Source organism: Oxyura jamaicensis, chromosome 7 (assembly GCF_011077185.1).
Source record: "Oxyura jamaicensis isolate SHBP4307 breed ruddy duck chromosome 7, BPBGC_Ojam_1.0, whole genome shotgun sequence".
Lineage (NCBI taxonomy): Eukaryota > Metazoa > Chordata > Aves > Anseriformes > Anatidae > Oxyura > Oxyura jamaicensis.
In genome coordinates, this window is record NC_048899.1 from 19,140,218 (window position 1) to 19,278,793 (window position 138,576).

Below are 138,576 nucleotides of genomic sequence, written 5' to 3' on the forward strand. Positions count from 1 at the left end.
CTTGCGGGTTTTTCGCTTTTTTTTTTCCCCTTATTTGCTTGCTGGCCTGAAAGCTTAATTTTTTTGGAACTGGATGTTCCCTTACAGAGACAACAGCCGCATGGCTAATTCCCACTCGTTGGACACCTTTCCTGGGGTAAATTCCCCCTTTTTCTGTGCCTCTGCAGCTCATTAGCTCTGGGCTGGGATTTAGGCCATCGGCTAGCTTTGAATTTGGTTGTTTTCTTTTCTGTCCTCCTTGGCACAGGAGGGACACAGGCCATGACTAAACTTTTCTGGTTCTGATGCCAGCACAATCATGTGAGAGGTTCAGAGGCTGAAGAAAATGCTTCGGAATCTCATCTGAAAAAGCAGATTTTGCAGCTTTTTGTACATTGGGCTGCAGACGAAGAGGAGGCAGAAGTCAGACAATGGCGATTCCTCCTTGGCAAGGCACAAAAACCATCAAGCATTTTCCAGCCTGGTGCATCTCTGGTAGCAGCCAGAAGTAGGTACCCTATGGCAGAGGAATGGCAGGGTGAGGAAGGAGCTGACAAAAACCAAATAAACCTGGGACCTGCTCTCGGGAGCTCCTGGGTTCGGGTTTTCTGGGACATTTATGGGAAATGGGTCCCTGCTCACAGAGGTCGGTATCCCAGCATCTTGCTGCTCACAAGCCCTGACCACATGCAGGAGGAGGCAGCCAGCACCCACCACTGCTTCCTTCATCCTGCTTCCCCTAGCGAGGCTGTTTGTAGCCTTGGGCATCGTTTCACCCACATTAATTGTTTCCCTTCTCCATCCCAGGACAGGAATGGGGGCATGAGGGACGTGTGGTGCATGCGGGCAGCCCTGGGCTCTGGCCCGGTGCCCATGTCAGTGCTCTCTGCCTCCCCTTCATGTTTTCCTGCACACAGATGTGAGGCTTCTAAAAATGCCGTCCCTTCCACGTTAACCCAGCTCACACCTCTGCTTCTTCCAGGGGCTTGGCTCCAGCGGAGCTCAGAGCTGCAGGAAGCTCCCCAGCTTTGAAAAGAAAGGAAAAGAAAGGAAAAGAAAAGAAAAGAAAAGAAAAGAAAAGAAAAGAAAAGAAAAGAAAAGAAAAGAAAAGAAAAGAAAAGAAAAGAAAAGAAAAGAAAAAGGGCAAATGGGGCTGGTCCTCTGGCTGTGCAACGGGCAGGATGCTCCTGTGCATGGGTCTGGGATGGCAGTCCCCACCTCACCTGTCCCAGGCTTGTGAGACTGGAAGTATTTGGCCAAAATGTAAGTATGTAAATAGAAGAAAAAAATATATTTTTGTTCTTTTTTTTTGTTTGTGTCCCTCCCCTCAGGTCTAAGCAGAGGTGCAGAGCCACGTGGAGGGTGGGTAACTGGGGTTTTGGACACGAAGCATCATGGGTGGTGTCCTGGCCAGCCGTGTGCTTAGATCAGCCTGGACCTGGAAATGTTCCTGCTCCTCGCCGGCTCCTTTTTGTCCCCCTCTGTCCCCCTTTCACCACCTGCACAAGCGGGGTTTGGGGACCCTGGAGCCGGCAGGAAAGAGAAGAAACCCAAAAAATGCATGAGCACCCTTGTTATTGTCCTCACCTGATGAAACAAACTGTTAGAAGCCCCGAATGAAAGGCATCTCCAGGGGGAGGCTTGCAGCCAGCTCATAAATCAAAAGTGCACCTAACTTTTTCCCTCCCAGCTGTGCCAGCTCTGTTTGGTTTGGCAGCCCATCCTCATTTTCAGGGCGTTAAGGAACCGAATTAAATAATTGAGAACCTTTTCCTTTGCTAGTGCTGTCCCTTGGCCTGCCACCAGGCTTGTTGAGGGACGGGCTGCTGGGCTTTGCCTGCTTTTTATCCGCATCCACACTGGGGAAGAGCTCAGGATGTTTGCTGCCACCCATCTCAGCATCCCTTCTCCTCCACCTGTGGCTGGGCTGCATTTTCTGGTTTCCACTTTGAGCATTGATTTTCAAGGCTGAGCACGGCCGAGTTGTTTCCATAAATCAGCCTGCCTGGGCTGTAGGGAAAATTCACATCCATATCACTTCTGTTCTCATTTGTCTTTCTCCTGCCCCTGTAATGAGCAGTGGATGCAGGCTTTTATTATTTTTATTATTATTTTTTAATAAAAAAATTGGTGTTCATCCCAAGGGGTCGGGGGGGGATGATGCCCCTTTTCAGCCCCGAATCAGTTGCATCGGTCCAGAAGCAGGACAGGGAGGATTTTTCCAGAGCATCCCAGCAGCGTGGCTGCCAGGGACATCAGTCTCTCACTCCTGGCTTTTATTTGCTTTGAAATATTGCCTGAACATTTCTGCTGAAAAACCAGGGGGAAATGGGCCAAACAGCGAAGGTTTTGGGGACGCGTTTTCAGCCCAGCACTCAGCCCTGCACTGCTGGGAGGTGGAGAGCAGGGGGAGAGCAGGTTGGAGAGAGGCAGAAAGGCAGAGGTGAGGAGTTTGATGAGAGGGTTTGAAGGCTGTGAGGGCCAGGCTGGGTATTTTGGGGCTGCTCTCTAGCAAATCTTTAGTGGCAGTGACAATTTTAACATTCTGTAACACAAAAACCCATCAGTGCTGCTCTCCAGCTCAATGTTCCCCTCTCCACGCTGCTGCACGAAGGCAAGCAGGACCCTGGGAGGGGGCTGAGGCATGCTGTGCCAAGCAGGTACAAAAATTGCTATTAAATGACTTAAATTCCCCTTAAATAACTTTATATTTCACCCCACACAGCTTTGGCAATGATGAAGGTCTGAGCTGACAGCAGTGGGTTTCTCCAAGCCCAGCTTGCAAGGAGCCATGGCGATGCTTTCTGAGAAACTGGTGTAAATGAAGGAAGGGAAAAAGTAATAATTGGAGGAAATTACTTGAAATTCTGCCTGGGATCGCCTGGTAGCTATCCTCCAGCCTCTGGAAAACGTCGCCGCGTGGCTGCAGCGGGCTCGGCGGCTGGGCTGCCGCGGGCGGGTGAAGGCAGGAAGAAAAATGACCCCGTGTCGCTCTTACAAACAGCTTCCCGAAAGCAGCCTGCAGCCAGGAATGCCGCTGGATGCAATCCCTTAGAGGAGGAGGAAGTGCAGGGTAACGTATTTTTGTCTTTCTGAAGAATAAATCATCTGAGCCTGAGGCTGCTCTGGAAAAGGTGCATCTCCAGGGCATTGCTGGGGGGCCGGACAGGGAGGATCTCACACCCCGTGATTTACGGTGGGGCTGAACCCCCCTGGGGCTGCGAGGAGGTTTCCTGACATTTGCGGACCCAAAAAAGGTCCCCCAGGATGCTGGCCTCGGAAGAGGGGGTCATAAAATATTTTCTGTTTCAAACAGATCTCCTCCTCCTCTTCCCTCCCCAGCCACAATGGTGCTTGGCTCTGCTGCTCACCATCCCGGGCCCAAAACCAGCCTGCTGTAGCCGAAATCTGGTTGGCATCGGTGGGCTTTCAGCGCTGCCTCATGCCCTCTGAGCCCAGGTGAGTGGCCGTGGCATGGGTCAACCCTGCTCAACCACTGCTAAAACAGCAAATACATATATGTATAACTGCTCATACAGCAGCAGCCTGTGGCACCCCTCCAGGGCTGCACAGGAGTCAGGGAGCTGAATCCCAGGGGTTCGGGCCCCCAGAGCAGTGCAGGTGTTTGGGGACGGGGAGATCTCAGTGCCTGAAGCTGCTGCGCTGGAAATTGGTGCTGAATTCTCTCCTGGTCCCTAGCAAGGCTGCTAAAACAGGACAAAAAAGCCATAATCCATCCTGGCTCCGGGACAGCGGCAGTACGGGCGGGATGGGTTTTGTTCCCAGTCCCCGCCATGCCCACACTGGTTCCTGGTCCTGAATAGCACCATGATAATTTCTTGAGGTTCTCCCAGCCCTGGGGACATCCGAGCTCAAAAATAAACCCGCTGCAGAGGCGGGGGAGCAGGGAAAGGGCGGCCGACCCCGCTGGCAAAGCTTTGCGGCCGCCAGCCGAGGCTGCCTCCGAAGACGATGCCAAGGGAGGAAGGAAGGGCTAATTACTGCTAATTGCATCGCAGTGCGGCTCGTCTGTTGGGGAAGGGCCCTTCCCCAAGGAAAGGGGGGCTCCCTGTCTGCAGCAGCCCCAGGGGCTATGCGGGATGGGGCTCTCCTCCTCCTACCCCACAGAGTAAGCTCACAGCTGGGCTTTCTCCTGGTGGACTCCAAAGCTGGTGCTATTTGCACAGTTTGCAGGGTCTGACCAAATTCCCCTTCTTTTCCACCAAATCTTAGAGCAAGAAAATAATCAGGGGGATCTGTCCAGTGGGAGCTGTCTGACGGACCCCAAAAGCACCTTCCCAGGAGCTAGAAATGCCCCTGCATGGTGTAGGGTTTGCCCAGCTCAGTGACCTCTCCACTTTATCCCCTCCGTAAGACTCTGTAGAGCCATCCAGGCTTGTCCTTAAGCTTCTCCTTTTTTTTTTTTTTCCCCTTTTCAGCCCTCCTTTCCCCCCTCTCCCCCTCCTCCACCAGGCTGGCGGCGCCCCAGCCATGAGCTCACGCCGCTCACCGCTGGGTCCCGGATCTGCGTGGGAGGCAGCGGGACAGCAAAAAAAAATGAGTGCAGAAAAAAAAAATGAAATAAATGAAGCTCTGTGCAGCTCCTGTAGGGTTTTTTAGGGGGGCAATAACCACAATGATGTGTGAGTGGTGGGAGCTGGGTCTTGTTTCAGGAGGACCACCGAGGTCTGAGCCACAGCTTGGGTCCAGGGGTCCGCAGAAGGTGCAGAGCATCTTTCAGGAGCAGGTCTGTGGGGGGGACAGGTGGTACATTTTAATCATTATTTTATTTTACTTTATTCTCCCCTTTTACAACTCCCCAGGCATGGCAACTTGATGTTATTCCTGCGGGGGATGTGATCAATGGTAAATCTGTGGTCACGGTGTCTCCCTTGGCGTAACCACCTGAAGGCATGTGCAAGTGCAAAGAAGCGCAGGGGGGGCTCTGAATTTCACCTCTCCCTCCTACAACCTCCCAGCACCAGGCACTGCACCTTTTCCTGCATGCTGCTGTTTTAAAAGAGTGACCCCTCCATTTTTCTGGTGTCCTTTTCTTGCAGGAAAAACCATGCAAAGAGACATCAGGGCCTTTGAGACAAAATGGAGATGTGCCGCTTGTTTTTGGAGCAGGGGCCGAACAGGGGGGCATCCCGATGCAAAAGGGTGCAAAATATTCCAGGAAAAGCCCCCCCCCCCCCCCCCCCCGTGTCATCCCAAGGTTCGGGGGGTGCTCTGGTGCAAATATAATGACTGATGGAGCGTTATTTGTGCTCCGTGCTCTCCGAAGCCTCCCCTTGGCACTCACCAGGAGCTGCTGCAGGATGCAGCTCGGGCACCGTGGCCTCGATTCCCCAGCTCCTCCAACCCGCTGAGGGCTGCTGTCGGCATTCCCAGGGCTTCCCAGCTGGGAAATAGCAGCCATCTCCGCGGAGAGCCTGATGTCACAAGATTTTTCATCCTGATTTCCAGAGCAGCGGTCTGGATGCGCTTCAAACCTCTGACTGCTTTTTCCAACCAGCGTTGTTGCTTGGGATTTTGGGGGGGATTTTTTTTTTTTTTTTCCAGGCTCTCCCTTCCCCAGCTCTCAGCCTGTGAGCTGAGAGCTGTCGATTGAGCAATCGGCGTCTGTTCCTCAGACACGTCGCCGTGGAAATTCCTGAGATTGCTGGTGGGGACTGACACAAAATTAGCCCGGGCTGGGAAGGAGGAGGAGGAGGAGGAGGAGGCAGCCACCCGGGAGATGGGTTTGCTGCGGGAGCAAATCCTTTCTGCTCATCCTCTCTGGGAGCAGCCACTTCCAGGGGCTGGCTGTCAAGAAGATTTGCAAGGGGCTGTTCTCCCCTCTCCTTTTTACGTGACCACCAGCACCAGCCGGCCCTGCGGAGGAACACAGCTTGCGTGGGGCTGACCAGGACACAGCGCGCTCTTTTGCAATCAACTTGGCTCTGGATTGCAAGCAAAAATGCCTTTTTTAATTTTTTTTCCCCCCAAAAAAAATTCCCCAGAAAAAAAAATTAAAAAGGAGCTGTTCCAGTGGCTGCCTGTCACAATGGGAAGAGGGGTGGGAATGAGGTGCCAATTTCACTGCACTTCTTCCTAACCCAATGGTGCCGAAATTCTCCCCTCCTGCTTTCAGGATGAAGCCAGGCCAGGCACTCGGGGGCTCATTTCGCTCTCCCCAGCAGCAGATACTTCTGTGCTTGGCGGCCAAACCCAAAAATCTGCTTTGGCCTGCTGGGAAGTGGGAGGAAAGAGGCTGTTTGGTGAGGACGCCCTGACTTGTCCCGCTTCAGGGAGCATCCTCCCTTGGGAATCTCTAGCTGGGAGAATTAGCACGGGTTTCATTTTTTCCCCTACCATGAGTTGCACTTGGTCGATGTTATACCACTGCGGTATGAGATGTAGCTCCTCTGTGGTCCACTGAAGGGTTTTTTTGTGTTAACACCTGCATTTTTTGGTTCCTCTTTGGGCTATGTGCTGCTTTTAGGCCCATACGGGTGCCTCCAACCTGCTCTGCATCTGGGTTTTCAGGTGCAAAGAAGGGATGCTCCTAAGGGAGCACCCTCACAGCCACAAAAAAAGCACAGAAAGCAATAAAAGCATTTGGGGAGCTGGGTGTGCACATCTTCGGGGGCTTTTCCAAGCTCATTTTTCACTTCCAGCAGTTTTGGAAGTGAGAAGATAAATCAGTGAGCGTGGCACTGCCGTGGGTTAGTGGGGAACGTCAGGCTCGCTGCAGTGACCCTGATCAGTTCTCCCCGTCTGCAGAATTAATCACTTAAAGCCTTTCAGGTTTCTACGTCCAGTTCATTGACCATGCTCAAAATCTGCAGGTTCCCTACACAGGCTATGTAACATACATTAATCACATACAAATTAAATCATTCCTGCCTTGTTTTCAAGCACGGTAATGCCTTTGGCCTTTGCCTTTCTGCAGTGGAGCCCCTCACATCTTGGACAAGGACCTCAGCAGCATACTGGGGTGGTTTCACCCCACAAGCTGTTGGGATAGAAAGGGGATTTGGGGGTTTTCCTGCATTTTTCCCTGCTGGAGAAGGGAGCTGCAGCTCACCCAAGGGGTGCAGGTGGCCTCCGGGAGCCAGGTGTGAGCTCCAGCATTTTCCACCTGCTGAAGCAGGTTTGGAGGCTGTTTTTTTTTGGCAGGTTTGAGAGCCGGGTGTTATTCCCAGGGTATTTCCCTGACCAAGAGCTGAGCTAGGAGGGTGCACGCCTCTGGCACAGACCACTTGGGTTGGCATGGTCCCTCCTTGTCTCATCCATCGCAAAGCTGTTCAGCACGGGTGTCCCCAAATCTCCCCTTCCCTGGGATGGTGAAACACCCAAGCCTTGTTTAAAAATATAGGCGGCATCCCCAAAGCTTCATCCCCCTCTATCTGCCCTCCCAGCCCCTCTTTCCAGGAGGCCAAAGGGGTGTCCATGTGTGAGGCTTCAGACCCTAATCCTCGGGGTTAATCTCCGTGATAGCGGGATTTCAGGGAGCAAGGCGGTGAGGTCACGGCAGCCGGCCGCGCTTTTATTTCAGCGGGGTCTCTATAGCAGCCAGCGACAAAACAAAGCATATATTCCTCCGAAGCAGAGTTTCCTGGCTGGTGGCGCTCATTTTTCTTTACGAGCTGACTTTGGAAGAGAGTGGAGCGGCAACTCATGGAAACTGGGATGTCTTTCTCTCCCGTCGGCTCCTCCGTCCCGGCAGATAAAGGTTAGACATCTGTTTCGGATCTCCTCTGTTCAGCCGAAGGACAGACCCGCTCCTGCCATCCCATAAATCATGCAGAGTGCAGGCCCTGCTAATCGCTGGGGCTCTTTGTCCCAAGATGTTCAGCGTAGCCGTGGGCAGGCAGTGCCCAGCCTGCTGTCTCCTGCCTTTCCCTAGCGGTCCCTGGATGCTCTGAAGCCGGACACCACCCACGCGGGTCAGGGCCTGGGGACTCCCACGTGCCCAAATCTCACTTGGGTACAGCCCCAATTTTCAGGAGCACCCCGGGTGAAAAGACAGATGTTTCCCTAAAACCTTGACCCTGCAATGCCAGCGCTTACAGCATAAGGCGTTGCTCCAGCGTGGCACTCCTGGAAAACCCACGGAGATGTGTATCTGTGCATTTAGGTTATTGTAGATTGGCTTCTTGTACCGACGCAATAAACTTAATACCAGCTAATAAAACATTTCAGAGCCACTTTGCCTCCCCTTGTAAAGGTTTCCCAAGATGGAGATAATTAAATGCAAAACTGCAGCGTTAAGAAAACCCAACCAAGCACTCGAAAGCTGGTGCTTTCCCACATTTAAAGGTCTGGCTGCAAAGCTTAACTCTGCTGCATATCCTCTCCATTGTTACGGTACCGTCAGCACCACAAGGGATTATGTCTCGGCCCTGGTGTTGAGTCCTGCGGTTTTCACCAGCAGACTCGTAGCTCACTCGCATCCAGGGGCAGCATGGGGATCCATTTGGGGGGAACCATTTAGACAAAGCTCTGCAGGGCTGACGTGTGCCTTGTTGACCCTGTGTTGGAGACCCGCACCCAGTCTCAGTGAGTTAAGACCACGCAGATTGGAGCAGGATGAGGATGCCAAGTCACCTCTCCACTGACAGTCAGCGTTTTTACGAGACGTCCTGGCAATTAGTGGAAGAAGTGACACAGCTGTTGATGCAATGAGAGACAGTTTATACGGAGTGATAGTATCTTTTATTAGGCCCCAGAAGGAGGATTTTGGGCACACGAGTCCTGTTCTGAGCCACAGCTGAGGGTGTGAGAGCATCAGCCCTGCCATGGGGCACGTCCTCCAGGGACTCACCAGGGCTCTGCACCCCCTGGGATGGACCTGAACTCCCCAGGGTGCAGAGGCTTCACTTCCAGGGGGGCTTTTATTTCACCTTATGGGGAAATGCTGCTTTGAGACCAGCTTTTAGTTCTTCGCTGTCTCATTGTAGAGCGGTTGCTGAAGACTGGCACTGTACCTCTCAAAACAAAGGCCTAGGCATCATCAGATGGTGCCCGAGACCTTTGATATTAAGGGTGGAAACCTGTCCTTTGAACCTAGTAAGCAAAAAACTGGGAAATGAATGGCTTCTCAGGCTTTTAATTTTTGATGCAGATTTAGATGGGGTGTCCTGCTTAAAGGATGGTGTCCCTGGACTGCAGCATCCTTTGCTTCACACGTCCATCCCTTGAGTTCCTCAATGCAGTGACTACTGTTTCCTGTAGGATGCTGCGAAGCAATGGTTTCACCTAGGGCAGCTTGTACAAGAACACCTTAATTAGGATTGAGTTTGTAAGGAAGGGAAAACACAAGCGCAGAGTTTAGAGAAGCATTTGGAGGTTTTCATGCCTTTTTTTTTTTTTTTCCCTGGCAACAAACCCGAAGGGGAGAAGCGCATCACTTCGTCGGGGCGGTGCTGAGCAGGACGCCTGCCCTGAGCTATTTTTACTCCTGGTCGGGTCCCGCAGCCACGCTGGCAGATGCTCTCCCAGCTGTAGATGACTTCCATGTGTAACCCCGTGTGACTGCTGGCCGGGGGCCTGGGGCGTAGCACGCTGCCTTGCAGGGCTCTGGAGAGCAGGGCCATGCCCGATGGACCATGGGCGGGCGGTGATGGGGGCCCCTTCCCAGCCCGCGCCTTCCTGAAGCCTTCCCTGGATCATCCAGGTTGGGAAAAGGGTAGGGTGGGAAGGATGAATCATGGGTCATTTTAACCTGGGAGCTCCCAAATTAAAAGGAGAGGCTGTGGAGGAGGCTGGAGAGTGCGATGTGTCTGCTCTGCAGGCAGGCAATGCTTTTAGGCCATCAGGGAAACGGGGGTTTCCAGCGTGCCCTTGTGTCATGGTGAAAGGCAGGGCAGGCTGCTCTGCCCTTCAAAGCAGCTACGGGGAAACAATTGTAATAAAAATTTTAAAAGAAACAGTAAAAAATCAGTTCACCTTTTTAATGAAGCCCTTACATTGTGCTTGGTGCTGAGCAGAGCACAGCTGCCAGGGCTCAGCTCATGCAGGAACCGCAGCCATGCACAAGTGGCTTGGTACTGGTGCCAAATAAAAACGGCACCTAAAAACGTGAATCCCCACGGGGACAAAGCCTGGAGCAGCTCCCAGTCCTCTGAGCATCCCTTGCCGGGATGCATCTGCAGCCCCACGCAGACCATTCATCCTGCCCGTTAATCCTACAGCTCCCAGGTTTTGCAGGATATTGTCTGGATTCGCCTCAAATGACGCAGGAAATTTTCAGGAATTCAGAAATTTTCAGGAAAATTTCAGAAATTTTCCTTTTTCAGGAATCCATCTTTGGCGAGCCCCTTTTTGGAGGAGCCCTTTTACCCCCAGTGACAGACACCCCCAGTGGTTGGTTGCTCCCAGGTGTTCATCTGCTTTGTGCTTTTCGGGCAGATTTTGCCATTTTTTTCTGACCAATTTTGGTTTCCTTGAGTGAGCCCAGGTAAGTGCTGTAACACCCTGTGGTCGCCATGGCCAAGGACAGCAAAGCAGACCCCTGGGGCTGCCCATGGGGCCGTTGAGTTGTGTAGGTTGGAAGGGATCTCTGGATGTTCCAACGCCCTGCTCAAAGCAGGGCCAGCTGAGGCTGGGTTGCTCAGAGCAATGTCCTGCCTCATGTAAACCCCTCCAGGATGGAGATTTCATGGCCATCTCCTGGGACATCCCATTTTCCAGCTTTCCCAAGCTGGAAAACCCCAGGTTACCAGCAGCATCTCAGAAATGTCCCCCTGAACGTCCATGCTACAACCATCCTCCCTTTCAGAGCCATTGGGATTTCACACCAAATAAATTGTTTCCAGACTGAAAAATCACTGCACTGATGCCAGCCACAGCTTTGCAAAGAATGGGACAAAAGCACAAGTTTCTCAAAACCTCCATTAGACTTTATTTAAAAGTTCTTTGTATAGACTTCCTGACACAGAGTCCACAATAAAAATAAAATCCCCACTCTAGCCCGCCCACCTCCCCCCAGATTGCTTTGCTTTGTATTTTATAAAACATACAACATTAGAAGAATGCCAGAGACATTCTACACCACAATTTAAAAATTCGTTAACTGAGGCCTTGGTCCCAGCAGTGCATTTGCATTCAGAAACCTTGCTTCCTCTTCCTCGCTAGTTTGGTTGGCCACATATGTTACAAATGCATACGAAAGATCTAGTTTGAAATCTAATCCAGCAAAAGGAGAAAAAAAAAAAAAAAAGGAAGAATGAAAAATTGAACCACTTGTTTATCTTACTCTCTTACTCGAAGGCTTTCCATGTAAAGTTATGCTCAGTTATGAAAATGATAAAAGCAAGCATGTAACGGTTGCAGTATTATGATTTTTTTTTCTTTTTTTTTTTTTTTATTTGCTGATTTTTGCATTGCCTTAGATAGGCAGACTGCCGGAATTGGAAAGAAAGGGTAATTTGGAAACGTGTTCAGACACAGTAACAATCTGCGATCAGGTAAATACTTTGCAAAGTTGAAGCTATACAATATAACCCGGGCACGTGTAGCACTCAGTCCACAAACAGTTTAGCACCATATTGATAGGTCATGTAGCAAAACACTTTCTTCAAGGTTTGCTTCGGAAGTTAAAAGCATGAAATAGTACAGTGCAAGGTAGTCTATACCCTTAGCTTCTATGGGGATAAGGTGGCGACGGCTGACGCTCCTGGCTGTCCCAGAGGTATGTGTTGGCAGGTCGCTGGCTCTATGTTCCTATTGTCGTCACCACGCCAGGGTTAATGTTGCCTGAGAAGGGTTGGTGGAGAAGAGAAAATAGATAAGGTTGGGATGCTGGGGAAGGACCAGGGTGGCTGCCAGGACTTGCTGCAACCACTCGGGTCTACCCGAGGCCTTGAGGACGCGCGTGGGTGCTTACCGGGGATGCAAAGTTTTTCACATTCTTTCTGTGTGTTAAATCGGTTCTCGTTGCCCCCACAGCCGCCGTACCAGAACCTGGCACAGCTCTTGGTCTTGGGGTCGTAGTACCACTTCAGCACGAAGTCCCTGCAGGTCCCCTCTTCCTTCTGCAGCCGGCAGATATCCGTGGCTGCAGAGAAAAGCAGGAGCACCAACAGTCAGCAAGAGGTCTGGGGTCCTGGGCTAAGCGTGGGATCTCTTGGTGTTTGTGAAATGCCTGAGAGCAGGGCTGGCATACAAGGTCAGGAAGGGAAACCACAGCCTAGGCTTTGCCTGGTCTCCCGAGACTAAACCCAGTCTCTACGTTTGCAAAGAGGTTTTTGGGTGTCCGTGCCCAGCACTGGGCCCCAGGGGATGCATGCATCCACGCTGGGATGGAGCAAAGGCAGAGAGAAGGACGTGTGCTGCAAATCCCCTGGATATGCAGGAAATGAGTTGGCAGGCGTCAACTGGGTTGCAAGGGAAAAAGTATTTTCACCATCATTTTTCAATTAAAAATAGTGGCTTTCCCTGAAAAGAAGAATCTTCTGTGTGAAGATGCTCCTGGACCTACCGCGTGCTGCCCTGCAGCATCCCACTTCTATTACTGGAAAAGTGGTGGACAAAATAACAAAGCACCTGGATGTGTTAAATTAAATTAAATTGCCAACTTAAAAATAATAATAATAATAATAAAATAAAGTTTATAAACAAGGCTGCACATGGAGATGTAAAAGCGCTTTGTGCTCTCTGCCCTCAGCACGGCATCAACATCAGCCATCACATTTCTGATGAGAGGAAAGGCTTGCTAAATGCTTCTAAAGTGTTCACAGGAAGAAGCGCACAGATTATCCCCGAAATCCTGACTAGAAAGTAGGTCTGGCAGCAAATCCCAGGAAATAAGAAAGCGCTGGTGGCAGGTTTGCTTTGGAGGAAATTGCGGCCGGTGCTGGCGGCTGCCCAGCGCCCAGGAATGCTGCAGCCAGCAGGGCAGGGGAAGGCAGAAATCGGTGTCACAGATCCTACACTGACCAGACCCCAGGGATGAGCAGGTCCTCCCTAAAACCTCCCTGCCTGCTCATTTCAATTGCATTTTCCCTCTTTTTTGTGTGCCATGAGCATGGGGTCAGACCCGAGCGGTGGTGGTTTGGGGTAGGAGCTGGGAACGTGCCCTGCTGGGAGAGGAGAAGTGTTGGAAGGGTCCCTCCTGCCCGCTGATGGTTTTGTTTGTTCTGCTCTAAAAGCAGCTTGTTGAAGTCTTTTTTTTTTTTTTTTTTTTTTTTAATTTCTGCTTTTCCTAGGAATTTGAAATCAAAATTTAACCTTCCGATTCAAGCTCTGCTATCAGCCAAAAGCTTCCCCATCCCTTTGGCAGGCTCTTTGCCTTTGGGGCTCAATTTTTTAAAAAATCATCCTCTCTTCTTTCCTGTCATTCTGGAATACCGAAAGCCAGCAGATGCAAACACAAGAACAACTCTGCTCCAAACCCTGTGCACCCTATCGTGAAGCCAACCATCCAGAAAACATGCAGCTTCTGGAGTGATAAGGCATTTTCTATCTGCAGCACAGGATCTGGGCGGCCCAGCCTTTGGACCCTGCTGTCCCCTTTGAGTCTTGCAGTGGCTCTCAGGATCAGCCGAGGCACTGGGAAATTGAACAAATACTTCGGAGGCAGATCTGATTTGCTGGCTTCAGGAAAGCTGCTGTGCTATGGTAGCTGAAAAAAAAAAAGAATCACTTGAATCGTAACCTTCAGTTTGCCTGCCCTAATATTCTCACCGTGCGGGGTGGTGCCGCATGAGTGGGGTTTTTAATTCACCCGCAGAGAAAATGTGTCTGGGCTTCTCAGCTTCACTTACATTTAATTTTATCATGGTAAAAAAAAATATAAAAATCTATAAATCGCAGTAATCAACGGTTATCAGAGCATTTAAAAGGGTTCCCTGGGGGAGATGGGTCTGGAGCACACCCAAAGAGCCCTGAGGTTTGGGAGGCCAAGGTGTTTCTCAGCGCTGCACCTTGCTCTGGTCCTTGCAATGGGCTGGAATGCGAGCCCAGCCCAACACCCAGCGTTTTAAAAGCTGAGCTGCAAGTTCCTGTGTCTCCTTTTCCACAGTGGATTCAAGCTCTGGTTTAGCAGGAACCAAAAAGAGAAGAGGGAGAAAGCAGTGAATGGAGCGGGGGGACCCTGGCGGGGCGGGCAGAGACACGAGCATCCCTCCAGGGCCCCTCGGTTGCTTTTCTTGACTCTCTGCCCAGGGCAGAATGGCGCCAAGTTCGTGAAATATCAATTTAGCCTGCACAACAGTTGCTGGAAACATCATCAAGGCATGTGATGATGATCAGAAGGGGCTGGATGAGGGGCCGGGGCTAGTGGAAAGGCGCGGCCTCCGGAGAAAAGCACATCAGTGAGGCTTCCCTGCTCCGTCAGGGTGAAATCTCGGTCCAGATTGATGCCACAGGTTTCTGCACAAGCCATGTGCTGATTCCTCTGTCCAAAAAGCCCTCGGACTGCAACCAAAATTGTCCACAATGCCTGTTTGTAGCACTGTGCAATCTCCTTTTGGAGCAGCTGCTGCTCCAGGTGCCTGGGGGTGGAAAAGCTGGACCGAGGGTTCACCACGGCCAGGGGCAAGAATGACAGAATCACAGGATCATCTAATGTCCAAGTGTGATTTAAGGAGCCTAAAATCCACACAAGAAATGGGTGGGAGGGGGCTTTTTCTAACAGGATTAAAGCCCAGCCCTCGGTACCAGAGCTCGCATTGCTCCCCAGTTTCCCCCATTTCTTTGCAAAATGCCCTGAAACACCAAGAAAAGAAAGCTGCTATGATAGCAGGCCTTCACTGCGGTCAGGTTTCCATCCCAAATCCCCTGCTCAGCCAACACAGGCTGTCCCTGCTTTCTTCCCAGCTCCCAAAACCTAGGAGGTTAGAAATGCCTCCAGGAGAGGAGTTCATTGCCATTTTCCCGTGGGCTCCTTCCTCAGCTTCATTTTTTTATCTTTTGCTGTGAAAGGAAAACATCTGCACGCAAGACCCATGCCACGTGGAGTCATTTTCCACGTGAAATGTTTTGGCTGCAGGCAGTGAAGCATTTGCAGTTGTTTGCACCGTGGCAAGGATGCACTGGTGAGCGGTGGCATCGGTCATGCAGCAACAACACGAACTGCTTTGGGACCTGCAGGTCAGTGACCACACGCTTCTCCCAAAATCCTGCACATGATTTTGCTGCTAGCTGTGGCTTGCACTTGGGTTGTGCAAATACGACAGCCCCTGGGGTGAGACAAAGCATGCAGGTGACTTGCTCATGCAAAGCAGGTGGTAGGGCATGGTTGTGTCAAGGAGCAGATGAAAACTGAATCTGTGCTGCTGGTGATCTTGTGCTGGACAAGCTCAGATGCATGCTATGAAATGATGAAGGTGAAGTAATGGATTTGCTTTGTTTTATGGTTATTTTGTGTACGTGTTACCTGACGATAATCTGTTCTCAAGGGGTGGCTGCTTGGCTTTCTCAGCTGCTGCTGGAGGAAAAAGTGTGTGGGTTTGGTTTTTAAATGATGTTTTCTCTCTGATGCAAACATTATTTGAAAATATGATACAATGCAAAGAATTAACCCCCACGTGGTACTTACATGGTTTCAAGCATTTGCTAATGCACTCAGCTTCGGTCTCAAATCTATTGGCATTACCAGCGCAGCCACCATACCAACCCTGGCTGCAGATCTTGTGTTTGTAGTCAAAGAACCACACAACCTGATAGTCCTTGCACTGCATGCCCATGTCAAAGTCCAGCAAGCAAGGGTCTGCCAAATCTGCATGTCAAAAGGTGCAAAGGTTAAATGATCCTGAAAGGGTTAAAAGCTGAAAAAGGAAAGAGGTCCAGGAAAGGGAAAAAAAAATAAAGTAATAATAATAGAAGAAATGAAGCATTTAAAAACACCAGAAGACAAGGGGGCTGGATCAGCCCATGCAGGTGGCTGTGCTGGCACCTGATGCTCTGGCCTGATGAGGGGCTGGCAGAATTTCCTCGTCCCGTGATTTCTGGTCCCCCCCTTGCTAAGCACCAGCCCAGCGTGTCCCCAAGGCCCTGCGCCAGGGTGGTGCGGGCAGGATTGGCCCTTCACACAACTCCCCCGTCTGCTTCCAAAGCTCTTTGCCTGGCTGTAACTTTGGTTCTTAAGTGTGCTTACTTTATCTTTAAAGGCAAGCCACACCTGGTAGACTTTAGGGCTTGATGAGAATTTAAACTTGTGTTCTTTTCCTGCCCAGAAATGATAACCTGAGACCCAAATCCCAGAGATTTTAGTAGCAAAGGCCATCCCTGTGAGTAGCTGCTTTGCCTATATAAGGATGCCAGAATCCGGGGTTTCCTCCAAGGTATGTAAGATTTATGCATAGGTCTCTCCTGTTGCAGAGTACTAGAGAAGACTCAGTTAAACGACCTGTCCCCAGTGCCCTGCTCTGTTTAATATCCTTAGTCTGCTGACAAACCACAGATTAACAGCACCATCCTTGGAGGCCTTCCTGAAATGCTTTCCCCCTACTGCCAGGTGCCATAAATCTTTGGGCAGAGGCAAACGGGTCACGAAAGGAGCCAAGATGGAGAGGTTTTGCATTGACAGACCCACACAGAGCTACACCTTTTCTCCACAGGGCAGGCAGATAAGAGGTTAAGCAAAGCCATGGAGGGGTGAGAGTCGCCTGAAGGGGACAAGCCAGGGGACAGTGCCACCACGCACAGGTGGCACCTTGCACGAGGAGCCACTCAGAGCATCACAGCGGTGGTAGGACAAACGCCAAGATGCAGATGAGATGAGATGAGATGAGATGAGATGAGATGAGATGAGAGGAGATGAGATGAGAGGAGATGAGATGTTGCCTGCTCTACCAGCAATTTGAGGCCCATCCTCCACCTGCTGCTCAGCACATTTAACACCCAGCTCCCCAAGCTCCTCATGAAGAAAATGAGCCTCAGTACAAGCAAAAAGCTTTAAAAAAAATGAATATATGGGGATGAGTCTTAGATGCCAGATCCACATCCAGATTGGTGACAGTGATGGCTTTATGGAGGCCACAGACCTTTCCAGATCTGTGGAGGACTGCATGTAGAGCATGACTGTGCATTATAGGGCTGATGTCAATGAATGCCATGAGACAACAATTTAACTGCTACAGTGATTATGGGTTACTAACAAGGGTTAATGTGATTATCAGCAGAGTAGGATCTGAGAGCTTGCTCATTAGTGGTTTACTGTGATGGCAGGGAGTAACCTGGTGGGATGCTGTCAGCAGGCCAAATCCAAGGGTTGGACACTGGCTGTTGGTGAAGGCCTTGTGTGTTAAATGAGGGAGCCAAGACCTATTCTTTGTGGTAAATCAGGAGAGATGGGGCAAACAGGAGCATGTTTGATGTCTACAGCTACGTCTCTGTGCACTAGGTGGGCCATGGGGCACAGCATGTCCCTGGGGAGCGGCCAGCACCTGGGCCCTTTTTCATCTCCTGATGACAGGACCTGGTCTGAGTCCTCCATGAAGATCCCAGGGCCTTCTGCAGGCTCTGGATCCCGTGTGGGGCTGAGGCCTCAGACAGGGAGCCAAGGCTGTCATCCAGATTCCTTGGTCCTAGCGGGGCTATGCTTGCTCTGCGAAGGACCGGGTTTGGCATCGGGCAAGGGGAAGACTGGTGCCAACAGCCAGGATCTCCATGGGGGTCCCACCAGAGCCCCCCAGCCCCACTACTCACCGCTCTCAGGCCCTTCCAGCGGCTCAGCGTTCATCATCATGTTGGCCAGGGACACCTTGGGCTGCGCCGGGGTCTCTGGGGAGGGCAGAAGGAGCGGTCAGCCAAGGGCAACCAGATCCTGCAGCAACACCCCCTGGGAGCCCCACCACGGGCAGGAGCGGGGCCGGCCCCGCCGGCAAGCCAAGGCACAGCCGTAAACAACCCCCCTGGCCCCAGCTCCAGCACGGGGAGCGGGGGACACACAAGCTGCAGGAGTCAGGCCTGGATCCGTTTACCCCAGCACATACGTTTTTCAGAAATGTTTATTGGATGCAGCTGGCAGGATGAGTAATCCGCCGCCGCTTGGCCGCGCCGGGACGGTTCGCGTTGCACGCCCCAGCTGCCAGCAGCGCTTGGTTGGGCTCTTGGTGGCTATGGAGGAGACCCACCAGGCTCTGCTTTTGGTGGCCACAGACCTCCTCACAGTGTGGGCCTGCACAGGGGCTCTGGAGGAGCAGCCGTGACCTTGCTGTAGCCATATTAGCTTTGCTCCTCTGGCCTTAGAGAGGGCAGAAAACCACAGCGTGCTCCAGGGGAACAAAGAGGCCATGATGGATCTTCTCCTGCTCTCCTGCAGCCTTCAAGGATTTGTGCATTGCATAAAGGCCTTTAGAGAAGCTGTGACACACTCCTGCCATCCACAGCCTCACAGCCCTCTGGGAACTGTAGTTGAGGATTGTCACTGGGGGGTGGGATAAAATCCCTTGGTGTGGAAAGCAAATCATGGTTCATATCAAAGCACTCCCCACCTGATTGCACCATACCCTTTGCATGGGGCTGGGCACCACTGCCTGCCCAATTCGTTCCCATTTGAGATGTACACTATAGGAAGTGCAGCCTCCCTGGGCACTGAGGGCTCTAAGTCAGCACATGCAAATACTCCTTCTACAAACCGTTGTATTTTCACAACATTTTTGTGGGCACATTTATTGCTCACGAAGGTAAGAGAGCCTTCACTCCTGATCCAAACGTGCTGAAGCCATTGGAAAGGCTCCCCACGGGCACTGGAGGAGGCTTCAAAGTGCCAGAACAAGCCAGATGCAGTACTGGCAGCACCAGCACAGACTTTACCACACCAGCCATCCAGCCAAGGCGCCTCTACGCCAAGCTATTAAAAAAAAAAAAAAGGCTCTGTCTTATATAGCAAGTTTTGGCCATGCCAAAGGGTTTGGTGAGTTTCACATGTGATCTCTGCACATGGAGCTTGGATTCCCAAAAGACTAAAGCCACCATTTAATCCCTTCTCTATGCCTTTTTTGGATATTGTAGTATGCAAAGCAGATAGGTGGCTATGGAAATTGCTGTCGGAGAAACAGCTTTTCTTGCTTATTTTGTAATCATGCTGGACTGAATTTACTCTGTTTTAACCCAGTTTGACTCCTATTATTAATTACTGCAATGCTGTCTGGACCCCACCAAGACTCATTGTGCAAAGCCTTCTGCACGCACAGTGAGACAAACACCCCTCTGGGACTGGCTTTAGTTTTCCCACAATCTGGGTCGATTTTACACCACCAAAGTGTCAACTTGCATTTGCCAAAGAAACACATCCATGGCGTTTCACAGCCAGGTCCTGTCGCTGGGACAGAGGATACCAGACATGCAGTGACACAACTGAGCACTGCCAGGGCTGGGATCACTGGTACTGAATGGTTCCCCATCCCTGACACATTTTTTCATTTTTTTGTGTGTGTCCAGTATATTCACGTGAAAAAAAAAGTGCTTGTTTTCGCCAAGAGGTACTTACTTGTGCTGAATGTGCCTGTGTAGGTTACTTTGGGTTGGGATTTCAGGTAGCCAGTGATGACTACGAGGTATTTCTGTCCACCTCGGAGGCCTCCGATGACACGCTCGGTGCCGGTTAGGTTTTGTTTCAGCACAAGAGAGTGGTCATGTGCCAAGGTGATGGAGAGATCAAATACGTAGGCGTTGTGTGGCTCGGGGCTGGCCCAGCGCAACCTGGCGCTGTTCTCGGTGACATCCGTGATCTGGATGTCGCTCGTTTTTGCTGCAATTCACAATCAGAAGAAACACTGAGCAAGGACGTGGAGAGGAAGGGTCTCAAGGAAAGGTGTCTCAGCGCTTCAGGAACTGCTTTTCAGTCCACAGCAAATAAATCTGTGGCGTGTCAACCCCCTCCTCCCCCCCTTACCCCCCAGTACACTGCAGGAAGGTTTTTTCATGGCCTATATGAAGATCCGAAAGCAAAGCCTGCCTAAGATCCAACATAACCTTACACAGGTCAAATAAGCTGTTAGGGAAAGGTTTTCCTGCTATGGAGGAGCGTTGGATGAGGCCTTTAGAAACACTACTTGGAAGCAACAGGGGAATAAGAAATACCCTGAAACTCCTATTTCCCTCAAGCTGATGAAAGCATTGACCTTGTGAAAGCTGTTTTCACATGGATGTTTAACATTGCTGGTTAAGCATCCCCCTGCTTTAACAGATGTTATCTGTTACTTTGTCTCGCAGACAGCTGCCTGCATCCCCTCACAGAAGCACATGGGAAGGCTCCTTTACGTGAGATGCACTCTCATGAAAGCTTCACCTTTCCCCAAAAGGTCCCCACACTGGTTCAGTGATGAATGAACTGCAGCTATTTATATTAGCCGACAGAAAATTCAAACAACCACATTTTGTGAACCACCATAAATAGCAAAACTTAGCCAGGGGGATGAAAACACTGAACGCAATTGGGACACACTAGAAAGAGAAGCATTCTGTCACTGTATTGCTGAGCTAGCCAGCAGACAATGGATTGTCCCCTTCTTAGACATCCTGCTTGTGATTTGCCTTAAGGCATCCAGCCCCTGACCTGGTCTTTGGGCAAACTTTGCAACACAGATGTTGACAAAGCCTCAACAACCCCGCCCCAGCTCAGATTTCCAGTTCTGCCTCTAAAAATTTCTTTCTGCAAGCCCAATACTTGTCCTCCCAGTGATGATTTTCTCATTAGGATCATCCTCTCAAGGAGGAAGAAAAGATACAACTCACTACGGCATGGAGAATCTCAGACAAAGGAGAGGCACGGCTCGCATGGGAACAACCTTTCACGTACCACCTTGTCTTCTTCTACCACTTGCTGCTGCAGCCGTGGTGCTTGCCGTGGTGCGGCTGGTGGCTTTGGTGTTGGACACCGTGCTTGCTGCGCTCTGCACGGTGGTGTTCATCTGCACCGTGGTGCTCGTGGTGGTCCGGGCCGTGGCTCTGGTCTGAGCCGTGGTGCTGGCAGTGGTGGTCCTGGCACGGGCGTTGGTGCTGGCAGCAGGCTTGGTGCTGGTACTTAGAGTGGTGCTGGCGTTTACGGTTCGGCTTATGGTCACGTTGGGTGCCGCGTACCTATTAGAGCAAAAGCAGCTGATGTGTCTGAAGCGCTATATAAGCAAAATTTTGGAAGTCTGGGGGAGCTAACATAGAAAACAGTGGTAAGAACCCCCCTGAGGTCAACAGTCTGTCAGCTTTGGGTAAGCTCACAGCCAAGCAGTGAAAACGCTACAGGAAAACACAGGAGAGCACTGCCTGTCACTAGGGGCACAGATCTGCCTGCACAGCACCCATCAGAGTGAATTCAGCAGAGAGACACTTCTGCAGCTTGCCTCATTCCAAGGGACTCAACCTCCAAAGCTAGGACATGTGCCCGCAATGAGTGGGGCTTGGTGACATAAGCTTTCACTTATGTTCATAAAGTATAAGGGTATATTCTATGGCATATCCTGAATATCGGAGAGTCCACAGCAGCCCAACCTCTGAAAACAGTTCTTTGAGTTGAAGAACCCAAGTTAATTATTATTTCTGGAAATCCTGACTTGCATGATGACAATAGCATATGGCTCCTTCATATCCTTCATACGTAAATAAACATGAAGTTTAATACAAATTTAAAATGTGTGCACTTGTCTGCTTTTTCTAGTAGATAAATCTCTTGCTCTTTTGATATAGGCTGTTAGCACAGCTCATCCTCTTGCAGACAAACCGCTACTTACACTGCTTTATGTCCAGCATGTCTAAGGCTCTTGGCTAGCTGATCGTTCTGGAGCCACTCACACTGCTTTCTTATTTCTGGAGACAGGTAGAAAGCAAAGTCACCTAGAGATGAAGAGAGGCTGACATTAAACACTGGTGTTGAGGACAGGGGTCACCTACCAGCAACGCTCTACGTATATTGCTTTCTGAAAAAAAAAAAAAAAAAAAAAAAGAAAAAAGAAAAAAAAAAAAAGCTCTTCTCTTTTTGCTTGCTCCTGTTAAAAGCTATGGATTATCTCTTGATGTTTGGTGTGGTCAGTGCAGCATCCTGGGCAGGGAGATTTGTTATTCCAACACACAAACATGAGAGCAGTAACTACAAGCTACTAGAGGGCTTTATGTCTTAGTCTGTCACATGTAAACAGCATTCTCATAGCAAAGCACTTCCAACCACACAGCATTTTTCTGAGAGTGGGAAGTTTCCAAGACCCCTGTAAGCAGTAACTGGAAAAATCAAAACGAGCAAACCTAAATATTTATCTGCAGGGAAATATGTGCATACATTGGCTTCTTATTCTACTGCAAGATGAGCTGAGATTCAGATTTTCAAGGTAGTCTGCACATCCCAAATGTGCTGATGTTTTTTATCCCTGAGCAAAGAGTACTGCTCATCTGGTCCCTAAATCTGCATAGAACAACTCCAGATCTCTGCCTGAGCTAGCCAAATGCCTGCGGGACATGACATTTATGCTGAAATTGGGAAGAAGGATTTGTTGGGTGCTCAGGGAGCTCAGGGGAGGAGTGCTAGCAGGCTGATGGCCTGCAAAGGACCAAGAGCCCCAGCAGAACCAGACCCTATTTGCAGCCTCTGATGGATCAGCAGACTAAAAGAGTGCATGGGATGGGATGGGGAGGCCAAAGAGACCCCCCAAAATAGATAGATTCAACTAGAGGGACCTATGAGCAGCAACAAAACAGACCAAACAGTACAGAACATAAGAAAGGAGACTATCACTTCAATGGGACCCACAGACCAAAGAGGTGGTCAGGCCACAGCCCACCCAACAAACAGGTGGGTGGGCCCAGCCTGGCACACTGAGGTCATACATTGCTCCTTCTGTAATATTTTGTCTTCAGGATGTTTTACTTACTTCTGATAAAAGATGGCAGCAGTCTCGCAAAGCGGAGTAAGGTCTCTTCATGAAGCTCTCCTGGTTTGTCAACCAATTTGAAGAACACATCATGTGGCTCACTAGCTAGGCTGTAGATATTCTTGACATCCACCTTCCTGCCAATGCCCAAGACAACAAAGAAGTACCCTTTGCATTTTGCAGAAATTACAGCCTTCTGCAAGTAGTCAAGTTCTTCTTTTTTCATTTTTCCAGTTATCATCAGAACTATGACTTTTAGATCTCGAGGGTTTGGTGCACTTTCAAAAATATGAGCCATCGTGTGTTCAATTGCATTTCCCATAGCCATTGTGCCATAGAGCTGGGTCATTTGGTTGTTTAAGTAATTAATTATCTTCTCTTTGGATCCATAATCAGTTAGTGAAAACTCTGTTTTCACTGGTGGGAAGCTCGAGTTGGTTTCGTGTTCATAAGGAGCTTGCTGGAGAACTGCCACTCTTGCGTGGTGATGAGATATTTTTGGCTCAGAGCTGATTTCCATGTTGCTTATGAGGTGGGAAATGTACTTCCTCATCTCATTGAACTGCAGAGGTGTGGTGGACTCCGAGCTATCAATGATGAAGGCTACGTCAATGTCTACATCTGTTGGGGCTGCCCGTCTGTCTCTGAACACAGGTCTCTGACTACCGTAACCACAGATGGGATTGGGTTCACACACATCTAGGGAAGAAATACAGCAGGTTTCACTTGGAGGAACTGAAGATAACCCTCCCTTGTCATTATTAAGATCTGTTGTTTCACATGAAACACTATCAAGCCATGTACATTCACCACTCCATTATGTGATAACAAATCATTTCATCCCAAAATACATCTAGTTATGCACATAGCATTTTTTCATGAGCTCTTTTGTCCAAAGACATCCCAGAAGCTCTCTGTCATAAATGGCAGAAGGCCATATTTTTGAGCTACTGATATTTGGGCTGTCAGAATGGTAACAGGCCAAAAATAGAGCTTCTCTTCACAATGTGGAGAACACCCATACGGAACAGTGAGCCTCATTCACAAAGCCAATATTTTCTGCTCAACCTAAGAGTATGAATCCCTTGTCTTCAGCAACAAAAGGGCTGAATTCCCACTGGGCTTCCCTTCTGCACCACTGAAAACCAACTGCTGTGCAAACAAAAGGATCTGGCATGGTCTAGAGAGGAAACTGGATGCTTTACCCAGACAAACGTGACAAGTCAAGAGCCTCCGGATAGTTTCATTCAGCTGGCTGCCACTGGCTGGAAGAACAATTGCATGTCCAACTGCTGTGTTGTTGATCTGGTTAGATGCAAACAAACAAACAAAAAAACATGGTGTTAGTAATGCTGCCTCGGGTTATTTTCAGCTCAAAGTAGGGAAGGGCAATCTTGCGGACAACTCTAAGGGATTTTCTCTACCCAGCATGCTGTTTTTTGGAGGAGCCTAGTACACTTGATGTCAGTTAATGGGACTAGTTTAGACTAACTTAGTCCCACCAAAAGGTTCAAACACTTGAACCAGTGCCTGTTATGCTGGGTATTTTTGGTGCTTTAAGTCTCTGTACCTCAGCTCTCCCTCTACTAAAGATGCTACCACACTTCTACCTTCCCACGCTTTGCCTTTCTGCCATGGTCAGGTCTTTCTCGCAGTGGGGACCATCTTTTCTTCTATTTCATACCACCCCTGGCACACTGGAACCATGGTCTGGGAACCAACTAACTCGTTGTAACATCACTAGTGCTTTTCACCAGGCATTTTGTATTTTTCTCCTAATAGACATGCTGGATGCATTTGCACAGCAGTGCTTTCTCAGCACTAAGCAGGCCTGTAGAAGCCAACCAGCAGCCAACAGATAAAAACCATCAGTCTCCCAGGGAACCTGGCTGAGGTCGTAAGCAGAAAAGGAAAGAAAAGGTGAATGGCTCCAACCTCCAGAGCTCTCTCGAGAGCCGCGTCCTGCCTGCTGGTGAGGAACACGGGAATGACCCCAGCATCGTAGAGCTTCAGCACGGCGTCATTGAGTTGCGGGGAGGCTCTCGTCTCCCCATTGCTGAAAAAGACAGCCACCTTCCTCATTAGGAACCCACTTCGGGCACGCTTGAAGGTGTTCCTGGCCACAAAGGACATGGCGGTCTCGAGGCTGCGTGGCTTTGTGGTGAGGGTTGCCTGGAAGTTTTGGATCTGCTGAAGAAGGGTTGATTTCTTCCTGGCGTCAGCAAAGCGGATCTCCGTGGTGACCTCGCTGTTGTAGGTGACCAGGGCCACCCGGGCACCCCGGGGGCAGTTGCTTTCAGCAATGGTTAAGTTGTTGACCACCCTGAGTACAGTTTGCTTCATCCTGTTGAAAACTTCTCTCCCGACACCTGTGGAGGTGTCGATAGCGAAGGCCAGCTCGGTTGGGAAGACAGGGCACTCCTTGGGACCTGCCAGAAACATGTGTTGGGAACAAAACGTGCCCCAGACAGTTGTCAGGGTGCAAACATCCTCAGTGGAAGTCAATCATTCATACTACATACATGGTGAGAACAACAGTTCTGGCACACAATCATGTCAGGATTTAAAGGACTGAAGGTGACTTACCATAGCAGCAAGCTGTGGAAAAGATGGAGAAAAGAATATATCAGTTCAGTCAGTGCCATTTATGTAACACGGCTGTCAGACAAGGGTAGCAATGGGGAATTAGCAAGGCACTGATGTACTCACGGCATTTGTCTTTGATGTTCTGCACAAGATCACATTGCTTTAGAAAATAAAGTGAAAGATTGTTAGAAAGGGGAGAAAAAAAAAGTAATATTTCAAACTAAGACAGAAACAACGCTATACTTACACTTAAGGATCGTCCTTTGTCACCTTTGAGTCCCTGTTAAAAACAAAAAATAATAATTGTGCAATGTGTATTTCCCAAGTGTCCCATGAACCTAGCTGGAATGACTGTTTAACCACGGATCATGAAGTTAAGGGAAAACCTGCCTGTTTTCAGTTTGGTTTCCTGGAACAGGGAGAACTATATTCTTCCTTCTTTATTAATCTTGCTAGATTGCAAGTCAGATCCTTCATGCCAGAAGTGTCACTCCCCCAAGTTGGCTGTAGAGTGAGATGCATTCCTCTTTGAAGGGTCAATGCCTCTGAAGTTCCCAGTTACCCAGGGGATTTCACACCCCCCTTATGATGGCTATGGGCACAGGGACAGTTTTGAAAAGTTAAGCCCAGACAAGGACTGCAGACTGGGGTGAGACAGCCAAGGTTTCTCTCCTTGCCTCCCTCCATCCTTATAGCACTAAGGGACGTGACACTAGGTCAGGAGGTGCCACAGAGGAGGAGCAGTATCTCTGCACAATGCCACCTACAGTGGGGATAAATCACTTTTGGCCCATTTGATGAATGCCCTGATAACACACCTCCAACAGCAGGAGGGTGAGTAAACCTAGCTGAGGCCACAGCCAAAAGGGACATTTAAGATGCAGTAAGTTTAAGTGCAAGACAATCCAAGTCATCTTGGCCTCTCTAGGGTGCTAGGGAAACAGTAAGAGACAAAGTACTTCTTCCATGAGGTCTTAGAAAATTAAGATCTGACATCTTCCTAGGAGGAAGTTCTAAGTGGATCATAAAGTAAAAAGGACTTTGGCCAATTTGCAGTTAGCAGGAGATGGAAGTGGGCATGATTTTCAACTCCTGACACCTACAGGGACCACCATGTTTCTCAGAGAGGCAGCCAGGAGGATCTTTGGGTGAAAAGCCAGAGGCTCCACCAGCAATGCCATGAGCACTTACAGATGGTCCAGGGTATCCGATCTCTCCTTTCTGGCCAGGTGTCCCAGGATCTCCAGCGTTTCCCTAGAAAGAGAACAGAGAAGCTCTCTCCATGAGTGTCTGCAGGAGGACTCACAGGAGCATGGGTCAACAGCTGGGGGAGGAGAAGTGCAAATCTTTCAGGTCATTCATGTATGGGGGGGGGAATGTGCCATAAACTTACTCTACGGCCTCTGTTTCCTTTAGGACCAGGGCCTCCAACACCACCTCGGTCACCAGGTCCACCCTGGATGGGGAAAAACAGAAATGGTAGCTCTAAATCTGCACAAGTCCTAAGGTCATGGCGACTTTGTTTGGAAAATGACCACTCGGTTCATGGGCTGTACCATACCTTGGGGCCTGGATAGCCTATGAAGCCACGTTCTCCCTGAAGAAAAAACATAAGGGTTTATTTGAATACAGGGTTTTGGAAAATGAACCTGATAATGCAGACAGATTAATCTCCTCCTTGGAGATGATATACAGAGGCATAACCAAGACAAAAGCAGAGGGGATGGATTTGAAGAGTCTTGACTGATTTTCTCACCAGGCTACATTCAGGAATAATTTTTGTCCCTGAATTGAACCTCTCTGAGTTCACCTAGGCTCTGCCCTTGTCCATGGAGCTCTTGGCTAGTTCCTTGTTCATGACAACTCATATTGGTGCTGAGCAGACACCTACCTTTCTGCCCTTGGGACCTGGACCACCAATTCCATCTCGGCCATCATCACCCTAAAATAGGAACACAAATGGCATTAGTATGCAGTCATACATGACTGGTTTAAATCTTACAGAGCCAGCGACATCAAGAGGAAGAACTCATTGATGCCACAAGACCTTGAAAAGCCCTTCTGGAGATAAAATTATTTTAGGGAAAAAAATACAAAAAAGTGGTGCTAAAATTGCAAATGTGAATTGAAGCCTACTTAGCATACATGTGCAAAGTGTAAAACCATGTGGAAGTCAGCAATAGCGAGTGGATTGGGACCTTCAGCCTTGAAGGTGTGAGTGCATGGCCACACTTACCATCTCTCCTCGTGGGCCCTGCTGTCCATTTGGCCCTTTGGGTCCAGGGTTTCCAGGCTCGCCCTGAAAAAAGGAGCATCTGTTCAAGCATGTGCTGAAACTTTAGGCAAATCTAAGCCTTCCTCTAGGCCCAAGATGTTAATCTCCAGTATATTTTAAAGCTCATTCCTATTCAGAATAGGATTCTTCTCATTGCCATTTTAGTTGCTGATGTTCAGAGCTCATGGAGACATACCTTTCGTCCCAGGGGACCGATCCTGCCCCGCTCTCCTGGGGTTCCTGGTGGCCCACCACCAGCCTGGAACAGAAAGAGGGGGAGGCACGTTGGCAATGTGTCCATAAAGCTGGGTGCCTGAAACTACTGAACTGAGTCACCATAGAAATTGTGTATTGACTACTAGGGCTGGTGCCTCTCAAAGCACTGTAGGAAATTCAGAAGTCTAATTCACGGTTAGGAAATGCTGAAGGATTAAGTCAACTCACTGCAAATAGCAGCAGCAACCTGTATCAGGATTTCAGGACATGGAAATGCAAGACATGTGTGGTTTTATGGCCATGAGCCTTGCTGGGGCATATGGCCAGAGGGAGAAATGAGTGTTTGGGCCCCCCGTAGCTATACTCCGGCCTCAAAGGCTGGTGGGTGTCATGGAGGATGCCCTGCCAGTCCCTGAGGGATGTTCATCATCCTGAAACATCACAAACCATAATGGACCATACCCCACAGTCCTGACCCCTTTATGGTTGCTTTAACTGCCTTTTCTGTAACTCCCAGTCTAGAAATCTTTAGCATAAGTAGAGAGGGAACCATACTGAAAGGGTGTGCTACATGAGAGTGAAACTGAGCTGGAACCCTAGGGGGCAAATTCGGAAGATAAATAGGCTGTGTCTTATCATTCTCAGCGAGATTTTCTTGCTGAGCACCATTGGGTCCCTGGCTGGGAATGAGCAGAAGGATTTACCCTGGGCCCAGGAACGCCTTGCTCTCCTCTTATGCCTGGTGTGCCGAGCTGGCCAGGGGGACCCTGTGCAGGAGGAAAGAGACAGTGTCAAAGCATGTGGGCAGAGACACACTGGCAATGCAAGAGACCACAAGGGAAAATAAACATTACAGCACCCGAGAGATGGTTTCCAAAGATGTCACACCTTGGGTGGTGTGAGTGCAGTGTTGCCCACCCATTCCCAGCAGTTTATACTGCTGAGACCCTTTGAGGACGCAGACGTGACGAGGTAACGCAAAGTGTCACCGGACAAGACAAAATTTTGCCTTCCTAGGCCTGTCAACTCACTGACCTGTGGCCCTCTCATGCCTTGTTCTCCAGCCGGCCCGTCCTGACCAAGTGAGCCCTTGGTACCCTTGAAGTGCAAAACAGGACAAAGAGAGTTAGCAAGGGGTGACGTGGCAAGAGTAGGGGATGTCGGGGCATGGGAAACTGCTCTATGCTACACAAAGGGCAGAGAAGAACAGGTTTAATTTATTTATTTTGTAAAATGAAGTTTACAGCAAAGAACAAGCACAGATACGGAGGGGAAATCCACCTCCTGCAGTCAATGGGCATAAATCCACAGATGCATTTCATGCTTTGGCGCCGTCAGCTGCCCTGATGGCATTGCTGTCCCTGGCCAGGGCAGCATCCATCCCAATTCCACTGCAGCGGGAGGGAGGACAAACACTCACCTTAACTCCTATCGGTCCCCTGCGTCCTGCCATGCCCTGCGAGCAAAGAAATGATGGGATGTGTTAGGCAAGTACATAAGCTTTCCCCTTCCTCATATTCCTCTGGTCCCATAGACAGGAGTGTGTGTTGTGCCACTGCTGAGGGACTGGTGGCAGCAAGGAACACATCCCCAGGCTTGGGTTTTGCTCCAGTTTGGTTCTTGCCTTTTAGAAATTAGTAGCTAAATGTGGATGTGTCCACCAGAGCAAATCAGATGTAGCCCCACTGGTCTCACCAGAGTTACTCTGGTGAGAATAAAATCAGAATTCGATCTTAAAAGTCTATAAAAGCCGTCTAACCATCAGGCATTTTCCTTTTGAGTGTGACTTTTTTTTTTTTTTTTTTTTTTTTCCGTTTTGTTTGTACTCCTGAAACTGCAGAACAAAATGTGTGGGAAGGCAGGAGGGAAGAAGTTATTGCCCAACAAATCTCAGCTCACCTTCCTCCCGACTCCACCGTCTTGGCCACTCAGCCCCACAGGTCCAGGCTCTCCCTAGGGGAAAGGCAAAATGGGTGAGAGCCCTGAGATGAGCAGGCTCACATCTCAAAAGCTGTCTTTTCACACCTGCACACAAAGTACTCAATATTCTAGTAAGAATGGAAATCTTTCTAACAGCAGAGGCTCTCCATCAAGATGCTGAGCTACCTCAAGCTCAAGCTGACATTTCCCTTATTTAGGAAATTCCTTCTGACATTTTAGGATGCATTTTAATTCTGGATTGACCCAAAAACAAGTCAGTTTTGAAATTTTCCCAGGTAAGTGTGTTCAGTTTTTTTCCCTACAGGTTTCAGGTGAATCAGGAAGCCCATGTTTGATAATATCCAGCTGTTTTTCAGTACTGATACATAACAGCATATGAAGTTAATTTCCAAGTACAAACTTGTTCTTAGGGACAAAGAGGCATTGAAAAAAAAAAAAAAAAAAAAAGGAACAAAAAAAAAACTGTTTTACACAAAACTTCATCTAAACCAATATCTTCCCAAAAGAAGTTTTGATTGTAAACCAACAACGTTTTCCAACAAAATATTCCTTTTGAATAACATGATGAATGTAAGAACCTTGCGCCTTTTGGGCAGCATCCTTTTCTCTTACTTTCTGTTTCATCCCATTGTAAAAACAGTAATAATAATAATAATAATAAAGATAATAAAAAGACAGCAAAGAAACTTTACCATTAGTCCAATTTCACCCTTTTGGCCTCTGATTCCCCGTTGAGTATTATCAGCTCCTGAATCTCCCTGAAAGCAAGAGAGCGATGAGAAACAGCTGTGTGAGTGGGACGAGAAAGTCAGACATCGTAAACTGCTGTTGTAGCTCAGAAATAACATTTATTTTCTTTTTTTCATTTCTTTTGACAGAACTAGATAAAGTCCATAATTCTGGTGGGTTTCGACAGATTCAGCTTTTCAGCTGAGAACCAACAATATTGAAAAAAGAAGCAGGAAATGGTTTTTAATATATTGAACCTGTGCTTAGCAGCTTGGTATCAAGAGACATGTGTTGCCCCTATGCCATCTGTATCGGTGCCAACATATTTCGGTGCCAGCTTGCCATAAAACCCTTGCACCAACAGAAGACTTTGAGCTTGCAGATCCATCAGTTGCATCCCAGTCTGCCAGTTTGCCTCTGGGTTCTGCTTGTAGAAACCCCCCCAGTCCCAGGGGCTATGGGGCTATAGGACAGGGAGACTTTGTGCACCCTCAGCTGCTTGCAGGGGACCCCCAGGGCTGGCAGCAAGTGGGGAAAATGAAGAAAATGCCTCAGCAATAGTTACCGGGTCTCCACGGAGCCCACGGTCTCCCCGTTCTCCTCGTTCACCTTTGGCCCCCTTGTCACCCTGTGGGAAAGGAGGAAGGGTTAGTGAGCAGCCCCTGATGCCCAGGGCATCTCTGCTGCCACATCCCCCCAACCCCCAGGGGCCTTCCACCCTCCCCTTAGCCCTTTATAAGAGTAAATGTGATGAAAACCTACCCTCCTGCCAGAGAATCCCTTCTCTCCTGAGGAGCCGGGCAAGCCTTTGTCTCCCTGCAAAATTAAAAAAAAAAAAAAAAAAAAAAAAAAAAAAAAAGATTTAGAGAGTGTTTGCCACTTCCAGGGCCTTGCCAGCAGAACACCTCTCTATAAAGAGAAATGCAATTAAAATGACTGACCTCTTCTCCGTCAATGCCATCCAGACCCATTTCTCCCAGCTCACCCTGCAGACAAGAGGCAAGGGGCAAAGGTTCACCAAGGGAAAGGGGAGCCAGGGCGGGGGGATGGATGCTGATGCACCCTCGTGCTCACTGCTGTGGCATCGGGAAATAGCTCCATACCTTCTCTCCTGGGAATCCCCGAGAGCCCTGAAGAGATAAAAAAAAAGGGGGGGAATTAGGGCATTGCTGCCCACTGTGGGTGGTGGTGGGGAAGGGCCCAAAGCCAGGGCTGGCTGCATGGGGTTTTTCCATCCTGCTTTTCTCCTGCACGAGCCTTCTTCTTCAGTTGCCTCCCAGACACTTGTGCCAAGGTAAAATATGTGTGTCCTGGCTTTTAGACAGTTGATCTAACAAGAGTCCATTCCTCAGCCATAATTCTTTCTCCACAAATAAATTACTTAGATTACCACTGACTTTTCTCTCTCCCTACGCCCCTTCTTAAATGAATCCAGACCTCAGGGGCAGGACAGAGCCTCAGCTTTGTCCAAGGCTGGACAGCTTTTTAAAGACTCAGTAGCTCAGCTGCAACTGATGGGCTCGGCCCATGCACTCCCCTGCTCCCTGCCAGAGGATCCTGCTGTCAGAGCAAACGGTAGGAAACATCACCTTAACATCGCTGAATGCTACCCATAAATACTGCACGTTTCACCGCCTTTCCTAGCTTGTGGTGCAGCTGCTGCCTGAAGGTTTGCTCGGGGATCCCCTTTAAAGCAGCAGCCCTGGCTCATGCAGGCTCCTTCCAAACGTACCTTGGTTCCTCTGTGCCCGGGGCATCCCTGGAAGCCCTGTGTCCCATTCATTCCTGGAGGTCCACGCTCACCCTGTGGCACAGAGGGGAAAATGAAAAGGTCAGGGCTCTCCTGCTGCACAGGGTTCTTCTGCTACTGGCATGTTTTGGCAAGCATGTGAGGTGGTTTGTCCTAACCAATGCATGTGGAAGCACTGCATGATATAACAGGAGCCAAGAGAGCATTGGGTTGGGGTGGTCAGCACCTGGCCACAGCTGCAGGACCATCCCCACCACCTCCTGCCCACAGCCTTTGTCGTGCAGAGGCCAGCTGCAAGGCTTCACTGCGCAGAGAGACACATCCTTGCCAAGCTCTTGGCCATGAAAGAGCTTCGTGAAATTTCTCCTTCCCAAAAATGGCCACGAGAACTCCTCAGAGCTCGGCAGAGGTGTCTAACCCAGCCCTGACCTTACTCTGATAGCAGCACTTGGCCCCTGCTTGTGGTGCTGGAAAAGAGGAGCGCACCATCGGCCCCTTGGCCTCGGCCTCACCCTCTGGGCATGATGTGTGCGGGGTTGTTTATCCCAGGGGTGACGTGGGGCTCGTGAAGTAAGAGTTTGGATGAAGCAGTGATAGTAAGAAATCACGGGACTCGTGTTGTCTGTTGCTGTCATGGGCAAAAACAGGGAGCTCTTCCCCTTGGCTCTCTGGGATCTCCTCGCTGAACTCCTCCCAGGAGCAGCTGGGGCTGGACCAACAACTCAGACACCAGATGGGGAGGGCACATCCTTCTCCCACATCCCCAGTGGAAAATAGCTGTGAAAAAAACTCCGAATGCTTTGCTATGGTGAGGTCCCTAGTTTGGGCAGCACAAGCAGAGCAGGGCAATCGCTTACCGGTCCTCCTTCATCTCCAGGATAGCCTCTGTAGCCAATGTCACCCGTAGCACCCTAGAAGAAAACACAGAGCATTTTTCACTTTTTTTCATAGGCCAAAAATGGGGAGGAAGAGGAGCACGAACTCCATGCCAGCATCACCCATTGCAACCTGTGTCACCCACCCATCAGCACCACAGTGGACACTGGCACACAGGGACCCTCAGCAGGGGTGCCACCCCCCCAGATGAAGTGACCCACCTTTTGTCCTATAGGGCCAGGCAGCCCTCTGTCCCCTTCCTGCCCCGAGCACTTGCAGTGGACCCCACAGCATGTCCTTTCTGCAATGTTGTCCTGCATGGAAACACAAACAGCACAACAGAGGGTGTTAGAAACCTGGCAGAGCCCCAGCACCATAAATCCTGCATGGCTTCAGGTCCATGCAATCACCCCCGTGCCAAGCATAATGTTGGTCCAGCAGCATTTTGGGGTCTCCCCATCTGGAAACAGCCACGGCAGCATGAGAAAGAGATGTGTGTTTGTGGACAGATTAGGTTGTGTGGTTAGAGAAATTGAATCAACTTTATCTTTTGTTAATGGATGTCAGAGGCAAGGGTTTAAATGGGAACCAATGGGAGCAGAAAGTCACAGAGGACATTTAGGTCAGTCCCCAAAAATGTGCCTGTCACTGAGGAGAGCAATCTCATCTCAGAAGAGATCCAGGCTGTGGAATAGGGCAAGAGAAAGTTGTGGCAGCGAGTAGCTGCAACCAGAAACCTACAGACTGAGAACAATTTGAAAGTACACAGCAAAAGGAAAAAAAAAAAAAAAGGAAAAAAAAAAAAAAAAAAAAGGATAGTTTCAGAGAAATCACAGCTTGGTTTTGCATCATCCACTAGAAAGAAAAAATCATTTTCTTTGCCAAGTACATTGCTGGCTGCAAATGCTTCCTGCCAGCTTTGCACATTCACATTTTGAAAGGATTTTCCTAAGTCAACTGAATTACATGGGGATGGGCTGAAAAGTAGTTCTTGTCCCAAAAAACAAGGTTCACTCCCAAGTGTCTGCACTTTGCTTTGCACAGAAAGGCCCAGCAAGGGGTTACCATAGCATACTTGGGGGTTAAACCTAATTTTATTAAACCTGCTGGAAAAGGAGGTTACTGGTGCCGATCACAGATGTGAAGTTGAGAGGAACTGGACTTAAAAGGGATGACAACAATTAATTCAATAAACTCAAGTGAGACTACGTACACAGGAGGGAAGTAAATCTCTGAGTTTTTGCCTGGAAGAAAACAAAACTCCTTCATCTGTCAAAACCATATCTAACACACAGGCACTGTATCAGCTTGGGGAATGAAACCTAGAAAGTGGTACTTCTGCAAGAGGGTTAGCCTTGACGAGACAGGATGGTGTTTCCCACACGCTTGTAGTAAGGTTAAGAAAACAGCAGTATAAATATAGATGGAGGGTGAGCTTTTTGGCATGGCACTTGTAGAGGACTTCTTAACCTCTTCCATTCAACCTAGTCCCATTGGGCTGAATGCTCTGCAGCCTCAGCGGGAGCAGGGCTCCTCCAGGACAGGCACCAGACAGGGCAGTGCCACAATCTGCTCTTAACTCTATTTGCTATGACTTCTGTAAAAAGCAGAAATGAGGTAGGGAGAGATGATGGCTGGAGCCAAGAGGGTGTCACACGGCAATGGTCCAGATCCAGCCTTTTTGGGTTTTCTCCAGCACAGCCAGGCAGCGCTGCTTGTGCCAAGTCACTTACGAGCTGCTCCGCCAACTCGAATTCCAGGTCCAGGAGGTTGGCTCTCAGCGGCCTGTTGTAGGTGAAACCCCTCCCGAACTCCAGCTGCATCACATCCTCAAAATTCTTCACTTGCTCCAGCCCAACGAAGATGAGAGCGTTGACACCTGAAAGAGGGCAAAGCAGAAGGAGCTGTGATGGGACGTGGTGCTCTGCAGAGCCCTTGCAAAGCTGGGCTCTTCCCTGCCTCTTCAGCTGCAAACAGAGGTTGTTCAATCAAGAATAAGCTCATTTGGTGCCTGCCTGCTTAGGTGCTTAGGTGCAAAATACCACAGGAAGGCAATGAAGAACAGTAAATTCATGTAGAAATCACATGCTAATTTACTGAAATCCTTGCTATTCAATTCTATGTATTGCTCTCAAAATGTGGCTGATGCGTGAGGAATAGTGGTAAAATATGTGACACGTTAACAAGAGCTATAATCACTTCTTTGAAGAGTAAAAACTGACCTTGTTTATGCAAATCAACTGAAGCAGCGCTCAGCTGATCCATCGAGTCATCTGCACCGTCAGTAAAATGGATTACAACCTGGGAGAGAAATAAATTTAAGTCAGGCCCCTGAGCTTTTGGGCGTGCAGCATGATCATGAGCAACATGATGGGCATCCTTCCCGGGGGGAGGCTTTATCCAAGAGGAGATGGGGGAATTGCTACACCCTTTCCACCTTTGTGGGCCACCAAGTTTTGCATTTCTGTGCCAGATTTCTGTACGTTGTATCATCCTGGTGTGAACAGTGTGCAGCCATGTGGTGCCCTGGCTCAGCAATGGTCAGGGCAGGACCTTGACAATGTGCTGGGAGTGAGCAGGTGACCAAAACTCAGGGCTTTATTTATAAATATGCAGTTACTTTATCAACCAAAATTATCAAAGAGCAGCTCTCCTTGTCAAACAGAGCATATCAGAAGTCAGTTTTCCTGTTCCAACACCCTCCCACGGGCCTGTGCTTTGACTTACTTTGGTGCTGCCGGAGGGCGCTGACCTGAACTTGCTCTGGTAGGATTTCAGTGTATCGGCCGTGAGGAAATAGGGCCCGCGGGTACTCATGGCTTGAAACCTCTTGAAGAGCTCAGTCTGGTACTCGGAGAAGTCCAGTCCCTCCACGGGCCCACCCTGGGTTTGGGCCATGATGGCCACCCTGACGTTTGGCCCCTGGCTGCCGGTGCAGCTGATCTTCTGCATGCGCGTTATTCTGTTCAGCACAGTCTCAACGGTGACCTCCAGCCTCCTCTGGGAGTTGAAGATGTTCTGGCCATCCCTGACGTCTGTTACATCGAAGCCAAGTATCACATCTAGGTCGCACTCTGAAAGGGAAATGTGGAAGGAGAAGAAAGGGGATCATCCCAGCTCCACTCCATCAGGGACACCCCGAGCAGGGTGCCCAGCCCCACATCCAGGCACCTCCTGAAGCTCCCCAAGGAGGAGACCCCACAGGCTCTGGGCAGCCTGTGCCAGCGTTCAGATTTTCCTAATTATTCTGTTAGACATTAGAGCAGAAGCTGTCTGTCTAGAGAAATGTTACACAAGTGTTTTGGACTTCCTTCCATCCCAGCAGTGATAACCTGGGGAAAAATGCATTTCTTTTTTTCCTGTGCAACTGTTGTTTAGTATTGGGATAAGCTGATTAAACCAAGCCTAACAGAAATATTACTGTATTGTCATTAGGCAGCTACGACTGCTCTCCCCAACAGCTGTACTCAATGCAAGGGGTGTCACGCCACCAGCAAAGCATGGGGCAGTCTAGCATATTGGGAGGATCCCCAGCACCTGGAGTGACTTTCAGTCAGATCTTTCTGGTGTGGTATGTTGATTTGGGTCAGAAAAATGGTAATTCAGACACTACTGTTTCAATGAGAGAAGAGGAGGTACTCGCTGACACCCCTCACCTGTTCATCTTCACTAGCGCCTCAGTTCTACATAACACCTCCCACATGTTCCATTGACCCAGAAAGGAAGGCAGCCAACTCATGAGATTCCTTTTCAGGGCACTTTTATCTTAATTTATAACCACTAGTGCCCTGGCTTTATCTCATATACCCGTCACAAGGTCAAGTGGGCACCCTGGATGATCCAGCAAGATAAATTCTATTTCCAGCAGATAATGCATGTCAGGGACCAAGGGGTTCAACCAGCCTGTGAGAAATAGCATGGGCAGAACAAGGACTGTCGCTTTTCATTTTGGAAGTGAACAAGTTGCCCTGCCAATATGATGAAGTGTCTGGCATCACGTGCCTATACCTTGTCAAGGCAGAAATATGGGCTGGACGAGTCCATCAAAATGTGCTGGATCGTAAAAGCCTCCACTGGGAGCAACCTGAGCATGTTATGAAAGGATCATGCATACCTCTTGTAACATCTGTCGTTCCTGGGCACAACTTCTCCTCCATAGCGGCTGCCAGCGTAACCAAGACCTGCTCATTCAGTTCAGACAGCTCCTGAGCTGTTGACACTCTGAAACTCGTGGCACTCTCGCTGGCCAGCTTACTGACTTCCTCCAGGTCAATGTTTCGTACTCCAACTGCAAATACCTTGACGCCTTTCTGTGCGATTGCCAAGGAGGCACTCTGCCCGTCATCTGAGGATTTCCCCCCCGTGACGATGAAGGCAATTTGAGGCACCCTCTGGTCAATTCGGCTGCCAGCCTCCTTCACAAAGTGTTTTGCCTGGAGATGCTTGATGGCTGCACCGGTGTTGGCCACGCGGCCACCTTTGTAGATCACTTTGTTGATGGCATCTAAAATCTGAGGCTTACTGGAGTAATCCTTGAGGAAGAACTCATCGGTGACATCTGAGTTGTACTGCGCCAGTCCTACCTGGATAGAGTCACCATCTTCATAGATGGCATCCACTATGGAGTACACGAACTGGAGGACTTCCTGGAAGTTATCTCTCCCCAGATTGATGGAGCCATCCAGCAAAAACACAATGTCAGCCTGCTTTTTGCCTCCTTAAAAAATATATATATATAAAGAAAATACAGTTATTAAACATTGTGACTTTTATAATATTTAAGATGCTTAGTGCTTTGTGAAATAGCTTTGTTTTTCTCTCTCATTTCAAGCTTTCATTGGTCTTTGGCATGATCTTACATCCATACAAGAAGAAAGGTTTATGCAACACATTGATTATGCATCATGTAACATTACTTGTTTTTGTGATATTTTCATCTCTTTTCAAATTTAATTCTATGCTTTCTTTTTTCTTTTTATGCCCAAGAGGACCTTCTTCAAAATGGTCTTTAAAGCAATATGACTAAACTGTTGGGAATCAAAAGGAGTTATTATGGAGACATTTACACATTGTACAAATTCTGTCTATGCTCAATCCAAAAAAGTCTACAGGATGAATAATAGCAGTCTTACCAGGTCCTAAAGGGCCAGGGGTTTCTGTTGTAGGTATTGGAAGCTCTTCAAGAATATTCTGCACTTTCTTTTCTAAAGTTGGCAGTCCCGTGAAGTCCTGTACTACAAGCACACGGTCAGGATCATTGGTAATGACCTGCAGCTGGTTCCTGTCTACATTCCTGGCTCCTACACCCAGAGGTTTAATAATTGTTGAGGCAATCACGTTAGCAGGCCTGTTGACGTCATCCTGGGACCGATCTCCGAGGATGACGACGAGATGCTGTGGCACTCCGTCTTCTATTCTGCTCCCTGCAGACTTGATGAAGTAGTTCTTCACCACGTAGTCTAGGGCTTTGCCAGCATTCACAGGGGAACCCCCTCGAAGCCTCAAGCGGCGGATGGCTTGCAACACAGCATTTTTGGATTTGTGGGTTTTCAGGTAGAACTCAGGAAAGACGTTATTGCTGAACTGCACCACACCAATTCGCACTTTGTTTGGCCCAACTTCAAGCTGCTGAACAATTCTGCTGATGAAATCCCGAATGTGAGCGAGCCCATCAGACCTAACACTGTCAGAGCTGTCGATAAGGAAGACTATGTCCTTTTCGTCACCAGAAACTTCTACAGGGAAAAAAGAAGAGAAAGAATTATTTGTGTGCCAAGCCTTTGCTTAAACTTTGCAGTAGGATTTCTGTGCTATCTGTTCTCAAGTAATGTAAAACTGCACAACATATTTCATCCAACTTTAGGCAAGGTGCTTTGTGGAGCTTCTCCAGAAGGGCTTGTGTGTGAGTGCATGCGTTAACAGTCTGCCTAATAAATCAAAGCATGCATTGCTCAGAGCCTTATCTGCTTTATTCTTGGACACTCTTCTCTGGATTTGTCAATGTTTCCGTCTTTGTTTTGCCCCAGATTTGTGTCTGATTTTCCTAGAGAGCTGATAAATAAGCGATGGTAACACATTGCAGGCTTTGATTTTAAAATCAAATAATGTATTTAGGTACGAAGGCTGAATGTCCACATATCTAAAAGTGGTCTCCTAAAATAATATGTGTGCTGCCTTTGCTTTTAACTAAGGAAAACCTTAGCTTAGAGGGGAAGGGATTGGATGTTTTTTAACCTAGTTGGGCAATATTTGCTTGAACAGCAACACAGAGGCAGCTGGTAGCGCCAGGGCCTTACCTACAGTTGTGGTCACATCTCCCAAGAGCTGTCTGATTTGGTCCACAGTGAGGGTCTCAATAGGAGCCAACAGCTTCTGTTCAAGGCTGGGAAGCTCCTGGAAGCTGGAGACTTGGTACACGTAATCAGGGCTAAGGGAAATCTGTACCATCTCCTCAGGATCCATGTTCTTTGCTACAACCAGAGGTGCCACCCCGACTTGTTTGACTTGCAGTGACGGGAACTCTAAGTCGTCATCTGACTTGCGGGAGGAGAGGATGACCAAAAACTGAGGGACACCCTCTTCTATGCGGCTCCCAGAGGGCCGGGTGAAGATGGTCTTTGCTACAAATTCAAGGGCCTCCCCAACGTTCACCTGCTGGCCTCCCTGCGGCCGCAGCCGCCTCACGGCACTTTGCACCTCGTCCTTGGTGGAGTGGGCATTGAGCAGGAACTCCACATGGGGGTGTTCGCTGAACTGGACCACTGAAATCCGGGTGGTGTCGAAGCCCACATCCAGGTTGGTCACTATCCTCTCGATGAGGTCGCGGACAAGGTAGAACTCCTGGGCGGCATAGCGGGAGCCATCGACCATGAACACAACGTCCCTCTTCACACCCACTGAGGAAAAGAAGGCAGCAGTCAGAGAATGCACCGGGCATTGCCTACCAGGGGCAGCTAAGCTCAACGTCTACATCACTGGCCCGTGCCTTTGGCCACGGGAAGGATGCTCATTGTTTCTTTCCCCATTATTTCTCCTGGGAGCCCCTGCAGGCAGCTCTGGGTTCAATCCAGAGACTGAACCAATCTGCTAGGTGTATTCCCAGGCAGTGCAAGAATGCAGAACAGTGATTTCCAGGGAAAAAGAAGCAAGAGGGAGCGGGGGAACCGTGGAACAATAATTCCTTGTGAGATCTCCACACAAGGAAGTGTAGCTCGGCGATCCTCCTTACTCAGGGCAGGCTGCCAGGCAGCCTGGGTCTGCTTTACACTTGGTACCACCCCTCTTTCCTTGTCTTTCTCTAGGATGGCTCCTATCCCATTATTCTCTTAGCTTCTACTATTTCCAAGAAAACATTTGCTGCAGTGATAATTCAGGTCAGAGCCTGAATAATTGCTGAATATCACACTGACAAATGGGGCTGGGGGAAAGCAGCCTGACTGAAGGGAAGGAACAGACAGAGTAGGATGGTGGACTTCAAAGGGACTGATCAGGGTTGGGTACCCTTCATCCCTTCGGGAAAGGTTTACGCAGGCTGGACTTCATTCAAAGTGAGACCAGAAATGGAAGATCTGATCCTTTTCCACTCTCCCTTCCCCCTGTGAATGAGCATAGCAAATGTTAGACACATCAGAAGAAGGTCTCACATTTAGCAGAAAGGTGACCTGGATTTGCAGTTGTGTTGAGGTGTCCCTGTAGCATCTAAATGTCGCAATTTCCATTCCGGGAGGAATAGTATGGACTGAAATAACAGCCCATTGACTTTAAATGAGATTAAAGTCCTGGCATTCACTTTGTGTACCTTCCATGTGGATACAACATGGACCACTTTGTAGGACCGCGATTAAACATGGCTCAGCTAAATAACACAGCTCCTACTAACCCTAAGTACACACACTCAAAAAAAAAAAAAAAAAAAAAAAAAAAAAAACAATCAACAGCGAGATCAAGATGGATGTGTAGCCATGACCATCTTTGCTTTTTCTGTTTGTGTTGCAACCATGATGTTACAAAACATCATATTTTGCCGCTGGCTCTCGGTGCAGACACAAACATCTTCTCACCTGGGCTGGGTGATGTAAAAACCAGATCAGGGGCAAGTGACTCTATTTCTTTCTTGGTCAGCCGGATGACTCTGTTGGAGACGACCTGCTGCACCGAATCCAGCTGGCTGAAGTCAGGCACAGAGATAGCAAAATCCGGGAGGAAGGAAATTGTCTGCAGCTCTGTGAGGTCAGCATTTCCAATCCCGATGCCAAAGGGCACTGTGCCACTTGTCTTGAGGACCACCGAGGGCCTCCTTACATCATCCTGGGACCGGTCAGCAGTGAGCAGAATCAGGAACTGCGGGACACCCTCAGCTATCCTGCTGCCACTTGACACCGTGAACACGTTCCTGATGAGATAGTCGAGGGCTGCTCCAGTGTTCAGAGGAGATCCTCCCATAACTGTCAGCCCCTGGATGGCATTGACTATATCTGCTTTGTCTTCATAGGCATCGAGTAAGAACTCGGGTTGTACGGCATTGCTGTACTGCACGATGGCAACACGGACCTTGTCACGGCCAATATCCAGGCTTTCAACAACTCTTTGGACAAAGGTCTTCAGCAGAGGGAAACCTCGTCTGACACCATCTGAGCCGTCGATTAGAAACACCACGTCCTTCTTCTCACCTCTCTCAACTACTGTTTGAGACAAGTAAGGGAAGGGGGGAACAAGTGAGATTTTCTTTGGAAGTGATTATTATTACCTGAACACACTGAATCGAAGGAGTGCAAGACTCTGGGGAGGGGAAGGCGAGGTGTCAGAACGGGTGGTTCTGTTTCTTTGCAGTCGGATGCAATCCCTGGTGAAGAGGCAGATGGGTGGAAGTTGGTGGAAACCACAGTGCAACGTATGCTGTGCCTTACCCACCAAGTCATAGAATCATAGACCCATAGGAAATAGGGTGCCAAGGGCCTCCGGGTGCCAGCCCCTACCTGAGGGCAGGAAAGTCTGGGATATCAGGGACTTTTGCTCCCAGAGAAGCCTGTTTCAGAAGAAAATGTCTTAATAGGTTTACTGTCGAGAGGGTGCTCACAAGGAGCCAATGAAGAGAGAGACAAAAGCTTTCCTCAAGCATCACCAAACTTAGAGATAAATGATCCTGCACATGCTCAGACAAAATAAGAATTTACTGAAAATGCTGAAATGTTTTTCTAAAACACAAGTCACTGTGTTTTATTTTTTTAAAGGTTTGACTTCAAGCACAAAGAGTAGTAATTGTGAGTAAACATTCATTTGTTTTTTTTTTAAACCACTGTGAAATCTCAGAGATCTGAAAACAGTTGATGAGTGCTGCTGTTGACTAACAGAATTGCAAAACTTTGGCTCAGCAAAGCAGAAAATGTCACTGAGTCACAAATGCTGAACAGGACAATGTCATCCCCTGAAGTGTCATTGTCATGTTTATAGCAAGGTCAGCAGGACAACAGGAGCACCATCCGTTCCTCTGAAGAAAATATTAAATGCCTGTTTATGAATGCTAGAAATATAAGGAGTTATCAAGCACAGTTGAAGTCATAATACAGACTTCAGGCCAAAGTAATTACTTAGGAGGAATGTCAGAAACTTGGTAGGTTAACATATAGGACTGGAATATTAATAGTTTGTTGAACAACAGAGGAAGGAAGATGGAGCAGATACTGCCTGGTGTATCCCAGTTCCATACACTTCCTCTGAAGTTCAGAAGCAGAGAAAAAGTGTCCTAACGTAAGACCCTAGGTAGAAGATAAAAGAGAAATATTATGCATACTCTTGTGAAGTGGCTCTCTTTTAGCCCAGAATATTAGGAAAAATAAGTGAATGCAGCTACTGGTGAGCTGTTAGTGGAATCAGTTACATTGTCTGGTTGTCAAAGGGATTTGAAGACCCTCTTCTGGCAAAGGGTTTCAAAAGAATACAAGCTTCTTAATAGCATTTAAGGAAACCTAGCTGCTCCTCTGAAAAGTGATGTAAATCAGGAGCTCTTCACTGACATGAAGCATGAGAGGATTCACATAGACGTGCAAATGGGATCAGATTGTTTAGTAGTAGTATTCCAAGCCAGCACCAGCAAAATCAGGAAGGCCACAGGCACAAAATGAAATCCAGCAAGAAGCATCCACAGTAGCAAGAGTTTGTTTTGTAAATACTTTACAATAAAAGGAAGATCAAAAATAGAGTTGGCCTTCTACACAGTGAAAGCTCTTGATAGATGATGTCAACGTGGGCAAAATGTTTAATGCCTTTGATATCCACCTCCCATAAAAAGTACAGCCTGCAGCTGGCTGACACAGTTCCTTCCAGCAACAAAGGGATATGGTTTCTGTCTCGCTTAAGAAAAGATCAGGCTAAGAATACTCAGATATACCTAAGTATAAGCTATTTTTGAAACAAATTGAGCCTGATGAACTTCTGACTGTGGCACTGAAAGAGTAGTAGCACTCCCCTAACCACTGGTAATTCCCTCTGAGATCTTGTGGACTGGATGAGGAGCAAGATTGGTAAAAAGCAAAAACAATGCCTGTCTTCAAAGATGCAGGAAAGTAGATGGAGTACAGATATAGTTTAGTTGCCTTCAAAAAAAGCAACCGAATGGCTCCAAATTATTGAACAGTTTGTAAGCACCTAAAGACAAAATGGTGTGTAGCAATCAAGACTGAATGGTCAAGAAATCATCATCTCAAGCCATTCTGAATTCCTCTAGGATGTCACAAGCAGCTTTATAACAGAGAGGATGTCAACATCAAATTTATTTACTTAACAAGGTTTTGATATCATCTTCCCCAGCAATCTCACCTAGATTCAAAAAGACATTGACAAGACAGAAATGGTTTGAAAGGGGAGGACACAGTTCAAGAGCACCAGTTGCCTTAGTCTGCATTGAGGCAGAAGCACTCTGCACAAATATGGGAAGGGCAACAGCTTCACTGGGAAAGGATGAGGTAAGATAAGACCAGGTCATTTGGTGCAGGTTGACATCAGAGAAACAAGGGTGAAAAGCTAGAAAGCCTACAAAACCTACAAGGAACAAATGAATGAGATAGGTATGCAGCTAGAGACATGAGGACTGAGAAAAGACATGGCAAATTTGAGGTGAATGAAAGACTGTCAAACATAACACAGGAATGAGCTGACATCTGTGTTTCTACTGAGCTTAAAGAGATGTAAAATGCTTAAACTGTGACTAGGAAGGCAGAGGTTAAGGGAAACCATCTACTGACAAGGATATTAAAGCAATTGCACAGGTTGATTAGGGAGATCAGGGAAATCTCCTCCACTCAAAGATTTCCAGAACAGATTAGAAAAATGACAGACAGTCCTGGATGAGCAGATCTTGTTGGGGACAAGGGGATGTAGCAGATGGCACCCTGAGATCAATACCAGCCCTATTTCTTTTTTATGTTTCTATGATTCTAAGTCCATCTGCCCAGAACTTTTATGGAGAGGTGATGCAGAAGTCATTACACTTTTCCTTGTCTCCTGGTGCTGTTGGGAGACAGGTCAATTCTCAAATTAGGGCTGCCTTTGGGAAATCACACAGATGGACACGGATAATTTCCAGTATCGCAGTGTCAAATTCTGTTTGTGGCCATGTGATTCTTTTCTATGTTCCTTAATGAATCCATATTCATTTACTGAGCTTATAAAGGTAACTGAGTCAAGACCATCTAATTTATTGGTGCTTCTAGAAAACGTAGAAACTGCCATCACATCCCTTAAGAGGTAACAGAGCAATAAACAGAGCTCCTCCAGAAAAGGGAGAATGGAAAGAGGAATTGAGGCAAGCCTTAATTTACTCCTTCTAGCCCTTGCCCAGCATAGCATGTCAATTTATTTAGCTGGGGCAATGACTCTCTGCTACTTCACATTTGTACCATGTTTTGCACACCAGTAACAGCATCTACTGCAGCTCTTGCAGCTGAACAAAAGGCTTTTTCCTTTGATCACTTATCTTTAAAACTGAGTTTGAACTTCAGTGCTTTGCTGGATCAGACCAGAGGAAAATCCAAGTAAAACAGCAATTTCTACGTAATCATTTTTAAACATCACCAGGCCAAATTGCCCCAGTTACCAAAGAGAAGGGGGGCATGTAAATGGTGTTTCTCAGCCTCTTGGAAACCACAGAAACCCGGGGTCCCTGTACCTGTTGGCTGAAGCTGGATAGTTTTCAACAGGTTCACTATGTTTGGCTGAAGCTCTGAAATCCGAGAGAGTGAATCAACATTCAGAATGAATTGTGGGGCATAAACTATCCTTTCCAGCTCTACGGGGTCAGCATTTTTGGCTTTGATAGCAAAGGTCACAACTCCAGCTTGCTTCAGAGCATCTGATGGTTGCTCCACATCGTCGGATGATCTCCCAGCAGCGAGGAGGACCAAGAACTGGGGAACTCCTTCTTCAATCCTGCTTCCAGCTTCCTTGACAAACAGCCTCCTTATGGCTTCCTCTAGTGCAACTCCAATGTTCAGTTGCTTCCCAGTTTTTAACTTCATCCTTTTCACTTTCAGAAGCATGTCTTGCTTAGACAGAAGTTCAGAGAAGTCAAATTCAACTTGGATGTTGTCACTGAATTGAGCTACAGCTACTCGTGTGGCATCGGAACCCACGTTCAGGTCAGAAATGACTTTGTGTACAAAGTCCCGGACGGCAGGAAAGCTACCCAAGAGGTTGGCTGAACCATCAATCAGGAATAAAATATCTTTCTTGCTTTCTAGAATAAATTCACAAATGAAAAGAGGGGAAAAAAGATATGAAGGCATTTTTCTTCTTAAATGTCATCCTAGAAACTTCTCTATTACCTGGATTTCAATATGCAAAACAAGTTATTATCGTTTCCCAAAGAATTCAAAGGCTACAAGATTAAACAGTACCTTTGCCATATTTATCTGAGGAGGAAAGGAAAGCAAGGACACCTCTCCTAAGACTCAGTAAATTCAGGCACCAGAATCTCATATCATGTACTGTATCATATCATATCATCTCAGTCATTGATTTGAATTGATCATTTTAGAATACATCAGTGATATTTCTGTTCTAGCATCCTGCCGACAATAGAGGCATGAATTACAACACTAGTGGAGCATTTTCTTTCAATTTAAAGGCTCATTAAGCAATACATAGACATTAGTTTATACATACATAGAACATTTTCTGTATTCTCTTAAAGTACTTCTCTCATTTACTTCAACAAGCAGTAAAGTCCAGAGACGAGTTATGACTTTTGGAGGAGGAAAGTCCTTTTACCTGTTTCCATTTGATGCCTTTTTAATTTCATTGAATGTCCAAGGCACAACCAAGCACCTCATATTTTTGTATCTTAACATCTTTTGTGTTAATCATCTCCTTTTGATACTAAACAATCCTGGATGTTTTTATGTCTTCATATGCACGTAGCCAGAATAAGAGAATTATTGAGCAAACATCTGTTTAAAAAGGGTTAAACTTGACAACAGTTTTTGAGCTTAAGGTTAGAGACTAACTTTGAAGTCAAAATCAGCCTCTGTGGCAGCCTGATAGTATCACTTATTCAGAGAGGCTCTGGGAAGTGATTTATCTACCCGTACACAGCTAGACCTTTGTTCCTCTATGCTCATTATCACTACTTTTACCTTTCCACACCACTTCTTGTGGTCAAAAGGACATACTCCCCTTGTCTGAGCTAGTACAGGCAGTGCACTTGCAGGTTGTGATGTTATTATGGCAATAGAAAGGGAACACCTGGACAAGTGACTAGTGGGCAGAGACTCACTCTGATCATCCTTCAGTCCTGACCTGCCTAAAATTGTGCTGTCTTTAGAGCATTCTAGCAATGACTTCAACAAAATGAAGAGCTGACTGTGTCAGGCCACATATTTAAGGTTAAGCACAGTCCTAAATGCTTTGATGACTTGGACAAGCTTGAAGGTGTACACTGGGAACAAACAGTCAAGAGAAACATAGTTAACTCAATGCAGTCAACATGAAGGAAGGTATATATTACCTGTTGGGGTGAGTGGAACCTCCTCCACACCTCCACTAACATATGTTGTTATAGGCTTATTTAACTCCTGGGGTAAAGCTGTCAGATCACTGAAATCATCCATAAAATATACCATTCTTGGATTAAATGCAATCTGTTCAAGCTCTGCCTTATCCGCATTCCTAACTCCAACAGCAAAAGTCAGCACTCCAGCCCGAGCTAATTCATTGGAAACTTGCAAGAAGGAATCGGCAGACTTCCCTGCCGTCACCAGGACTAGGACCTGTGGCACTTGTTCATTTATTCTGCTCCCACCAGCTTCAGTGAAGTGATTTGAAAGCACAAAGTTCAGTGCAGAGCCAGTGTTCAGCACTGACCCCCCCTTGGGCCTCAGCTGCCCCATGCGTTGAATTATGTCTGATTTGGTTTGGTATGAGTATAGAGAGAACTCGGTTTTAGGAGTGTCACTAAATTGCACTAAGCCAACTCGTATTTTGTCACTTCCGACATCAAGGTAGTTAACTAGGGTCACAACAAAGTCACGCACAAAGGGGAAGTTGGCATTTCCAACGTTGAGTGATCCATCCAAAAGAAAGATGATATCCCTTTTGGTTACTTGAACTGCAGTAGAGCACAGAAAACAACATGAGACATCATAGAAAACAAAATAGATTTTTTTCATGTGTGCATACAGCATGCACCGTACACACATGTAAACCTTGTTAGGAGGAAGGGGGAAGAGGGGGACAGAAAGAGAAGGGAAGACTGAGATTAGCAAACAACAAATAACGAGGACCTTGCTGGACAACACTCAGTTTGGCAGAGAAGGTTTCTGACTTGAGTTGAAAGTCTTTAAGCATCAGGTTTATCTACAGGGCTCAGTCTCTGTTATGGCAGATGATTTTGAAGGCTGCTAGTGCCAGAGTTGCATGTTCTGGGCCATATTATTAGCTGGCAGAAGCTTCCTTGATTTTGGTGGAGCAACACTGAATTATGCCTGTAGACACCCTGCTGATCATCATGGGTTTGCTCAGGGCTTTCCACTGTGACTTTAGCGAATGTTTCTGCTTTTTGGCACATAAAGCATTGCTTGACACCCAACACTACCACCCCCTTGCTAAGACTTCCCCCAGACATCCCCGGACATAGAGGACCATGTCCTGCCCCTGAGCAGTGACTGCTGCAGCCATGCTACCCTCGTGCTGTGCGGCCAGCAGTGGCTGGCCCGCGGCACCGAGCGAGGCTCTGCTTCCATGGGAAAACTCTTCTGCCAAGTAACCAATTTGGCTGGTATTCTGAGTGGGTATTAAAAATAGCTTTTACTATTGGCTTGGAGAAGTTGGTCTGGATGAGGCTTCAATGGCTGCCTGAGACACCTGCCTTTCCGATGACAGCATTTGGTGCAGAAAACTGCATTTTGATCTCTGCAGCTACAGACATGCATGTAGCAAGCTGTAGGAAGGGGAAAACTCCACTTTTGCCAGTAACTGGTCAGTTCTCAGCTCTTTCTTTAAAGCTAAACTCATCCTAGACTGTCTCCCAGCATCTGAGCCCTGAGACATAGATATGCAATATCACCCCAAAGACATTTCAAGTTCTCCCTTATGCTTTTTTTCTCTTAATATGTCATGGCCAGATGACAGACCAAAATGCTGAACCTTTAAGGTCTCAGAGAAAGATGAGCTGGCTCTTCCAGCCTTCTTCCAAATAAGTTATCTGAGAACATACTTATGCCCATTGCTAATGGTGTTCAATATCTTTCTGTTTTATCCCAATTACCTATGGATATATGGCTACATTCATCCATCTCTCTGGCTGGCCTTGTCACTGTAAGCTTGCTGTCCTAGTACTGAGATATTAAAAACAGAAGTGAGAAGAGGGCTCTTTGGATTACAGGCATTTCTCTCAGATTCACAGATTGTCTTGGCTTTTCGCCTTTTTAATTGTTCCCAGAACAGTTTCATTCAAGGCCCAGGGTGAGAGACTATCTTTGGATAATCTAGTCAAAATGTAACAGACAGCCCAGTGTAATAATTAGTTATGTTACTAATAGTAGTCTGTTTACAGAGTGGGCTATGTTTACTTGCTTATTGCAAATGTGTGTAGCTGTGAGTACAGTCAAGCAAAAGGAGTAGAAAAAGCATAAGCTGCATGAATAAGCTTTAAAGAACAAGGAAATTTAGGAACATTTTTAATTTACATTGAAAAATAAAAATGTCAGGTTTGGTATGTAGCCATGCAAAACTGTATTAGCAGGAAACACGTTCTGAAAAAAAGCTTATTAAATAAGTCTCGTGATATTCATCTTAATTAAGGACAAGTATCAGCTAACTAATTTTAAAATGTGTGCTCTTTGTGTAGATCAGTCATTGGCTTTAAATTTTTTAAGGACCTTTTCAAAAAAACATTTTATTTTGCCTGTGGTTTATAATTTTAAATTACTTGGGGAAATTAGAAAAAAAGAACATGGACATAGTTTGTTTGACACCCACTTAAGCCAATGGGAATCTCACTCTTGACCTTACTGGGAGCTGGAAGGAGTCCTATTTTACTAACGTTCATATGCCATGGGACAGAATTTCAAGGTTCAAATACGATCTAGCATGACAAGAATTCAACCTCAAGCATCTCAAATGGGGACAAATACTGAGAAATTTGGTATAAAATCTCTATGTAGATAAAACACCTCTGAAATACCAGGAAACTTCCTCAGAAGACATGACTTTAGCTACTGGATTGCTTCCAAGTCTACTGATGTCAATGGAAAGAGCAAGTAAAAAGAATCCACTGGCTTCACAGCACTCTGAATCATCTTCTAAACAGATTAAATTAAAGTCAACAATACACTAGTCTCATATGCCTCTTATGGCATGAGCTGAATAAATGTTGATAAGAAATTATGTTACTGAAGTGGGTATTTCAGTCCAACAGTGTCAGGATAACTTTCTCTGAACATCTCCATGAAAAAAATTTCTTATTTTCTCTACACTCAGAAAATTTTTTTTAGCTTTCTTGAGTAAATATCCACTATGGATGATTTTCAAAATGGTAAAGAGATTATGGTATTCACAGTGTGTTCTGTTCATAGGTTACACAAAGCTTAAGTGAGAGAAAAAACCTCCACTGCACAATCTGAGCACCTAACTAGCAAGGCTCGTCTTTCACATCTCTGCTTTAAATGTTGGTGACAAACGTGGAACGGGATACAATCTCCAGAAAGTGTTGACAAAGGTATAATAACAGGCATGCTACCAAATTTACCAAACTGTTCATGCACATTCTGCAAACCAAAGAGGCAATGTGTAGCTATGTTGAAACACTACTTCATGCTTTTTCTTGTTATCTCTACATGTAAAAAAAAAAAAAAAAAAAAAAAAAAAGAGTTGGCAAAATCATAAACCATATCTCCTTTACTAGAACAAGGTAATTGATTACCTGATGGAGGTTCTTGGACAATCATTCCTCCAGAGAGTGTCCGGATGGGTGACAGCACTTCAGGAAGAATGGCTTGCATGAATTGAAGACGGAAGTCATTTGGCTGGAACACGAAATCCCTCTCATGGGCAATTTCTTGGAGTTCTGCTGGGTCGGCATTTCTCGACCCAACGGCAAGCGTCACTATCCGGTTCCTTTTCATCTCTGCCGCAGGTTGGTCAACAGCATCCCTGGACTTACCACCTGTGATGAGCACCAGCATGGGGAGCACCCCTTCCTCCATCCTGCACCCGGCAGCACTGGTGAAGAAGTTGTTCCTCACAAAGTCCAGTGCTGAGCCAGTGTTGAGTGCCGTGCCACCCATGAGCTTCATTTTCTTCACGTTAGCCATCACATCCTTTCTGTTCTGGTGGGTGTTAAAATAGAACTCTGGCTTCACAGTGTCTGCATACTGCGCCACTGCGACTTGGATCAGGTCGGGTCCAACCTCCAGCCTTTGGACGATTTTGGCAACAAACTCACGAATTGTGTTAAAGGGGCCAGTCCCCAAAGCTGTTGAGCCATCTATCAGGAAGACTATATCCTTCTTGTTCACTTCAATAACTGCAAGTAATGATACACACACATGAACATAATGTCAGTGAAGGCTTCCATCACCCCCTCCACATCAATTCAATGTAAACAGCCCAGCAACATTTAGGACCTCCTGTTTGTTTGAGGTATAGTCAACATGTTTATAAGGGTCTTGATTTCAAAACAGAAATGTTTTTTAGGTTCTAGTGGCAGGCTAGTAAGAAATCTGATTAAATGCTTCCCCTTTCAGAAACACAGATGAGGTGAAGAGTTGCAAGAATTGCATTGCTTGCAAAACTTAAGCAAGCCAAAACAAAAAAGAAGGGCAAAAATTCAGGAGAAATCCTGGCACTCAGCTGCGACATGAGACAAAATAATCAGGTGGTGCTCCATGGTCTGCAGTGGAGTCATCTGAATAATGCCAGAGAGCGGTTTGGTCTCAGAAGGGCTTGTTTTCATAAGAGCAATGACACAAGTAAAGAACAGTCTCCACTTACTGAACATACCTGGACTGTGGGTCTTCGCGTCCTACATCTTATTTCTTATCTAACAAAAACAAGTTATGATTTTTCTTGGCACAGCCAGCCCAGTCATGGAAGATCTGAATTCTATTCTGGTTGCCATGTCTTTAGCAAAATAGGTCACCTGGGCAGTAATCTCTGAAACTCTATATTGATGACGGCATAGGACGCAGAAAGATCACAATTAGCTTTCCAGTTCCCTGACTAAGTTTGAAGGAAGATAGTTAGGGGGGAAAAAAAACTGTTGTGCAGTGTTGAAACCAAAACACCATCATATTTAACACAGCAGATGTACATAATACAACATTAAATATTAACAAGACCAATGCTCATTATGACAAAAGCATTATACGTGATCACGATGGGAGGTAACCTCAACACCATCTTTCAGCCGACCCCCATTTATTCTTCGAAGCAGCAAGCCATGGCAAGTATTGTGAAGAACCCCACTCACAACACCATCCACCCAGGCCGTGTCCTTAAATTTCCTGCCCATCTATGAGCTCCTAAGGCGGAGTCAATATTCAAGGGGACAAGTCCATTACCCCCCCCGGCTCAATGCACAGCCCCAGGGAAGCTGAGACCCAGCGTCTCACCAGGACCTCACACCACTCAGGGCAAGTAGTAGCAAACACTCTCTGTCATGCCCAGATGGGAAAGGGCAGCCCCTCATCCCATCAGGGCTCCTCTGCATGGAGGCTATTTACTTTGGATTTGAAGAAAGAACAAAGCTTTGGCTGCAGTCCTCCTTGGCCCGACACCAGCTGGCCACAGAAAGCAGTGCTGTTCTCTGTCAGGTTTCTCATGACGGGCAAATGCTCTAAGATTGGGCTGCCCCAAGGAGTGATTTAGAGCTGGAGACAACTTCTGCAACTCAGCTGCCCCGGGACTGCTGAGAGACCCACCTCTGCTGGTGAGCCTTGCAATTGCCCCTCACTTGCTGGTGACTTGGACCAACAGTGCGTTGACCGCCCAGGCTGTCCAAACAGAGCTACCCACACAGCTACGAGGATTTATTTAAGCTCTCCCCTTCCCAGAGCCAGGAGATATACAGTGTTCTTCCCCCCCTCCGGTCAGTTTTTTTTTCCTCATCAATTACTGCGAAGAGAAGAGGGCTGAATACAGGAAACTTTCCAAATGGAGAGCCACGCCTGAAATCCCTGCATTGTATCATCCAGAAAAGATGTCTGAAGTGCTTTCTTTGCTTGTCAGCAGCTAGATACCCAAAAATGGAGACCCTGGGGACTTTTGACTTTATATAGAAGTTTGTGGAAAGCATCAAAGGGGCTTTGCAAAGACGAGGGAGGCCATGAAGCAATAGCTCCCTCCTCTAGTAATTCCTCTTGCTTCTCTTGAGTGCTGCAGTACATTTCCTTAGAGAAGAAGAATGCAAGAACTGAAACCAAAACCCACAGGAAGAAGGACCCCATGGTGCTATTTTCAATGGACAAAAAGCAAAAATATTTAGGGAAGGCTGTACATATCTCATAGGGTCTGATCCAGAGCCCAGTGAAGCTGATGGCAAGTCTCCCAGGAATTTCAAAGGGTTTGGGATCAAAGCATTACCTTTGACTGTCAAAGTCATTGCACTCCCCTAGGAATGTCAGAGGGTGTCTTCCTCAAACCTGGCCCTGCACAGTTCCTCTCTCATTGCCATCTCAGCTATCTCTGGTGAAACACCACACCTGATTTAATCACCTAGGCTTCCCCAGTCACTAAAGGAGAGGGGAGAGAGTCAGAAAGGCACTTTGAGAGCCCCTTTCAACCCTAGCTTTCAGCCCAAGAGCTCAAGTGAAGCAGGATGACTTCTGTATTGTACAGGAATGCTTGGCATCTCCAAGGGGCTTTGCGTCCCATTCCAGCTGCTCTGTGTGTCCCAAACCACTGCTTTATGCCCCAGACTTGCAAGGCACTGCTGTGAATCAAGCAGACCCATCTAAATGAATTTCCAAGGACACTAGGTAAAGGAAATTCCCTAAAGTTCCTTTGCAAACACCACATTCTCTATTTAGCAGGTCCACCTATAAGTGATTGCATGGGCTGATGCTACGGTAGTACCTTCTACAAACAAGCTGAGTGAAAAACATTCAAAGTGCAGATGAAACCAAATGTACCAACATTTTAAATCTGCCCATTATCTGATTAAAACATTGAAAAGGAATACACTCTGATTGTAAAAGGTCAAAGCATTGGACATACTTCTGAACTAATGATTCCTGTCCTTTTAGCCCCCTGAAAATGCCCCATCTGCTGGGTTTAAAATTTGTGGGGCAGAAGATGGGTTTTCCATAGACTTGCTTGGGTCCTGTCATGCATGTTTTTAGCTAGACATGCATACTTCAGCTTATTTAGCTAAATATGGTTCTTGTGGGGTGCTGTAAGGAAACGTTCTTTGTGTTTCTTCCTGCAATAATCAAGGCAAGGTCATAAAATGATCTTTTAGGCAAATTCCTCCCTTTGATTTGAGCCATGGGACAACAAACATGTTTAGACATAGATTAATGAAGACATCTGGGATGCAGTTTTATAAGTCAACATACATCACAAGTTGAACAGCATGTACAGAACTCCAGACTGGCACTCAGATCCCCAAAGGCTTGTTTGCATTACATGTTCTGGAGATTATCTGCAGGAACTCCAGCCTGGCCCTTCCCAAGAGCCTCCAAAATGCAACGTGTTGGGTCTTTCATAAAGCTCACTACCAGTACATTTAACTCAGTCATAAAATCACAGGGTGAGAAACTCTTAATCACCTACATGCTCCATAAAACCAGCACACAGCACTGTGTGTTCGCTGTGTGTTCATTATTCTACTGCACCCAAGATAATGCTAGACGAGAAATAATGGCAATAAGGACTTAAGGTGATAAAGTGACCTCAGCAGAATATGGACACCCACATTTTTTATTTTTATTTTTTTCCCATGGCCTCATGGAAAGCTGCAAACTTACTTAGATTAGAGGTTGAAGGGAAACAGAAGTTTGCAAGGTAGGGATTTTGCTTCAGAAAAACTAAGGGCTGTTTTTCTTTTATTTAACAACACAAAAGCCTCTAAAGAAGCTTCAGGGTGGATTTTTACCCTTTTCCCAGTTATGGTGCACAGTTCCAGTGAAGTAGGTCATTCTACTCTTTTAGTAAGCTGGCAATTTCAACTGTTTGAAACAGGGATCCATTTTACATCCCTACTGGCTTCCCCAGTCAAATTTCATTCTGATGCCACTTTCAGCTGACATATAACGTAAGCTTACATGACATACATGTTTTCAGAGCCAAACATGCTGAATTGTTTACCTCCAGGGGTGCTTAGATACCACAATAAGGATTGTATGGGCCTTTTTATGCTCTTAGATACCACAATAAGGATTATATGAGCGTTTTTATACTCTGCTTGTGTTCTTTAAAACCCCATGTCATGCAAGTTACAGACACAAAGCCTTATGGTTTTCAAAAGAGAACCCACTGACTAAATGAGTTTCTGCACATCAGTTGCACATTTTCTCCAAAATCAGACCAGAGAGATGCATTGAAAAAAAAAAAAAAAGAAAAAGAAAAAGGAAAAAAAGAAAAAAAAAAAAACTCTAAAAAATAAAATTTGTTTTTAAAGTGTGCAAAATTCATCAAAATGCAACAGTCTAGAAAGGCATACGTACCTTCAGTCACAATGGTTGGGGCCTCTAACAAAATGAGTCTTTGGGCCACTCCAACAATGTTGGGCAGTAATAATTCTTGAAGAGCATCAAGGTTATGGATATCCAGGGCAGTAAATGCGAAGCTTCCATCAGTAGCAATCTGCTGCAGCTCTGCACTGTCAGCATTCTGGACCCCAATGCTAAACGAAAATATACTAGCTTGCTTCACCGCTAACAAGCCCTCTCGGATATCATCACTAGACTCTCCACCACTTATCAGCACTAAAATCTGAGGCACCGCTTCCTCTATCCTGCTGCCTCCTGCCTGGGTGAAGAGGTTCTCCACCACAAACTCCAGTGCTGCACCAGTGTTAGCTTCCTCGCCACCACGGAAACTAAGTGCCTTCACGGCATCCAGAACATCCGCTTTTGTGGAGTAGCTGTTCAAAGCGAACTCGGTTCTGGGTTCATCACTATACTGCACCACCCCAATGTGTATTTGCTGAGCTCCAACTCTGAGGCTTTCAATCAAATTTACAAGGAAATCACGTATGGCTGGAAAATTGACACTTCCGATGTTGTTTGATCCGTCAATAAGGAAAATAAGGTCAGCAGACTCTTGAGCTTTAAAAAAAGAAATGCAAAAGGTGAAAGCATTAAAATGGGTGATTACATGCAGTTGTACAGTGTTCTGACATGTTTCTTGGAAAACCAGTAAGAAACACGAAAATGAGAAAACAAAACACGTGTTCACTGAGGAAGTGATGTTTTTGCCTCTTAGTTCTGCATTCTGATTGAATACGAGTTTCCAGCCCCAGCATCTGCTCCCCAGGGCTGGGCACAACCTGAGCTCGTGGCTGCTGTCACATGGGAGTCAGCATTTCTGAAGAGAAAACTCTGAAAACGTAATCTTTGGAAGTCTAGATCCACCCGATCACTTCCCAGTCCTGTCTAAATATTTAGATGGACAGAACCAAAAGAAAATGATGGATTTTGGTGGCAATTCACCCTGAAGATGCTGGGTGACAACACAGTAATATTAAAAAGATTTTTTCCTCCTTGAATTGCAGTCTCTCTCTCTCTTTCTGTCCTTTTATTTTCTTTTTCTTTTTTATTTTTTATTTTTTTTAAAGAAAAACCACTATTTACATGGAAAGTTTCAGCCTCTCTTCCGCAATTCTGTTATTTTGCTGTTTAAAAGCAGAGGCTGAATATATTGGCTTCTCCCAGAAAAAGTAAATATTATTTGAAATGCATTTGTTAGAAACAACTGAAAAAGTTTTGATTACAGTTTTTTCTCTGTAACTCTTTTACCAGCTGTCCAGCATATGCACGATGATATTTGTCCAGCAAGCTGACCCACACAATTGTCAACCCATGCCACACAAGGCTGTTTTTGTTATTTGTTTTGCACAGATGCATTGATTATCAATAGATGAGTCTGGTCTGTATTTTTCTGGATATTTTCTGGACTCTCAATATTCAATCAAGGAATGCAGAATCAGGTTAAAACAGGGTGATGAAATCAGTCATGACACAATTATCCAACTCTATTTGTTGTGACTATACCCAGACAATTGCAAGCATCTGCTGAGAATATTACACACACCAAACAAAACTTTAATGTGGCATTAGCCTGGTTGTTGAGGGGGAAGCATTTTTTTCTGTCAGACTTACCGAAGCAGACCCAAAATGGCCTGGTGTCTGCTCCTCCTCCTTTAGCTCAAGTAATCTTACCACCAAGATCACCAAGAGCTTTACGCATTCAACAGGCAGGGGAAGAAGACCCCAAAGCACGCTCAAGTTGTTCATGCTACTATTTGACAAATCTTGTCAGCAAATCAAACTTCAGACTATTTGCAAATGACTGAAAAGTTTGGAAATCTGGAAATCTGGCTCTTAGCTTTTTGAAAGCTGAAGGTGAACCCAGTAGCAGAACTGGCGTGGAGTTTAGCAAAGCCAGGAATAAACCTGTTATCTTCGCGATTAGCATCGTCAATAATTTTTTGGCCCCTGCAGAAGTTTTCTGGTAAATGTTTCATACACCACAATGCCGCCAAGACTCAGATATGCAATTCCAGCGACAAAGGGTCACCAGCTCCCTGGGCCAATTTTTGATGGCCAACCTCAGCTTGGAGAACACCGATGTGATTCAGAATTGCCAAGGGCTCAGGGGCTTTTTTTCAACACCGAGTCGAAAGCTGTGAAAGTGCTTATGGTTGGTTTTGCTGTGCCATTTGTGGTTGGGATGTACACGTTCTACTTCATAACGTGAAGAGAAGAGAAATCTCAGGGTAGTTGTACCCAGCACTGTTTCAGATACCCTGGCTGTCTTTTTGAGAAATGAGATGTCAGACGCCAATGGGTGTCATCACGGGTCACTCCCGCAAAAGAGAAAACAGATACAAAATGGATGTGTTGGATAATTTGTCATCACTGTAAAAACCTTTGTACTTCAGTGCACATTTATGGAACAAGCTGGTGCTGAAGGACAAATAAAAGCATGCTTGTTACACAACTAAGCAAGGAGGGTCAGATGAGACAGACAGCTAAGATTTAACAAATATATCAGGGCAAACTCGGGGCTGACTTCCATGCTTACGCTAGTCAGCTCTGGGGACTGCCACAGACCAACAGCTTTGGTACTCTATTGGAAATACTACGTGACCATTTTTTTTTTTGCATTTCTGCTTCACATTCAGGTTCATGTCTAGTGAAACATCCATGACATTTTTGCATATGTTAATGCTACATGGAGTTATCAGCTGAATAAATGACTTCCTAAACTCTTAATCAAACTTATTTGTACCATGCTTTGCACACCACATATTGTTATGCAAGGGTTAGGATCTGTAACATCTTTTTTCCATGTTTAATGGTACTCCACAGATTGCCCGTGCAAAGTGCACAGAGACAAAACTGCAATAGTAGGATTGGCTTAAATTTGGTGTTACAGCAGGGGAAGGAAACACTTGCAAATGCTTTTTCTGAGAAGAATTGAACTTGGAAACACTCCCTGATGTACATGAGGTAGGAATTTGCCTTTAAAGCTTTTGAAGGAAAGTCTGAAACTTGGGCCATTTGTAGTCTGCAGGGCTACCAAAGACAAAGTCCCCCTTTGGTTTCAGCATTGTGGCCCTTCATGGTGGAGATGCTCAACAACCTCTGCAGGGCTGTCAGCGTGTCATATATGAGCATTCATATATATGTCATATATAGCATTCATTTTACACATGAATCGACATGTTTTTTCTTAGAAATGGCAAATTTTATCTCTTCCTTCTGCAGCAGCTGATTTCCTTCCCTGTGGCTTTCACGTGACTTGGATATTTGCCCTCTCAAGCACTTTGCACAAAAAAAATGTGTGAGCACAGCCTGTTGGTGATGCTCAGTGTCATGCAGTGATGGAGAGCACCCAGTGGGACTGACGTGAGGGTTAATCAGACAGGACAACACAGGGTATTAATGTTACACCTCATTACACTGCCATTGCCTTACATTACCCCACAAGCTATTGACCTTCAGATGGAGTCTCAGGAATAAAAAGAAAGGTTTGATCTCTCAGAGTTCTGTTTTGAAACACAACAAAGCTGCTCAGAAGGCCCTTTCCACACTGTAATTTCATAAACAGAGGGACAGAGGAAGGCTGTCATTTTTTCCAGGCAAATTCGGCCCCCAGATTGTGGCCAGTGCAGATCCATTGAAGCCGACATGGTTTGCAGAGATGTTTCAGTTACGAGAAGGGCCCAGATCCCCATCAGCTTGTAGAGAAGGCATTTGAGTAGCATCTCAAAAGGGATTGCCGAACCACACACCTTCTCTGAGCAGAAAAGGAGCAAGGTCCGCGGGCCTGCTCAGAGATGGGGTTTTAGGGGAGTAGTTCTCTAAGCAGGCGCTACTTTTGCTGTCTTCAGCTGAGAACAGGAAAAAAAGTGAGGCTTTCCAGAGTCACCATGCACTGCAATATGGACTCCCAGGACCCTTCTGGAACTGCAGAGCTTTGTGAGAGCTACATTCCCAAAACCTGAAGGGACTGCGAGGTCCTAAGGAGAGGGACAGATCCCCTGGCATGGCAGCATGGCACTGCTCCTGGCCATGGTGACATCCCAAAGCCACACTCAGTTGGGCTGAGTGTCTCATCCCACCGTGCCCTCGGGGTCCCTTGCACAGACCACGTTTCCCACTGCCCCCACCAGGACGTCCCCCCTGGTATCCTGCAGCCAGCAGAGACCTGTGCAGTCTCCAGAGGGTTTAGGGTCGGGACCAATGTGGCTGATGTGGTTATCTCCTATTTCCCTACCTTGTGATAGGTGGATACCTGAGTGGATAGGATGGGGCAATTTAATATATCTCCCATAAGAGCTCCCTACACTAGCCTTTCCATGCCATGGGTGCAGAAGGATGTCCCCAGGGGGCTGCTGCCCCTGCCAGGGTCCTGGAGCACTGCCTCCTGCAACATGTAGCATGGGGGCTCAATTTTCAAACCACAGCATGCCCAATGGGCACAAGCACAGTGCCATACGCTTCAAACCTTTGTTTTTAAACCTCTGAACATCCATCTCAGTCTTCCCCTACAAAGGCTTCAAAGAGTGCAGCACCAGCAGTCACCATGCCGATGGGAGCTATCAGCATGGCCAGGACAGAGCGCAGCATTTGGCCATTACCTGTTATGTCTTTAACCAGTCCTTTGGCCCCAGCCTTTTCTGGAGTCATGGATGTATGGACACTTGCCACTAAGTCTCCAACTATGCCATGGAGAGCGGTAAAATTCTCTAGGTTGAAAAGGTGTGTATCGAAGGGCTCACTCGCTATTTCCTTTAACTCCCCTTCCACCGCATCCTGCACGCCGACCGCAAACATGTTTACATGGGCCGATTTAAGGACAGATGATGGCAGAGCCACATCATCCTGGGATCGTCCGTCCGTTAACACTATAATAACCTGGGGAACGCCTTCACTCGCTCTGCTTCCAGCAGCTTTAGTGAGATGGTTCTCAATGAGGTACTCTAATCCTTTTCCAGTCTTGGTGCCTCCCCCCATGTAAGGCATATTCGCAATATGGGACAGCACGTCTTGGTTAGAGGGGTACGTGTTTAACTGGAACTCTGTGTGGGGGTTTCCGCTGAACTGGACCAGTGCAAAACGAAAATCATTTCGTCCCACATCTAAAGCCTTTACAACATCATACAGAAACTCTCGAATGAGTTGGAAATGCTCCTTCCCAATGCTCCAAGAGGAATCCACTAGAAATATTATATCAGCCACAGCCGCGGTTCTGACAGCTTTAAAAAAACAGATGGGGTTTAGGGTTTTCTACCAGACAGTGCAAGCATTCCTCCTCGCACAAATGACCAACAGCCTCCTTTGCATGGGGGCACCAAAGCCCGGCTTCCCCTCATCGCCCCGAGCAAAACAAGAAGCACTGGGGACTCCAGGCAGAGACAGGAGGGGACAGCATGCAACCTACCCTTCCCAGGGAGGGAGGCAAGAAGATTCTTCCCTCCTGGGCCCTGCCTGCACAGGAATTTGGATGCCAGCCCCAGGACAAAGCACGAGGTGCAAATCTGGGCTTGCTCAAACGTAGCCTTGGTGCGTTTTCTGGCTGCCTGGTGGTATCAAGGACTGCTCGTGGAAGCAGCCTGGGTGCTGGCCTTGGTTTTTCCATGTTTTTTTCCTTTCTCTAACCCCCCTAGTGACACTGGCTCTGCTTCAAATGATGCCAGTGCCATAAAAACCCAACAGCCTCCCTGTGGGTTGGCAGCAGCGCTCTTCTCGCATCTCACCTTTGCTCATACACATGCAAGGAAATCAAAACAGCTCTGCCTAAGAGGAAACCCCCTCAGGGCCTCCCTGGGGGGCCAAAAACTCCACATCCAGCACCCCGGCCACACAGAGCATCCTCCAACGCCGGCCATGGGCTAGCGACATGCTTGGGAAGGCCTAGGCCCAGGTCAGCCTAGCAGGGGTGGAGGAGCAGGAGGCGAACCACAACGTATCATGGACATGCACATTAAAAATCAAAGGGTGTGAAAGTCTCGGTGTGAGCGAGCAGCATGTTGGTAGAGGGGTGCTGTTGGGGTTGGTGGCCCTGTCTTACCTGCTTGCTGCTGGGCGCCAACCAAGCAAAGGCCCAAGAGCAGGAGGCCAAGAATTGCCGCAAAGGGCAAATGTCGGTGTTTCCTCATTTTGGTCTGTTATTTCCCGTTTTCCTTTTATTCTCTTTGTTTCAAAGCACCAGGTGTGATACCTAAAGGAGAGAGAGGGAGAAGTAGGTTACTGGCCCGGTTGCTATTAAATACCTAGTTGTTAAGGGCTTTTGGTTACTATCATACCTCCTACAAGAAGAGGTCAACGCAAAGTTGTACGACTGTCATCATATCCATGCCTGTGCTTAAACTGATGAAACACAAGACAGAAAGGCCCAGCCATGTGTGGTTTTTTGACACTTTCATGTTGCATTGGTGGGGAGAAATTATTTTAGTGCTGGTCAGGTCCCACTGTAGAGGAGCCATCATTCCCATCACAATGGCATTTCATCACTGCAGTAGGCTTAGACGGCTTTCTTCTTGCCTATACTGCCACAGGTAATACTGAATATAAAGTCTAGGTTTCTATCATCAATAAACAACCCTCAACCCCCCAAAATGCCTGGCTGCCCTCTGCTCTGTCCTCCTTGCCCACAGTGGACTGGCCAAAACATCCAGGCAAAGCATTCTCTCTTGCTGCTGCTGTTCCTTATTCAAGTTTTGCAGAAACCAGAATGATAATCCTGCTGGACTTCCCCCTTTGCCTCAGCTCACCTTTTCAGCTGTCCCAAGGATACAAATGGAAATTTAATTATCCCAGGCCCAAGCGATCTGCATGTTCTGGCTATGTGGCAGAAAGCCCTTGGACTCCCTCAAGCTCGCGTCCTTTGTGGTGGAATAGCCTGCGCCGGCTGATCGCATTTTGGAAAGGCACCAAGGATAATATGTTATATGTCATAGCCAAAATAGAATTTATGGAGGTTTGTTATCTATGATCCACCTGGCAAAGCTTCTGAAACCATGTCTCCTTCAGGAAAGCTGTGTATGTGTTGTCATGGAAATGGCTAATTTATTATTTAATCCTCATTTCCAAGCCTGCAGCGCAGAACCCAGCAATCCTTGCTTCACTGAGAAAATATCCTCCCAAAAGGGAACGCAATATTTATTGCTTCTTGTTCCCTAAATGGAGCTCAATTACTGAAACGGGCCAAAATTGATTCAAATACATCAAGCTGTTAACCGGGTCATCATTTAAAGGAAAAAAAAAAAAAAAAAAAAAATCAATTTTCTCATTGTTGCCATCTCCATCAGTCTACAGGATCCTAAGAGGGTTAAGTGGGAAAAAAAAATCATCCTTTCCGCCGAACCTTGCAAGTTGCAGAGATGGCAATATCTGGCATAGCCAGGGGAGAAAAGGATGCCTTGACTTGGGGAAAGTTCAACATCTAAGTGGTCGATCCTTCTTCCACCAAAGAGACACTTCGCAGGGCTATCAGAGTGGGATTCAATGGAAAGGAGAGATGATATCCATTGGCCTTTCCCAAGACCTGGTACAACCTTGACCCTTCCACTTGTTCTCTGCACATCAAAGCCCCATGGCTCCCACTCCTCCAATATTTGCCCTTCCAGATGCTCCACATGGCTGCAGGGCTTTGCCTTTTCTCGTAGCTTTTATAAAAACCATATAGTGCCAATCAGGCCCTGCTTTTTCACCCATTTTTTTCTGTATAATAATAATAGTGATGGACGGAGAGGCACCAAGAGCCAACAGCTAGCATGCAGGATGGAATGGGAATGGGAATGCAGGATGGATGGGGTGGGAATTTCTGCAGAGAATGCCTAAACACAGCCCACTGTGAAAGTACTAATATTTCTTTCCCAAAAGGCAGAAAGTTATGTTGTTGTCCCCAGTATTGGCTGCTGGCACCCTGTCCCTCCAGCAGACCTTGCAGCTGGGGGAGAACAGTCAAGATAAACGGGTGAAAATTCACGTCCTGCCAGCTGCAAAATGACAGGGCTGACGCAAACATTTTGGGGGATTTTGGCTTATGACATTGAGCAGCTGTGGAGAGTCTTGTGGGGCCCTTTATGGGCCAGGAAGGCAGCAGAAGGGGAAAGCCAACCTGTCAAAATGGGGCAGCTTCTCCTCCCACCAGTGCGGTGGGACAACATCCAGCCTTGGGTTTCTTTCATTTGCCCTCAGCCAGCTTAGAAATACGATGCTTTTATTATTATTATTTATTTATTTATTCATTTATTTATTCAAGCAATAATAAGCTGGCTGCTCTTTTTATCACCTTCTATCCCGTTTTAGCTTTTTGGAGGCTCCAGATCTATTTCCAGCTTCCCTTGGGACTGTATTTTTGGTTACATGTAAGCGGAGAGCCCTGCTGATTAACGGAGCTCCCAGGAGAGGAGTTTTAGCCTCAAACATCCCCAAAATCACCCTAAAATCACACTGGCTGTGAACACACTGGGATGGTTATTAGGAGAGAGAGGCAGAAAAGTGGCTGGGAGGAGGTGACTGATGTCTCATGGGGACTGGATGATAAAACAGGGAGGAAAGTGTGCCTTTAATCACAGATGCTCCCTATCAGGGTTCCCATTTATCCCCCTATATAGAGGAGGTGCTGGGTGAGATGATCCCCCATAGGAGGTGGAGAAGCAGAGATAATGTATTTTTTCTGGCCACAGAAGCTGGAGGACAAAAAAGAGGGTAGGTGATTCTGTAATTCACCTTAATTTGTGGCCCTTGTCAGGTGTCTGTTCTGCAAGCTTATTCTTCTGCACTATTGTCTGAGTGGATTATTTTCATCCTGAATTTATCATTATTATTTCTAAAGGAGAGTTTCTTACAGTCCTGTGGGAAGAATCTCTAGTGGAGCTTTTGGATTAACCACTGCGAACTTGGCAAAAAGGCTGAAAAAGCTAACTATGGAGTGCTTTTAGCAAAACAGTTTTCCCCAACTGTTAAGAATTAACACTGAAATCTGGAGAAACAAGTCTGTTAATAACCCATGTGTGAAAGGATGTTGTGTAGCATTCAGTAATCTGAAGTTTTTACGTCTGTCTTGAGTTTATATAGTGTGTGGTGACCTCTTAATGTAACAGTATGTCCTCCATTTCATCCAGGGATATACATCTGTTATTAATAATGTCTTTAAAAAGCAATCGTTTCTACTACTAATGCCATGAAGTGATTTCCTTAGATATTTTCCCCAGCAGCTATTTTCTGCTTCATGCATAGAGAAGTATGCAACAAGTCTAACATTTTACATAATTGTGTATTTGTCTGGGCACTTCAAATTTACTTTCTAAAAATCTCTTGTGTGATTTTTTTTTTTTTTTTCCAGTAGAGCTTAATTAAAATCTGGAAAAGTGCAAAGCAGATGAGAAGGCTTAAAAAAAGCAAAACATTAAAGACGGGAAAAAAAAAAAACACACTTTGCTCCAGCTGTTGCATATCGCTTTGATTCATTACATATGCCTCTCAGCTGGGCTGGCTTTGGGTGGGAGGCAGCTATGCCTTCAGTTTATATAGAAATGTGATGTGTCATATATAGGCAGATAGGAATGGGTGCAGGCATGGCCCTGGGGAGGCCTCACTGCCCAAGACTGAGGTATGTGTTGTCCTGTTTGCCTGTCTAGCCCCATGGTGTTCCCCCAGAATGCCTTAAACAAAAGCCTGCAAAACAGTTGTGGCCCTAAATCCCCACTTTGTGCCTGTGGGGTTGCTTGCTTTGTGCTAGCAGTAGGGGAAAAAGGGATGTGGACTTGCAGATAGGTCCCAGCAGCTTTTCTGTGAGGGATCAGGCAGGATGAAAGGGATGCCCTCATCATCCCATGGACAGGGCCGATGGGATGCTGTAAACATCATCCTGCCCCCCCAGTTATCTGCTCTGTGGGGATGTCCAGAAGCCAGTGGTGGAGTCACAAGGTTGCAGCAAGCTTTCCTTGAATGAGGACACTTGCCACCCAAAAAAGCCACCTGCGGCCACAGCACTGGGGAGAGGCGGCCCCAGAATCCCAGCGCGGAGCCATTGTGGCTCAGGTTGCCCTCTGGAGGTGGCCGCCTGCTCCTCTCCCGGCTGGATGTGTTCCCCTTGGGTCTCTGTGCCCTGGCAGAGCTCTGAGCTGGGGAAAACATCATCACAAGCCGCTCCCAGCAGTGGTTTGGGCACGGCAGAGGCTAGATGCTGTCACTTTTCCCTGCTTGGTCACCCCCAGAAGGTGCCCTGAACCCAGGTGGCACCTGGCCACCTCTTTGCCATCCAGCACCAGCCCTAAGCCAGGATGTTTCTACAGGCTCAGGACAAGTTCTGTGTGATAGATGTCAAATTTATTTCCCTCCAAGCAGTTTAGCAGAGCAGTTCCTATTTGCACCAGCCCTTGTGGAAAGAGTTTCTCTCTGCGCCACTGGCATTGGCGGCACGGGGATGGTGAGTGCTATTTCTGGGAATATTTCCTTCTACAAACACAGACCCAAGCATCACAAACTGCCCAGACAAAAAAGGTAGAAAATCCTCCTGATCTGCAAGCCACTTTAGTTTGAAAACCAGCATTCAGCAGAGCTATGAGACTGCATTACCTCTACTGCACCCAGCGGGTCCCCTGCATCTAAAATGAATCATGTATTCATTTCTGTTCTTCTAAGCATACTGTTGGCTTAAAATCTGGTTGTTTTCCCTCTTCTGACTGAAATAGAGTGGTTAATAAGAGGAAATTGAGTATTTGCTGGAAACAAAAAAAAAAGGGGGGGGGGGAAACTCCCTCAAAGATCAATGGCTCTTTATGCACAGTACCCTAAGCCTTGTGGCACCTCTCCACCCAACCAAGTCCCCTCCTTAATGTGGCCTGCCAGTCACTTAAAAAGGTGGAAAAAGTGATGGGCATGTGGAGTTGTGGTTGTGCGTTGTGCCAGCCTGAGCCCAGCCCTGTGCAGGTTCAGGTTCATCCCTGTAATGTGAGGCTGGGAGAAAGCAACCCCAGGCTGCCAGAGCTCGCAGTGATGCAAGGAATAAGATGTTCCCTTCCCTCCCGCTCCCAAACAGACACGTCTCAGAAATCACAGCAGTAACAGTGGTTTTCCTCCTTTGCAAAGGCATTTTGAAACCCAAAAGGGGTTTGCCAAAACATGGAAGGGCAATGAATGAATGAATGACCGATGCAGGGCATGCTGCCCCCCCCCCAATCCAGAAACAGCATCCCACCCCTGGCTGCAGTTAGTTTATTTGCAAAGAGGGAATATCTACTTTAATCTGTGCATGACTGGGAATAGAAAGCCCCAGGCTCTAGGTCTGGTCCCAGTCGGTTGAAGGGTGTTGCAGAGCAACATCCCTGCCCCACCACCACATCCTTGGGAGCCCCCCAGCTGCCTCCAGCTCAAGCCCAGGAATGCTGACCTCCACAAAGTTCCTAAACCAGGCACCTCAAGAAGCAGCCATGTAAGCATGCAACCATCAATACCGAAGTATAACTTTTTTTTCTTGAACCAGTCAGTAATAGGGTAAAGCCAGAAGTTTGAAAAAAGCAGCATTCCTCCCCCCAAGAGCCCGTATGAACCATTGCAGCCACCAGGAAGGAGCCGAGAGGTCCCCGCTGCACCCTCTGGAAGGAAAATATCTTTGGCCACCCCCTTTCTGATCAATTTTGGCCCCTGTGCCCAGCCAGGAAACCTATCTGGCCACAGCCATCCCTTGCCTCAGGCTCTGTTTGGGAAGGGAAGGCTCTGCTGGGGAGGGATGTGGCTGGGTGTCCCTACTATCAGTGACAGCCACTGCCTTGGTGGTGCTCACCCACCTCCTCATGCCCACGCAGTCCTGTGGATCAGGCTCCCCAGAAAAAAACAAATGTTTTTATGGGGGGGATCTCTGGCTCCGTGGGGCACCCCTCCTGGGAGATATGCTTCCATCTCATGTCAGAGATTTCAAGGCACGGAAGGCAAGCACCATCCCACAGTGGTGGAATAAAACCCTGCTGGGTGCTTTAAAATGAATTTAATTCCCTTCAGCCAGGAGCATCCCCATGCACCTGCAGTGCCTTGGCTCGGGGAGGAGGCTTTTGGGGTGCCCCAGTGTGAGCAAACCCACTGAAGCACTCTTCTTATCCACACCCACTGGAAACCAAGGGGTGGCTTCTCCCTGGGACATTTCTCTGGGTTTTGCCTAAAATACCTTAAAAACCCCCAAAACATCGACAGCTGGGTGAGGAGAGGAACCACGAAGAGAAGCGAGCGCAAGTGAAGAGCTCCCACGCGGAGAGCGCCACTTACCCCTGAGCGAACCCCCGGAAAATAAAAAGTTGCTTATTCCAGGATTTATTTTTTTTTCTTGTTTTGGGTTTTTCCCTCTCCAAAGCGTTGCTCAGCCCCGCTGCATGGCGTGCCACACGGCTCTGCCCAGCCTGCCTGCCTCCTCGTCGCCGTCGCCTTCCTCGGAGGGACGAGGACGCCGCGGGCACGCTGGTTCCCGGCGGGCGGCTGCCACGGGTCTGAGCGGGGCCGGGAGAGGCGGCTGGCGCGGGACAGCTGGGGGCCGGGCGCTGCAAATGGGATCCAGATGCTTCGTGCTGGCGGCGGGGCTGAGGTCAGAGCTGCTCATCACACGCGGTCCTTCCCCCCCCACATACCGCCCTCCCCTTCCCAGTGCTCCCCTGGGGACGCCTCCGCGCTCGGAGGCTTCCCCTTCCCAAATGTTTTTCCCTGTTATCCGTCTATGGAGGAGAAAAAAAAAAAAAGGGGGGGGAAAATAGAGAGAGAAAAAAAAAAAAAAAAAAAAAAAAAGGGAAAAAAAAAAGAGAAAAAAAAAAAAAAATAGAGAAAAAAAAAGGCAAAAAATATCTGGGTGGCAGGAGGTTATTCCAATAGCACGCCTTTCACTCGGGAGGGAAGGGCTGGACTTGGATGCTCGCAGCATCCAGGATGTGCCAAGGACCGTACCAAGTTACGCAGGGCTCCCTCAAAGCCCTTTGGGATGCCTGAGGCTGCAGAAAGCCCAGCCAAGTCCTCCCTGCAGCTACAAGAGGGTCTGTTAACTCAGTTTCCTATCAGATGCATCAGGAGAAGCGGTGGTGGGTTATGGCCTCCCCTCCCTGTCCCCCTCGAGGAATTAAAGTCAGACCCTTGACATAAACACTTCAAAACACACAAAGCCTAGAGAAAACTTCGTAGTGAAAGCCTGAAAGGTGTCAGAGCAAGTCAGATGCTGACGAGAGAGTGCCTGATCAGTGATTCATTTTTCACCTTCATCCAGTGCAAAAATACTTTGTACCCTTCCTTTAGCAGAGCAAACCAGGCAGGTCTGGGGTTTATTTTTCTACCCCTCTGCTTCTGCAGTGACAGAAGGACACTGGCCAAAATTAAACACTTCAGTCTGGACTGGGTTGCTTTTTGCAAGAATTTATGGTAAGGAAACCATCTCTTTTCTCTTGCCCCTGCTTGGGTCCATATAAGGCTGGAGCTGCGGTTGTGTCCTGGGCATCAAACAGTCAAGTTCCCTTCAGTTGCTCCAAATGGGGATTTATGATGTTTGCTCTAGATTTTGTGCAGTTTGAAAGGCTCACCACATTAAAATTAAATAGCTGGAATGCTTTGGGAAGGCGCTGAGCTCTCCAGCTGATGCAATAGCTCGCGCTAGCAACGGTGCAGGGACCGGTGGAACCTTGCAGGGGGCCAAGGCAAACACCCCTGCCCATGTGCCCTAAAGGAAGAGAGTCCCCTCCCCAGATTTTGAGTTATGGTTCTTGGTTGTTCCCTGGGGGAAAAGAGAGGCAGCACCCCAATAAATGTGCCTGGAAAAAAGGGAGCCATGGGGAAGGCAGTGATGGACAAGTGGCACTGGGCACTGTGGGTGGAGGACCAAGGGCATCCAATGGAGGGGCAATTTGTCCAAAGCAAAGCATTTTCTTCAAAAATTTGGTTGCTTCTTGCAATGGCAGAGAGGGATCTGGGGAGCCGGCTGAAGGGATGATGCTGGTGCAAAACAACAAAATAAAATTCAGAATACATCTAAAATTTTAGGTTTGAAATTGCAAACCCCAAACCTTTGCTCCTAACTCACCCACACATCTCGGCCTCACTCCACCCAGGCAATGCAGCCAGAGAAAATTGCATTCACCAAGCATGCTCCAGTGGCTCCAGTTTGCCACCACCAGTGAAAACCAGTATGGCACAGCTACACAAGCACCTGGGGTTTGTATTGCTGCTGCTTCAGCTGCGCCTTCAGAAAGCAGAATTTTCTGCCTGGCGATCAGGGGAGGCAGGAAAACGTTTTAAAGCTTTATTTTTAAGAATAAAAGTACAAGACACAGGAAAGCTCCAGCTACCCCAGAACAGTAGTGAAAAACAGCCAAGATATGGGACTGTAGATAAATAATGTGAAAATACTGGTAAAACACATACGGATCCCATTATGGGCCTATCACGGCGTATTGAGAACATATTTAACTTGTTAGTCTTTATTTCCTTCGTGATACAGAATTTGTCTTAATATGGTTCTAATACTGTGGCAGCTTTTACCAAGCGCCCCAGTAATTAAATGAGACTGGGAGAGGACTTAAATTCCCACATGATTGCCTTTATGACCCTAATAACCAAGCTAAAAGCTTTTCCTTCCCCAAAAGAGGCTTCATAGCTGGGGACCGCAGCCAGCTGAGATGCAGTGGGCATTTTGGGGTAGGGGAATTCAATTTCTTCACCCTTTTCCCCTTGGTCCCAGCCGTGGTCACTGCAGCATCCTGGGAGGGGGATGCCCCCAGGGACAGGCTTCTTTCCGTCCCCAGATGGTAACCCCCTCTGGAAAATGGTAAAAGGCTGAATCACAGTGCCGTGGTAATTTCTAGAGGGCTGTGACTAAGTTTAGCAAGATTTCCTCCCCAGCATGTTAATAACTGGACGTGATGAATGCGATGAGTCAAGAGGATTTTGAGGAATTCTCTTTCCATCCACAATAATAAAATAGAAGCCCTACGTGCTCCTTCCTCACCCTCATTAAAAGGCGACCACGGCATCTTCCTTGCAATGAGGGTCTCAGATCAGGGCCTTTAAAAAAAAAAACAGCAGAAGGGCAAAATTTAGCATGTCTTTTCTGGATGAGCACAAGGTTCTGCTGTGCCTTTTCTTCGTGCCATTTAAGAAATGTGCTCTGGATTTCCACGGTGTGCAGCGTTTTCTAGAACCCATGCAACCAGGAGGGCTGTGCCATCGCCTGCCACAGCACCAGCCCCATAGCAAGCATCCCTCTTCACGTCAGGCAGAGATCGGGGTAATCCCAAATTTACCAGGACACAGCGGGTGCTCTGGTGGTTGCAGCATCCCGGCTTGGCCCCATCCTTGAGCACCATCTGCTGGCTTCTCCTCCGGGGACTCCTTGGGCATCCTCCAGGCCCATGGCCACCTTCATCCCCTCAAATCAAACCCATCCCTGCGAGGCAGGGCTGTTTCGTGCCGGGGTACCCCCAGAACTCTTTCCCAGTCACCAATCCAAGCACGATTTCAAAGAGCAAGCTCTTTTTCCTTGCCCTGCTAAAACCAGGCACGGGCATCCCAACTGCAGCTTGCATTTTAATTTTGCTCACAATAGATTGTCTTAATTAGCTCCAAGGCATTTGTCATTGCTTTCTTCCAAATAGTCCCTCCACAACCACACCCCCAGTTAGGAAATGGCCCAGGAAATATTTTCTGAGGCCTTGCTTTTCTCTGCACTTTCTGTCTCTCTGTCTACCAAAGCATTTGTGCTTTGATACCACCCTTGGCTGGAGCAAGAGTGGCAGAAGCATCCCTAGAGCAGGCAAAGAGGGTGGGAGAAAGCAAGGGGGGTTATTTGGAGTGGGAATTAAAGCACAAAATGGGACACCCAGCTCTGTCATTCCCCACCAGCATCCAGGTTGATTGCAATCAGGGGCACACCTCTTAATTGGCGCCAGGGCTGTGGGGGGATATTAGTGTGTCCCCAGGGCTGCTTTGGGTGGTGCTGGGGGAGCTGCTGCCTCTTGGAGGGGCTGGGGGTGGTTCTGGTGTGTGATGTTGGGTAATGTATCTGTTTTGTCTCAGCTCCTTATCTGTAAGGCAGGGGGATTTGTCTCCCAAATTTATGTGGAAGGTAGGCATGCCTGCTGAAGACCTGTCTCATGGGGGCTGGAGTGTCTGGGGCTTGACTTCTGTAATTAGGAAAAGCCTTAAGGGTGGGAGCAAAAATTTCAGATTCTTCTATGTGACCAGAGGAGAAAGTCCTCCTAGAAGGAAAAATAGTGTAGGGCTGTTTGAAAAGTGATTTAGTGGCTTCCTCTTCACCATTTTCTTATGTAGTTTAAAGTCAAAGGTGAAATAAAAGTTTCACCTGGCAGGAACATGTAGGAGTTACTGAAATGCAATACACTATTTTGTTTTTTTTCTATTTCTCTTTTTTTTTTTTTTTTTTTTCCTCCTCTTCCTTGCAAACCAGAGCTCCTTAAAGCTTTTGGGTATGCTAGAAAATGTTTTGCCTCTGATAAGCCAGGCATTTTTAAACGGGTGCCTGTTTTGTTGGAACGCTTCCAGCTGAGGCCAATACTGCAAACTAAGCATACAGATGGGATAAGCCCTAAAGAAGCAATAAAAGCAAGCCCATGTGAGGGCTGTGTGTGCTGTATGAATGTATACATCCTTAATCCATGTTTGCATGGACACAGGAGAGGTCATAACTCAAGTGAAGAAACCTGGAGCCTGACCAGCTCAAGCTAAGCCTGCAGAAAGCCCTGCTGCTGGAAGGGCTCTGCAGTGCCTGCAATGGGAAGGAACAAACTGCTATGAAATAGGTAAATTACAGGAATAATTTCCCTTCTAACACAATGAGCAGCTTGAAGGTCAGTAAAATATAATGTGAACCACAGTGCTCAGCTTCTAGGAAAGAAACTAGATGAAGTATTTCTCCAAATAGCAGATGTAAGGCTGGAAATGGGTTTGTGATGCATCTTGGCCAAAGCAGACCTTGCCAGCCATGGCGATGGCTGCTCCTGTTTCCTTACATAGATGCTTCCAGGCAGAGTCTCTTGAGATGTAAAGAGGGAGAGGAGATCACTGAAAATGCAAAGCTTTGTGTAGGTACACTCGTCCTGGGAGAGCTCTTGTTGAGGTTCAGGAATAATGTCTGATGAGGTGTGACTTGAAAGATGCTGAGATTTCCCCCTGCAAATGGCTGAAGCTCCTTTGAAAGCTAAAAAAAAAAGCCACCATCTTTGTCTAAATCTGCCTAAAATTTTCACTTTTCTTTGACCAGATGTTGGTTCCCCAGCACCACCAGCTCACCTGTACAGGACCAAGTGCAAACCAGTAAGTGGGACTGGCTGCCATACCAAATAAAATCTCACACGGGGGGAGAAAACAGGGCTCTGATTTTTAAAGCAATGCACAAATAAGCTAGCTATAAGGTCCCACTTACAATCTGGATACAGTGGGGGGCAGGGAGAGCGAGGGGAAGCATTTGGAAACCATTTATCTGGAGAAAAGACTGCTCTTTTGCTGAGGTTTGGCAAGTAACACTTTTGCTGAGGAGGCCAGGCTGGTTTTGCATGGTCTTGCCATCTAACAGCTTGGTTTTGGGGAGCCACAAAAGTCTGGGAGGTCAGTAGGATCCTTGCTGCATTTGGAAACATCTCCTGGATGCTCACAGCATCTGCAGTGGTGCTGCAGGTGTCCCCATCCCCAAACGTGGGTCTCCCTTTGGGTGCTCCCAAAGGACAGGGGCTGGGGACATCCCTGGGCGTGAGCTCAACCTGTCCCCATGCAGGAAGAGGTGGGGACAGCTTTGCCTGGTTACTGTTGCTGTTTACCACCCTCCCCGACCGCTCATGGAAAAAAAAAAAATGGAAAAAAATCCACATAAAACGTGGAGCCAGCAGCCCTGCCAGCCTGACTAATGCGTCCTCTCTCAAATGTTTCATTCATTCATCCTGCAGCCGGACGAGGGGAAATGGCACCGCTCACCCCCGGCAGAACGACGCCAGTCTTGTCCCCAGAAACGCCCAGCAGCCGGTCACCTGCAGGCTGGGACGGGGCTGGTCTCTATGGGACCTACACGGGAAGAGGCAGGGGGTGCCAGAGCAGCCTGGCGGGGTTACGTGGCCCATAAATGACTTGGCCAGGCACCCTGTCCCCTTGCCTTGGGGACAGCCTGTTCCCTGCTCACCACTCCTAGGGAGGAGGCACGTGGAGAGAGTGAGTGTGCCGTGGGTGATGCTCGGTGGCTCCCAAAAAAGCTGCTACCAGGCATGTTGTAGGCACCCCCTGCTCCGCCCCTTCTGGAAAATGCTGGGTGGGCAGAGGCTTGCTGGGCACAAAGACATGAATTCAGAGCATTTCTGGGGGTGTGAAGGTGCAAAAAAGGAATTTGAAAAGACACCCTGCCTCTCTGGGGCTGCTGCTTTTCTGCTCAGCCGTAAACAAGAGGTTTCCCTGCTGTACGGCAGCCTCTTGCTGGGGGGCTGAGAAGTGACTGGTGGTCCCCCAGAGCCCCTTGGAGGCTCAAAGAAAACCTCCCCCAGCCCAGGGAGCCCCTCCAGCTCCGGCATTCGGGAACAAAACCCCTGCCCCAAGCTGGGGGTAAAGGCAGATGCAACTCCACAGCTTGAAAATGCAGGCATTAAAAACCTGGAAAGGGCGAATTTTTGCCCAAAGCAGCTCTGGGAAAAGAGCAGGGTTTCTGAACCCCTTGAGGAGCTCCCCTGCTGTGGGGTGGGAGGATTTTGTCCCCTCACCTGGCCTGAAACGTGGTGATAGTGAGGTGAGAAAGCTGGGGATAAGCAGGTGGGGTGCAGACGTAGTTCCTAGTCTTTGGGATGGATCCCGAAGCTAGGACCTCTTTGCTTTACCCTGGGTGTCTTTTCCTGCCTTATCTAATGCTCAGGGGTCCTGTGGCTGGAGAGGAGATGGATGCCAAGAGGACAACGTGCTCCATCCACCACCACCAGCATCTGCAGGAGCTTGGCTGATGTTGTGGTGAGCTTTAATTCATTTCCACTCCCAAATCACAGTCTGGGGGTCATTTGGTGGCTGATCCCCACCCTTGTCCACTCTCTCAGGCCTGGCTGCAGGAGGGCAGAAGGGGCTGTGGGGTCCTTTTCCCCCCACACCTGGCCTGGGGCATCACAACCAGGTCCAAGCCAGGCACACGTGGACGTGGTGCTTAGTGGTGGTTTGGTGGTGAACTTGGTGGCATCAGCTGAGCACGGACTTGAGGGTCCTAAGGGTCTTTCCCAACCAAAGAGATCCTGTGATAAGGGTCTGGGGAGGGGTTATTTTAAGGAGGATGCTGCAGGGGGTGTAGGTGTGCAGGGAACAACAGCCAGATCCTCTGCTGCCTAACAGCAGGAGATATTTTTACATCATATGACCTAAAATGCTCCTCAGAAATGCCAGTTTGGCCTGTGTTCAGCTCGGATGAACACCAAAAAGAGAGAGGAGGAGACCTGATTTTTTTTTATCCCCCGTAAGAGGCCAGCCCTGGCCAGGTTTCACTGCAGTCATGGGACAGCAGCTGGGATTTTCCTTCTCCATCAAGAGAAGGAACAGGGAGGAGGAAAGGAAATGGTAAGCACTCCCCCGGGGGCTGGGAGAGCTTTCCAAAGGCAACAGGACAAACAAACGGGGACTCTTAGCAATGGGGCTGGGTTCTTTCCCCACGGTTTGGGCTTTTGCAGGGTGGGAAGAGCACCTCTGTGTCAGCAGGACCTGGCGAGAGAGCCGAGAAAAACTTGTTTACGAGAGAGAAATATGGTGTGTCTTCAGCCAAAATTCCTCCTGGGTGCTGAGATGATGCAGAGACAGCTTACAGGTACAGATCCTGGTGGGTCTGGTGGCCTCCCACCCACCCCATCCTTAACCCTACACCAGGATCGCCTCCTGGAGAGACCCCAGCTTTTGCAAAGCAGCAGCCCTTTTATATTAAAAAAAAAAAAAAAAAAAAAATCTAAAGAAAACAAGGTAACTCGTGATCGCTGCCTGTATTTTCTGCTGGGCTCCGCACGGTGGCACAAGGAAACTTCTCTCCGGAGGAACATCCCCGAGCTCTTTCTTTGCTCTAGCAGTATTTGGCCAGGAGAGGAGCAGCAGAAGGCTTCTGCCGGTGCTGGCTGCCTGTAGGCCAGGCAGCGATGGGGGACAACCCCCTGCCTCTCGGGGGGCTTTTAGGATGCTGGGTGCCTCTGGGCATCTTGCAGCTCCCTTTGGAGAGCCCCAGGCTGTAACTTGGAGGCATGCTGCTGGCACCGTTCCCTTGCCAGCCTGCTCTCCTCCTCGCTGTTATTCCCGTGGTGAAGAGGGGATGGCTGCTCGGATGGGGGGGAATAATCATCTGACCGGCCCCAAACCACACAAACAGCAGCCCTGTGGTTCTGGCTTCCCCTCTGGCTTGCCTCGACAGCTGGAGGAGGAGAAAAGCAGCTGATGTGCTGGAGCCAGCCGGCTGTGTAACCAGAGGCTGCTGATAAGCAGGTGACTTATCAGCCCATCTCCACTAGCAGCATCCCACCAGGGTGTCACGGGGGGATTTTGCTTCAAAAACCAGCCCGGGGAGAGGCTGATTTTTGGGCAGGGCACCTCCATCACCTTCTGCACCATCTGCGTTAGGGTCAGCACTGCTTGTCCCTCCTGTGCCCCAGCTGGAGGCTGCCAGCAGGGTGAAGGGAGCCAGCAGCATGTGGAAAAGAGGGCAGAGAGGGCCAAATGGAAACTCATTAGAGAGCGGATCGACCGGCAGCCATCCCTCAGTGGGGCTGGCGAGGCTCCCCTTGGGCGCCCTTGCTGTGAGCGGTTGTGCAGCAATGAGCTTTGTGGCTCCGTCCCCTCCTTCTCCTCCTCTCTACCCCTGGGATCACGTCTGACAGGGACAGCAGTAGCCTGAGGGCTGGGAGCCAGCACCAGGTGATGCCACCCGGCTCGGGAGCAGGTTTGGGATGGATGGAGATGGAGCTGCGGGCATGGGAATAGCCAAAGGCGCTGCCTGTCCCCTTGATCCCAGCCCAGCTCCTGGGCTCTGCATCTTCATTTCCACACCAACCTCTGCCCAATCGCATGCCTGCCCCAACTGTCTCCTGCCAGCCCAAAATCTAGCCAAAATCTTTGTGCCCTTGCTCGGGGTTAAGGGCAGAGAGCAGGATGCACCTCGGCAGGTCTGGGAGTGCCACGGCGCTGTCCCACATCGGAGCGGGCCACAGGGAGGGAACAGAAAATAAAAGAAAAAAAAAAAAAAAAAAACTATTTATTTTCAGCCAGTGTTCAAATAGATTGAGTAATGCTCTGAGAACACCCTGTGGTGTGAGCACATACCTGTGGCTGGCAGAGCTGGGCTTGGCCAGCACAGAGCACCCCGTGAAGCCTTTGGGGTCCCCAAGGAACCCAAAAATCCTCATGGGAGAGCGTCATCTCAGAAAGCTTAGAGAATACAGGGTTATTCCAGCACAGCCGAGCTGCCCTGCTCCCTCGCAGGTTTTCCCACCTGCATTTGGCTTGCTGGGTAGGTCAGCACTGCATTTATCAGCACCGGGATGTGGCCGGAGGGCTGCACAAAACCTTATCTCACCCCCTATTTCCGCGTGAGGGCGGGTGCCAGGCTGTCCCTCTGGAACAATGAGGGCTTGTTTTTCCCCACGGGAAAGAGCTGTGAAAGGCCACGCTGGGGCCCTGAGGTGCTTTCACTTCTCCTGCTTGCTCCTACTGAGCCGTGCTGCAGGTAGGGATCCCGAGGCCGGGTTATAAACCCCGCTGTGGGTTTCCAGCACTGCTGTGGCCCTATTAAATGCTCTGGTAGCCAAGCGTGCTTGTTTATGGGACTTTCCTGGGTATTTTGCCAGCTTACGGGACAGAAGTTGGGGTGACCTCCCAAAGGGTGCCCTCTCCAGGATCCTACATGCTGAATTTGGCAGTAGGGCTTTGCTTCTGGTGATCAGCCCCGTCGCCTTGCTCCTGGTAAGTGTAATCTTTATTTTTCGTGGTTATTTCCCAAGGCTTGAGCGTAAAGCTGTGTTACTGCCCAGCATTACATTAAAATCCATCACAGCCCAGAGAATGGTACGCAAAGGCCTGAGGAAGTGGGGTATCATCCCCTCCATCTCTGTTTCGGTGGCACGATCGGATGCCAGACTCCACGTTATCTCTGCCCCGCCATCCCCAGCCTGCCTGAGATGCACTGTGTCTGGGGTTTCAGCTCAGAGAATCTGGGCAAAATCTGATTTTGGCATTAGATAGCTCTTTTCACGGACTTGCATTTGCTTAGTGGTGGTTTCTGATGCGTAAATAGTGAAAGCAAAATACTGGGTTTATTGTTTTTTGTAGTTTGGTGCCTTGAAAGCAGGATCCCAGTGAGCTCCAGGCCAACAGCTTTTGTGCAGCTGAAATCCCATATTTGAGGTAAGGGTTCTGGATATAAACACATCAAATTCAGCATGGGGATGTCACTTTTTTTTTTTTTTTTCGTGGATCTCAGCCAACCTCTGGGGACTCGCCTCTGGTTTTCTTCAGAAAAACCGAGTCCTCTGCTATCAGCCCTTCCCTTACGTCGTCTCCCCAGCAGCATCTCTCAGTGGGCAGGCAGCAGCAGAGACGTGTGGGGTCTGCTTCTCTGCCTTTTAACGGGGTAAGGAGACCCTCTGGACTCCAGCAGGGCAGGAACAAGCTCGGTGACAGCAGCCTGTGTCTTCAGACAGCCCGAAGCAAGCTCTCCAGACGTGCCCAAACTCCTGCATTACAAACTCCTGCATTTCCCAGGCTGCTAGCTCTGCAGAGCCCTTTCCCTGAGCGCAGTTTGTTTGTGCCCCTGCTAATTGTTGGAACAGGAACATCCAGTTAGCGTCCCCACCTGATAAATTGGATCTTCTTTGCATCTCTGTAGGTGCTCAGGGCCCCAGCTGTTCCCAAAGCAACTGGCAGAGCCTGTGGCCACCTCCGCAGAGTTGCGGAGCAAGCAGGCTCCTCCACCCTAAATTTTGTGACCCAATCAAGTTCCCGTGGCCCATTCCCCAACTATTTCACACCTAAGATGTGTGATCAGCATTAAAATTGTCAATGAACTCACCCAGAGCCAGGCTCTGACACCTCGTTGCCCAGACATGAGCAGGATTTGTGCACGCCTGGTTCAGCCTGCTGAGCCCAAAGCTTGGTTTTCTCCTGCTGTAGCGGGACATGAGCCATTAAAACACCCATGTCTGAAGTGGCCTTGAGCTCACATTGGTTGGAAAGGGGTTAGGACTGGGTGCAGGACTGGCAGGGGAACGTGGGCAATGCAGCGAACTTGGATCGTGTTTTGGGGCTTAGTCCTCTCTGTAGGCAACGCAGCACTTCTCAGGTCGGGTAGACAGCAGGCTTGTAGTATAATTCGTCAAAAATCTGGTTAGATAAGAGAAGGGAGAGGTCATGCATCCGACTGCTCCATCACCCAGTTTTGTAATGCTCACATGATTAGGGAAAAACACCCGAAATCCAGCTTCTACCCTGTAAATGACACTCCACAAACATCTTTTTCTGATCCCGTGACTGTTGTTTTCTAATTGATAATTAACGTTGAAAGGCCACTTTCTTTAAGCGAGGCTGTCAGGGTCGTTCTGGCGGCATCCAAACAAGCTGTGGTCATACAGTAAAGTAATTAAACAGTCGTATTAATAGAGAAAAAAATAAAATAACAACACAACGATCCCCCATGGGCCATGTACAGAAATAGCAGAGGCATTGTACGCCCCTTCCCTGTCCTTGTTTTGCTCTGGCGTGCTGGGGTTGGAAGATAAGAGGTCTTTGTAGAAGAGCCTCTGCAAGTTCCCTCTGTGGCACTTGGGGCAGAAATTTGGAAAATCAAACTTAATTATTCTTTTAAAAATTGCCTGTTCTGTCCCTTGGTTTGGCCACATGGTGCCTGGAATTACCAGGTGAAAAACAAGGATCAGGAGTGAGAGCATTGGCTGTGGAGATAAGTGAGCGGTATCTCATTCAGTGAGCTTGTCAAAATCTGCTCACGGAGGATGGGTTGGCTTCCAGTTATCAGAAAATACACCGGAGAAGGCCTAGGCCACTTGTGCTCTGTATCAGTTTACTGTTGATTTTATAAATGACTGCCAAGAAATGCAAAGATAACAGCTCACATTAATACCGTGCTTAAAAGAGCAGCCCTGAAGGAACGCTTCTCTTACAGATCCTACCCCGAAAATCCCATCCCTTTATTATCTGACAAGACCAAAAATCACAGACTGAGCCCAACTTTTACCAATACCTTAATTATTAGGAGGGGCTTAGCTTGTAACACTTCCTTCTCCATTTTGCCACCCTGGTCCCCAACACATTACAACCCAAGGGCTTTAACACAAAAAAAAAAAAAACTCCTCCTGCCTTGCATCCCCACTCCTAACTCCCACCTCGTGCATGCGTGGTCACTACAAGCACTGGTGAACTTCACGTCATGCTGTCTGGCCCCATGACACATGATAGCATCTCTCTGTGTGGTTCCGTTGTTTGGATAGATTTTTTTTTTTTTACATCAGTTCACAAGATTCGGGAGCCTGTGTGAATAATCGTTGGAGGAAGCGATGACAGGGGAACCAGCTGCGGTCAGGCAGATTTAATTTTCTTTCCCATGCAGAAGCTGTGATCGCAGAAAGCCTGTTGCTGCATCTCCACAAAACTCAGCAAACTGCCTTGAAAGAGGTAAAAAAAAATCCACCTTTTTTTGGCTGGTACATAGAGCTGGGGTGGGGGGAGAGTTTTGCCAAAATAAAGTGGTTCCCAAGATTTATGCCAATCTACGGACCTGCCTCCAAGAAGCTGCCCACATGATGTTTTTCTGGCTAAACCAACACTTTTCGGGGGTGTGGGTGCTTAGGTGTTCTTGTATTTTTTTAATTTTTGTTTTGTTTTATTTTTACATTTTCATTGCGTAGCAGGCCACATGTCGGTGCATCCTTGTCTGTGCATCCTTCTCGTTGCATCCCAACGGGTGCAAACCCAAATCTGAGATCCTGGCCGTGCTTGCACTGCAAGGCCCTGGAACAGGGTCTCGTTGTGATGTTAATTGGCGTCTATTGACCCGCTTTGCTGTTTGGATTCAGTGGGGCTTTCAAATACGCTTACATAAGGGCAGCTTGGCTCGCCTCTGCCCCTGCCAAAAAAATAATTGCTTTTGTGGGAGCGCGTCTCCCCTGGACATCAGCGCGTGGCTTCCAGCGAGGCTCCTGTGTTCCTCCTCTGCAGCTCAGCGTCTCTAACAACTGCTTTTTCTGCACCAAATTCCTCCAGGTACGGACTCAAAAATCCTCTTCTGGCTCTGTTCGTAGAGTTTGGCCTAATCTTTGTTTTGGGGTAGAAAATTCCCTGCAAAAATCCTTCCCTGCTCTCACCCAGCTTAAAGTTTCTCCTCTTTGCTCCTGCTGGCTTGCTTTTTGATAAGATACCTGTCAAGGGAAAAGAAGTGTGCCTAGCATTGATCTGATGGAGATAAGGGTTTCTTTTAATGTACATGATCGTTGTGCTGAAACACAATGTTTTACCCAGAGAGGGAACAGCAAGTATGGTAACGAGATCAGCTTTGGTAATTGGATTATTGCAATTTAAATATATTCCTCCTCATATATGAAGTACTTAGGGTTTTTTTTGTTGTTGTTGTTGTTTTTTTAATCCTGTCAAACCATCTTTTGTTGATAACTGTAAATGAGGGGAGCACCGTGCCCTAATTAAGCTGTTTGTTACCAGTGAAGCTCAGCTTCTCCTGGTCACTGGGAGAGCAGCTGATGAGCACAGGAGGCCTTTTTCTGGCATGGTCATACTGGTGACAGCACCCCAGCTTTTTGATCCCCACACAAGGCTGTAGGTGCAGGATGATGGATTTAGGGGTCGAAACACAGCAAGGAGAAGAGGCTTGGGGGCGCAGAGGCGGTGCTGGGGCAGGCTGGTGGGACCCGGCGTGCTGGAGCCGGTTGCTCTGGGCGAGCTGGCACACCAGGGGATGCTCAGCCCTGTGCCAAGCCCTGCGGCTTTCCTGCCTTTTTTCCCCCCGGGGAGGCGTTTTAAGCTCCGTGACGTGGCCACTTTTGTTGCTCAGACTCACCAGCGCGAGATGGGGAGGAAGCTGGATCTCTCCAAGCTGACCGATGAGGAGGCCAGGCATGTCTGGGAGGTGGTTCAGAGGGACTTCGACCTGCGGAAGAAAGAGGAGGAACGGCTGGAGTGAGTACCCACACCGCGGGGTTTGGCAGATGTCACAGTATTTAGCGTGGGAGATCGGCACTCAGCAATTTAGTGGGTCCTGGGAGCCCACGGGGTCCTATAGGATCTCTGAGAAATAACTGAACCTATCATCAGTAGGCTTAAATATGTTGTGTGTGCCACTCTGGGAAAGTTTTAGGGAGCCGCAGGTTGGGAAAAGAATTGAAAGTCACCAAAACAGCAAATGGATGTATGTTCATACCCTCACAAACAGGGCGTTTGATAGAGCTGATTCCTCCACTGGCTTACAAGGGAAGGGCGAGGGGCTGAGAGTCATCCTTTGCTAGGGATTTCCCCTAGGATGCTCACTCTGGAAGGAATCAGCATCAATTTCAGCGGCAGAAGAAGCAAGTAGGTTTGAAAAAATTCCCCTTTTCATGAGATGCAGGAGGGCATAGGAGCCTCGCTGGCTTGCTGGTGCAATTAACTGGGAGATTTGATGACAGCTGGTGGGAAAACTGGTTCATCTGCCGGGGGGGGGGGGGGTGCAGAACACGGCATGGCAGCGGGTGTCCTCGGCTCCTGCAGCTCTGCCCCTCTGCGGAGATGGATGAGGAAGGGAACATGCCTGTATAAAACAAAATGTAGGGGAAAAAGGGTTAAAAGTGCCTGGTTTCCTGGAGCTGTGTGTCTAGAAGGTGGTTTGTAGGGCTGGCACAGTCTGCAGCATTGTGGGTTTTCTGTTTGGGGCTTTGTTTTTGGTATCCTCATAGAAATTTACTGCTTAACATTAGCACCGTGTTGCTAGCAACACTGCTAGGAGGGAGAGCATCTGAATATCAAAAAGTAGACACCCAATTGGGTCTTTATACCAGTTTTACGTGTTCCAGAGCCTCGGTTAGTGTAAGCTGGAGCCGCCCCAGCATTACAGTGAATAGTGTGCTGGCAGCAAGCTGGTTTTAAAAATCTCCATGGGGAAAAATAAAAAAAGAGCTGATCCCTAATCTCAGTGCAAGGATCTGGGTGGCAGGAGGGGTACGAGTGGCACCTGGCAACGACCTGGCAGAGCTTTTGTCTTATGTTTTGCTTTCATTTACCTATGGCAAAGCCCTGGAGGAAAGTTTAGAGATGGTGGAGCCACCCAGGTACAGCAGAAACCCCATGAAGCCTGCTGCTTGCTCGAGGTGTGTGGCCCAGGCTGATTTCTGCTCTGGAAAAGGCAGCTTCCAACCCTGCCTAGGTGGAAAACAAGCCTTGTAGGACCTTCCCTACAAGTCAAACAGCGTCTCGCAACCATAGCCCCAAAGGCAAACATATTTGGGCTGGTGCAGAAAACAAACAGAGAGCCTTCAGGCAGAGCCTTCAGCCCCTGCTCTGGGCAGGTGGGTGGAAATGTGTGTTTTGTCTGGCCCTGGCTTTTGCTGAGGGTCCTTCCTGCATGGGGACCTGCCCTGATAGCCAGGTCTGGTGGCAGAGACAACATGCTCCCAAAAGTGCTCACATTAGCTGGGCTTTCACGGGAGCATCACGAGCAACTCTGCCCGCTGTGGCCAGAACCTTGCTGCACAGGAACCCTGTATTTGATATAAATCTGTGCTGAATTTAGCACCAAGGGACTGGATCAACACCTCTCTTAATTCTTCTTAATCTAAGATTGTAACCTCCTCTGAATCCAGAGCCTGGCTGCTTTGCTCAGCTCAGCTTATTTAACCCCTGATTTGTCATTAATTAGATTTGCCCTACAGCTGTTTTCCACAAGCTTTGGGTCTCGGGGTGCTCCCTGGAAAATCATTCCCTGAAATGATCAAGGGTTATGGAGTTTTCCACGTGAGAGTTGGCAGAGCTCAATGAGATTACATTATATTACTGCCCACCACCTAACGCCTGTCCCTCTGCTTTGGGGTCTTTCTGCAGGGAGCTGAAGTGCAAGATCGACCAGGAAAGCAGCAAGAGGGCGTTCCTGACAAATCAGTCCCACCTCAACGAAACCCACTGCGTCCACTGCCTGCAGCCCTTCAAGTTCCTGCTGAACAGCAAGCGGCAGTGCCTGGACTGCCACTTCTACACCTGCAAGAGCTGCAGCCGCTACAACAAGAAGGAGCAGGGCTGGGTCTGCGACCCCTGTCGCCTCTCCAGGTACGGGGAAAAAACCTGTCTGGGGTCACTGGGGTGACGAGGGAGTTGGGGTGCTGCAGTGCTCCCAGCCACGTGGCAATAGGAGCCTGGCTCACCCTCTGTCCTCTCTTGGAGCAGGATTGTGAAGATTGGGTCCCTGGAGTGGTACTACGAGCACGTGCGGTCCCGCTTCAAGAGGTTTGGAAGCGCCAAGGTGCTGCAGTCCCTCTACGGCAGGCTGCAGCCAGGGCAGCGGGACAGCTCGGCATTTCTAGGTGAGGGCGAGCACTAGGGTGATACCACCGAAACCTAAGGGTAGGAAGCCTGAGTTCTGTCTCCAGCAGAGATTAATTCTCTCACCTTGCCTTGCATTCCTTGGGCGAGGAATTTGCTTATCAGATGTGCTGGCTGCCCGCAAACAGCCCCCGGACTCGCTCCGTGGGAGATGTGATGGATTTTTAGCTCTGTGTCGGCGGCGAGGTGAAGCCACGTCTGTCTGGCGTGCACGGCCAGCAGGCACAGAACCCGCCACGGCCACACCAGGCCCTCGGGATTTTTAGGCAAAACGCCTTCCTGCCGGGAGTCTGCTGAGGGCGAGGAGCAAAATGTGTCCTCGCAGGAGAGGGGAAGTGACGGCTGTGGGTATACAGCAGCATGCGTGTCAGCAGGTGGCAGTGATTTTCAGGCTTTTAACCTGTCTCTGGCATCCTGTGCTCCGGCTGTGACTTCTGCCTGCCTGGCAAAAGCAGCCCAAGCAACCTCCAGGTCCGAAAAGGAGAGGGTGGATAGAGCCAGCACTCATTTTTCTCAGTGACCTAATGATTTTTACAGGCAGTCTGGTGGAGCTCTGGCACAGACAAAGCTGTATCAGAATTAGCAAACTGCCTGTCACAATTTCTGTGCTCTTCTGAGCTCCGTGGACCTTCAGGATTTCTGAGATTAGCCTGACAGTGTATAAATACATAGTGAAAGCCGCTGTTAATATGCTGTTATTTACTGGATAACTGCTAGCTGCCATACAAACAGCTGCTGCACTGCTTTGTCCATTTCCTTGAAAAGCCAATGTGGATTTTATTCCCACCATAAGAAGCACTGGAAAAGTTTGCATCAATATCCATCAATATGAGTTGATTCAGGCAGTCCAATCATTTTTCTGTCCAAACCGCTCATGGCAAAGATATCACAAAGTATGGAGGATAGAGGCAGCAAAAATGAAATTAAAGGGCTGAGAAACAATTCACACAGTGTGAGAATTCATCAGACCACAAAGCAAGGACAATCCTAGGGAAAACCAACCCCTGTTTGAGGATAGCAATGCTTTAAACTTCTTTAAATTGAGATTCTGCCTTCTTTTTTACAAAGGCAGATGATATTTTTTGTCTTTGCTTCGTTAACAAGGCTTGACCCTTGAGGAAGCAAGAACATCCTCGTGGGATGCTGCTTGCAGAAGTACAGCACGATGCAAGGAGGATGCGTTTGCTGTGGCTTCCCCTCCTGCTGCATTCCCAGCCTATGATGTGTTTCTTTAGGACTGGGGAAGTGGTGGCAATGAGCGTTTTGATTTTTTTTTTTTTTTTTTTTACAAGTTCTGTCTCCAACTACGTGTTTGGTTCCCTCTGAAGTCTTTTCATGACTGTGCCTTGTGATGGTTAATACTGAGAACTATGGTGAACTGCAGCGCTGAGTCTTGTTCTGTGCAAGCGACCTGGAGAAAATGTATTTATTTTTCCTCAATTTTTCTTCTTATTTAGGTCTTCACGACAGAGTTTACAGTCTGCCAGACATAAACAGTAAGTTGAAAAGAGAATTGCAGCATGCAGCTTGCAGTTCAGGAGAGGCTGCTGCTGTCTCCTCCTTTTCCCAGCCTCTGGTTGCGTGCTGCAGAGCTGCTGGGAGTGCCTGGGACAAGGAGGACGTTTCACCGCTGCTCGGTTCCTGCCCTGCAGTGCACCCGGGGCTCCCAAGGGTGGGTTCTGACACAACAGGGATTTTCGGTCACAGACAGATTTGAAGCTTGCCAGTGCTCATCGCGATCTCAGTGCATCTATGTCATATGCTTAAAGCTGGCTGTATTTGTGGTGAACGCACTGAATTTGTGGGTTTAGGTTGTGTTCATTAGGAGGAAAGGGTTGGTCAACTTTGCCCTTTGATAGGATGAAAGAAATTCCAAACCCTTCCCATCCTGTGTCCCCTCCCCTTTTACTTGTGCAACATCTGTGCTCTGGCATAGCATGCCAAAACCAAATTAACAGAGGGAGGTGTTTAGGCGTGGACTGCTTCATCCCAGAGGAGAAGCAAGGTGCGATGTGGTGGGGACTCACCTGCCCCAGGTGTAGGGTGCCGAGCTGCCCCTGCACAGCGTGCCATTGTCCTCCCTACAGGTGAATGCCAGCTCCGTGCTGGCGGTAGCATCGGGGATGACAGCGATGATGAAGATGATGCCCTTCGTGGGGCCGAAGCAGAGTGTTACAGCAGGGTAAGCCTTTCCTTCCGCCGCCCCTTCTGCCTCACTCTGTGCCCTTGACTGCTGCTGGCCTGCCGGGGGCGGTGGTGGCTTCCTGTTCCTGCTAGGAAGTGTATCTGTCCTTGCAGTAATCATGAAATCTTTCCTTGAAATGCTGTTAATGTTACATACCTCCTGTAACATACACACCGTTCCAGCCTACGGTTATGTGCTGCACTTCACACCCTCAGTACTTCACTTTTTATTCATCCTTCTGAAGTCTTAGGGGCTTGTCCAAGGTGCTCCTGCCCCAAGGCAGCCAAAGACCTCTCAGACATGGGGAGATCTCACCCACAACATCCTTGGCTGAAGGCAGGGAGATGCTGCAGGACCCGAGAGCAGCTCCTGGACCTCTTTGAGGGGTCAAATTGCTCAGCTTGCAATTGATTGCCCACTGAGCATTTATAAGCCAGGAGAGAATCTCTCTCTGCCTGTTGAGGGCCACAGTCCTGATCCAGAGCTGCGGAAATCAGGAGCCTGCTTTTCCTTGACTCCAGTATAAGCATGTGCTGTCCTGTACACCCGTCTCCTTGCAAACAGGATAATCCCGAGACCCAAATGTTCTCCAGAGAAAGCATGAGCATCACCTTGGCCTGTGCACAGATTCAGGCAGACTGAGGAGATGAGGGCCCCTTTTCTTCAGGACCAGCTGTGGTTCATGCTGAGTTCTCCTTTCTTGCACTTTCCATGCTAAGATGCGCAAGACAAAGCGCCTGCTGTCTGTCCATCCCTTTGATTTTGAACTGGACTCGGAGTACTCTTCCCAGTCTCGCCGCCAGTCTGCGCAGCTTTCTCCAGCACCAGTCAGCCCAGATGGCTTCCAGGTACTGGGGGGGTGGTGGGGTTGCTCTTCTGCCTCTCCTCCTCCTCCTCCCCACCTCTGCCACCTCCTCGGCCAGCTTTGCAGCTGCGTGGTGGTTCTGAGAGGCAGTGGTACTGATTCTCCCCAGAGCCCCACTGTCTCCTCTCCCATCTCAAGTCCTTTGCCAACTTAGGACATCTGAGTGGAGTGAGGACGGTCAGTCAGATGAGATACCAAGAGACTTTCTGCATCTCCCCCTTCAGATCCCTTGGCTGATCTCTGCATGCAGCTGTTTCCTTGTGTTGCTCTAGGGCTATGGGACACTAATTTCCAGCTAGCTTTTGGAAACAGAATATTCACTAGTTAAGGAACGGGGGGGGGGGGAAAGCCTGCTCTCCCATCATACTGTCTAGTCTGGGGCTGCTTTTCCCATGTGGTGGCATTGGGGACGTAGCGTTTGAGTGTCAGCCTCTCAAGAGGGGCATGGAAAGGAGCCAGTGCACCCCTGAGGCAGCCGTGTTATCAGGGACCAACGCCTGCTGTGCTAGCACCCAGGTGCCTGACCCTGGGCTGTGATAGTTTAAACTCTGCTCCTAGCTAGAACTAGGATGTTCTCAGACACGTAACAAAGGCTTTAAAACGAACAGACAAACAAAAAGCCAATCCACACAATTCCACATAAATTGATAGGAGTTTGGGGCAAGGTAGATTCATTCTTCCGTTATCTAAGCCTGCCCTTGTGCTGCAGGATTTAACATCTAGGGAGGGCTGACCTCTGCCAAGATGATCTGAATACAATTTATCATTTGCAGCCTATTTGTGGAGCAGAAGCTCGTTATTATTTTAGTAACCAAAGGTCACGGTGTTTTAAAAAAGTGGATCTTGGGGACCAAGGTTTTTCCTGCCTCGCCGCAGGGACTCTACACCTCTTTCTCATAAAAAAATTAACAGTGCCCCCTGGCAGTGATCCTAAGTATTGCTCAGTGTTGAGCAGCAGGGTTAAGAGGCCTTTAAGCTGGGTTGTTAAAAACTGGCATTATAAAAGGTCAGTCCACGCATGTTTTGGAGGACAAAGCCAGGAACTGCTAGGGATGGGAGAGGAGCCCCCACTGGCAGTAGCCCAGCAGCAATCCTTGCCTCTCAGTCCTTCCCAGGTTTCCCCAGCTCGGCTGAAGATGCCCCCCAGGAGCACAGGATGGAGGAAGCAGGTCTGGCAGCAGTCTTCCACCACATCTTGCAAGAACAGGAACAGCACCCAAGCCCTCCAGAGCAGCTCTTCAGCACAGAGGTTCATCTCACTATCAATTCACGGAGAAGGAGCCTGGAAAGAAATACAAAACCCGGTAGGTGTGTGGGGCTAGACCCCTCCTCTCTCCTTCTGGAGAAAGGTGGCTGCAAGAGCAGTTGGACCAAAATGCAAATGGCTTTTTGAACAACCTCAAAGTGACTAAAAGGCTTGAGTGTCAAGACAAAATGCCCATCTGCAAAAGTGTTTTTTTTTTTCTTTTTATCACAAAAGAATCATCTGAAGTTATTTGGCTGTAATGGGCTGGTCTTGTCCCCAACAAAATCCTGGTCGCTGGCTGCATGGGCAGGCTGTGGGGTCTGTGGTTTATAAATACCTTAGCAACTGAGGGCACAGAATTTGCTTTTTATTACCACTGTCTCCTGCTGTGACAGCAGAGCCAGGAGGACTGAATGCCATCGTTCACATAGGCAGCTGTGAAAAGTATCATTCTGGGTCTCAAACTGCCTTCCTGTATTTTCCAGTGTTTGACTTCCAGAGCACTGGGAAACACTGGATAAACCTTAATCTGTAGCATTTAAATTCCCACTCTGAGCCCCTCTGGGCTGTTAAATCAGCAGGGCCCTCAGGCTTGTTAATTCCTTTTCCTGCAATTGTTCTTGTCTAATTTGAAAACCTCCTTTAAAAGGTTTTGGGTCTGCTCTTTTAAATGCTCCCTCCTAGGCTGGTAGTCCTGAGATAAATACCTACCAGCACTTGAATTCAGGAAGGGCAGTATCCAAACCTGGACTGCCACAAGATCAAAAAGTCACTGTCAGTTTTTGGTGAGGGGCTCAGCTGTTTGGGGTGTGAGAGGGTGAGGATGATGCTCCTTGTTCCCAGCTCCATCTCAGTGGCTCTGTTTGCAATACCAATGAAGGACAGAAAGTGTAACCTGGAGAAGAGACTGGTTATTTGTTTGTATTAGGGATGGGACTGATGTTCAGGAGTTCGTATGAGTCTCTGGGATCTTTGTACTGAGGCTTTCTCTCTCCAAAAGGCAGCCCCTGGGGCGAGCAGCCCCGGTCCCCGTACTCTGCAGACATGGACACCTCTGACGAGGATGTGAATGGAGCCCAGAAGGTCCCTGCCTACCTGCCCCACCATATGAAACGCCGGAGCAGAGCCTCCTCCCAGGAGAACATCAGCCACTCAGGAAACCAGGTATCGAGCAGGCTGCAGAGCCCCTTGTGAGACCACGGCTGTGGCCAAGCCTCTGTTGCCAGAAACCACGCTTGTTATCTGCCAGGTGTGGCTCAGAGGTGAAGCAACCCCACAAATAACCACAATACACACAATAAATTTGCACAAAACCATGGCCCCTTCCACAAAGGTGCAGTTTGGCACCAGCACCTGCCAGGTGCAGGCCCAAGAGGGATTGCAGCTCCCTGCAGGCTGTGGATCCCTCTCTCTTTGAGAACCAGGGGAGCAAGGAGTGTGGCCATTACACCTTGTCAAGCAGGGCAGTGGGATGCAGGATGACCTAGGAGCTGGCTTGTCCCCTTGTCACAGCTGGGTGGCACCAGCCGGATGAAGACCCAAGGCCCTGCTCTGCCCCCTGTGCTGTGGGGACCTGCTGAGGTGGCCATGACATGCATAGCACGCCTGGGGCCTGGAGATGCATTTAGGACCCATCCTTCCCTCATGGCAAGGGAGAAGAGCGGTTTCCCTGCCCCATTAGCATTATGCAGGAGCACTCTGGAGCTCTCCCAAGGCCTCCTTCCAGCCTTTCCTCTTCTGCAGCCGCGGCTGGGAGAAAGCCAGGCGCTGGCGTTTCCTTTTGTATGCACTGTTGTTGCAGTAACAAGCTTGCCTTCAATGCTGTCAATTCTCCAGTCTGTCCCTGTTAAACTGCGAGCTACCTATAGTTTTGCGTGCCCCCTTTCTTCAATTAAATGTGCCAGGGCTTTATGATCAGGCCGAGGCTTGGAGATGTAATCAGCCTCGAGATCCTTTTCTTTCACGGTGTGGAGTGTTCCAGCCCCAGCAGGACTGGGTCAGGCCAACCTGCCACGTCTCTCCCCTGAATGAGAATAGGGGAACAGTCTAGAGAAGGGTGTTGAAAGGGCTGCAAGCCTGTGTTTTAATTGTAAATAAGGACCTGCAGTCCTTGACGCCACCTTTGAGAAAGGTCGGTGGTGAGAATGGTAAAGCCTCCCTCAGCCCTCTTCAGCAGCAAAATGCGCCTTGGTGCTTGACTACACTGATATATGGGGAAGAAATCTCCTGGTTTTTGCTTACAGTAGTGATTCTGCCATCCTGGACCCTGTTTTGGCAATGGGTAGGGGGTCTGTAAACACAACCATCCCTCAGCACCACCCTTCGTGTGCCTAAGCAGGGAAACCTTTCCTTTCCTTGTCTTTCTCTCAGCATATGTTCAAATCAGTGAATGTGCTTCGTTTTTCAGTCCACAGTAAATGGAAAAACCTTGGACTGGGTGTCCTTAATGAGACCACGGTACGTTAGGCATGAAATGTGCACAGCATTTTGCAGTGGGGAAATGGGGCCAAATTCCTATCAGTGCTTCAGATGACTTCCTTCTTCGCCTCCGCAAGCCCTTGCTGATGCGTGGTCCAGTGTGCTACGTGTTTTGCTCTATCACACCAGTATGAAGGCTGCTGTGGCACCTCATCACCTTAATGGTTATGAGACATCTTCTAATTCCCAGTTCAGCCCCATTTGTTCTTATGCCAACACTGTTCATTAGCTTAAATAGCTCTTCATCCTTCCTGCCCTTTATGCTGCTGATGCATTTACAGCTAGCAACCGTGTCCCGCAGAGCCTTCCCCTGGCCCAGCAGGAAGAAACTAGGCTCCATGCTGGCCCATTAACTTCTGAACAACGCACGTGTTGCTGTCCAGGAGAGGCCAGGTACAAGCCCAAAAAAAGAGAGAACATCTTTCAAAACTCAGAGCTAGTTTGCAATTCCACAGCAGGCAGGAAGATGCAGGTTTCAGCGCTAGATGGCTCCTAGCTGGTGGTTCAAGACGTTGGACTGTGCCCTGTAGGGCCCAGAAGCATCTTTATGAACACAAATTAACCCTGTATCTCATCCCATAGCTTGTTGCTTCAAAGGCAACATTTTCCTGGCAGACACCTTGTTGTCTTCTGAAGGTTTTGAGAGATGGAGAACACATCTCTTTACGCTGTGTCACTTCCACACCACAGATGAAAACCCTCTTCTCTAAAACTGCTTTAGGTGCAAGTTCATCGAAATGAGTTTGATCTGAAGATCTCTTTTGCTGTAACTCTGGCAGAAGCATGCTTTTCAGTTCCTGACAGAAGAAACTTAAATTTTTTGGTAACAAAACCAAAGACTGGTCACTAGCCGTACGACTCCAGGAGCTGCAGGTGTTGAAATAAAATCCAAAACAAAAAACACAGCTCTTAAATCTGATGAGACTTGAAATGAAGCCCTGTGCTGGGAAAAACTCATTCACACACAAAAACATTTGGTTTCAGCAGAGGCCCAGGTCTTGGTCCTGAACAGGACCAAACCGCAATGAAAACCAACTGTTTTACTATTTGGGTCTCTCCCCAAAAGCCATTCTGGTGCACTTCAAGGGATCTTAATTCTGGATTTCCAAAGCTCTGGTGTCAGTCTTAGGCTGCTTTTACTCTGATTCCTACAATCCAACTGCTTCATCTTTACCTAAAGCTTCTGTTAGGTGTTTTGGGTATCTCCCAGATGTTTCCTGGTTAGCTGAGAGGCTGGAGGCAACACCTCTGCTAAAATAACTTGTCTTCATTCCCTGGAAAAAAAATGCCATTTGCCCTAGCTGATTTCTTGCTTATGGGCTGTGATTTATTTTGGTTTGTTCATTTAAGCTTTTTAACAGAGACTGGTGTTCAGCAGCCTTTGTCATGCAGAGTGGGGTGGGGATGCACCCCGATGAGGTGCACCTTGTGAGGAAGTGTGGGGGAAAAAAAAAAAAAAAAAAAAAAAAAAAAAGCTCTTCAGCTCCTGTCTTCATCAACAGCAAGCCCTGCATTATGCTCTGACCTCCCCGAACCACCACGGTATGGATAGTGCAGGTAGCACCAGGTGCTCGGTTCATGTTGGTCTCCTCTTCTGAGCTTTATGGTCCATCACAGAGCTTTCATTGTCACCGGAGTGGCACAAGAGTCAGGCCCAACAGTACCAAGAAACCACTTACAGCTGGGTTGGATTGCTTCCTGCCTGGAGGCTTAATGCTGCTTGAGGATGTATTCAATCCAGGACAGTAATTACCATGCTCTGCTCTCCCCAGTGTCAGGTTTTTATATTCATCTTCACTTAAGCAGATGCAATCTCTCCAAGCTGTTGTGAGGATCTAATTAATCAAACACCAGCAAGCACAAAAACTCAATGAGAGAATGGAAATGTTATAAAAACAAAGCAAAGCCCTTGCATCCCTTTGTTGCTGCATTTACTTACTGCATTTACTGCTCACTCCCTTTTGAATGGGAGGCAGCCACTCAGAGCACGAGTAATGTGGAAGGTGGTGTTTTATCTATGTAAAACGGGCAATATTTTTCATCATTTGTATTTTATTTGTTTTGATCAAAAGAGGAAGACTTGTTTTGGAAGAAAGCAAAACTTCTATTTCTAAAGGAAGAAGAAGAAAAAAAAAAAGCTTCCTTTTATGTTTGCAGTGATTTAACCACAAAAATTTGTCATGGCTCTTGAGCATAGAAAGCAATTTCTCTTTGATTTCCAGAATTTTGTCTGTCTGACTCCTCTCCTGGTCACTTTTTCAGCTGGAAGAGGAAGGAAAGGAGAAAAGAGGGGCAAGAATCTTGATAAATCAAAGCATTGAGAAGTGAGAAAACTTCAAAGCGTTTTGGGGAAAACTTTCAGTTTTACTTTTTCTATCTGGAATTTTTTCATGGGAAATATCTTCTTCCTCTCCCAGTGCTGTATTCACCAGGGGTGGGGTAGTAGCTGCATGAAAAATGTCATAGCAGGGAGTGAAAACTGATGTTGAGTTGAATTTGGGGCAGTACAAAAATGATGGGAAGACAGTTGGCTGTGTCACATCCCAATGCCTCTGGACATGAAGGGACACTCTGGGGCCGGTGGTGAGGGTTTATTGTAGTTTATTATATTTATTTTAGTGGTTTATGGGGTAAACCCTTCTGCAACCCTCCTCTCCTGCTGTGACTTCTTTAGGGAGCCCGTGGTGGTGGTGCCTTGCTCTTTTTGTTCTGCTGGTTGCATGTGCCCTAGGCTGTGTTTCCACCATCCTAGCAGTGGTGGTGGCTCTGTCCTCTACTCCTTTTCTCTCTCCTTTCCTCTAGATTCATGAGCTCAACAAACGCATGTCTGCAATCGAACGCATGCTGAACCGCTTGGAGGAAAAAATCCTGGTGCACTCTGCCGAGGTAACAGGGCGAAGCTGGGGAGAAAATGTGGACGGTGCCTGTCCCTTCCCCTCCTTATCAGCTGGTCCCCATGCAAGCTTCTGCCTTCCCTGCCCCTTCTGCACAAGGAAAACAACTGGGTTTTGCTTTGGTTCTCTATTAAACACTAATTTCAAGAATATTTAGAGTAGGAGAGCAGAGGCAAGAATGATTTCTGTATCTCTTCTGGGCTGCCCTTGTCTTACTATGCCATCGGTCTCAGAACAAAGCAGCTAAATTAAGTTAAAGTTGGGCAACAGTGTAAAATCTGTGAAAACACAGGCCACTTAACATTGATTTTGGGTTTCTAACTTTAGACTGTGTGCTTCTCTTTTCCTCCATGTGAACCCGTTAGGATGAGGTGCACCGGCCACGAATGGCTCAGTAGTGATAATTACAGAGAAGTCCCCCAGGCATCCAAAAAACAATACAATTTCTTATTCTCTCTCAAATTCTTAATGGGGACAGACATTCAGTGTTTCTGTCAGTAAATCCAACCAGCAGAGCAGGAGGTGTGCACGTTTGCAGGTGTCACCAGGCTGGCAGAGCTGCAGCCATCAGCAAAACCTCCAAAGCATGGGTTTGATGCCTAACCAGAACACCTAGAATGGTCTGAGGTCGAGAAAAAATCATATATGGAATTCTTTAAATGCCAAGTGGTTTAACCCCAGGAAAGAAAAGTTAGGGGTGAGGGCACAGAAGTATCCAAGCAGGTAAAAAGGTGCTTCAGGGAGAAGTAAAGCTTTGTTTCCGTGTTTGCGGCAGATCAGGGTAGAGGTAATGGGTGTAAGCTGCCACAGGACAGCTTTGGGTTAACTATTAAGGGAAGCTTTCTAGCAGAAAGGATAGCAGGGCCCTGGAATAGGTTGCCTGGGAGAAAGGTTGCCTGCTGCAGATGCCATTATTCGAGGCTGTTAAGAACAGCTTAGACAAAAGCCATCAGGTATGATGCAGGTAATTGTATTCCCGTCTTCACTCGAGGGACAGAGAGTTCAGTAACTTCCAGAGATCCCTTCCAACTGCTGCGAGTTTAATGGGTTTCTTCTTTGGGTAAAATGAATCGTGTGTAATAACAGGGCTGCGTGGAAATACGCCCTCTGTCCTATGGGAAAACGTGCTGCCTGTTTTCTCATCGCAAACCGGAGCACCTAGGGGCTCTGATGCAGTACAGCCAGGCTCCCTAGGGGGATGGTGGTTCACACGGCTGCTTCTCTCAGCCTGGTGGATCTTTGGGTTGTTGTGAAATGCTCCCCATGGGCCTCAGATGGTATTTATTTTGAGGAGGACAGCCTAAACTTGCTGTTTTGCCCCCCACCGCCTGTGCCCTGTGAAGGAGGTGGTGGGCAGGCCTGGGGGATGTGGGCACGGGGTGCTCCTGATCCCTTTTGGTGCTGGATGCCCGGCTGGTCTTGGTGAGAGTGTCTGGAGCCAGACGCACCCCTTTGTCTCCATGGCGGACCCATGCACTTACACAGGTCCCTTCTGTCCTTTCCCTGCTGTCCTTTCAGTCTCCAGCCCCAGAGCCCCAGCTCAATCCTGACGCCGAGGAGGAGGAGCTGAAGAGGAAGCTGCAGGAGCTAGCCAGCCACATCAGTGACAAAGAAGTTTCCTCCGAAGAAGAGGAGCGTGAAGAAAAGACAGAAGTGAAGAAACCACAGATGAGTTCCTCCAGCGATGACATGGCCAGCGAGGCTAGAAAGGTGATCCATGCCCTCCTACCTGTGCTGTTCTGGGCTCCACGTTTCGTTCCTTCCTCCCTTGCACCATGACAATGTGCATCATGTTTCATCCCACAACTCCCAAGTCAAAAATTTGGGTCCCAATTCCACTCTACTGGGTCAGCGTCAGCTGCACTTAGAGCACTGTGCAACCTCCCGTCACCAGCAACCGGAGGAGAGACCATTTGGTGCCTCTTAAATTGAAGCTCAGATTCTATGGATCTGCCCTAAATTCTGCTACTTTTTGCCCAAAAGGCAGCCCTGAAGCAGGGAGGATATTGGCACACTCATCTCAGTGGGGTCAGGCAGGCAACACAGAAGTCACCCAGCTCAGCTCTGAAGCAGAAACCCAGCTGAGTTACAACAGCCCAAGTAAAAGCAAATCTGCCAAGGGAAACAAAAGTTCAGCTCTTTTGCATCACGGTAACAGAGCAAAAATATGAAATACCTTTGTGGGACATTGGGTTCAAAATGACTGCAGTGACGTGTAGATGGAGCAGTATGGGCTAAAGGCTGTGGCAGCATAGGTTTTTTTTTAACAGCAACCTTCCTTACACTTTCCTTTTGTTTGTTAGAGGTGTTTATGAGGGTGTCTCTAGTTAGAAAACAAAGTGATGATCTGAAAGAAACTTGATCTGCAGTTATCAGACCAGAACTCAGAGTACACTTATCAGTCGAGAGCCAGGTTTGGAGTTCGCTTAATTCTGAGGGTTCTTTTTGTGCAAGTCTCCTGTGTAGTTGGGAGGGAATCTTCTAACAGGGGAAGGCTGCGGTAAAAGCAGGCATTCCTAGGGGAAAATGTGAAGCTCGGTGCCGCAAGGTGAAGGCACCATAAAATGATAAAAGTACCAGCAGGATGGAGCGAGCTGGTTCTCCGCAGAGCGGCTTGCCTGGAAATACGTGCGGCTGTAAACAAAACTGTTTGTCTTTGTCTCCAGCGCACACATCACCCCAATCTCCTTGGTTTCTAGGGAATTATCAGCCGAGAGAGAGATGATGAGTTTCTTCAGTCTATTTTTACACGTGCTTTCTGACTGATCAAGCGACGGGACTAATGCAGGCAGCGCTTACAAGCATTACCGCTGCCAGCGCTCCTTGGGGTGGGAAGAGAGGACTTGAGCCCCAAGTTCTGGCTGTGTGGCAATGCAATACTTTTTTTTTCTTTTGATATTGACATCCATACTCAGGCCTGTAAAGCTGTGTTAGATCTCATGCTTTTTCAGTGCAGCATCAGAACCGGCCATCCTGGGAGGAAAAGGGGTAAGAGGGTGGAATGGGTTTCCCCAGAGGAGTAAAGCTGTAAGGCAGAGCTATTGTTCTCCCCTCCTGTAACACCTTCAGGTGGCTGGATGCTTTGGCTGTCCGACAGCTCCATGGCACTGCTTCCAGGCAAGGAAAGGTCCCTTGGGAACCTCTCTGAAGTCTTTCTGCACTGCGGGGAGCTGTCCCAGCAGCAGTTCTGTGCTAATGGCAGCTCCCTGTCCGTGTTTCGAGGTGATTCCCTTTGTCACGCTGTCCCCAGGGAAGCATGAGCTGAGATCAAAGCTCTGTTTTAGCCACTCTTCCATCTCCACTGGAGAGCCCTTCAGGAACAATGCAAGCCCTTTAATTATCTCATCTCCATCTTTCTCCAGCTCCTGAAGGCCCGATGCCCCTTTTACCCCCTCTCGTGCTGTTTCACACACCGTCAGCACACATTAATTTTTTTTTTCACCCTTCTTCCTCACCCTCCGCTTTGGCTGTGCTGGGCATTCGCAGAGGTCGTCAGCTCAGGCTTTGAGTGAAATCACAGCCGAAGTCCTGAGAGCCATAAACGCCACAGAGAAAGCAGTCTGTGAGTCAGTGCATGGAGAGAGCCAGAGCAATGGGCCCTGTGCCCCCCTCGGAGGGCAGCGTCCCAGCCTGGAAGATGGGAAAGAGGTGGCCGAAGCATACCGTGAGCTGGAAGAAAATGTAAGGTTCACAAGAGCTTTCTGGGAGCAGGGTGGGAATGCAGAGAGCCTCCCAGATTTCTTGTTTAGCCAGCACACTCAGGGATCGGAGAGGTCACGTGTGTGTTCCCCATATGTGTATGAAGATCCTGTGATCTTCCCGTGGAAAACAGGGAGGAGATGCTGAGGAGAAAGGTGGAAGGAGCGTGAGGGAACCCATATTCTTGGCCCATGAGAAAAATGGAGAAAAAAATGAACTGGAGCAGCTGGATGTGCATTAGCAGTATCAAAGTTTGGGGATTGTTCAGCAAAATGGTGGCCGAAACCCACTTGGTCTTCTTATATCAACGCATGTGGACAAATTAATATCTCCTAAATTGTGTTGCTTGGACTCGCATCCTTGTAGTAGCCAAGGAGGATGTAAGTGGCAGTAAAAGCCATGGTTTTATTAGGAGCGATAGTTGTGCTCCTCTCACCCTCTTATCTAAACAGCAAAGTCAACACGTTGCTTCCTGTAGCAGCCCCACATCCCTATTCCACACCCCGTAGCTCATCTTTGTGCCGTGCTGCGCTCCACACATGTGTGTTTCCCTTCCTGGGTCTGGCATCATTTCTGCATACCCGGAGCAGTTCCTGTGCAAAGCTGTCCAAAACCAAACCCCCAAATCCTGACCTTGCTCCCAAGCAACCCGGCCACACAAACACCCTTAAAAAAGAAGGACCAGATCTGGAGCATCAATTTATCTCCTTCCCAGCGTGCTCCCGTGGGACCTGGCAGCCCATGCCTGGTTGCAGGTGCCTGCCTCCCCTCTGGGCGCATGGCGTGAGGATGCTGATGCTACTTGAGGGGCTCACGGAGTTTTGCTCCTTCTTGTATCCACGTCGAGCCTTTTGCTGTATCACCCGGTTGGTAATTGCTCTCGAAAAGCCTCAGGAAGGGAGGAAATGAGATGAGAAGCCCTGCCAGAACTGAGTGGTGCTGTCTGCGCTGCAAGGCAGGAAGGCAGTCATAAAACAGCGGCAGGAGCTGTTGTGTCTGGGGCTCAAGAGGAGGAAGGTTAACTCGCAATGTGGTGGAGTTTTTTTTTCTTGCGTTTCAGGTGTACCTGACTGCTGGGAAGACGTACCAGCTCGAGACGACCCTCGTGGAGCTTGAGGAAGGGGCTCAGCACGGTGGCACGACCGACTCGGAGCTGTCGGAGCTGGAGGACAAAGTGGCCTCGGCAGCCGCCCGTGTGCAGCAGGCAGAGAGCGAGGTGAGGGCAGCCCCGAGAGCTGGTGGCAGCAAACGGAGCTGGCTGGGAGTCTTCCAGGCACTGCCCGTGGGTTTTTTTTTATTTGTTTATTTTTTCTCTCTTCGAAGATATCGGACATCGAGTCTCGAATTGCGGCTCTGTCCGCGGCAGGGCTGACCGTGAAGTCAGTGGAAAAGGCGAGGAAGAAGAGCGGGCAGGTGAGTGAGGAGGGCTGTGGGCAGGATTGTCCTAGTCTTGAGGGGTCTGTGCTCACCCCTTCATCGCCACCTTCCCTAGGCACGTATTCCTTACGTGAAGGGAGGATGGTGTATTTTGGGACTCCTCCACGCTCCCTTGTGCCCTTCCCAGGGGTGGGAAGGGGGAAAGCTCCATGGGATCACTGTGTCTCTGCTGAAGCACTCGCTCTCTTGCCTCTGGGTTTGTGCACACTGTGGGACTCCACTCCTGCATTGCCATACTGATTTTTATAATCGTGCATCATCAGGGTTCCTGACGTGGCACTGTGCTGCCTTTTTTGTCCCTTGGCCGCAGCCCATCGCTCTGACAGCTCTCCCTCCTCTCGGCACCCCAAGAGCCCCGTGCTGCTTCTCTGTGCTCAGGCATTCACCTCCCCTCTCGAGGGGGCTTGCTTTAAAGAGGTGGAAAGGCAGCCTCTGGGGTACCTCGGTCCCCCCATCCCCTTCCCCACCACTGACATCTCCCCCTCTCTTGCAGGAGATGTACGGACCACAGTTCCTCAGGAGAAAATTCAACAGTCCCCTCGAAATCAGCAGTAAGAGCTGTGGCGTCAGGGGTGCTCGGTCACCCATCCACCAAATTGCTTCATTTGTGGCACCCTGGTGGCCGTGCCACCAAAGTTCTCCAGTGACCTGGAACCAGTCCCAGCAGCTGGGGTGGCAGGGGGCGGTTTCATCCTGACTGCTATCAGCAAGGGCCGCTAGGAAATGACTTTTCTATTTCTCTCTTATCTCACCTCATAAGCTCACAGGCAGAAAGAATGGTTCTTCTTCCAGATAATGCCAAATAGAAGATGAATGGAGGAAAAAGGGGAAAAGATCACTTAATGCAGAGAGGGAATTGCACTTCTCCACGAGTGCAAGCAATTTAAAGTTTAGTTCCCCAGGCTGAGGCTGGGAGGTGCAAGGTGTCCCCTCTGTCCATGCTGAGGAACAGCCAACTGCCCTCCTGGTGGAGAAGGGCAGGCAGATAAGGGCAGCGCAGGGGACACGTCAGCCCCATGAGGAGACAGAGGGATGCTCGACCAGGCTGGACCAGGCGAGCATAATCCCCTCTGCCCAGGCTGGGCTATGGGACAGCTCCCGACAGGTCAAAGACTCGTAAAAGAGACCCAGGAAGGCAGAAACTGGAAGGGAGATGATGATCAGGTGCCCTTCCTGGTGTCCCAAATGATTACAGAGCCATGCTCTCAGCCTCAACTCTTCTTTTATCACAGGTCCCGACGACTCCTTTGATCGCAACTCTGCATACCGCGGCTCGCTGACGCAGAGGAACCCCAACGGGAAGAGCAGGAGGGCAGAGCGGCTCTTTGCGGTACGTGGCCGGCCACACAGCCCCCCTCAGACCTGCGGGGAGGGACGGGGAGCATGCTGGCTTCGTCCCTTGGGGCAGGGGACGAGCTGAGGCTGTGCTGTCGGTGCCTTGCAGAAGCCCGTGATGACCCACCTGCCCTGAGGAGAGGGGCTCCCACCCGCCGATGATACGAGACCTCAGTGCAGAGCCTCGCCGCCTTCCCCCAGCGCTTGCCCTTCCTTCTGCTGCCATCTGTCCCTGGAAGCCCAGCCCGGGGGGAAGCCAGGACCCCAGCGAGGACCCTGAAAGAAGCAAGGTGCTGGGGTGCAGCAGCATGGCCGGGTCCTCGTGTGGGGGACCACATCTGCGGGGCTGTGGCTTTGGACAGGACATTGCCCTCCTCCTCCTCCTCCTCCTCCTCCCTACCTGCCAGGAGGTTCGGTGCCACTCTCCCCGCAAGGTCACATCAGCAGCGAGCCAAGCACAGGGACTCCTCGTGAGCATCCCCACTCTGCCCAAGGTTTGCTGATGTCCTTTGGGGGCTGCGGTGGCCCCAGGCTTCTGGCAGCAGCACTGGTGACACCCACCCACTGCTCTTTTGCCTCCAGCTGTTGCTTTCTCTGGCTGGAGGCCTCAGAGGAGATTTTTGCTAAAAGCATCGGCTCAGTACCTGCTCGTCAATGCCCTTTACCTTCACCGTGAATTCCCAAGCACGTAACACATAGGCTTGGCTTCAGCAGCTGTAGAGACTCCTAGCAGTCCAGAAATCAGTCCTGCAGTCACCCCGGGGCAGTCTTGTAAGTCTAGAGCCTGGAAACTTTCCTGCTCCAGGTGGAAAAAAAAACAGTTTCCTTTTTTTCAAATGAAAATCCTTGTGGCCTGAAGTTCAAAAGATCGAGCCAAGCCAAGGGCTGCAGATGGCCCAAGGAGACTTGGGATGGTATTGATTGCTTGTTCAGGCTGTAGTTATCCTGTTACTTGCTGGTTTCCTGCCCTGTCTGCCCCTGTAGAGGTTATATATACGTACACTAAATCATACAATAAAGCCAATTTTGTGTCCAGAACCTGTGATCACTCTCTGCCCCACAGTGGGATGGGGGAAAGAACAGGGACAGTAAAGTGGGTTGAGGTAAAGGCAGTTTAATAGGGAGGCAAAAGGGACAAAAAGTGTCCCTATGTCCTGGCTGTGTCCCCTCCCAGCCCCTTGCTGTGGGGGCAGCACGAGGAGCAGAACAGGCCCTGGCTCTGTGCAAGTGCTGCTCTGCAGCAACTGAACCGTCTGGGTGCTGTCAGCACGGTTTCCATCACAAATCCAAAACACAGCACCACAGCAGCTGCCATGAAGAAAATTATCTCCATCCCAACCAAACCAGGACACCAGCTTGTGCACCCCTCACTTTAAAATGCAGACAGGAGGCAAAGCAGCGGCACCAAAGCAGAACTGGGGGAGATGGTGGTGAGCAGGGTGGAAACTTGACCTGTCTGGTCACAAGCTGTCTTCTCCAGAGCTGTGGTTGGGATGAGCACAGGTTGGTGGCCAGGCTTTCCTTAGCAGATGGGGGTTTGTCTCCCCTCTCCTTTCTCCCCACTGCTCTGTGGTGTGGCGCCACTCGTGTGACTGTCCCCAGAACTGTCTGGCCAGCACCTTCGCTGTCCCACCAGCAGGGAGATGTCCCCGTCTGGGGTTTGGGGACATTCCTTGAAATCCTGGCAGTCCCATTTCTTCCCCTGGGAGTGGATGCGTGCTCGGTGCCCAACCAGCCCCCTGCGTGGGCAGGAAGGGGATGCGCTCTCACTGAGCACAGCACGAACAGCGGCACAAAGATTAAATAGATATAACCCGTTTCAAACAGTTTTAAGTGCCGGAGATGAGCCTGCTCGTTTCTTGTCTGATTTCCCAAAAGCAGCGTGTGGGAGGGGGGTACTGGCAGCGGGGCCCCCAGAACTTCCCCCTCTAAACAAGGGCAGGGTGACGGAGGGGAAAACGTCCTCCCGTGCAGAATAACGTCACGTCGAGGACGCGGGGATTAACATATTCCCCAGCTATCTGCCTCGGCCGGCTGAAGATAAAATTATGGCCCCTTATGAGTCACGAAAATCCCTTTCCTGATTTGATGAGCGCCGAGCGCAGGGGGCGGCGGGGAGGGGAGAGGAGATGCCCCGGCTCTGTCCCCGCCGGGGCTCGCCTCTGACATCAGCACGGAACCGGGCATAAAAGCGGCGTCCCGGGGGACTCCGGCTCAGAGGGTGAGCGGGACGGCACCGGGCACCTCGCCTCGCACCGCGGTAAGTGCTGGGGGCCGGGACCACCGGGGGACGCGAGCCCGGCGTTTCTCGCTGCCTCGCCACGCTTTTGTCCGCCGGATGACGGCTCCAAGGCGCTGCCCTGGCCCCGGGGATTTGCTTCGGTGGGGTTTTCAAGGATGGGGCCCATAAAAGTCAGCGCTGGAGCTGGCAGCCAGGTGCTTCCCCACGCCCAGCCCTCCCCAAGCGCAGAGGGCTTTCTGCAAACTTCTCCTCGGCAGGCGTCCCTGGGAACAAAGCCGCCGTGCTTTGCTCCACCGCCCTCAGCCCGGCAGGTGTCTGCAGAAATAAAACCCATTGCCCAGCCCACGCTGCCCCGCGGGGTATTTGTGCTTGGGCACTGACCTCGCTGCCTGGGCGCCGCACCACGATGCGCCCCACGATGCCCCCAGCAAACCCCACGTGCCCGCGGCCACGCGATGCCCTTCTCACCTCTGTCCCTCTCTTTTTTCCAACTCCCCCTGGGACAGGGATGAGCACCGTGCTCCATGCCCTTTGCATCCCTTTATTGCCCCGACTGGGCTGGATTTCCCCACGGCCACCAGAGGAGGGGACGCGCTCTCTCCATCACCACCTGGAGCAAACCCCGTGGTTTTATCTCTGTCCCACCGCCATCCCTTTGCTCCTGCAGCCACCTCGGGGGTCGCCGTCACCGTGTCCTTGGCCAGAGCCGTCGTGGGGGCAAAATCCTCTGGGGATGAAGCTGGGGGCCACCTGCCTTGTGTGCCTGCTGCTCGCCTGCCTGGCCCTGCCCGCCGCCGCCACCCGCATCCGCTCCATGGAAATCAGGAGTAAGGAGAGCAGCAGTAAGGGACTCCCCCGAGACACCCCCCCCGCCCCGCACCCCCAGCCCCTCGCCGTGAATCCGGGGGGGACGGAGGGAGGGGGCCGACGTGCAGGTTGGTTTGGCCTTTCAGCCAGCCTTTAGCACCTCTCTGACCCTTTGGCACCCCCCATGGGGTTCAGTCCCCCCCTCGGGGGGGAGTGCAGTGCCCCTTTATCCCCCCCCAAAAAATCGCCCTGATGCCTCCTCGCCTCTCGTTACCTTGCAGACCCGGACATCGACCCCTCGTGGTACACCGGTCGTGGGATCAGGCCGGTGGGGAGATTCGGGCGACGGCGAGCCTTGGGAGAAGGCACCCAGCTGGGGGGGGGCGGCTTGCGGCCAGTCTGCGCCCCTCTGCACCCCCAGCCCCCCCGGGGGGAGCGCAGCGCCTGAGCTGAAGATGGGGGACCCCAATAAAAGCCCTTCTCCTCTCCTCCTGCCTCTCTGCTCCGAAACTGAGTGCGTGGGGAAGGGGACTTTTGGGGGGGGGGCACAGGATGTGAGCCCAAATGTTGCTGATATCACCTAAAATTAAGCTCTGGAGGCCCCCCCGCCCTGCTTTGCCAAGTGAATCCTCTGGGGTCCCTGCAGCGTACCAGCACCCATGGGTGCCCCCTCACCCAGCCCCATTTTGTGGCATGGGGAGAGCACATGGGATCCCATCCCTCACCTTCTGCTTCCCCTCCCCAGCATCCTCTCACAAGCTGGACCCCCAACGCCCACTTTTACCCATTTTTTACCTAATTTGGGGGTGAGGGTGACAGGGGTCCCTGCAAGCAGCCTGAGGGCAGCACAGGGAGGGGATAAGCACCCCCAGCCCTACGTGCCTGGGGAGGGAAGGGTTAATCTCAGGACAGAGGGGGCAAGGGGCCAGTGCCAATTAGCCACTAACTAATTAGCAGCCTAATTAATGGAGGGGATTTAGGGAGGAGGCAGCCTTGGGTTTTTGCTGGAGGGGAGTTTTCATCCCCTGAAGTGGCTCAGTGTTGGTAGGCAGTGCAGGGGGGTGCTCCCATGGGGGTGCTGGGGGGGCTCTGGGGGCTTGGTAAGGCTGGGCAAGGGGTGCTGCAGCCCTCTCCCCTCCATGGGAGCACCCCCAGGGGTGTTCACTGCCTTGTGGCTGAGCATTTCCCAGGGGCTGAGTGTCACCGTGCACCCCAAAAACCAGCTTAGGCATTGCCCCGTGGGCGGGGGGCCCCTCACCGAGCGCTCTGGGGGTTAGGGGGGGTGGAGCAGGTGAGGGCATCCTGCCTTCCCCCCAAAAAACACAGCAATTTGGGCAGCTGCTGCTGGGCTCTGATCCCTGCCACCTCCAGACCTTTGTGGTTCCCACTTATGTGTGGACACTGGGGTCAGGGAAAAGGAGGCGGTGGGGTGACCCGCTCTTTATTTGCACCCGTATGCTAAATCCCCATTACGATGGGATGGGATCCTGGCCGGGCTGGTGGCAGCATGGTCCCTGGGACCAGTAAGGAGGTCAACCCCAAGGAGAAAGCTGGTGTGAGACCCTGGCCCAGGACCCCGTGCACACACCGTGTGCACTCTCATATAGAAGATGATGAGGAAGGTCCTTGGTCTGTGCCATCCACGTGCCACCTGCTGTCTTGTCACCACCAACGCCGAAAACATGAGATTGAGTCCCTCCTGTCCTCCTTGGCGCCGTGTCCCGTGGTGAGCCTGTGGTCCCTTCACACCCGGCAGCACCCTGTCCTCGCCCCACTCGCCCCCAGGTCCACATGCTGCCCGCGGCGCGGGGTTGGCGCCTTCTCTGCTTCGCGCTGCAGGAGCTGAAGGGCTGGAGGGGAGCAGAGCTACAGGGCAGCACACCCTGCCCAGGGGTCCCATCTGTGCCTGGGGGGCTTCATGCTTCCCCCATGTCAGCTCCCACCTGCAGCCACCGTGTCTTACCTATGGCCATAAAGACATCCTTTACTTGGTGGTTGGATTTCGCCGACGTCTCCGTGAAGAGCAGGCTCCTGCTCCTCGCAAACTCTTCGCCCTCCTGGAAGGAGAAGAGCAGAATTATTTCCCCTGGCCCTGGGGGCATGGGGAGACCTCTCGGGGGTCAGTTTCCCCCTCAGCCAAGAGGTTTGGGGGCACGAAGTGACCACAAGAGCCAGGCGTGCTTGGGTTGGGTAAGAGCTGCCAAAGGTCCTACCATGACCTTCAGGCACCAAGAAATTGCCCATAAATGCACCACTGAGCAATGAGGGACCCCGCTTTGGGGGTGTCTGAAGGCCCTGTGGTATCAAGGGACTTATTTTGATGTTCGTAGTGGGAAAGGGGGATGAGGCAGGTTCCCACCTCAGCTGGGACCTCCCGCTCCTCAGCCAGGTCCGTCTTGTTGCCCACCAAAGCGATGACGATTTCGTCCTGCAGGAACTCCTTCTCCAGCTCCTTCAGCCACAGCTTCGCCCTGCCAAGCGTTTCCTGGGGACAGACAGTGACACCGTGGCTCCTGGAGCTTTCTGCCCCACCAGTGACATGTCTCAGGGGCTCAGCACCCCCCTCACCTTGTTGGTGATGTCGTAGACGAGGAGAGCGGCATGGGCACCCCGGTAGTAGAGGTGGCAGACGCTGTGGTACTTCTCCTGCCCGGCCGTGTCCCAGATCTCCAGCTTGACCATGGCTGACTCCATGCGGATTATTTTTGTGAAGAAGGAGCCTGAAAGAGAGGCGGGCTGGGGTGCGATCACTTGGGGGGAGCATGGAGAGATTGGGTCTGCTGCCACAGGGCTGAACCCATCTCGAGGTCAGGGATGCTGCTGTGAAAACTTGATGGGTTTTCCCCAGCAGAAGAGGTTGGCTGCTCGCCCCCGTGCCAGCGGGGCAGGGCATGGGGTTTGCCCACAAATACCCCTGGATGTGGCTTTGCTGGTTTCTTGGGGCAGGGGGAGATGGACAGCAGCGAGCTGAAGCTGGCAGCAAATAGGGGAAGCAAATCCACACGGGGAGGGGGGGAGCTCACTCACATCCCACGGTGGGCAGCGACTCCTGGAAGTCGTTTTTCACATATCGGTAGGCCAGGCTCGACTTTCCCACCGCCGTGCTTCCCAGCAGCACCACCTTGTAGATGTAGGTGGGACAATGTCTCTCCAGCGAGCCACCTGCCACTCCTTCCTGTGCCATCTCCTGCAAGGAAACCAACCCAAAACGTGCCTGCAGTGACCCCAGGTCCACCAGCTGAGCATCCCACATGAAATCCCTCCTGGTGCCAGTGTGCTGCAACCTCAAAACAGCTTCGGGGGGCTCGCCCTGTAACTCAGCAAGTCCAACATTACCCAAAAGAGCCTGTTTTAACACCTAAACCCAGTCCTGCCCATGCCCAGTTGGAGTTTGCCAAAGTTTTCCCTTTTCCCATGATTATTGGAAGCATTATTATTATTATTCCCTTGATTATATTCTGCTTTAAGCCCCTTAAATGCACTGTACGGCCCGATGATGAAGAGCGGGGTCACAGTTCATGTGGGTTATTAGCTGGGCTATTATTTCTTTTAATCAGAGAAAAAAAAAATAAAAAAAAAAAAAAACAAAAAGGAAAGAAAGAAAAAAAAAAAAAAAGAGAGAGAGAAATGCAGCATAAGGCTGTGCTCCTTCTGGTAATTTATGTCTGTGCCATAGGTAATGCTCCAAAAAACTTTACGGGGATCTGCAAGAAAAGCTCTGCAGATTGTCTTGTAAACCTTGTTACTTGTTATTTAAAATTATTTCTTAAAATGCACCTCCATTTAACCCCAGAAGACTGCACGAAGCTCACTCGACAATTACTGCAATCGCTGGAAATTTCCTTGCAAGCACCTATCGCGGGGGGGGAGCGTCGCCACAGCTCGTCTCCAACAATTTCTTTTTCCCGTGCCAAGAGGGTGCAGGGGGTGCACGTCCCTGGTTGCCGGAGGAGAACAGCAAGAAAACAAAACAAGTTGTTTTGTTCTTATTTTGATGGAAAATAACAGGATTTAGGGGAAAGTGTTTGTTTTTGTTGCTGTTGAAGGATTGCTCTTTGTCGGCGCTGCCGAGGCAGCCTCCCTGACTTCCCTGTGCTGGGACAAGGTTGTCAGAGAGAAACCCTGAAATCCCCTTTCCTGCAGGTTTCATGAGCTAAGCCCCAGCAGAGCACACCTGGAACCTTACTGGTATTGGAAAAAAAATAGAAAAGTTTGATTTAACCTCACACAGACTCCCTACTTTGTGGTAGCTGTGTCCCGAGGCAGACTTTTGGGGCAGGCTCGGCTGACCTTACCCTAGCAGCTTTGTGCCTTCTTCCAGCTGAGGGTTAAGCATTGCATAAACCCACATTTTATGGGCTTTATTGTTAGTGATATGAGCCAGAAACAGGAGGTGGAGCAGTTATCTGAGCTGGAAGGCAACAGCGAGGGCTTGGCATTTACCGCTCGATAAATCTGTCTGCGTTATCGCTAACCTGGGGGGGTCCTGCTGTATTCACTCTCAGGGGTAAATATTTCCAAAAAAAAATATCCTTTATTTCCAAAAAAATATATAATGGGAAAAAAAATAAAAGGAATTAAAAGATTTGGAGATGGAGACATTGAGAAGTATCGTTTAAGCCTCCGTTTAACTTCCTGGGAAACTAACAGTGTCTAATTGATGTCTGAGCCAGCAGCACTCAGAGGATGCTGGAGCCGTTTGCTGGGTTTCTGCAGCACCTACCCTGCAGGTTTGGGACGTGGGATTTTTTTGTTTGTTTGTTTGTTTTTTCCCCAGATGGTGCTAGCACACCGGCGTCCCCAGTTTGTTCCTGCTGAGCTCTGCGGCAGTCACCGTGCTTAGTGGAAGCTTGCCAGGGGACGGGGAAACCTGCACTGCAAAGACACTTTGATGTGCACACACTGCTGGATCCACGCAGCGCTGATTTCCCAACACGATCAGCCCTCCCCTGAGCTGCGGGGAGCAGAGCCTGGGTCATTATCGCCCTGCTGGGGAAATAAAGCCAGCAACAAGCAGAGATCCCCCTCCGACTGCAATTTTGGAGGCTGGGCTGCCTTTGTGGCTGGAATTTGGGGCTGATTATTGGTGGCAAGACACAAGTCATGGGATTTTTGGGGAGGTGGGAGGCAGAGGAAGAAGTTACCTGGCTGCAGGCTGGCTCTCCTCCGGCGCAGGGGTGGTGGAGGACAGGGACAGCCTCAGTGGATGGGGACAGCCTCGATGGATGGAGATGGCCCTGATGGATGAGGACGGCCTCGACGGGTGGGAACAGCCTCAACGGACAGGAACAGCCTCGACGGACAGGATGGGGACGGCCTCCTCCAACCTCCCTGGCTGCCTCCTCTCCACGGAAAACTAAAAGCGAAACTCCATCAGGCGCACCAGCAGCTGCCGGAGAGCGGTGCCAAAGCTGAGAGGTGAGCAGAAACGGGTGAACCTTAAACCCTCCCCGCCGGCTGGGCGAGGCAGGGCCATAAACCCTGCCCTCCGTGCTCCCTCTGTCCCCACTGTCCCTTGTCCCTGCTGCAGGAGCCGGGTTTTTTCGGGGGCTTGTCCTCAGAGGTGCCGCGAGCATCACCACCCGCATCCTGCAGCCGGGATTTGGGGAAGGGGAGGGTTGGGTACAAAGCAGGCTGGTGCCAGGGATTCAGCCTTTGTAGGGTTTTTTATAATGCTGCGATTTCTGCTGACACAGGTGAGGCTCCTCTTTGGTCCCTGGCTGCGATAACTCGGAGCCATGGCTGCCAAAGGGATTTGTTTTTGGGGAGCGGGTGGGAAGCGGCACACCCGCTGCTCCCGCAAAGGGCTTAGCAGACAAGCCGGCGAGGTGCAGACAAAGCGAGCAAAGAAAAAAACCTCAGCACTTGGGCTTTTCCTGCCTTTTAATTAAACTAATGGCTGGTTACCGCAGGGGCTGGGCGCTTTGTAGAGAGCTCTTGTTAAAGCTCTTACATCTTAATGGGGGAAAAGCACAATGTATTGGGATAACCGGTCTGGAGAGAGAACAGGAAGATCTGCAGGTCATTAAAAACCTAAAGGAAGGTAGCTTCTGTGTTTGTAGCACTAACCTGGCCATCTGTAACGCCTTGCCTTCCAGATCCAGCTCCAAAAGCTTTCTGGATCTGCACAAGTAACTTCTTGGTCTGTGAGCCAAACGAGAGCGGATTTCCCTTTTTGGGGGGAAGAAATCCTGGCACTGACACCACTCAGCTGCATCCAGCCCCCAAGCAGAGCCTAACCTGCATCCAGCTCCTTGCCAGAGGGCAGAAAAGCCTTTCCTCCCTGCTCCCTGCCCATCACCCCGGCAAAAAAGGATCTGGGGAGCCTTTGAAGAAGTTTCCTAACCACCCTGTGAAATCCCAAACCAGCGTGGCCCCATGAATGGCTGGCACAGCAGAGGGGTGGAAAAGCATTTGAGCACTTCTCTTCTCTTCTTCATTCCCATCCCAGTCGCATCTGCCTGGGATGAGGCAGGGGCTTTTATAAGCATCCCCTGGGTCCCAGGGGATGTGTCCCTGGGGTGGGCACCGTCTCCTGCACGGAATCTTCTCCAGAGGCAGACCCACTAGAGGGCACAGCTCGCCCATGATTTCAGACAGCACAGCTATCCGCTGCCGAAGTCTCCGTTCTGAACCTGCTCCTGGAGCCTGCATCCTTCAGTTTTACACTTGTGGTTACACCACAAGGCCTCGCAGGAGAGCCCTGGCCACAGGGCTGGTAGGCACCAAATATTCCAGCCCAGCAAGGCATGACCTGAGCACCTCGAAAACACTTGTGGGCCTTCCCTCACTTCTCCATTTTCATCCTTTTTCCTGGAGGAGCTGCAACGTTTTAGTAGTGCACAGGGCTACCAGAACAGGTCAGAATAAATCTCCTAGGGTAAAACTCTTAGGGCATGTTTCAGCCACCCAGATTGCTCCATGGGCACCACTGTCTGCACTGTCTCTTGTTGCACAACGGGCTGAAGAAAGAGCCTGAAAGCACAAGTGGCTTTTCCTTTCTTTCTGCTGTTCCTGGGGAATCTGGAGGAGCAGGGAAAAAAAAAAAAAAAAAAAAAAAAAAAAAAAAGTATTATTTATATTGGAAAGGCACTGGGAAACTTTATGTCCTTAGCAGTGAGAGCAAGGCACAGAGCTGGGGCGGCTAGAAATGCTTAGGGCAGACGTCTTGCCTCTCTGCACTGCCAGCTTCAAAGGAACTGGTCACTTGCGTGTGAGTATATTTAGCATGCCTTGCCTTTGGGATAACTATTTCGGTTTAGCCAGTCTTGCTAAAAATGAGCAGAGTCCATCTGCAGTCCTGTCTCTGCAGAACCAGTTGTTGCCTTGCCATTCTCTTTGAGCAGGGCTCCAAACTACCTGGGTATTTTGGAGAATGACGAGGTAGTTTGGGGAGCTTCAGGCTCATTTTGGGGGACAGGAGATGCAAAGCCTCAGAAACAGGCTGAGGCTCTCCTATTTTTACAGGCTGATTTGTTTGGAGAAGAAACATCTGAAGCACGGTAAGCACAGCGAGTTCAAAGTGAGAGGTCAGGACAAATTATGTTTATGAGCTGCAAATGGGCTCACTTGCTATCAAATCACTTTAAAGGTGCTCTTAAAAAAATCGTGGTGAAGCAGAAAGCCCAGGGTCTGAGCAGATCTTGTCACTAATGCTGACAGGGGCTGTTATTGCTTTACCCCCACCCTTGCTGATAGGTATATGGTGTGCTGGGGAAGGCACAGCCAGCCCATGGGGGCTGCTCGCAGCTCAGGGCCTGTGCTGAGGACAGAAGAAACCACTGTCTGCACAAAGCCCAAGCTGGGAGCTGTCAAAAAGGCTCCTGAAAGCCACGCTGGAAAGGGAATTGGTGCTCCCAAGCTGATGCACAGCTGCCTACTAAACCCTTCTAAGATCCCTTGGTAAAGCACCATGTGAAAGCGAGCCAATTCCAGAAAATCAAATTATAGATTTTGGGAATCGTGCTGGGAAATGTTTAAGGATGAATGCACCACTCATGTCTACTTTATGTCTTGCTCTCACTGCTTTCTAGGAGCTTTAAGGGCTTCATCAGCTCTGAGAGGACATCACCACCTTTCTGCAAGCTGTTGCTGTTTCTCTTCTGTGCCTGCAGTAGTCGTGAGCTGGTGCAGTGAGATCCCTGGAGTTCACCTGCTGAAGACCGATGGTAGCCTGCTAACAATAATACAGGCAAGGTTTGTTCCTGCTGTTGCAACAGAGCCTTGACAAGTCATTTTGTCAGCCCTAAGAGGAAGAAGAGTCCTGCCTTTGTTAATGAGAGAAAGACCGAGCTCCTCCCTGTTGTACTGGTAGGGCTACGAAATATTTTGAGGGTTAGCGGTGTTGCAATGATGAACAGATATTTACGCTGAGCCTCAAAACCCAGCCTGTTGTGAACAGCTTCAGGCCTCTGAAGCGCTCACCTTCCCCTGTTAATTATTAATGTGGCTAAAACACTCCAGAGATTGGCCTGGAAACATTAAACACGCTTAATATTAATGGGTCCCAGATGATAAGCGATGGTGAACGTGTTAAAGAGCGAGGAGGGAAAATAACTACTGACTACAATAAACATTTTCAGTGCCTGCGAACCACAAGAAATGCTTTCCTATGGCTTTGCCTGGAAATTGTTTGAAGGGGCAGGTCCTGGAGCGAATCCACTTGAAATGAGACTCGGCTGGTCACAGGGATGGCTGGGGGATGCCGGGCAGACCCATGGCCGGGGCATCACGGGAAGAGAACCTCTGGAGTGTGCAGAAAAAGAGGGAAAGGTTCTACAAGATGGGATTCATCGTTACCTAACGAAGTGCAGGGTTTGCACAATTAAAGCCCTTAAGCTCCCCCTGCCACATGCGTTTTCTGCTGCCTACCCTGGGCTCAGGGGGATGCTTTTATGCCAGCAGGAGTATCACGTGTTAAGGGGACCCTGACCTCGATGATAAATGTGGTGATTTCTGGCTAGCTGGGTTAAGCTTGTAGTCCAGGATAGGCACACATGGACAGAGTGATCACATATGGCTCTTTCCCTTAGGACACCAGGCTAAAAATGGCTGTAGGCAGCACCTTTCTACGCAAAGGGCCATGGAGGAGTTCACTGACAGCCAAAAAAATATCTCCCAGCCCAGTTAATCTCCCCCAGAAGCGTTTGTTTGTCTGTGTTTTCACGAGACAGTCATGATGAACGCGACTGCAAGCGGTTTGCCAACGCTGGGAGAGGGGGAAATATTTGAGCAATGTTGTCTCGCGCAGACTTGGAAAGCTCATGTGGGTGTGAACGTGGGTTTATTTCTGCCGGAGTCCCCGCCCAGGTTTTGGATGTATAGCACAGACGTGTTCACAGGGTGTTTCAGGATGGGGTCTGTCTCTCCCTGCCTCACAGAGGGCCAGCGGCCACGCGGTCTCCTTGCCTTTTTTTTTTTTTTTTTTTTTGGGGGGGGGGGGGGGGCCACGTCTGAGCATTTGGCTGGTTTCCAGCTGCTCCTCGGCCTCACGGGCTGGGTGTTGCAGGCGTGGTGTGTAAACGCACGGGAATAGAAATTATTTCATCTGTCTGAGCCCCAGCAGCCTCGCTTTGTGCCAGCCACAGCTACTACACGGAGGTGAGACGTCTCATCCCCTGCCAGCAAGCCACCAAGGAATGGAGATGCCTCAGGGAGGGGAACCATTCATTACCTGCTATTACCTCAAGTGGCTCCTTTCCTAATTGAAAAATGTATTAAAAATTATTTTGGGAACTTCTAATTAGTTTTGTGGAGCCACTGGTGCGCTCAGGATGTTTCAGGAGCTTTAGTGACTGCCCAGAAGGAGGCCACCGCAGAAAAGTCTGCCTTTCCTCTCAGCCACCACCACTGCTGCAAGGTCAGGGAGGATGAAAACTTCTGTAGAAATAGAGGTTGAGCAACAAAGGTGGTGTCAGACAAGTTCCCGGGGAACTCTCCTCCCCCCCTACAGTGCCCAGCCCTACATGATTTAAAGCTGGAAACCCTGCAATAAGAGGCTATGCGCTGAGCAGCTGTCCTTGGGGGGGATGCACAGCTAGGAAAGCAAAAAAAGGCAAAAGAAAGAGCAGAAATTTGTGGCTAAGGCTGTTCTCTTTCTGCCTTTGGGATCTGTTTCCAGCCTGGTGCTTGCAAAGCCATTCAGCCAGCTATAGAACTTGATGGCTTGTAGATGCAAGAACACATTTCCTCTATGTTGTGTTTTTTTTTGTTTGTTTTTTGATTATTTGTTTGTTTGGTTGGTTTTGATTGTTTTTTTTGATTGATTGTTTTTCTTTTTTTTTTTTAATGTAGCTGAAATGAAAGCATTCTGTCAACTGAGTCACTGAGTCAAATGAGTGTATTTGGGGAAAATCTTTTAATTGCTTCTACAGTCATCGAGAAAATTAAGCACTAGAGAACTTGACAACTCTTGCCCGACCGTTTTGGCTCTTTGCTGACGGAGAACAGGGGAAATAATTCCCTCACAGTCATACAGGGAACGATCAGAAGGGCTTCAGTGCCATAATAATTAATGCTGTGGAAAGGCCGGCAAGGAAATTGCAGAGGATGGTAACTGGTGAGGGGCTTGGGGTGCAGGAGCTGGCTGATGGCTCAGGGTGCACGGGGGCAGAGGGCAGGGAAAGTGTGCTGAGCATATGCATCACTGTCAAATGTCATTTTTCCCTGTGCATGGAAAAAATAGGGGTGCTAGGAAAATGTTTTATTGCTTAAAATCACATGCATCTTCAGCTCAAATGCGCTGTAACATCTGAAGTGTTTTGTCTCCATTTCATCCGATGTTTTCTTACTGGTATCTTCTTTGACTTCCGAGTTTAGGCAGACTTCTTCACTTCAGGAAACGATAATGACCTGCCTTCCTGCCCTGCTGGTGATTAGCACAGCTGGAGGCTGCATCCCTTAGCACCAGCACGGCTTGTTTTGGGCTGGCCAGGAGCTATATCGGCTGTCTGCCGCTGTCCTGGGCGGGTGGGTGAGCGAGGCAGGAGACGGGGCAGCGATGCAAGGCTTCAGCACGTATGCAGAAATGTGAGACATCAAATGCAGGGGCTTTTCTTTCTGGTGTTAAGTGGTTGGAACCGTTCCCTGAGAAAAGACACGGCAATTTTTTAATTTTGCTGTAAAAGTGGTGAATGGAAAACAGATCATCCTTGACAGGTGTGGAAGATCTCTAGAAGCAAAGCATGGCTTGGTTCTCTGGCACTAGAGAAAAGGGATGTTTTTCCTTTAACTTTGGATCAATCTGGATGGATTTCCATAGGGACAGCAAACAGCTCCTCCTTCCTCCCTCTTCACTCCAATTAATTGAACTGGTGTTCACATACACTTTCCCAAATGCTGTCCACGCACTGTTTTACGGGACAGAATCACTAATTAGTGCAAACAGCCCGCTACAGACAGCTGGCATTCTCAGGCCGTGTTGTGGCTGTGCATTACTGCAGTCCAAAACAACTCGGCTTGAGGAAAACCTGGAGGGCCTGCTTGGAAGATGTGGCTCAGCTTAACCCTGGAATATCTGGGACCGGAGTAGACAAAGCCATGCAGCATGGAGCAGACCTCAGGGAAATCAAATAAGCAGGAAGGATCCAGCCCGTGTAATGAGGCTGTGTGATGCCTTGCTCTCACTTATTTTATGCTTGATGCATTATTTCTACGAAAACAGCCTGGGGCTCTCTTAAAACGTAGCTTTACATGACAAGAGGGGAACCAGAGGAAGAGAAGCAGCCAGATTTTGCAGCTGGCTGGGGAAGCAGCTAGCGGCACAGCTCGCAGACCCTGATGTGCCTTTGCCAGGAGCCAGGCACGGCCACGAGGCTGCTGTGCAGCAGCCCAGGAGAGGTTCAGCTCCCTGCAGCTGCTATGGAGCTGGCTCAACTTTGCTTTGCACTGAAACACCCTAAGCCATGCTGTGTCCTAATTAGATGAGGTCTGCAGAGGCTGCCCCGAGTTGGTTGCCATTTAAGCCCAAAACGGGCAGTTTTCTGCAAGCTCAGTTTGCAAACTGCAGGTAAAATCCACTGCCTGGCACAAATTCGGATGCTTGCATGATTGTACTAATGGTCTTATGCCATCCAAACAGGAGCATCGGGGGGCCAGGACAACCTCTCTGGGGCTGCTGCAGTGCCACCCGGGATGGATATTGATGTCCCAAACTTCATGGCAGGGCAGGGAGCCCCCAGTGCTAGTGTCTGCAGCCAGACACTCATGATAACGCTTAGTTTGGGATGCATGTCCAAAATTTTGGCAATAAACTTGTGATTTCCAGACTGCTATTATGTATGGCCTGTAGCTTTTGTGCTAACTTGGCTCTAAACTTTACACAATCATCCCCAGCTCTTCTCTCCAAAGGATTTTATAGGAAAGAGATGCATATTTTTTGTCTTTCGCTAGACAAGCCAACTCCTCATCTCAGGAAAGGTCCTCTTGCTGCTTATCCTAGCAGATTTTCTGCCTACAGCTATGTGAGTCTGAATTCTTCTTCACAAGGGTAACCAGATGAAGAGGCACCATTTTAGGTAAGGTCTTGTGGATGTTTTTTGCAATGGTAGAAGTATTTGCATTGAGACACCCTTACCTGAAATGTTCTAACATTAAACATATTTTTTGGTGTTTGTGTTGTGATGCTGGCACACAAACAACCCACGACCAGTTTGTGACCCCAGAACTTCCTCCTCTTCTGCCACCTCCAGCTGATGAGATCATGAGTTCAGTCCTTGACATGGGATTTAGTCTGCCTGATGTTATTCTACTTGTGTCTTAGCCTCTTCCCATTCTCGTATGACTTTATCCTCCTTTATTGATGTTGCTTCATAACCCCATGAACTGCACGGGGTGTATTTCATTACTGCTGGACTACTTGCGTGGGAGTGCTAATGAAAACATTGAATGAAATCAAGCCCAAGGCTTTGAAAAACTCCTCTGGAAGGATGGTTCTTCCACAGCCTTGAAGGGGGTCCAATTCCGAGGTGAAGCCACACAAGGTTCCCAGCATGACAGAGCTCCCCTATTGCAAATAGCCGCTCTTTTGACGTGAAGAGAAAGGAATCTCATCCCAACACATCTGCAGGGATGCTATTGGTCTCCTTAGCCCTGTCTTGACACTGCTCAGACGTGACACCAGCATCTACAAGCTTCTCCCAGGAGGGTTCATTTGCTGAAGAGAGGATCATCATGGTCTCCCTGGGAGGTGCAATAAAGGAGAAGCCCTTTAGTTGCAGCAGTGTTTTTTTTCTGAAGTACCTCAGTGCCAGCACATACTTGTCCACGATGTAATTTTTTCCCATTAATAAATCCACAGACCCTGCTGGATACCACTGCTGTTATGTTTGCAAAATCTTATGGTGTTAATGGGGCTCTGCTCCTTTCACTTGTCTTGACAATATGAAATATTGGCCTCCTAAGTGTTGGTTTTCCAAGGTATTTAAGTGTTCCACTCTCCTTGGGCTAATGGACATCTTATTAAAGCTGTCAGACTTCATTTCTGGCTTGCCAGATGCCACAGTCTTATGGTGTAGCAGAGACGTGTCCCTGTGTTTTCTTTTAACGCTGTCAGCTACCCACTGGATTCCCCTATCCCAGGGCTTGCTGCTAATAGAAATGTAACCATGTTTTGCTGCAAAGTGCATAAAAACATCAATTTTATTATGTAAAAAGGGCCTACTGAGTACACAAGCAGCAGCAGCTTTAACAGCTGATTGCTTGTTCTGATCCTCCAGAGTGCGGTTTTACAAGGCGGTTTGGTTTAAGAGCAGCACAGAGGGAAAATTGTGTCTTTGGGATGTACTCTGCATGAAACGGCCCCCTTGTACGCAGGATATTGGAGAATGAGGTACATATTATGCTCTTAAAATAGAGCCCTTTGAAACTGGCATGGGATACTCAGGCTTGTCTGAGTATCATTAATCACAGTTATGGCTCTCAGAAAAAACGGGCCTCGACTTCAGGTTGCTTGTTAAAATAAGAAATGTGTGTTTCAGTATTTAATTTGCAGTGGCAGTCAATGTACCTCGCAGTGTAGCCAAAACTAATGTATTTGAATCATTACTTCATATTTATTTGGACAAATTCTGTATGTATAGTATCTTTATAATGAGATGGCTTGTTTTGACTGTATTAGAAGAAGAAATTACTGTAAGTGTCTGGAATGCAAGCAAAAAGGATTCCTTAGGCTGCAGTGCATGTGTGATTTGAATTCTGACTGCAGACACTCAGTAACTTCTCTTCCAAGTACTCTATTATTTTTTTTTTTTCTTTAGAAAGCTCTCTCAATGGCAGGTTTTCAGACATAAATCTGCCCCGCACAAGCTTCAGCTTGGCTGTAAGGCCAAATCTCTGCGAGGCTTCCAGCCAGTAAGGCACGAATGCAAATCTTCCTGCATGGCTGAACTGGAAATTCCTCGCGTGGATAACAGTGATGCAGCTGCACAGGTGGCTGAAATCCCTGGGTAACACGGGCCTAAAAATAAGGTCTGTCCTGCGTCTTTAGCCAGAATTCCTCAAAGGGCAGGGGCAAATTCAAGGATAAGGGCTCAGGGAACAAGCTATGCAGAGCCTGCAATAGGGCTTAAGCAAGTCCTCCAGGAGGTGAGGTTGGTGTGAAGGTGGCTGAAAGAGGGAAGTCTGTGGGATATCTAGGAAAACTAGTCACAGAAAGGCTTTACCCACACAGCAGGACCACTGTTAAAGCCCCTGCACGGCCTTGCAGAGCATGTGCTTTTGTTTCTTGTGTGGGGTCAGAGTAGATGTGACTGCAAATCTGGGGATGTGGCACCCTTGTTTTCAATGCCCAAGCAAAGTGGGGACAAAAAGTCATTTATTTCTTGTAGAGATAAATAGTCTCCGGCACAAGAAACAGCATTGGTCCATACTACTGAGTCATCAGAAGAATGATGGATCCCCAAACAACTTTGAGATGAGCTGTAAGCGCGCACAGCCCAAACTGTCTAAAAAAAAAAAAAAACGGGGGGGGGGGGGGGCAAGGAAAACAAACAAGACACAGCATTTCTGAGAAAATAATGTCGACAGCTGCCCAACAAAGGTCTGCATGATGCCTTGCTAAGTTTGTCCCATAGCGTTTCACTTGGGGCCCTGCAGGCATTGCCCTGCTGAGGAATGAAGACAATGGATTCGGCAAGGCACCGGCTATAAATAGTCACCTTGATGTCACTGGTATAAAAAGCAGCAAGTGACAATTAAGTAGTTTCTGGAGAACCACAAGCCCAGTAGCCTGGATTGTATGGAGGGCATTTATACCCATCTGGGGAAAGGGATTGTACTAGAACTATTTTTTTTTTTTCCTGAAGCAGCAACTGGTTGCTTTATGTCCTGATAAATGCGCTCATGGGAAGGGATGATGTATTAAACTGTTTGACACAGTTTTGAATTTGAGAATCAGTCTTCTTCAGAAATGACCCAAATCCCCATTGTTGTACGTGAAAACTTCCAGTGTTGGCTTTGGGCGTGCATGGGCTGACAGATCCAGTCAACAAACCCAGAAACAAGTGGGTAGTGATGCTGTGGTAATTTCTGAACAGGTCTGATCTGTAAATTGGAGTTGCCCCAAGCTTTGGCTGTTTTCCTTCCCTTTCTAAGATTTATCAGGGGACTGGATTTAGAGAGATATTTAGTTTAGATGTTAGAAATAAATTCTTCACTCAGAAAGTTGTGAGGCCCTGGCACAGGCTGCCCAGAGAAGCTGTGGGTGCCCTGTCCCTGCAGGTGTTCAAGGCCAGGCTGGATGGGGCCTTGGCCAACCTGACCTGGTGGGTGGCATCCCTGCCATGGCAGGGGGTTAGAACTGGGTGGGCTTTAAGGGCCCTTCCAACCCGAGCTGCTCGGTGATTCTATAGTGCTGCCTTTTACCTTTATTAAGTTTGAATTTACAGCAAAATTAAGTCACGCAGACTAAACGCAACACCCTGCTCTTTGTCAGCAGGGGCATGCATCTTGCATTTTTTTGCAGTCCTTCTTCTGTGCTGCATCTGCACAACATATCTGGCATCCGAGCTTCAGAGACTTCTAATTCGTGTGCTGCGCTGTGGGGTGGGTGAGAACAGCGGTATGAGGGGATGTACTCGGGGTCAGAACAGCAGTATGAGGGGATGTATTCAGGGCAGAACAGCGGTACGAGGGCTGTGACAGGAATCCTGGAGATCACTGGCTCTTTGTCAGCACCAGTTACTTCACCTCAGCTAAGCACCGAGCAGTTCGATGCTGGCAGTTTAGTGGAATTAACCACATCCAGTAACCCATGGTACAGAACCCCAAACCCTGAACCCCTCAAACCAAAAGCCGCAAACCTCAACTCCTCTCCTCAAAACCTCAAATCCCTCGCACCAAACACCTCACATGAAAACCCCCAGACCCCTCACACCAAAACCCCAAGCCCCTCACTCCCAAGCCCCTCACCCCAGACCCCCGACCCCAAACCCCAACCCCTCTCCCCAAGCCCCTCCCGGCGGGGCCCGGCGGCGCATGCGCGGGGCGGGGGCGCTGTGTGTCGGGCTGCTGGGGCCGGCGGGCGGCTGAGGCAGGAGCCGGGGGGTCGCGGGGCGGCTCCCACCCGATCCTCCCGGACGCGATCCCCCTCGATCCTCCCGGCCCGGATCACCCCCGATTCACCCGGACCCGATCGTCCCTACCCCGCCATGGGGACGCAGGGCGCCGGCAGGAAGCGGCTGCCGAACCGGGAGCGCCTGACGGCGGAGGACGACGCGCTCAACCAGATCGCCCGTGAGGTGAGCGGCATCCCCTTGTCCTTCATCCCCCTCCTCCTCATCCTCCTCCTCCTCATCCTCCTCAGGGCTCCCAACGGCCACCCACGAGCAGCCCCCCCGGGTATAACGGCGGTAACGGCCGGGGGGTGCCCCCCCTCATCCCCTCACAGGTGCGAAATGCAGCCCCTCAAAAATAAAATAAAATAAAATAAATAAAACACCATTATTTGCGCTTATCCGCCTCAGCCACAAACCCTGGGTGGGAAAGATGAATTTCTTTTGTGCGAGCAGCGTCCGGCAGCAGTGGCTTTCGGGAAGCTGAGCGCCCTTCCCTGGAGCAACACCACAATGTGGGATGCGTGTGGTGGCAGTGGCGGTGCCACCGCTTTGTGTCCCCTGTCCTCACCGATGGCAGCCCGAGACATCCCAGCAGCACTGCCTGCCTCTTGGGCCGTCAGCCAGCCTGGAAATTCAAGGGCAAAGTCATTAAACGCTAAATAAAAGGTAATGTTAATTGCAGCGGTGTGGGCCTATTTATGATCCGAGGGCTCCACTTAAGCCTGAAGCACTTACAGTGTTTATACGTGAAGGAAACACTGTGTCGTGCCAGCCTGGGCAGGAGCCCTGCTGTATGTAGTCCGGCCTCTTCTCTGAGCAAAAATTGTCTGCTGCGGTGGGCTTGTTATTAATGACTGAGAACCAGGAACACTCATTTTTCCTGGAGGTACGTATAGGAACAAAACGTACACCAAAAGACAGCAGAATGGTGTTTGTAGGCATAAATCTACTTGAAAACTGGCTTGCATATGTTTATGTGTAACGAGTTAGGCATGCGGTTCATTAGACATTGCATCTTTGGGCTTGATGTGACTTTAAACAGTTAAAAACAGCTGATGACTGCTTTGTTCCTACCAGCTTATTCGTACTGGTTGTGTACAGCTGTATAGCATCAATGGCAAATGTGGTGTGAATTTGGTTTTATGTTGATGTGACTCTTCTGTGCTCTTCTTCCTGTAATCTCCCAAAAGGGAGGCTGGTGACCCAGGCTTGTGCCCAGCTCCACAGCCCTGGGGTTCAGCTCTTCCCTGTGTCCAAGCTGGCCTGCTGCTGGCTGCTGCTAAAGATGGACGTCCTGTTCCCCATGTCTGCTCCCCTTAGTGCCAACACCTGTCTGATTTGGGTGGGCTGGCTGAAGGCATGACCTCAGCCAGATAAAACCCTCCGATAGAGACTGGGCTCTTCTGGCGTCCTTTCGTGAAGCTCAGTTGCTGCCGGGCAGTGTGCTGCTGATAGCTATGGAGGCAGAAGGCAGGCTTATAAACTTTGGCTAGGGAGTTAGAAGGCAGACTTATAAATTAGGGTGATAACTTGCTGTTAGATTGAGTTACCTATAACATCATGCTTCTCAGATTCAGCCTCTAAGGGCAGTTTTGAATTGGGATGTCTCTGCTATTCCTGAGCAGTTTGTAGCCTCTTTGGAATATGTGCTATATTAATTTCTCCGTGAGTGATTTAGATGGAACATTAACAGAAGTCAGATGTGCATCAGTGTGATGAGAAAATGCTCTTCTGTACGACAAGAAGATGCTCTGTGAGCACTGCTGGGAATGGGAAGCTCCTGCAGAGGTAGTTTGAGATAGGAGGACAGGAATGCCTTGTGTCCGCACATTAGATAGCAAGTAAGAATGACTGTGCTGTCTGCTGGAGTTTGAGTCATGATAACATCCTGGGAATGACTTCGGGATGAGGGCTTAAATTCCACAACTGTGTCCTGGCCACTCTGTCCTTTGAGCCAAACAGAAATCTGTAGCAAGAGGCCTAGCTTGTTCTTTTCAACTGCATAGCTCTCTTCCATTCTCCTTTAGCTTGTGTATTGTTGTTTGCTGTATCGCAAAGAGGTTTGATGCTTAGAGTGTTGTTTGTTTGTTTGTTTTCTCTGAGTGCTGGGTGAGGGACAACTCCATTTGAAAACTCCTCCGCAAGCGTGCCTTTTATCTTCTCCCTTGAGTGCTAAAATTGAACTGAAAAGTTCAAGGTTCAGCATTTTCCCATATTGTTTTAACTCCTTGCATTACTCCCTCTTAAGTTTTATGCCCTTATAATGGTTTTGTTGTTTAACTGCCTGCTCTTTACCCAGGGAGTCCCGGCTGCATCCATCTGTACAGTGCTAAGAACTCTTGAAAATGTAAAGTAAGCCTTTTATCTCCTCCTAATAAAGAAGCTGAGTGTTAAGAAAGGTGCAAGGGTTATTGAGACTTCATCTTTTCCAGCCTTCCTCACAGATTTTTATGCAAAGCTTACATGTAGACATATTTCTTTCTTGCATAGGTTTTTACTCCTTTCTTTCTTACCCAGGAGCCACAGGTACACACAAGTTGCTAGCAGCTTCTAGGATGTCAATTTGATGTGTTCGGATTGGAGTCTAAAAGGGTGTCCAAAGCAGATTTATACATAGAGATCCTGTGGTTAAAGTACTTCTGGGAGCAAGCTGAAGTGTGTGCATCATCTCTCCTTCTGTTTTTCCTCTGGGGTGTTAGTGCTGCTTTGACAGTTTCCAGTTGTATTTTGTTGTTGTCAGAACCTCTCAAAAAAGGGATAGTTCTGACTGTACTGCACGCAAGGGGATTTTCCTGTACTGCATTTAAGGAGCCACTAAGGCTTGTAAGGACTTAGCCTCCTGCTGTTTGAAGCGTAAGCTGGCTGTTTGATTTGAGCTTGCAAATGGGACATCTTGCCATAGGTGCAGTCTCGCACGGACCGAAAGAGAGCTTTGTGCAGGGAAGAAGGCACCCCTCGCCTCTGCAGGATGTGAGAACAGTGCTAAGAGGAAGCAACTGTAAGTGAGCGGAAGGAAATTGTAAAAGTGAAGCGTGCTGTAGTGACAGGCTTTTAGCAGTAGTGTTAAGATGAAAATGTTTGGGGCGATTTCTGAACTGGATCAGCTGTAAGTGGCTTATCACCTTGTCTAGACGTGCTCAGAGCAGAGGGGGAAGGCAGTGCTGCTGTACATCACTTCGTCCGTCAGGTAAGAGTGCTGACATACCAATAAATCCAGCTGCTGAGCTGGACTTGGAATTAAATGACCAGCAATTATGTAAATGAGGTGAAATCAAGGAACCTGGTGTTGTGAGTTTCAGACGGACGCAGCTAACTGCCACTCGGGGTTTGCTGTTCATACACCTAGCTTGTGTTGCTGAGATTATTTGCTGGCTCCTGCAGATGAGAGCGGAGCTGATCAATGACAGGCTTCTCCACTTTCAGGCTCGTGTTGACGCCAGTAGATTATTCTGTGTTTAGGTCAATGGAAACTTTTGGGCCATTTTATTCCTCTCCGTGAATACATGCCAGCAGTGTTTGCAAAATCTAGCAGTTTGATACTCCTCGAGGTCCGTGCCAGCAGGAGCTGCGTGCACACTGTGTGCAGGCATCTATCTGTTCTCTTGGGCTGGTGTACGTGTGTTTTAGGAACACAGCTAACCCTGGGCTTGTAAACCTTACGGGGACTAGTTTACAGCCTTTTCCCTGCTTTTTAGATGGGCTTGGCATGATCACTTGAGACATCATTTCTAGGGGAGTATCTTTTCCCAAATTCCAGCCTGCTACTGTAATGGTTAAGCGTTCTGTGAGCAGAAGGAATTTTGCAAATACAATGAGAGCTGCCATCTACGTAAATAAGGTTTTTCCTGTAGGCAGATAATATTAATTACTGTCTTCTGTTTTCTTGAATGAGAAAAGCAAGGTCAGGGCAAGCTTCTTGTTTTTATTAGGAAAGTAATCTAAACATTGTTTTCTTGATGTCTTGTGTACAGATGTGTTGTACTCCTCAGAAGAACAATCCTGGCTGTCATCTCTGTGCTAAAAATCTTCTCTTTCATTGAGCAATTTACAAGGGAGAATTCTTTAGCTGGTAATTAATTTGAAAAGTTATTGATTTGACTAATATCATTTGATTTTTTTTTCCTGTTAAAAGGTAGTATTGTGAGTTGTGCTCCACTATTTGTACACTGTATGTTATTTGCAGTATTCAAGAACTGTTACCTATATTTGTGTGTATATATATATATATATTTTTTAAGTAACTGGCAACTTTTGGATCATAGTTCTGATTGTTTCACTGAAGTTCTCAGTTTGAGCATTGATTTGCATTCTCTGTGATTAAAAAATTGTGATGTAATGCTCCTGAAGGAGCAGAAAGTGTAGCTGATGAGAAATGGCATGAAATGCAGGCGAAGCTGACCAGCCTGCCCTACTGGGTACAGTGAGAAGGCACCAAGCAACTCCAGAAGCCTGACTTGGACTTGCAGGACAAGTGAAGAGAAGCTGTGATAATTGTCCATAGAACATAAAGGCCTGGCTTTGGAACCGAGGTGCTAATTTGACTCTGGTTTATACACTGATCGGGTGACCTGCCTGATAGGCAGAGATGGAAACCCTTTGCTGAACGTTGAAGCTGAAGCAAGCAGCCTGGGTACATATGTGTGTAGCACAAGCCACGCAAACCTCAGTGAGCTGTTGCCCAGACCAGAGCATTCCCTAAGGGTGTGCTAGGTAGTGCCAGTGTAGGGGCTATGTGCCTCCTTCGTACGGTGGGGGAACTTTTCTGAGCAGCCCTTGGCATTTAGGAGGGTTACAAAGGCTTTTGTGAGCCAGATAAATAGTTCAGCCCTTAGGACCAGTCTGTTTTATGGTACACCAGTTGCTTGTACCTGACTGACTGCTGAATTTCATTGCTGCCTGCCTTTGTGGCTATATGAGAGCAACTGACCAGAAGAAGTGTGCCTGACTGTAGGGCTGTTGCTAGAATAGAAAGTTGTGAAGGCAAGGGATGCTCATGGAGGGCTTGGGCCTGAGCCCAGCTGACCTAAATATAGGAGGGATGGAGGCCTTTGTAGGAAATGCTTGCCAGGAAGCTACGGAGAAGTGTTCCAAAGCTAAGACCGTGTTATGTAGCAAATATGCTTTTCTTCATTGAACGTGCCTTTTATTGGCTGTGTAGCCAGAAAGCATTACATAAAGCCAATGCCTTTTTCCTATAATCCTTCCCAAAGGAAATATGTGAAAGAGCTGATTTGGATGGTTTAAGAGGCGAGATACAAATCTTAAGACCATCCCTTTTTAGTTAAATGGGTGATTGTAGCCTGTGTCCCAGCTCACAATCTGCCTGTTGCGACATTAAATAACTAGTTGTCTGTTTGTGTGCCTGTGCCTGGCCTGTCCTCCTCAGCTGTTCCCTCGCCGTCCGAGGAAACAGCTGTTTAGGAACTGTGATTCCTATTTCAGGCAGGCCTGAGGCTGCTGTTAGGATTAACAGCATGGGGAGCCCAGCCTTCTTCTTTGCAAGCCCAGGTGCTGAGCTGGTCTGCAGGATGCAGTGCTAATTGCTGCCTCATCTAGATGGGTGTCTTTTCCAGTCTGGTCACTGAATAATGTTGGAGCTGAAGCACACTTGCAGTGCTTTTAACACTGTTGGGTTTTCTTTCCTCATTTGGTTATGAGGAGCATAATCCATGTGGCATTTCAGGCTTGTGGAGCAAGGTATTTGTCCCTCCTGTCAAGTCAGCAGGTTGCCCGAGCAGCGAATCTGTCTAGCTGGATGTAAGCACTCACGGGCAAACCTTAAAATAGCAGCCCCGAAATACCAGCTGTTGTCTCGCTTCTGTGAAAATACTTTTTGGGGGAGAAGTTCCCCGCTGGAATGGAACGGGGCGGGGGGAGTTGCAGTAAGCCAATTTTTCCTTCAGATGGTCATGAGGTAGCTTTGAGAGCTTTTAAATACAGGAGAGGCTTCTGAGAAAGGAAAGTGGGCAAAGTTACACTGGCATTTCATCCCGGAGCTCTCTGCTTCTGGTGTTAATCCCATGCACTTGCTCATGGGTCTGAATCGGCTGGAGATGAATCCCTGGCCTTGTGCATAGTGGAGAAATAGCTGATGTTGTCTGGGCTTCCCTCACACGGTGCAGGTGAAGGAAGTGCTGGAGTGTGTTGTATGGAAAGAAGTCCGTGACATCAGCTCCCAAGGCGCTCTCTTCTCCTTCATGATATTTTAGTTAGGGAACAAAAAGTAGGCTGGAGAACTTTCTCACTAAAGCTGGAAAAAGAACTGGCATGCACATAGAAATGAGAACGTTACATCAGTCTCTATAATAACATCAATACTTGCAGGTACTCTGAGGTGCTCTGAGGAGGGCAAGCCACCTGTGCTGTTGGTAAGAGGCAAGAAATGCAAGGAAACTCTCAAAGGCCTGCTTTTTAGAAGCTTTACCTGCTGAAATCGAAGCTTGGCATGGCATAATAAACACTTAAACGGCTGAACTTCACTGTTGGTAGTTTGAAGGTGTTTAATTGCCCTAGAAGGAGCTGAACTTCTTGCCACGCAGTGCTTGCAGTGTGGTAACGGCTTTCATTAGAGGTGATCATGAAAGACTGTGTGACACAGTGTCCTGTTATGAACATGTGTGCATTCTACTCAGGTCTTTTAAAACCTGATTTTTGGAGGCTACAGAGGTTTGAATCCTCTGTATTCAGGTACTGGGAAAGCGCAGAAGTAATACTTCAGATGGGAAGGAGTGTGGCCTACCTCTAACCACCATTATCATTTGAAATTGTCCATGTCATGAAGCGTGAGGGGCAAGGCTGGGGGTTTATTTCCGAACGAGCAGGGCTGCGAGCACCTTCATGGCCTCACCAGCTGAGTTTTGGGTGTCCCCTGAGGAGAAGATATCTCTGATTGCTTCCTGTGCCGGCGGCTGCTTGTTTTGGGACACGGATGTATGCTCAAAGCAGTCTGCTCCTTCAGCCCCACAGCTGTGTCACGTTTTTCTGTAATTGAATTTCTGACGCAGTGTGTGCTGCCACTTCAGGGATGTGGACTTTGGGACAGGGCGGTTCTCTTCAAAACCTTTGAAAAATGTTAGGTTTTACTGCCAGCCATAAAGAGTGGAAAACTAGCAGAACTGGGATAGCTGCTGCTGGGTTAGGGAATGATATGTTTGGGGAGCTGCGTGTAATTGCATGTAACTGGCACAACTCTGAGCAATACTTTTAATCTGCTTTGCTCTTCTGCATGTCTGCAGCCCACATGCCAGCTGCTTGGCCCGGGCTGTGTTTTATCCACCTAAACACTACTGCAGCTTTTGAGAGTTGAGCTGCAGACAGCGGACAGAGAAAGTGATCAGCCGGTGCCAAATCTGAGCTGCGTTCCAGGCTTGGATGTGGTGAGGAAGCCTGGTCGTTTGCTGATGCTTCTAGCTCCTGGCTGGTTTGTACACAGCTCTGTTCTCCTTCCAACACTGCTTTTGTGTGCAAGGTGAACATTTCTTTTGTGAGACAGCTTCATCTTGACAATATAATTGCAAAAACTCGGGTTGGATTCTAGTTCTTCGATGCTTTGTGAGCTGTACTCTTTGAGGAAAAATATTTAGATTTTATTTTTGTATTATATGTTGCTGTACAAGAAATCGGAGCCTTTGGTAAACCAAAATTGCCAGGTGCATCACCACCTTTGTGTTCCTATTTTTGATACCTGGCAATTAGGCAGGGCAGTGCTTGTTATCATTGGCGTGTGAAGAAATGCAAAAACAATAGTTAGGATTTCAGAGCAGCAATTTGCTTTCCTCAGCTGTCAGAAGGTTTGTGTTTTCTGTGAATGAGACTAGAGAGTTTGAATACAAGCTTCTGCCAAAGAAACTAGCGGGACAGAGTCACCAATTACTTCTGTCTTCCTCCAAAATAGGCTCTTAGGGCTGGGTTTTTCCCCACCATAAATGTTGCAGCCTGCAGTTTTTAACGTCACTTGTCATTGATTTATCTTTCCCAGAAAGGAGACCGAGGATGTTCCCAGCTTACTGAAAGTGACTTCCACAGAAGCAGCTTGTTCGTGCCTCTGCTGCTTTGGCTGATTGGTTGGTGACTTGACTTTTAGCGTTGCCTGTGACGAAGTGATACTGCCTCTGTTGTGAGTGGTCTCACTGGTGACTCCTGACAGGTTGTACTCATGGTCCCGCAGCTGCCTTCAATCTGGATTTCTGCACAGACAAATTCTAGGAACAGCACTGCTTCCCTCTTGGTCTCTGCTCTTACACACTGCTGACCTTCCCTTTTGCCAGTCTCTGATTTAAATTTAATATTTACTTTTTTTCTCTGCCTTCCTCTTTTGAGTACTTCCTATGTCTCAAAATACGCTTTCTTTAATCCCCACATTTGAATACTAAATTTAGATGAGTCAGTCCCTCCTGTCTGCTTTGGCCAGCCTCATCGAGCAGGCAAAAACGGAATACAGGAGTATCTGGCACCCTGAGAGCTGGGTCAGGCTCCCTCAGGCCAGATGGATTTCAGACATTCCCACTTGGCTCTTCTAATTATGGAGAGTTTATCAGCTGGCATCCTGGGATGCCAGGAGTGTAAGGATAGGCTTTTGGTGTGCTTCATGTACAGAAAGGTCCCTGGGCTCTGTCAGGGGACAGAAGTCCCTACATTTTCCCCTTCCTTTTTAAAACACACATCACTTCAGATTCTCTTTGAAAGCGTGGTTAAGATAGGGCTGCTTACACTGGTGCCCAAGTACTGCAAGTACTTCACTTGGAAATGTGAAATATTTGCTCTTGCTGGTTACAAATAATAACAGATAATGGCTTTCTGTTTTGTTGTTGTTTTTGTTGTTTGTTTGTTTTTGTTTTTGTCTGTGTAATCACTTGTTGTTTCTCTCTGATTGCAAACTGGAAGTCCTTGCAGTTGCTGCTAGGAAAATAGTAAAACTAACTTTATGTACTTCCAGGAAATGTCTGTTTAAATTTGGATGGTCTGCAGCCAGCCCTACTGCACTGCTGTGCAACTGTGCATTTCCCATACGCTGCTCTCTTTAAAATGTCTGCTCTCCCATACGAGATGTATGTGTGCTGGGCTCGACTTCTTGCCTTGCTGGACGTGTTGCTGAGCTCTAAGAGGATTTATGTTGACAAATACATTGAATCAGCATCTGTTGAAAGTTGGAGTGGGCTTTTGGGACGTTCTTGTGATACCCAAGGGTCATGCTATTCCATTGTCCATTAGATATGAATTTAAATCTGTCCCGACGTGCAGTGAGTGCACTGAAGCAGAGATGTGACCTAACCTTTACATGAACTGTGGAGGAATCTAGGGGCTCTGGGAAACAGCACTTGTATGTGGATACAAGGGATGATGTTGGTAGATGTAGAATGTTTTTAAGTGGCTACACAGTGTTTTTAGTAATATTTCTGCATTCTTGTGTAATTAGCCTGGGAAAGAAACAACAAACAACCTTGTTAGAGCAAGCAAAGAAAGGTTCATTGTCTGCTGGGGAGGCACTTTTATATTGCTGATGGAATAAGCACACACCGTCGGACAGCCTGGAAGTCATTTCTGCTAGCGGAAAGGCACCTGGTAGCCCAGAATTCATTGCCATCTAATGGAGAAATCTGCAAATGTAGACAATAAAGATCAGTGGGTCTGTGAATGGAAGGACCAGGTGCAAAAGCCTTACCTGCAGCACTTCTAAGGTTGCTTGGCACACCTCAGAAGCTGGTAGGGAACTGTAAGGTACTGGGCTTTTGTAGTAATTTCCTATACAAGAATGTAGTTCCCAAGGGCTGATCCTTTGCTGCAGGTTTATCCCACTCTCACAACACTTCGTGTTGCGTGCTGGTTTCCTAAACCAGCTGTTCCCCACGTTAAACTCAGTGACACGATCTTTGTGAGGTGGAGGATCCAACTGCAATCCCATCTGCTGGGGTAATGGCAGGGCTGCACCTCCATGCTGTTGGCAGTGCCTTCAGCATATCCCAAGTGGCATGCCTGGATTTCTGGAATGCCAAGAAAAAGCCACAAAGGCCATTTGCATCCCCCAGCAGTGCCTGCAGTTCCCTCTTTCCCTGTGTCTGTTAGGATGCAGGCTCGTCAGGTAATCCAGCGTAGCTCAGACCCAGTTTGGCTCCAGTAATCCTCTCCCACCCCCACACAAAAGCTGTCCAATCATTTCTTAAACAAGGCTGGTTTTTCGGCTTTAATCGGAACTGCTGGGTTGTTCAGCGCCATCTCGCTCGGTGCAAGTTGTCTTGACATGCCCTGGCTCTCTGATGGAATTTTTCTTAACGCGAGGGAATGGGTCGTGAAACGATAGCAAACGAGAGGGTGATTCCTATCCGCTGACCAGGTATGAGCCCCTTGTAGATTAAAAAAAATTAATTAGCTGTAATGGTGAGAGAGAGAGAGGATAGTGTATTTTTTTTTAGTAATTTTTCACAAGTCTGTTTAAAATTGCTTGAAGCATGAATTTTTGAAATGTTTTCTCTGAAATTTCTTCTCCATGGTTTTTCTGTGAACTCAGTGTGGAAGTTGGCTTTTGTCCATAGGAGCCATGGTTAGAGTGCTGCGACTGCATGCGTGACATTCAGTGTTCTTGTTGAAAGGATGGAAAATCTGGTAAAGCACGGAGTATAGCAGAGAGACCTTCTACTACGCTAGTGTATAGCTGCGCTGACGTGAAAAGGTAATTTCACCAGCTTTGTTGAGGTGGTTTCTCCAGATATCGGCGCTTTCCCTGAACTCAGGTTTGCACAAGCAGTTCTTGGCGTTTCTCTGCTTGATGCTGCAAATCAGGAATTTCAGCCCGTGCCCTGCCAGCAGAATACAGGTAGCCCGCAGCTCGGATATTACCTTGGGAATATTGAAGGCAAACAAAAGGTTCCAGGTCTCACTGCAGGGAGGCGGTGATGGTTGAAGAATTGCGTGCAACTGTCCCCAAAAACTTCATTGCACGTGTAACAGAGCTTACAAAGTAGTGGGGGGCATGGAAACATGACAATTTTTGCAGTTCTCTTGTGTATATATGTGTGTGTGTAATAAAACCAGAAACGAGAGTCTTCTGGTGATACCTCTTGCAGATCCCTTCCTGTAATTGCTGTACTGTACTTCTGATCATCTCCAGTCCTTACAGTGACTCTTGGTACTTCTTAAAATTTAATCTGAAGCTGATATATTTGGACAGGTAATGAAAAACAATACCTTGCAACTTGGAACCAGTGTGCTGTAGACCAACAAAACAGATTGTAAACACAGTCAAATGGTCTATTGCCAGATTGCTCTATTAACTCTAATCAGGGTAAAGAGCTAAACTGAATTAAATCTGCTTGTGGATGAGGACATTCCACCTGAGGAAATGTGCTCCAGAGGTCATCCCCAGGTTTGAATATTAATGCTACCTGTAAAAACCGTACTGTTTTGTCTCTCTTTTGGATGGGGCCAGGTAGGAACGTAGCGTTAAAGATGGTATTGTTTGTTAGTAGTCTGTGCCAGGAAGTGGCAGTACACCTGTAAGGAGTGAGGAACTACTTTGGGGTAGTTTGCAGGTACCTTACTTATTGCAGGTGCTGTGTAAGCAAAGATTGAGCTGACACCGTACTTGAATGTTTGTGTTGGAACTCCCACTTCCTAAAGTACTGAACTGTAAATAGAAAAAGCGCTTTTTTAATACCCTGAAGTTCAGGTCAGCCCTTTCCAGGGAAAAAGGCTTTTAAACAAGGAAGGAGAATAGTGTTTTTGTGTTTTTTTAAATACATGGCTGGGAAAGCAAAGTCCTGCTGAGTCCATATGAAAACTTTTGCATAAACACAAGGCTGTCTTGCATCGTTGTTTGTTTTTCTTTTAAAAGGATGTTCAAGCCACAGTAAAGCATCCACATTTTTTAATGGTTTGTATAGCATTATCCTGTGTATTTTTTTAAAAAAAAAGTTATGTTCTTGGAGATAAACTGTGCATATCTATCTTATTGTGAGACGCTCACGTCGAGTCCTGACACACTGATATTTGACTTGCTGCCAATGAGCTATGGGATTGAGGATCAAAACTGTTGTTGAAAGTGCTTAGTACAGATAATAATTTTGACACCTTAACAGTTTAAAAACAGATATCGACTGTTAAGGCAGTATGGGTGATTTTGACATGCAATCTGGAAATATAAGGCTGAAAGGAACAGTGTCATGGTTTTTCTTTAAATAAATGTTCAGTGTAGCTCCTGATGAGTAAACACTGTGCTGCGTGGTCAGGACAGAGCTTTTTTTTTTTTTTTTTTTTTTTTTTTTTCCCACCTGCTTTTTTTGACATTAAACTTCCCCACATTCCCCAAACTTGCACCATGGGCATTGCAGGAGATTTCATGGAACAGTTGTGCAGATCCAGGAGCAATCTGGGGTAAGGATTAGGGTTATATCATGGTCATTTCATTAGGAAAACACCATGCATGAGTCATGCAGATCCAGGAGCAATCTGGGGTAAGGCCTATGGGCTCTTACAGACCGCATCACGTGTAGCTGTGTTATAGCTGGGTGATGGGGGAGGAAACTTTAGACATATTTATTTTTAGGTAGGTTAACAACCCCATGCTTCTATTATTGAAGGTTTCTTGGGTGCATTTTTAGGTATGTTGTTTCTCAAAGGAAAAGGCCCAGGAAAGAACGAGCTGACCCCACCGAGCCCAGAAGCTGGGGAGGGATGGTGCTGGAGCCAGCAGCTACCTAACATGTTATAACCCTAGCTGCTGAAGTGTTTTGTCTTCCACTCTGCTCAAATCTTCATTTGTACCATGCTGTTGCTTGCTTTATGAAAGCTTTTACTGACTTAAAGCAATTAAACAGTCAGGTATAAGTGGTAGGTATCACAAGTCTTCCCAAAGCCTGGATCACATTTTCATTTCTGTCCTACGAGCACTCATGTTCCTCCAGGTTGTGCTGCGCTTTGGTCACGTAAAATTAAATCCAAAGGAAGATGAAACAATTTTTTTCCACCCAAGAGAACTCGCCTTCAATGTCAGACAGGCTGTGCACCAGATAGCCAGTTATATATAGCAACAACACGCTGCCCATAGCACGCTCTGCAACGTGCTGAGCTTGACAGAATGCCATCTGAGGTGCAGCATGCCGTTACTCGGCCTGGGTTTGCTGCTGGATGGTTACTGGGGAAAAGAGGGAAAGTGTGGAATGGCACAGAAGGGCAATCCAGATGCCTAATACCCTAGGCTGAATTGCATTCTTGCTTTAGAAATGGCTAATACAGTAGTTGTGCAATCCTTACATGCTCGTTTTTTTGTGTGTGTCAAACTGCTGCCTTTGCTTCAGCTGTAGAGCAGGAGTGCAGGCTGGGTGTAATGGGACGTAATATTAATCCTAGCGCTGCCAAACCAGGACAGTTGTGTAAATGGATTGAATTTCAAACTCTGCAGCATCGCAGCACATTTTATTTGCGATGTGACCAAGCTGTACAGGGAACACCTTGTAAAGTACAAGAGTGGGATTTGTGTTTGGAGAAGGCAGCGGGTCTTGTTGACAGCCTTCTGTTCTCTTGAGCATTAATCTGAAATAACTTTTCTTGCACAATAGTTCTTAAGCTAGACCTATTTTTATTACGCGCTCAAATACTTAGGCTGGGTGGGAGTCTGCAATAAATATTTCTATTCCCTGAAGTGATGGCTGTTGGCCAGCTTCTGCACTCTTACTCATCAGCTGCTGGTCTTAATTCTGCTGAATTCAACCTTTTTATCTCAGAGGAGCAGAAATAATTTGTGTGCAGGTTTCTGACTGCTGGGTGTTGTTTCCTTAATGGGATGCCGAGAGGCCTTGGCTTGCTCAGGAGCCGTCGATGCCGCTGCATTGCGTGACATTGTGCCTCTCGATGGATGTGTGCTGCCTTCAGATCTTCTTTCCTTTCCCACGTTGTGCTGGAGCTGGCCACCCTCAGAAACTAGTTGTACTGAGCATTGCCAGCTACAGGCCTTTTTTTTTTTTTTTTAAATAAAAAATAAGGCATTGCCATAAAGGTCTATCTGAAATAAAAAATCTGCAAACTGGAGGCAGTGTGAGCACAGCGATGCAGTTACGCTGGTGGTTTATGTCCTCATCCTGTTTGCTTGCTTATGCAGTGAGATTATGCTACATAAATATGAAACCCCAAGATAAAAAATAAAAAAAATATAGCTTTCTAGAAGCCTTTTTAGTTTGTCAAGCAGTGCTTATTTTAGCAATGGGCTAGTTCAGGGGCATGGGAGAAAATCACGGCAATGCCATCAAATGCTTCAGCAGTTAGATGTCAGAGTGCTCGGCATTTGTTTTGCTTGAATGCTTTTCAGTGTTCCTGCTTTTAGAAGATAATCAATGTGCTGTGCAACTGCTTTCTCGTTTTCACACTCGTGTCAGCTGTCTGCGTTAGGGAATATTCCAAGCTCATCAAATCAAAAAGTTGTAGTCTTTTTTTTTTGTTGCAGCTTCAAGAAGTGCAGAGAACTACAAGGGCCTGTTGTAGTCAGATGTCTCACTTTTTCTAGCACAGCACTGTTGGAAATTCCAGGAGAAAGTTAAGGACGGAATGGAAATGGAGAGCACACTATCCGCTCGAAAGGTGACTCAAACCAAGAGCAAAGTGACCCTGGCAGAGTACCATGGGAAAATCTGTGCTGCTGGGGCAGTCCAAGTGCCACATTTTACAACTGCAATGCTTATTCAGGGAGGGGAGAAAAGGAAAAATAAGTTGTGATCATGCAGAAGGGGAGGAGGAAAAGGAGGGATGCATCTGTCTTAAAAATGTCTTTGAGAGCAAAGTGCTGGCATTGATTTGTAACAGCTGCTTGGGATTTTTGCCCTCTCTGGGCATCGTTTCTCATCCGGGCACCTGCAGGTTCATCCAGTGCAGCAGTGGCCCTTCTGCACAAGATGGGAAAACTGGGTGCGTAAGTCTTGCCTGACTAGCGCAGGTGTGACAGCAGAGCCCAGGGACGGCACAGCATTGCTGTCCCCTGCTTCTTGAATCCCATTGTGCTGCTTTCCAGCCTTCCAGGCACGCAGAGCTGCTTGCTCGTGGTTTGGTTGTTTTGGGCTTTGGTGAAGCACAATGAGAAAAGCTGAGCTGCCTTTCCTACCTGCGCTTGGCAAGGTGAGAAGTCATATATGAGGCATTGTTACCGAGATGAATCGACTGGAAGGTTAACCTTGATCCATCCAGCCCCTCCTGTCTCCTCATTAGGATAGCTTTAACCTAGTGCTGGTCTTTTGGCATCTGAAATCGATTACACAGCCATTGCACTGGGTGGAATTGCTCCCTGTACACCACAGCAAAATATGTACTGGCCCTACTTAATGCAAATATAAGCTCCTTGGTGTGGTGGCTATTGTAGTATGATGCTTCCAGAGGACAGGGTACACAATTAGAAGCAACACTGATTTATTAATACAAATCTACAGAAAATGAGCCTTTGTGCTTAGCAGACTTCCTGCTCCTCTTAATATTTTTTAAATTCTATAGCACATTTAGGAAGTCGTCGTGTCCTGTCCCCCAAGCTTGGGCAAGTTCAAACTGAGTGATTTAAAATACTTGAGAGAAGAGAATCAGTAGAACTGATGAGTTGATGAATGAGCTGAAAGCGTAGACAGGGCAGGCCAAGATAACTCCTAGTAGTTCTGGCTGCCTCTGTATGTAGCGCACCTTTTATCACTGTGTTTGGACCAGAGGCACTTCCTTGCATCCAAGACTTTTGGCACCCTGACTCTTCTCTTGATTTAGTTGTAGAGGGTTTAGGCAGTGATTGTTCAGCAGTAGTCTCAAAGCTCTTTGAAAAAGAAGAGCTGTAAAAGCATCCTGGTAAAGTGCAGGAGTGAAACTATCAGCTTGATTCGTGCCTCCCGTTCTCGAGGTGACAGAGCTGGGTGTGGGAAGGGTATGCAAGGAAAAGGGCAAGGTTGTAGGTGACAACAAATGGCGTACATCTCTGAACAAGCTCTAGTTGGAAGTAAATCTGTGCACGTTCTGGTAAAAGACTGAGTAACAGTGAAAATCTGGAATGGAGCTTTGCTCTGTGGACGTAGTTGTGTTTTATTGTTGTTTTTCCCCATGTGGGAAGGCTGAAAGCTTAGCCAATCTCTTTTATAAGGTCCTGTTGCAATCACTAGCCATCTGAAGCTGGAGTGTCATCAAAAAGAGACCTTGAAAATGACAGCTGAGGGCTGAAAAAAACACGCACCTAAGGCCCGTGCTCATCGCTTCAGACATTGGTCAGGGCTTATTCTGGATTCATTGGAGACATCTGGAAGCTACTCAGCTAACATTATTATATGGTGGAACAAAACTGATTTCTCAAGGTTGGTCTGTGAGGTAATTTTGTGAAGTCTGGAGGACTTAGAAAAACAGAGCCTAAAACCTGGAAATGATCCAGCCTCTGTCCTACCAGTTTGTGGTCCTTGCAGCTGCAGGTCCCCAGTACAGCAGTCTCCCTGCCCTGCAGAGCCCTGACACGTGCATTCAGCTGTCACCCGATGTGATTGTACGCAGGGAAGTGGCTCCAGTGTCCTGAGCAATTTGGTAGGATAGGCCATCAAGTCAATTCTTTTTTCTTTTAAAAGAAAAAATTGCTCACAGCTTTGGTTTGTACTGATAACTAATGTAAAGAGCTCTCTGGCTCTCATAATTAATGTTAATGGCCTTATCGGTATTTGCCATATAATTAAAGCAAATTGCATATTGGAGAAGTAAAGATTAAGTTGTGTTGGTGAGGAGCAATAGGCTCTAGCAGAACTGTAATTAAAAACAAAACCTCACAGAGAAAGCGGCGGCTTTCAGGGAAAGGTTTTATCGATACTTCTAGTTGGAAGAAATAATAATGTTTGCATACAGTGCATTGAAATTAATAACTGTATAGGATAATTTGATAATAGTAAACATGCTGGGTGTATTTTCTCATAGAAATGTTGAATTTGTGGAGTGTAAAAACAATACTCAGAAAAACTCTCCTAATCTGTGTAAATGCAGCTGTATAGCCTGTCCAGTCCTTAATACAAAACTGCCTTTTGTGATGGTTTTTGGCTTTTCAACACTAAACATTTTATAGCAGTGATTTGAAGCAGCTTTACCTCTCATGAAAGCAAAGACTTTGTGCTTGACAAAAGGAAGGTCCTTTAAGATCCCACGTCTTTGGCAAGGCTTCTTGTGATTCACGGGGGGAAGTGGAAATCAGTTTCTAAAATTAAACTGAACTTTCACTTTGCTTTTTTTCCCCTCCTGCTCGCAGTGAATGTGTTACATGTGTTATGGTCTTCTATAGCTCCGGACGAGCAAAGAGACTCTGCTTGAGACTTGTTGTGGCAGGACTGAGCAACACTAGTATCTCCTCCGCTCTCTGCTTGGATTTTTGAAGTCACAAAGGACAAGTTACTTACGTCATCTTGAATCTGATCTACTCTGTTTACCCTTTGCCTCTTGGAAAGGAAGGGTGAGAGTTTCCTGCAGTCCGAGGTGGACAAATAAGGCAGGGTTGTGTTACATGCTGGAGTTACGAGAGTTATTTGGGGATGGCTGAGTTGGTCAACAGCTGCAGCCCTCTGCTATCGTGTGAATGGCTTGCCTTTTGCCACACTGCTTCTTTTAATGAGCTCCATCTGCACGTGGGGCAGTCCATAATGGAAAGCAGATTGGTGATCTGATGGTGTCCACAGTGCACTTGAGGTGCTGTGGTTTGCTTGGTCTGCTGCGCTGCAGATGAAGGCTGAATACCAAAATGAGGTGGATACCTGCTCTTTGTTTAGTGCACAATTAGTTGGCAAAATGTTGAAATTTTGCCTGAAAGGCCAAGAGATTGCAGGCTGAGGGGGAGATTGAGGCACTGAATGCTTGCAGAGAAGCTGAGATTTTCTGAAAAAAGCAGCTCATAATCTGTGAAAGTTGCGTTACAGTTAATTCTTCTTTTTTTTTTTTTTTTTTTTTTTTTCCTCCAAAAGTCATGATGATCGTGGTTTATCATCTGGCTTTGCTTTGCTATTGGGATTTTCCTCTGGAAAAGCAGATGCTCAGACAGTGCACTGGTGCAGAACCACGATGGTAAGCGCTTAAAGGACAGGACAAAACTAACATGACCAAGGGAACACAGCATGGGTTCATTCTGACACTACCTCCAACAAAAGTCAAAATACTTCTCTTAATCAGAACAGAAAATGGAAAAAATATTCACTTGTAGATTAGAGTTAACATTAGTTCAGTCTTATTAACTGTTTTTTGTTTTTTAGCTGCAGCTTATTTTATTTATAATTTTTATTTATAAAATTGCTTCTTAGTGAGTTTAAGTATATGAAGTATGGCATTCAAAGCCACAGTTGGTTTACCAGGAATGTATGGTGCAGCAAATTTTCCTTTTCCTCTTCTATAGCTTGAATATAAATCCTTAAAGAGCTAAAGAGCTTACCATACCAAAAGTAAGGCTGTGTAAATATCTGAGCACATGGAAAAATAATTTTCCTCTTACTACCACATTGGAATTTAGAAGAATTACTCAATTTTAGCTGCTCAGTTGGAACTGCTTAAATTAGTAATGATTCTGCAAACGTGAACATCCAGATTTTAGGCAGATTTCTGGAAATGAGAGAGGCAGTGCTGGCACACGTACTGAGATGACCATTACCAAGTAGGATTTCAGAGGAAATCTTTTCTGACAGCTTGCACTTTCAACAGCTGACACTTTTCAGCCCAAAGTGAATGCTGAATTAGGTAACTCCACATTGGTCTTTTGCTACTTGTATTCCACTCACTTCTCCTCAGACTGCAGACTTGACATAGAGGATACTTGAATACAGCTGTCTGAATGCAGAAATGAGTTACCTTAGCACCTGGAATAAACTTAAATTATACTGTGGAAGGGAATGAAAGCCTTAGACGATTGTTAGTGGGATCTCCAGCTGCCAGATCTGTATCGGTACCAAGGCAGATGCTGCTGCAGTTGGATGCTTGCAGCAATGCTTAGGACTGAGCAGATGCAGAAAAG

The 138,576-nt window shown here is 48.4% G+C and overlaps 5 protein-coding genes and 3 long non-coding RNA genes across 33 annotated transcripts in view; 6 read left to right on the forward strand and 2 right to left on the reverse strand.

Annotated features, from left to right (window-relative positions):
• Positions 1–10,846: 10,846 nt before the first annotated feature.
• COL6A3 (collagen type VI alpha 3 chain) lies at positions 10,847–67,923 on the reverse strand. Of its 13 annotated transcripts, none has more exons than XM_035331697.1 (46): positions 67,579–67,923; positions 61,379–61,528; positions 59,946–60,563; positions 55,303–55,905; positions 50,559–51,161; positions 47,145–47,744; positions 45,309–45,875; positions 41,206–41,823; positions 39,442–40,041; positions 38,278–38,880; positions 37,260–37,862; positions 35,873–36,219; positions 35,368–35,446; positions 34,879–35,024; positions 33,367–33,459; positions 33,127–33,180; positions 32,252–32,323; positions 31,623–31,649; positions 31,461–31,505; positions 31,282–31,335; positions 31,085–31,147; positions 30,483–30,548; positions 29,749–29,802; positions 29,270–29,305; positions 28,885–28,947; positions 28,554–28,616; positions 27,830–27,892; positions 27,595–27,657; positions 27,250–27,300; positions 26,920–26,955; positions 26,752–26,814; positions 26,550–26,612; positions 25,606–25,638; positions 25,482–25,518; positions 25,359–25,370; positions 24,708–25,201; positions 23,978–24,077; positions 22,773–23,471; positions 21,642–21,744; positions 20,717–20,997; positions 19,406–19,666; positions 17,620–17,694; positions 15,509–15,688; positions 15,347–15,397; positions 11,855–12,025; positions 10,847–11,724 (listed from the first exon to the last, which is right to left on the reverse strand). In XM_035331697.1, the coding sequence occupies exons 2-46, from the start codon at positions 61,464–61,466 to the stop codon at positions 11,684–11,686; spliced, it is 9,642 nt and encodes a 3,213-aa protein (XP_035187588.1). In that variant the 5' UTR covers positions 61,467–61,528; positions 67,579–67,923; the 3' UTR covers positions 10,847–11,683. The 13 variants fall into 13 exon arrangements, with proteins under 13 accessions (XP_035187588.1, XP_035187586.1, XP_035187587.1 ...); XM_035331695.1 differs by having other exon boundaries at positions 37,260–37,859; positions 41,206–41,826; XM_035331696.1 differs by having other exon boundaries at positions 15,347–15,394; positions 41,206–41,826.
• On the forward strand, positions 16,884–30,800 carry LOC118169935. The gene is made up of 3 exons (XR_004752375.1): positions 16,884–17,012; positions 26,075–26,082; positions 30,790–30,800. It is a non-coding gene; the product is annotated as an uncharacterized LOC118169935 (long non-coding RNA).
• Positions 67,924–71,275: 3,352 nt separating the features above from the next.
• Positions 71,276–100,349, forward strand: MLPH (melanophilin). 8 transcript variants are annotated; one of them, XM_035331738.1, is made up of 21 exons: positions 71,299–71,332; positions 71,973–72,098; positions 76,877–77,008; positions 77,130–77,229; positions 77,611–77,685; positions 81,356–81,480; positions 83,374–83,595; positions 83,713–83,849; positions 85,326–85,364; positions 85,956–86,050; positions 86,773–86,901; positions 88,024–88,222; positions 89,165–89,328; positions 93,445–93,528; positions 95,055–95,246; positions 97,023–97,217; positions 98,296–98,451; positions 98,559–98,648; positions 99,166–99,223; positions 99,905–100,002; positions 100,117–100,349. In XM_035331738.1, exons 6-21 carry the CDS (start codon positions 81,371–81,373, stop codon positions 100,141–100,143), a joined length of 1,995 nt encoding a protein of 664 aa, XP_035187629.1. In that variant the 5' UTR covers positions 71,299–71,332; positions 71,973–72,098; positions 76,877–77,008; positions 77,130–77,229; positions 77,611–77,685; positions 81,356–81,370; the 3' UTR covers positions 100,144–100,349. The 8 variants fall into 8 exon arrangements, with proteins under 8 accessions (XP_035187628.1, XP_035187629.1, XP_035187626.1 ...); XM_035331736.1 differs by lacking the exons at positions 71,299–71,332; positions 71,973–72,098 and adding exons at positions 76,585–76,792; positions 79,901–79,965 and having other exon boundaries at positions 77,130–77,244; XM_035331737.1 differs by lacking the exon at positions 71,973–72,098 and having other exon boundaries at positions 71,276–71,332.
• A 2,205-nt stretch (positions 100,350–102,554) lies between these two features.
• Positions 102,555–103,533, forward strand: PRLH (prolactin releasing hormone). Of its 3 annotated transcripts, none has more exons than XM_035331752.1 (2): positions 102,555–103,184; positions 103,338–103,533. In XM_035331752.1, exons 1-2 carry the CDS (start codon positions 102,656–102,658, stop codon positions 103,502–103,504), a joined length of 696 nt encoding a protein of 231 aa, XP_035187643.1. In that variant the 5' UTR covers positions 102,555–102,655; the 3' UTR covers positions 103,505–103,533. The 3 variants fall into 3 exon arrangements, with proteins under 3 accessions (XP_035187643.1, XP_035187644.1, XP_035187645.1); XM_035331753.1 differs by having other exon boundaries at positions 102,555–103,091; XM_035331754.1 differs by having other exon boundaries at positions 102,555–103,076.
• Positions 103,534–104,052: 519 nt separating this feature from the next.
• On the forward strand, positions 104,053–106,577 carry LOC118169932. Its single transcript, XR_004752372.1, has 4 exons — positions 104,053–104,096; positions 104,334–104,347; positions 106,134–106,285; positions 106,525–106,577. It is a non-coding gene; the product is annotated as an uncharacterized LOC118169932 (long non-coding RNA).
• RAB17 (RAB17, member RAS oncogene family) lies at positions 104,484–108,328 on the reverse strand. 2 transcript variants are annotated; one of them, XM_035331755.1, is made up of 6 exons: positions 108,201–108,328; positions 106,084–106,243; positions 105,625–105,776; positions 105,416–105,541; positions 105,020–105,113; positions 104,484–104,906 (listed from the first exon to the last, which is right to left on the reverse strand). In XM_035331755.1, the coding sequence occupies exons 2-6, from the start codon at positions 106,238–106,240 to the stop codon at positions 104,800–104,802; spliced, it is 636 nt and encodes a 211-aa protein (XP_035187646.1). In that variant the 5' UTR covers positions 106,241–106,243; positions 108,201–108,328; the 3' UTR covers positions 104,484–104,799. The 2 variants fall into 2 exon arrangements, with proteins under 2 accessions (XP_035187646.1, XP_035187647.1); XM_035331756.1 differs by having other exon boundaries at positions 106,084–106,240; positions 108,201–108,313.
• Positions 108,329–115,500: 7,172 nt separating this feature from the next.
• On the forward strand, positions 115,501–118,431 carry LOC118169942. Its single transcript, XR_004752384.1, has 2 exons — positions 115,501–116,884; positions 117,882–118,431. It is a non-coding gene; the product is annotated as an uncharacterized LOC118169942 (long non-coding RNA).
• Positions 118,432–119,553: 1,122 nt separating this feature from the next.
• The window catches only part of LRRFIP1 (LRR binding FLII interacting protein 1), a 103,540-nt gene continuing 84,517 nt past the window's right edge, over positions 119,554–138,576 (forward strand). For 2 of the 4 annotated variants that reach the window (XM_035331714.1, XM_035331715.1), the window contains exon 1: positions 119,554–119,792. In XM_035331714.1, the coding sequence (XP_035187605.1) occupies positions 119,703–119,792 (90 nt within the window). In that variant the 5' untranslated portion in view covers positions 119,554–119,702. The remainder of the gene's footprint in view (positions 119,793–138,576) is intronic. The other 2 variants (XM_035331718.1, XM_035331717.1) reach the window with 2 other exon arrangements.

What these genes read in the sequence shown, in the direction of transcription:
- PRLH (XM_035331752.1), top strand. Translation starts at nt 102,656, where the DNA reads ATGCGCCCCACGATGCCCCCAGCAAACCCCACGTGCCCGCGGCCACGC. An exon ending in GGGAGGGGGCCGACGTGCAG is followed by an intron (nt 103,185 to 103,337) that starts GTTGGTTTGGCC and finishes GTTACCTTGCAG; the next exon opens with ACCCGGACATCGACCCCTCG.
- MLPH (XM_035331737.1), top strand. Translation starts at nt 81,371, where the DNA reads ATGGGGAGGAAGCTGGATCTCTCCAAGCTGACCGATGAGGAGGCCAGG. An exon ending in GACCCCTGTCGCCTCTCCAG is followed by an intron (nt 83,596 to 83,712) that starts GTACGGGGAAAA and finishes CTCTTGGAGCAG; the next exon opens with GATTGTGAAGATTGGGTCCC. An exon ending in GGAAAGAAATACAAAACCCG is followed by an intron (nt 88,223 to 89,164) that starts GTAGGTGTGTGG and finishes TCTCTCCAAAAG; the next exon opens with GCAGCCCCTGGGGCGAGCAG.
- COL6A3 (XM_035331694.1), bottom strand. Translation starts at nt 61,466, where the DNA reads ATGAGGAAACACCGACATTTGCCCTTTGCGGCAATTCTTGGCCTCCTG. An exon ending in CCGGGCACAGAGGAACCAAG is followed by an intron (nt 31,650 to 32,251) that starts GTACGTTTGGAA and finishes TTATCTCTTCAG; the next exon opens with GGCTCTCGGGGATTCCCAGG. An exon ending in ACGGTGGAGTCGGGAGGAAG is followed by an intron (nt 29,306 to 29,748) that starts GTGAGCTGAGAT and finishes CTTTGCTCGCAG; the next exon opens with GGCATGGCAGGACGCAGGGG.
- RAB17 (XM_035331755.1), bottom strand. Translation starts at nt 106,240, where the DNA reads ATGGCACAGGAAGGAGTGGCAGGTGGCTCGCTGGAGAGACATTGTCCC. An exon ending in GTCGCTGCCCACCGTGGGAT is followed by an intron (nt 105,777 to 106,083) that starts GTGAGTGAGCTC and finishes CCTCTCTTTCAG; the next exon opens with GCTCCTTCTTCACAAAAATA. An exon ending in AGCGGGAGGTCCCAGCTGAG is followed by an intron (nt 105,114 to 105,415) that starts GTGGGAACCTGC and finishes TTCTCCTTCCAG; the next exon opens with GAGGGCGAAGAGTTTGCGAG.